We start from the raw sequence: 144,179 nt of genomic DNA, 5'->3' as shown, positions 1-144,179 counted from the left end.
CACATATACACACAATGAAATGTTAATCATAAAAAAGAATGAAATAATGCCATTTGCAGCAACATGGATGGACCTAGAGATTGTCATACTGAATGAAACAAGTCAGACAAAGACAAATCCCATATGCTATCACTTGTATGTGGAATCTAAAAATGATACAAATGAATTTATTTACAAAACACAAACAGAGTCACGTACATAGAAAAATGCATGGTTACCAAAGAGGAAAAAGGGGGAGGGATAAATTAGGAGTTTGGGAATAGCAGATACAAAGTACTATATACAAAACAGATAAACAATAAGGTCCTATTAATACTATATAGCACAGGAACTATATTTGTTACTCTGCAGTAAGCCATGATAGAAAACCATATGTATATATACACACACACATGTGTATATACATATGTATACATGTGTATACACACATGTATACTTAAATATGTATAGATACATGTAAAACTGAATTACTGCTGTACACCAGAAACTAACACAACATTGTAAGTCAACTATATACTTCAATAAAAAATAACATAAAATATCTCAATGGTCTCTACAGTCTCTTCTGGGCTGGAACAACTTTACTGAATAGCTCTGTGACCTTGACAAGTTATCCCTCTGTTCCTTCATTTTCCCAACTGCAAAAGGTGGTAATGTCTGTCTACTGGGTTGTGCTGAAGTTAAAGGAAACACTCTATGCAAATCACTTAGCCCAGTGCTGGCACACAGTCAACCTTCACCAAACATTAGTTATTTTTGTTATTAGGTGTCTAAGGAGCCTTTCCATTTCAATACCTGCAATTCAAAATATATATACAGCAGAAGGGATTAAAAAAAAAAAACACACCTGGTTTTCCTGGGTCATTTAACCACCACACTGAAAATTTAAAAATGTTTCAGTTATTTGACCTGAAAAACAAAGCATATTTTTGTGCCTCTGGGTTTAGAGACTCATGGGAAAAATGGGAAATATGGTGGGTACCGAGGAGACCGAGGAGGCTTGCAGACAGCAGGGGTCTGCTCACACCAGGAGGCAGCGTGCAGGCCCTGGTGTTTATTTAGGAACATATAAAAAGGTCTGAGGCTGTGGCTGTGAGACAGCTTATGAAACACAAACATTAGGGAAGTTTACTAAAGATCAGGCTTGAATTTTATAGCTTTTGGAAGAAGCACCACATTCCAGATGACAGTAAAAATCTGGCCTTCTAAAGGTACCTAGCCCCTTGTGTCACTTTGGAATACATGAACCCACAGGAATGTTCACGGGAGGGGCCATTCTTTCTCGAGAGATACATCTCCCTTCTCTGGTCTTCAGAGTCTCACGGTGACATCTTGGGCTAAAGTGCTGGCCTCCGGTGCTGGTGACCCTAAGTGGACTCATCCTCTCTGTTGCGGTGTCATACCTCTTGGAGGAGTCTACCCGACACTAAAATGTGGAAAAATTTTATGCACCAAGATGTTAATTTCAGCTTTATATACAAAAGTTCCTAAATGGAAAGCATCTCAATTTGGCTGTGTTAGGAGAAGGACTTAGTGAATTGCAACACATCCAGATAATGGAATAAAAGGCAGCCAATGCTTATAAGAAGCTTTGCATAACATGAGGAACTGCTTAGAGCACATTAACTGAGAAAACAAAGATTCAGGATACACATTTCTATAAGCAATCTAAGCTCTACGTTGTTAGGAAATATATCAAAAAGTTTTTTGTGCCTGCTCCCAGGTGTCTGAAATATGGAAAAGTGGTTCCCCCTACTTATTAGAATTTTTCTCTATTTTCTGTCTCTTACAGCCAGAATGGCATAGTGCTTAAATACATTGGATACAAAGGCAGACTGCCTATGACCAGCCTCTTAACCTCTCTGAACCTGTTTTCTGGTCTGTCATGTGGGAATAATAGTCATCCTTAGTTTGTAGGATAGATATTAGCATGAAAGAGAATCCAGGTGAAAGGCTGGACACAGAACTTTGTACATAGTCAGCACTCAAGGGATGCGAGCTGGTGTTGCTATTTTCCTGATAAAAGTACCTCTAACAAAACTCAAAACTATAAAAAGAGGAATATACAGGTTGCTTTCCTACCTTTAATCCAGTCAAAGACTTACCCTAAAGTGTTATTTAACAATCTTACTTTTTATTCATCCTTAATTACCTATGTTATTTTGGAAAGCAATTATATAGTCAGCAGCTGAAAGCCTTTCCTGTGAATGAGAGTACTCAGCTCTTCTATTTAGGGAAAAGTCTAAGACCCTGGCTCTTCCTTTATCTGCCCACAAACCCTGAGACGCTACTCCCGTCTTTCATTTCTTTGGGAGGTCTCCTGAGATGCCCATCTGGGTATCTACCAACTGTGTCAATTTGGCTGTACATAACAGAAAGCTGATCCAAGAGGTATAAAGGAGTGCATTGCTGATTTATTGCTGCATAACAAAATGCCACAAACGTAGGGTTCTAAACAACATGCATTCATTAATTCACAGTTTCTGTGGGTCAAGAGTTTGGCTTGGTTGACTCCTCTGCTCAGAGTCTCACACGGTTGCAATGAAGGTGTCAGCTGGGCTGTATTCTCATCTGGAGGCTTGGTTGGGGAAGAATCTACTTCTAAGCTCACTCAGGTTGTTTGCAGAATATATTTTCTTACAACAATAAGACTGAGGTCCTGATTTCTCACTGTCTGGAGGCCCCTCTCAATTCCTAAAGGGCACTCATAGTTTCTAGAAGCCTCCTACAGTTTGTAGTCTTTCTATGGTTTCTAGAAACCACCCATATTTCCTGGCCATGTGGGCTTTTCCAACTTGACTGTTGACTTTGTCAGCAAGGAGAGTCCTTGTAAGAAGCAAGTCCACAAACAAGAGGAAACCTTGTTATATATAACCCAATGTTGTGGAAAATTCTGAAAGAGGTGGGAATACCATACCACCTGACCTGCCTCTTAAGAAACCTATATGCAGGTCAGGAAGCAACAGTTAGAACTGGACATGGAACAACAGACTGGTTCCGAATAGGAAAAGGAGTACATCAAGGCTGTATATTGTCACCCTGCTTATATAATTTATATGCAGAGTACATCATAAGAAACGTTGGGCTGGAGGAAGCAGAAGCTGGAATCAAGATTGCCGGGAGAAATATCAATAACCTCAGATATGCAGATGACACCACCCTTATGGCAGAAAGTGAAGAGGAACTAAAAAACCTCTTGATGAAAGTGAAAGTGGAGAGTGAAAAAGTTGGCTTAAAGCTCAACATTCAGAAAACTAAGATCATGGCATTTGGTCCCATCACTTCATGACGAAGATAGGGAAACAGTGGAAACAGTGGCTGACTATTTTTCTGGGCTCCAAAATCACTGCAGATGGTGATTGCAGCCATGAAATTAAAAGACACTTGTTCCTTGGAAGAAAAGTTATGACCAACCTAGACAGCATATTAAAAAGCAGAGACATTACTTTACTGACAAAGATCCATCTAGTCAAGGCTATGGTTTTTCCAGTAGTCATGTATGGATGTGAGTTGGACTATAAAGAAAGCTGAGAGCCCAAGAATTGATGCTTTTAACTGTGGTGTTGGAGAAGACTCTTGAGAGTCCCTTGGACTGCAAGGAGATCCAACCAGTCCATCCTAAAGGAGATCAGTCCTGGATGTTCATTGGAGGGACTGATGTTGAGGCTGAAATTCCAATACTTTGGCCACTTGATGAGGAGAGCTGACTCATCCGAAAAGACCCTGATGTTGGGAAAGATTGACGGTAGGAGGAGAAGGGGATGCCAGAGAATGAGATGATTGGATAGCATTACTGACACAATGGACATGGGTTTGTGTGGACTCCGGGAGTTGGTAATGGACAGGGAGGCCTGGCGTGCTGTGTTTCATGGGGTCGCAAAGAGTCAGACATAACTGAGTGACTGAACTGAACTGAACTGAATGTAATCACGGAGGGACAGCCCATCACATTTGCCCTATTCTATGGTTTAGAAGCAAGGGGAGTAGGTGGGAACCCTGGGGCCATTCTCAAGTCTGTTGCCACCATAAAGAAGGGGGCTAATTTCTCATGATAACAAGAATCCTGAGGCAAGGAGATGGAGGTTGAGGGAGCATCTCCATTTTGCCATCTATGCCCCAGGGTCTTTCCTTCTATTTTACCATCCTTTTGATCGTAAAATCAGTGTGCTCCTCTAAACACATCCACATTCAAAGAAGAAAGCATGGAAAAGGGCAAAAGACACATGCCCACGAAATAGCAATACAATAGATTTCCAGAAGCCCCACCCACACGCATGCGCACTGCTTCTCACTGCCGTTATCAGCGTCACCTGGCTGCTTCTACCAAACCAGCCATCAGAAAATAGACATATCTTAATAAACCATATTCACGGGACCCCAACAAAATGAGCAATATCTGCCCCAGACATTTTCAATACATAGGCGCATGGGATAGAGCTTCCGGGGTGGGCTAGCCTATGAATAAGTGATAAAGCTTGGATAAGAAAATTCATGAAAAAATCCTTTGCACAGTGCCTGGCAGAAAACAGCATCTCGATCAATGCTGCCTTTTTGCTCCCTTCTCCCTTTGCTTTCTGTGTTGCCCCCACCTCTGGATTTGAGCGCTCCCAACTCAGCAGCCCCTTTGGAGTTAAGCGCCCTGACACGCAGGCAAGTCTGTGGAGGAAAGCTGACGAGGGAGGAATGTAATAGCCGCAGCTGGAGCCCTGCCAGGGGACCAGCAACTGCAACGCCCTTATTTGCTCTGGGGAGGAGCAGCTTGGAAACTTTTTATGAGATTCCAGAAGCAGCAAGGTCATCAATTTTATGGCCATCCCGCTTCATTTGTAAATACAGCCTTTGAATGAGAATGTTTGGGCTCCTTGACAAGAGCAAGGCTGATGAACAGGGGACAATCAAATAAAAGATACTCTGTTCCTCACCACCGAGGCATCCTGAGTCACCTTAGATCCCTGACAAACAACAATAAAATAACAGACCAGTCGAACCTTCAGAGAACTGGATTTTACAGTCATGCCCGCCCCACCCCCCCCCCCCCCCACCCCAACACCCGCACCGGCGGTGTGGGTCTGAGGGAGGTCATCTGATTTGTCCGGTTACAGGGGTGGCAACACGTGTTTACGATCACGCTTGTTTTCCAACCAGCTGCAAGTGTCTGGGGGACAGCTCGTGGTCAGGCATGTTTGCTGTAATCAAGTCAGGGCCGTGTCATAGGCGGCCTCTGCATGTTCCGGTCAGCGGCTCCAGGGACACCTGGGCCCCTCTCTCTAGTTGCTCCCTGAACTGGGGCTTCTGCTGCAGCTCAGTATTCACCAGGCTGGGCCCCGGAAACTGTCTTTGCTGTCTGGCCAGATGCCAGGGCAGCCTCTGGTGGCCGTTGGCTAGGGGGACAGGGTCACACTCTCTTTGGTCTTCTTTTCTCTGGACCAGGAGGCAGCCAGGCAGAGGCAACTTCTGCATGCCTGTGGGGATTGAGGGAGGGTGTGGCAAGAGGAGGCAGGATGACAATTTTCATAAATGGATGAAATTCTCCTTTACACGCACAATTCCTGGCTCCTGACACACTTTTTTAAAAAATTTAAGATTGTGCTTACTTTATTTTATTTTTTAAATTGATTTTTATTGGCGTATAGTTGATTTACAGTGTTGTGTTAGTTTCAGATGTACAGCAAAGTGAATCAGTTATATATATATGTATACAAACATATACATATATCCACTCTCTTTTAGATTCTTTTCCCATATAGGCCCATTACAGAGTACTGAGTAGAGTGCCCTGTGCTATACAGTAGGCTAATTATCTATTTTATATATGCTGCTAAGTCGCTTCAGGCGTGTCCAACTCTGTTTGACCCCATAGATGGCAGCCCACCAGGTCCCCCAACCCTGGGATTCTCCAGGCAAGAACACTGGAGTGGGTTGCCATTTCCTTCTCCAATGCATAAAAGTGAAAAGTGAAAGTGAAGTCTCTGAGTTGTGTCCAACTCTTCGCGACCCCATGGTCTGCAGCCTACCAGGCTCCTCCATCCATGGGATTTTCTAGGCAAGAGTACTGGAGCGGGGTGCCATCGCCTTCTCCGATTTTATGTATAGTAGTATATATATGAGGGCTTCCCAGGTGGCACACAATCAGACTTGACTGAAGCGACTTAGCACAGCATCAGTTCAGTTCACTTCAGTCGCTCATTCGTGTCCGACTCTTTGCGACCCCGTCAATCACAGCACACCAGGCCTCCCTGTCCATCACCATCTCCTGGAGCTCACTCAGACTCACATCCATCGAGTCAGTGATGCCATCCAGCCATCTCATCCTCTGTTGTCCCCTTCTCCTCCTGCCCCCAATCCCTCCCAGCATCAGAGTCTTTTCCAGTGAGTCAACTCTTCGCATGTGGTGGCCAAAGTATTGGAGTTTCAGCTTTAGCATCATTCCTTCCAAAGAAATCCCAGGGCTGATCTCCTTCAGAATGGACTGGTTGGAACTCCTTGCAGTCCAAGGGACTCTCAAGAGTCTTCTCCAACACCACAGTTCAAAAGCATCAATTCTTTGGTGCTCAGCTTTCTTTATACTCCAACTCTCACATCCATACATGACTACTGGAAAAACCATAGCCTTGACTAGACGGACCTTTGTTGGCAAAGTGATGTCTCTGCTTTTTAATATGCTATCTAGGTTGGTCACAACTTTTCTTCCAAGGAGTAAGTGTCTTTTAATTTCATGGCTGCAGTCACCATCTGCAGTGATTTTGGAGCCCCCCAAGATAAAGTCTGACACTGTTTCCACTGTTCCCCATCTATTTGTCATGAAGTGATGGGACCAGATGCCATGATCTTCGTTTTTTGAATGTTGAGCTTTAAGCCACTCTCCACTTCCACTTTCATCAAGAGGCTTTTTTTTTTTTTTTTTTAGAACAGCATAGCGCAGTGTATATATATGTCATTCCCAGTTTCCCAACTTATTCCTTCTCTCTCCCATTCCCCCTTGGTAACCATAACTTTGTTTTCCACATCCATGACTTTATTTGTACCTTTTTTCTTTTTAAGATTCTACATATGAGCAATATCATATAATATTTGTCTTTCTCTGTCTGACCCACTTCATTTAGTATGACAATCTCTAGGTCCATCCATGTTCCTGCAAATGGCATTATTTCATTCTTTTTTTTATGACTGAACTGTGATACACTTTTAATGGCTATTTGTTGAAGAAATGAGTGATTTTAGTTATTTAATATTTATCAAATACCTATTATTTACCAGAGGCCTAAAATATGATGACACAGTGCAAAACTTCACAGACATATTTGAACTCTCCGGGAACTTCAATACTAGTGAGGTCACAATGGAAATAACATATGAATGAGCAAGGTAATTAGGGAATTAGAGAGAGTGATAAATGCCCTGTGAAGACCAGCAGGTAGGATGACAGGGGAGGGGAGGTTGAAGATGAAGGTTTGCTTTAGACAGGGGGCCTCCTCCCAAAGGAGATGATATTTGAGCTGAAACCTGAATGGTGAGAAGACACAAGTCATGGTGGATGGCAGCCATCTAAATGCTCCATTTTCTCTGAAGCTCTGTTGAAGGCCCAGATGGAAGTAATCACTCCTTTCTCGATGTTCTCATGGTGCCTGCAATTCATTCCTTCAATATCTCTCCCACCTCTGGTGGGCACTAGTATTTGTACCGCACTTTGTAATTCACAAAGTACTTTCCTGTGCATTTTTCTCATTTAATTCTCAGCAAATCTGTGACACTAAGCATAGGGAGAGAGAGGCCCAGAGAGTTGAGATTGCTAGACTGGCTTTGTAAACTATGATTACAAGTCAGACCAAATCATCTGATGCAACTAAATTCAGTAGCCAAAGAATGCAGGATTCTGTTAAGAGTTAAATAGAAAGGACATTTACATTGCTTTAGATTCTATTATGTTAAAGTGTCTATAACATTAGATGGAAGAGGCCTGCAGAGATCTTGCTGCTGCTACTGCTAAGTCTCTTCAGTCGTGTCCGACTCTGTGCGACCCCATAGACAGCAGCCCACCAGGCTCCTCTGTCCCTGGGATTCTCCAGGCAAGAACACTGGAGTGGGTTGCCATGTCCTTCTCCAATGCATGAAAGTGAAGAGTAAAAGTGAAGTCACTCAGTCGTGTCTGAGTTTTAGCGACCCCAGGGACTGCAGCCTATCAGGCTCCTCCACCCATGGGATTTTCCAGGCAAGAGTACTGGAGTGGGTCGCCATTGCCTTCTCCAGCAGAGATCTTAGGAGCCAAAGATAACTTGTAATCTAATCAAGAGATCAGGTTGAATTGGGGTTTCAGACAGTTGTTGAGTAGACATTTGTGAGGCAGGATCAGGGGCTGTGTATAACTTGAGTCCCACAGTGTAACTGTGTCCCTTTTGAAGTTACAGATTCATTGACATAACCGCTAAAAATTGAGTTCAGGACGTCACATCAAGGTTACCAAAATCTCTGATCACAAGCAATCCCAAGAATGCTGAGATTGCAAATCCCATACTTCCTTGGGATGATTTAATAGTTTTAATAGTTTTCTTAGTTTTTACAAAAAGCACCACCCAAGGAGCCCAATCTCTTGTCCAGCCAAATAGCTCTGTGCAAGACAATTTCAGCTAACAGGGGTATGGTTGCCTTTTTTACTGGGCAAGCATCTTTCATTCCTTGGAAGTTTTAGATTACATATATACATGTTTAAAGTAATCAGGACTAGAGTATAAATATTTTTGTATTAAGGAAGAGGCCATTTCTGGTATCCTTATATTCTTGTAATTCTAATTTAAATGTATAATTGACATCATTGAGGTATATCTTTAAGTGGAAATTCATGTCAATCACATTTATAAGCATAATTTATCAGGTTAACTATTTGGGAGTATTTGTTGGTCAGACAGTTGATCTTCTTAAAATGAAAAATTGAATTATAAACGAAGCTTAAACTATCTGAAGGAATCCCATTGCCCAAGTTTTTAAATGTAACCAAGTATAGATGAAAGGCTCTTTAAAAGTGATTAAGAAAAGTGATACTTAAAATTTGCTCCACTTATAAACTAGAAAACAATATTTGTTGCTTTTTTATGTGGAACATAAAATCCAAGGAGAAAATATGTTTAAAAGTGTAACTTTAGCAACTCGACCATTAACTTAAAAATCCAGGGAAGATGTCTCAATGATCTTTTTGGTACACAGAATTCAATCTTAGGGCATCAGGATAACTTAAATTCGCAGAACTGACCTGTCCAGAATCACATGGGTAGTAAGTGACACAGTCACCGCTTAGAGTCAGGGTCTCCGTTCTGTATCTTTTGGTTGAGCTCTGCTATCCTTTTTTGGTTGCCTTTTCAGTACCTCTTTCAGAGTCCTTGCAATATTTTGCCTTGGTTTGGAATTATTTATCCATGTCTTATTTTGATTATTTGCCTCTCCTCAGCTTCACGAGGAGAGGCATGGGATAGAAGTGGGGGGAGAACTCAACAAATGTGTTGGATTCAAACTGTTGTTGATCATAGATGGCCTCTGAGAAAGGATGGCTGGGAAGGGGGATGTGTATAGACTATTACCTATCTGTGATGCTGTTTAGCATTAAGGAGGCTGAGTCTTTAGGCCTGGACTCCAGCTGCCCAAGCTCTGATGAAGTGGCTATAAACTAACTCCATGCTGTCTGCCTTCTTTTAAGATTAATTCCATGGATGTCCTTCAGTGTCTTCTCACTGCTCAGGAAAAAGACAAAAGCCTTTCTAAACTTAATGAGATCAGGATGGTCCAGTCCAAGCCCACTTCTCTAGGCTTTTGCTCCACTTGCTCTAAGGACACAACCTTCCTTTAGTTCCCTGGACAAATCAAGGTCTTCCCTAGATGAAGTCAGGTTTCTAGTTGACCATTTAAAGCTTTCTGAACTCCTTCACAGCACTGCTTAGAGGCTGTAATGCTAATCTTTGTTTGTAGCTATTTATTTAATATCTAGGAGAGACCTTTGGCTCTGGGCACCTTGCCTCTTTTCCCCATCATTATGCTTGGTGCTTATTGGTGTGTGTTTAGTTGCTTCAGTTGTGTTCGATTCTTTGTGATCCGATGAACTGTAGCCCACCAGACTCTTCTACCCATGAGATTCTCCAGGCAAGAATACTGGAGTGGGTTGCCATGTGCTCCTCTAGGGGATCTTCCTAACCCAAGGGTTGAACTCACATCTCCTGCATCTCCAGCATTGCAGGCAGATTCTCTACTGCAGAGCCACCTTGGCAGTGCATACTTAGTGCATTGTAGGGGCTTAACAAGTGTAGGCTTTTATCATTGTTATTCAGTTCAGTTCAGTTCAGTTGCTCAGTCGTGTCCGACTCTTTGCGACCCCATGAATTGCAGCACACCAGGCCTCCCTGTCCATCACCAACTCCTGGAGTTCACTCAAACTCACATCTATCAAGTAGGTGATGCCATCCAGCCATCTCATCCTCTGTCGTCCCCTTCTCCTCCAGCTTGCAATCCCTCCCAGCATCAGAGTCTTTTCCAGTCAGTGAACTCTTCACATGAGGTGGCCAAAGTACTGGAGTTTCAGCTTCAGCATCATTCCTGCCAAAGAACACCCAGGAGTGATCTCCTTTAGAATGGACTGGTTGGATCTCCTTGCAGTCCAAGGGACTCTCAAGAGTCTTCTCCAGCACCACATTATTGTTATTAGCATTTAATCAATGTCTGTTGTCGGATGAATGAATGAAGCAGTAAAAAAGGAAGGATCGACTTTGTGGCAATCATTTAGACTGGCCTGATCTCCATTCAGCTGGGAAGGATTTTAGATGAAATTGTATCAGACAGATAGGGGACACGATGTCTGAGATTTCTTCCAGGCCAGTGAACCTTTTGCTCCAGAAACGCTGTTTGTCACTTTGCTTTAGCCATTGCTTTTATCATCCTCCTGGGGAACTCTGTGTGTGTGTGTGTGTGTCTAACAGAGAGAGACATAAGATAGAGACAGAGAGACAAAGAGACTCACACAGAAGGAGACAGAGAGACAGAGAGGGAAAAATAGATTGCACTGGCATGTAAGGTGATGGGAAATGACCCAGTAAGGCCCCTGGAAACAACAGTGATCTCCTTTCTAGCCTCATTCAAGCAAGTGGGATCTCATTTGGCAGGCAGTAGGATGGCTGAAAAATGCCAGGTCCCTGAACATCAATGAATTTTGCATTTCCAAATAATGGGTTTATGATTAAGCTCCAATAACTCAAATGAACCTTCCGTGAAGAATGCCAGATTCAGCTGGTAATTCTTATTCTTTCAAATCCCTTCCCCCCTTTATTTTTTAGACCTGCGCCTCCAGTACCTCAATCACAACCATGAGTGAGGAGTTAATGAATTTCTCTGATGACATGGAGATGCTTCCTCATGATGGTGAATTCATCTTGACTATTGTAGGAAAAGACACTGAAGGGCAGGCATGAGGCTGGAAAGGCAGAAGGATTCTCTCGAAATAGGATCCCTACTTTCTTCCTCTGGGAGACTGGTGTAACACTGACCTCTAGCTGGATGGAGCGAGTGCATTCAGCTGGTGCCTTCTACTCTGGCTGGACGTTGTCAAACATTGGCTGGTGTGAAATGAAAAGAGAACGTTTGGAAATCTCTTCCTTAAGGATGTTTCCGGTATCCTGCTTGGCTTCTCTTCAAATAACAGTATCACCATTTGTTTAGCATTCATGATGTGCTAGGCCTTATGAGCTCCCGTTTTAGCTCTAGTTATTCCCAACAACCCTGTGAGGTAGATGCAATTGCATCCATTTTCCTGGCAGGAAGACTGAGGCTCAGAGAGTTTTGCACTTTGCCTGGCACAATACTCTTAGGAGCTGGCTGGATCAGTATTCTAAGTCAGGTTTGTCCACTCCAAAGCCTGTCCTCCTGCTCCGGACTCTTGAGTCTGGTTGAAACCCCAGGGAGGGTTTGGGTGTGTGTTCTACTCTTTGGGGCCTGCTCTTTGGGAAAGATCTTTCAATCAGCGTGCTTATTTGTTCTGCTTCTACCTGACTAATTCCTGTTTACATTCAGAAGCTGGGCTGAATCTCCTTCCAGATACGTCAGTTTCTGTAAAAGAAGCCAGCTGTCTCCCAGGCCCCTGACTTTGGTGATAACATCTCCATTTTCACAGACTGTGAGCTCTGTTTTAAGCCATCGGGTGACTGGTTAGTAGTGAATCAATGAAGCTACCCAATCATGACCTAGCATGGAATTTGAAAAATCTACTGGGGGATGAAATGTCCAAGAAAGTGCAATTCAGCTTTCGGTTTACCTTTTCTGTTTGTTTTTAAGATGTATTAGTTGAGATTTTTCTGGTTGATGGATGGATTTCAAACCATTAAAATGGGATTGGAGGTAAAATGTAGGAAAAGAGTTTCATTCTCACCTTGATGAAATGATTCAGTTGAGCATGTGGGTGGTGAGATGGGTGCAATAAGAGTTCTGAAAAAAAAAAAAACCCGCAACTAATAAAAGTTCTCTTTCTTTAAAACACGTATTAGCTGATGTAAGGATGACTGTGGCTTATGTAATGGGGTGTTTCATGGGGTGTTTCCATGGTGGGGAGTCCCCTTGCTCGTCCTTGGGTTAAGCCACAGACATAGATTAGACTTTTCCAAGGCTTGCAACCTACTGGTTTTTGTCTGGGTTGGTTTGTTCCTGGAAAGCCTTGCCTTTGGCCGTCCAATATGTTCCTTTCAGTTCCTTTCAGTGTTTACCTGACTTCACAGTATCTTATTTGAACATTTTAAACAGTTACCCAACTAATGAAAAATAACCACATATTCTTCTAGACATGTCTATAAGTAAAATACATTACTTCTGTTTAAAAAGTGATTATAATATGCAGACTACAATTTTTTAAATTTATTGACATAACTGCCTTTCTTCTGCAAGGCTGCAAATACTTTCATTTCATTTAGCTTCCATTGTCCCACATGGATTGAGTACACATGCTTCCATTCCATTGTATGAATGAGCCATCATTTAGTTTATGAATCTCTCACTGGTGGGAATTTTTATTTTTTAAAATAACATTTTGGTAGTAGAAGCATTGCTATGCTAAACTTGCTTGTGTCTCTACAGTATTATTCATTAGAATCAATTTTCAGAAGTGGAGTTGCTGGGCCAGGGTGACAACTCCACTTCTGAAGATACATGAAAATACAAATACATGAAAATACAAATTCTTATTCTGTGAGGTAAGTCAGACAAATATCATATGATATCGCCAATGTGTGGAAGCTAAAAGAATGATAGAAATGAACTTTTTTTTAAAGGTATGAAGTAAGAGAGATATACACTCTGTAGGAAGAATGTGGGTCATTGTGGAAAGTGAGAAGCCCAGATGAACTTATTTACAAAACAGAAACAGACTCACAGCACACAAACTTATGGTTACCAAAAGAGAAAATGGAGGGTGGGGAGGGATAAATTAGGAGGTTGGGATTAACATATACACACTATTAAATATGAAATAGATAATCAACAAGGACCTACTCTATAGCAAAGAGAGCTCTACTCAATATTCTGTAATAACCTATCTGGGAAAAGAATCTGTAAAGAAATAGGCATGTGTATAACTGAATCACTCTACTGTATGCCTGAAACTAATACAATATTGCAGATCTACTATATGCCAATATAAATTTAAAATATAAAATTTCCTCCTTTGAAAAGTTACATTATATATATTTTATCCATGCACATGACTTCCTAGCCTACTAATAAGCAGTGTAAGAACACTGACAAAGTTGGAGACTTTAAATACTGTTCAATAATCTCAACTTGAGGACTTCCCAGGTGGTGCTAGTGGTAAATACTTGCCAATGCAGGAGATGCAAGAGACACAGGTTTGATCCCTGGGTTGGGAAGATCCCCTGAAGGAGGAAATGGCAACCCACTCCAGTAGTCTTGCCTGGAAAATTTCATGGACAGAGGAGCCTGGCAGGCTACAGTTCATGGGGCCTCAAAGAGTTAAATACACACATAAGCTCAACTGAGAAAACACCTGAAAACAATAAGTAGGAGTGAGCATTTCCCAGCTGGCGAGAAGACAAATGCTATGAAGACCAGTCATGGTTTGTAAAACACCTGTGAAGAGTTGGGGAACTGGACAGGAAAGAACAGAATGTGTCTGAAAAAGCGCCAGCAGACAGCATAGCTGGAGCAAATTGGATGACAGGAGAGAGAGAGGAAGGCTGGGTGTACAGCGCTTGATTGTATGGAGATTGATTTTGGAAAAAAAATTACTAGTTTAGCTTTTAAGAAAAGACAGTTTTCAGTTTGTATCTCAAAAGTCATCAGTTTGAATTTCTCTCTGGGGTTGTGCTGGTCCTTTGGTTGTGAGTCGACATGAAGGCTTTTGAGAAGGAGGATGTTAGTAGATTTGATTTTTTGAAAATCATCCTGGTTTCATCTCATTTTTGTCCATCTTGCCTTTATCATCCTCCTGCTTTCTATGGCAAATAAGAAGAGAGGATTGAGCAAGTTCATGGTTGTTTGTGTCTGCCTAAGTATTTACTCCTTAAAATTCAAATTGTGGGGTAGGGAGGGTTTCCCTTGTTGTGCTGGCCTTTGTGTGGAAACCTAGAAGAGCTTAAGAATAAAGCAGAGGACCAGCCAGAAGTGCTGATGACATTCTAATGCAAAATCAGCTGCTTATTACCTTTTTGGGGGGCCTGGGATTAAAAATATGGAGATTGATTTTTGAAAAAAATCAGTAATTTAGCTTTAAAAGAAGACAGTTTCAATTTGTATTTCAAATCATCAGTCTGAAAAATGTTGAATTAATAATAATAGTCTGACCTTATGTTTCAGGAGAATAAATATTATGCATTGCCTTCTGATTAAAAATAAATGAATACTACAGTTTAGTTCCGCAAAAGATGCTGCGCTTGAAAATGTAAAAAGTTAGAAATATATTAACCAAAAAAAGGCCAATCAAAGAAAGGAGAGATGGGTAAGAAGTGAACAAAGAAAGAAGAGAAATCGAAAGCTTGAGTGTGATTTTTCAAGTCCTTTTTTTCTGAAGCAAATTCTCCTTTGAGCAATTTTTTTCATCTCTCTGTAAATCTGTTAGAGACAAAATGATACCTCATAATTACATTAAATTCTTGTGTCTGCCTCTTTGTATTTCCTTCTTTAGGATCATGTAGAAGGAAATGCAAGAGCCATAATATTCTGGCTTCCAGCATGATATGTGACCAGAGCAGGTGCCCATCCCAAACCGGGAGCCTTCCTCTTCATCTTTCAGTTCACAGGCAGGCCTCCTTCTGGACCCAGGAGAGGAAATGACAGAAGCTAACAGACATGGAAGTGAGCTGGAAGGTTGAAAATTAATTCCTCACAGACACAAACCTTTATAGAAAAATTCCTGTTCTCTTTTAGATTAATTTAACATAACAAATTGAGGCACATGTGAGACTCTGTCATCAGGACAGAGATCTCCTCGTGATGTTAATATATCACATCTCTTTCACATTGTCACCAATACAGAATGAACCCCAAAGTAGTACGTGTTGTACCAATATTGCCGGGCAGTCAACAACTGGTTTCCCTTAAACATTGCTGTTTCCAATTCTTCTAAAATTACAGATCATACTTGTTTTGTTTCACATGTGGGTGTTTTCCCCTTTTAGTAACTGAAACCAGGTTTATCTGTGGCTCTTTTGGTGTAGATAATTTTTGCTAATTGGTCTTTTAATGTCTTACACATTAACTAGGAGTTTATTGACTCCGGTTTATAAATGAATACTAATAAAGACAGGTGACATAATCATCGTATTTAAGGATTTCTGGTATGGTTAGCATTTGGACAATGACCTATAATTTGCTAGCATAAATGTCTCATTTGTAGAAATGGAAGAGTCATTCTCACATTCTGTTTCATAACATTCGTTTATGCAGATTTGCAGCACAAGTTAATTATGGGAACTGAAAGGAATAGTCACGTGGTTGTCTTCTCTACGTAGGCTTTTGCTTTTGACATCTGAACCCCTACCATCACTCCTTAAAAAGATTCAATACATTTTTCTAAAGAGACCTCTCCCCTTCACTTTTATCTCCCATACGGTAAAGACGCTGTTTTCTGTATACAGCTGGAAACTCTCCAACTTCCTTTAAATCTTGCTGGCTTTAGATGGGCCCATGATGTTCTATTTGAGGATAACCTAGTAAAGGGAAGAATGTTAAATTATCTGAGGCCATTGGCTCAGCTTCTAGCAGAGTGATCCCAGGTCTTGCTTAAGATGAAGGGAATTGATGATCCTGTCCTGGCTGGAATTATTGATGGAAGACTCGAGTTGCCCAAGCTGACCCTTTGGCCTTCAAATCTGGTGTAACATGGAAAATCCCTCCCAGAGTCATCTTTCTTCGCAGCAGTGTCAGGAACCTTCTGTTTGAATGTCTGACTTGTTTGGAGGCCTACAAGAGAGACGGGGTGTGTTCTGAGAAAGATGATGTTTACCATGAGCAAGAAGACTGATGGAAAGTCCCAGCTTATCTAAAACCCAGGGGCCAGGCCTTGAGATAACAGCACTCTGTTTTAAAAGTATTTACGTTCAGAAAAAGGAATTTCACAAAGCCCCAAAGCACAGCCATTGTAGCATGAATGGTGTCTCCCTAACCCTGTCCAATCCTAGAATGTCTATTTTGGAGAGGACAAATATGTCATTGGAAAAAGGAAATTATATAGTAGTTACATAGAATTTTTACAGTTGGTAATAGCAAAGTGAAATGATCTTGGCTTTGGAGAAAGTAAGCCAAAATATTAAGGAGATTTATTTATGAATCTTCTCTCTCCAGTTGCTAACAATAACTATTAACTTCAGGGCTTACTGTTCTAAATGCTTCATATAGACTTGGGACAACCTTGATTTTTATCATCCCTTTTTATGTATGAGAAAACTGAGGGTCAGAAAACTTAAATAACTTTCCCATGACACAGAGCTGCATACACAAATACATATACATCCACAGATGAAAGCTGTCTAGACTAAGTGGGATTAATGAGCCATGTGTGTTAACTATTAAGAATCTCTCCCCATATTCCACTATTAAAAGCAAGAGGCCAATTAGCAGACAGCTACAAAAATAGCTTAGTTTCCTCAAAAATACAAGTATAATCATAGCAAAAGTCACCCCAGTGAATTTTGTGAAAACAGTAAAATTCATGCCTATGCCTTTTCACCTTTACCCACTACCCTGAACAGTAACTCATGCACTTATTACTGGTGAAAAATAGTGCCAAAGGCCTGTCATATTTTCAGTTTATGAAGAACATTACTGTTATTTTTTGCTGACTTGACATTCAGAGGGTTCCCACTTTCGGGAAAGACTTTCAACCCCAAAGAGTGGAAACACAAAACTTGCTTTGCTTATTCCTCAGTGACCCGGAGCATTCCAGCTCATTAAGGTTTCTGTGTATTGATTTGATACATGGTGGCTGAGCAGAGTGGGTGCCAGGAGAGTGGTAGATGAGGCTGGAGAGGTGGATGACGAGATCAGAGTATGTTGTGTGGGCCCTGGAAAAGATCTGTGGTTTTATTACAGGGCAGAGAAGCCATTTAAGCGATTGGTGCCAGAGGGTGATATGATCTGGTGTATAATTTTAAAGGATCATCCAGGCTGCTTTGGGTATTTAATGCTTGTGTACGTATGCATTAGAAGAAGACAGAAGAGGTCATGGCATCTTAGACTTGGGGAATGGCAATGATGGGAAAGAGGGGATGGATTTGAGATATATATAGAAGTAGGAATTAGAGGATTTTGTGATTGACTGAATATGGGAAGGTGGTGGTGGGGGAGAAGGAAGAATTAAGGATGACTCGCGTTTGCTTGAGCAAATCGGTAGATAAAGGTGACATCTGCTGAGATGGAGAAGGCTGCCCGAATAAAAGGCTTAACAGAGGTAATCAAGAATTTGATTATAGAAATGTGAAGCAGATATCCCAGCACAAGCATGCAATACGCAGTTGCAAGTTTTGGCTGGGAGGTCAAGGAGTTATCTGGAATAGAAAGATAAATATGGGAGTCATCCGCATATGGATAGCCTTTGATGTCTGGGGAATGGGTAAGAACCCTTGTGGTAAAAATGTCAAGTGAAAAGGAAAAGGACTCAGCACTGTGCTTTGAGGACTTTAATTTTTAGCAGAGGAGGTGGAGCCAATAAAGGAAACTGAGAGAATGGAAACCAAAGGAAGAATATTTCAAAAAGGAGGGGATTTTATTAGTGGGGATCAAATAAAATAAGATTGTACAGCAAAGTTAAATAAACATTTACCAAGGAAAACTAGATGCCATGAGTGTTCTCGAAATTGGAGATTTGGGAAGATCTCAGGACATGTGTTAGGCAAATGATAGAAGTTTACTGTTAGTTTGTAGAGCATAAAAGTTATGTTAAATCACTTTTCAACCTAGCTGGGTAATTAGTATCATGGGGGTAGGGCTTTGGGCAAAGTCAGGATTCCTTATCTATTTAAAATCTTCTGATGGACAACTCACACAGAACACCAAGTTCTTAGCAATGTACATCATAATTAGAGGAGGGAGAGAATTCAGGGAGCATTATTTGCAAAACTGAGAATTATGGAGACAGGGCAGGGTACATTGTCTTTATGAACACAGCAGAGTTATTAGGCATTTATTTTCATCTTAATGTAATAGACTTAAAAAAGAGCCTTAATTTTTATTTTGGAGAATAGTTGATTAATAATGTTGAGTCTCAGGTGTAGAGCAAAGTGAGTCAGTTATACACATGCATGTATCTGCTCTTTTTCACATTCTTTTCCCATTTAGGTTATTACACAGTGTTGAGCAGTGCTATTTGGTAGGTTCCCTGGGCTATATGGTAGGTTCTTATTGGTTGTCCATTTTTATTTTTAAAATTAATTTTATGGAATACAGTTAGTTTAACAGACTCTTTGGAGAGCAGATCCAATGTGTGTGTGTGTGAGGGGCGGGGGGCGGGTCTTAAAAAAGCCAAAGGTTGTATTAAGCTTTAAAAAAAGGCTAGATCTTACTTTTGGGGGGTGGTCTAGATCAGGCCCTGAGGTTCTGTTTAATAGAAAGAGAAAAAAGCTAACCTCTTCTTATGTGATTACTTTCAAGATTTCCCTTCAGGTGAATTTGAAAATAAACTGCCAAACCACCTTTGCCCAATTTAGGCTTGTTTTGAGATTGAAAAAAAGAAAATGTGAAGACTAAAATAGAACAGGAGATTATATCCAAAGGAGATTAAGAGATTTCTGGCAATCACTGCAGAGAATGAGGGACACGGATCACACAGAGAGAAGCTCACGGCACTGGAGTGGGAGGCTACACTATTGTTGGGAAGAGACGAAATGTTGAAACTTTCCTTGTAAAGGGACTGTATCATGGAGGAACTGTTTATCTGATTAGGTCCCAGACCTTTCCAGTATCTTTCAAATCAGAAAAATATGCACAAGGGAAGGAAAAGAATAAGGACATAGGTGATTTTATTTGTACTGCAGAGCCTTTGCGCCTCTTTGGATTTCTGAAGTCAATTCAGGGTGAACTGAACATCCCTTTTAGAGGATGCAAGTAAAAGAACCGAGCAGAACCCTCCCACTGGAAGATGAGAATGACAAGAAATCGACACTTTAGCTTTGGGGACTGTAAGTCATGGGATGAATCTTCAGTTTCTTGTCTCTGGGGAATCATTTCCCTATATCAGGTTGCTTTGTAGCTTTATATCCGGCAAGTTTACTCACTTGACTAGTGTGTTTCTCCTTCTAAGAATTTATTGATTCATGAAATCATCAAGTATTGCTACTGGATGCATCTCTTTCAAAGCTGGCAGTAACTGTTGCCTGGCCCAAACAGAAGCCTACTAACTCTATTGTTAGTAGAGTTATATTGTGTTATTTTATCAACTTTTAATTTGATCTTTGTTTTGCTCCCCGTTATTAAAGATGATTTCACAGATAGCCACTCATTTTCACCCCAGCTGTTAGAGCCCCTGGGGTGTAATCTTGAGGTTAATCTGAACTTTAGCCCAGATCTCATAGTAAGCCTACTCCTTGGTTTGAAATAGCTTCTATTTCTTAAATTAAGGGGTGGATTACAGAGTGAGTATTTATTACATTTTATGCCTTGTTATTTATACATGTGACATGTATTCTTTAATAAGTAGTGATAATTGCATAGGAAAAAAAATGAAAAAGAAAAAAGAAATCACAGGATATTTTCAGAAGATGGAACAAATCAGTCCAAGTGTGCCAGGAAAACTAGGTGAGGTGGAAGAACCAGTCAGGGCTTTCAGAATAGAAAAAACACCCTCCTCTAACTCTAGACTGATTTGCCTAAGGTTATAATGCTTTGAAAACTTATTCTTTGACACTTAATTGAATGACCTCGACTAGATTCCTTTCCTTTTTTAGGCCTTAGTTTCCCCAACTGAAAAAAAAAAGAGAAAAAAGTCGGGCCTAGAATGGAAAATTAGGATTGGTAAATCCATGCATATCATACTCCAGTCTATGCCCATGGCAGACATGAGTAATTGATCACAGCCCTCATTTTCTCTAAGTTGGGAAAAAGATTTACCAATTGTTTTCAACATAGAATTTCAGTTGTTCACATATAAAAAGAGAATTCTAAAGTTCCTTCAAGACTTGTCATTCTGTATCCCATCCCTGCCATTCTCTGTTTAATCCTCCTAATTAGTCTGGGAGCTCTTTAAAGGGTGGGACGCATTCCTTGTACTCAGTGGACACTAGAGTTTCAGTAAAAACCAGCTTCCTGGAAAGCGCCATTGCTTCTGCCTTTCGCACTGTTCGTATCCTGGATCAAGAATGGAGCAAATCTTCTAGAGACCAGTAAGTGGGCTCTGATTGTTTGTGAACTAAATCCATTCCACCTGCTAGGCTACATTCAAGAGGACCAGGGTCTAGTCTCTGCTGGAGACGTGTGAAAAATACAAGGGACCTTGGAAAAGCCACGTGAAGGAGAGAGGAGCCGAAGTGCACTCAGAACTGAGTGAAGAGAGGCCGTGGTGTGAAGGTCTGTATGGGGCGACTATTAAGGGGAAATAAAGGCAGTTGAAATGGCCCCATGCACATTAAGGAGATTTTTCTCTGTGGGCTTTGCCAGCTCACACACTCTCTCAGGCCTACCTCTCATATGTTAACTCTGCCAAATGAGGGAGGTGGTTTCTTTGACGCTCTGATTCCAGCGCAATGGACTGAAAATGAAGTTGTGAGCAAGAGAGCAAAAGCCCAGAGGGACAGTTTACAACCAAGCACCGCACGCCCTCCAGTGGCAGAAAACCAGTAACTCGGGTGAAAATGAACTATCAATTATTACCTAACGAGACTTTGGAAGTAGTATAGTTTTTTTTTTTTCTTTTGCTCTCACCTGGATACTTAGGATAACTATACAGATTTTTTTTTTTTAATGCTTGAATGAAACCCATGAATGTTATGTAATGTTATCAATATATAGAATGTCCAAACTGAAATTAATTATAAAAATAACATCCCATTTTTTATTACTTCTAATAAATGAAAGTTCAGAGGGACAGAACTGATGCTTCACCACCATCTTCTGGCTCCAAATTCAGTGCTTGTTTTATTCTTCCTCTTGGCTTCTCTATAGCAGTATCTTTTCTTCTTTTGTAATTGTTCTTAGCCTTTATTTGTATGTTGTTACATATGTTATAGGAGAAGGCAATGGCACCCCACTCCAGTACTCTTGCCTGGAAAATCCCATGGACAGAGGAGCCTGGTAGGCTGCAGTCCATGGGGTCGCCAAGAGTCGGACACGACTGAGCGACTTCACGTTCACTTTTCACTTTCATACGTTGGAGAAGGAAATGGCAGCCTACTCCAGTGTTCTTGCTTGGAGAATCCCAGGGACGGGGGAGCCTGGTGGGTTGTCACACATATACTATTGTGCCTTTTAAAGCTGAAAATACATTAAATAATAGTCATGAATTTTTTGACATTATATACATAAAGAAGGCTTCCCTGGTGGTGTAGTGGTATAAAGAATCCACTTACCAAAATGCAGGAGATGCAAGAGACGAGGGTTTGATCCCTGGGTAGGGAAGAGCCTCTGTAGAAGGAAATGGCAACCCACTCCAGTATTCTTGCCTGGAAAATTCCCTGGACAGAGGAATCTAGCAGGGTACGGTCCATGGGGTCGCCAAGAATCGGACTTGACTGAACAACTGAGTGCACACACGTAAAACCAGGAAAATGTATAACAGAGACTATCATGACAGAGCAGAGAAGGGCATGACAGAGCAGTAGATGGCATATGGTCTCAGATATTGAGTTTTTAACATATTCTATTCCTCTGTCTCCACAAAAGTAATTCTTAAGATTTTGTCTCAAACCAATGGCATAAATAAGTATATCGAATTTTCATTCTTCCTCTTAGAAAAACCTCACATTAAAAACTTTAGCATCAACTAGCCTCATGGCAACCCACTCCAGTGTTCTTTCCTGGAGAATCCCAGGGATGGCGGAGCCTGGTGAGCTGCATAGTCCAGTCTATGGGGTTGCATAGAGTCGGACACGACTGAAGCAACTTAGCAGCAACAGCAGCAGCTTCTTGTAATACAGGGGGAAACGCATAACAAAATAGGCCCCTGGTCTCGTAAAATTAACTGTACTTTATGGTTTGGAAAATCAGCAAAGAAATTTCCAACTGATGAAGTTGATGAAAGGTTAAATGAAAAAAGTTTAACTGCTGAAAAGATAATTTACTAAGCATACGAATGACTCTTCATTGGAAGGACTGATGCTGAAACTGAAGCTCCAATACTTAGACCACCTGATGTGAAGAGCAGACTCATTGGAAAAGACCCTGATGCTGGGAAAGATTGAGGGCAGGAGGAGAAGGGGGTGATAGAGGATGAGATGGTTGGAGGGCAACATTGGCTCAATGGACATGAGTTTGAGCAAACTCAGGGAGACAGTGAAGGAAAGGGAAGCCTGGCGTGCTGCACTCCATGGGGTTGCAAAGAGTTGGACTGAACAACAACAACAACGAGAATGACCAAGTTCTGGATCTTAGCAGGTTCCTGCTGAGCTCTTTCAATAATTCTAATTTACACAATGATCAACAGGAAGAAGAAATAGTATTTTTCTTTAACATTTGCCATGGACATGGCACTATGCTAGGCATGCTTGAGGAATTATGATAACGGTTACCCATTACTGAGTCTCACTCTGGGCAGAGTGCTGTTCTAAGCAAGCCACACTAATTTCTTGTTAATTCTTGCAACAACCTTAGGGATAGCAGTATTATTCTTATTTTGTAGGTGAAGAAACTGAGGTGCAATGTGATATTAAGGGAGTTAATAGGTTTTCTTACATCTGCTAAAAGAAAAGATACATCTGTAATTAACTATGGCTAATTTGTCTAGGACACAGAGTTTTGGAACCAGAACTTTAAGGCTGGAGAGAGAAAGTGGGTATTCCAAGTGGATTCTTTGCAATGTTGATGGATGAGACTTACATCAGTACTGCAGGACAAGGTGACCAGTAGGTTTCAACTCACACAATCTTCCCTATTGAGCATCATCTGCCCTCAACTGCATTCTGCATGGTGACCCTATCTAGGCTCAGGAGGAAAGTGCGTTTGACTGACTAGTGATCTCTATTATGAGTAAGGGATGTGGGCAGTTAGCATGAGAGCACATATTTGCCACAATTGCTTCACATGAACTAAATTACACAAAACCTACACTTTCTGAAGTGTTATATGCAGGTGCAGAGGCATTGATATCACGTGGGAACTTTATAGAAATGCAAAAAATCAGATATCATTCCAGACCCATTTTATGAGCATCTTCATTGTAAGTAAAGCCTGAAATGACTTCTGTGCCCACTGATGTTGAAAAGTTCTGGGGTCAAGCTTGTTTACAAACACAGCCATGACATTTCAGAAACCAACGACTGTGTTCTCCTGCATATGATTCAGTAATGTGATTATTTTTTCTCTTTCTTTCTTTCATTAATTTATTATTAAACAGTCATACAATAAAATTGACTCATTTTTGGTCTGTAGTTCTATGAGTTTTAATACAGATACAGACTTGTAGGGCTTCCCAGCCAGTGCTGATGGTAAAGAGCCTGCCTGTCAACGCAGGAGACATAAGAGATGCGGCTTTGATCCCTGAGTTGGGAAGATCCCCTGGAGGAGGGCATGCAACCCATTCCAGTAGTCTTGCCTGGAGAATCCCATGGACAGAGGAGCCTGGCGGGCAACTATCTATAGGGTTGCAGAGTCAGATAAGACTGAAGTGACTTAGCTATGTGCAAGCCACCATCTGAGTCCTGATACCGTATAGTTCATTCATCCCCCAAAACTCTCTTGCTATCCCTCTCTAGGCTCACCTGCCACTATCCTGAACCCCCAGTGACCACTCTTCAAGTCTCTGCTACTATAGCTGTGTCTTTTTGAGAATGTCACATGAATGGAACCATAGCATGTGTAACTTTTTGAATTTTTCTTCTTTCACTCAGCATAATGCCTTTCATAACAGGATTTTGATAACACCTTTCTTTGTCTTGCAGCTGTAAAGAAAATAGTGTAGAGTAAAATTCTGTGACTCCATAGAAAAATTGTGATTTCTCACATCAATGTTGACAGTCTAAATTGTTCTAGGAATATATCAATGCATTTGGCTCCATGTTCTTTCAAGTGTGAAACCATACACCAAGTTTACTTCCCAGACACATCCATCTGATGTCTTGAGTTAAATTGTCACTCACTGTTTGCTCTATTTTATAAATGCTGCTTCATACTTGCTTTATTAGGCTAACATTTCATTTTTCCCCTTTTTCAAATAATATTTTTAAAAGGCAGTATTCCTTAACCGTCTTTGTAAATTATCTTTTGGATGGAACCCATAAGTACATCCCTGCTCCATGCCACCAAACATTCCCAAATGGAACAGACTTTAAAAAATGTTTTGAAACACAGAGTTCTAAAGGTTCCTTGGAAGGAAGACTACAGCAACAGAAAAACAAAAAAGAAATCTGCTCTAGAATATAATTGTCATCATCCTATTCTTCCTTCATGTTTGCAAATCAGTTTCCCATCCATTCTCAGTTAGAGATCGACAGTCCTGGGAAATGCAGGAACCAAGCCAGGTGTTGTTACTGTCGTTTTGCAGACGAGGAAAGTGAAGACTAGATGGGGAGGCGAGAAGTCAAAGGTCACACAGCTGGCTGTGATACAGCCAGAAGTAGGAAAATTCTGAGTTCTCTTAGGCACCTGGTATTAATATAATAGGATTTTTTTCTATTAGATAATCACAAAAACTATTAGATCTATTGCATTCTAAAAGACAGGGATACTTTCTCTACATATGAAAACCCAAGTTTTTCTAATCATGGTAATTGTCTAAAACTTCATGAATATTTTAATAGCAAGTCTGTTCTGGCTATTTTTGTTTGACTCTAGTCACACACAGAGCAACCTTATTTGAGGATATAATCACTTGTCATTACAATACCACAAATAGACAATTTTCTTTCTAGAAAGTAAAATTCTGAAGACTGAGGCCATTTTCTAGTTCAATTTCCCCTGCTTCCGTGTTAAAGCTTTCCAAAGTTGGAGTCTATGATGAGGTAGGTCTTTTTAGGACATGAGACAGACCCCTTTCCTTCTTTGGAATTACCGTAGGATCTGGTAGCTGCTTCTTTACACCCTCTGCTAAGATTTATTGATACCTCTTATGATTCAGGGAATAATTGATCATTTCAGTGGAAGTAGTCATAATTTTCAGTTCACATCTTTGGGGACACTTTTTAAGGCATGTAATCTGAAATGTGCAGTGCATTTGTAAAGCAGGAGTCAGAGTCTTCAAAGTTGTGGCAACTAAATCTGACAGCATCAGTGAATTGTATTAGGATGGTTAACCTTCATGCATAAGGCTTGCGTTCTATTGTCTCAGCCGCTTTTTACCCACCCTCATGCATGCCCTGCAATGCCCCTGATTAACACCAGTGCCCAGGTGTTGTGTGGCTCTCCTGTAAGGATGACTTGCCACCATCCCATGCTGCAAACGTCTATTCAGGGTGAGCACCAGGCCCAGAATTCATAAATTAACAAGGGTGATGGGAAGTCGTAAACACAGCTGTCAGCTGCAGGCTCCGCTGACCTGCCTGCATTCAACAAGTGAAAAAAAGCCGGGTGGAAACATAGTCTCATTGTCTGGGGCCTCCTCAACCAAACTTGAAAGCGGGTCTCTGGCAGAGGAAACAACAGCATGCCCTAGTCTCTCCAGAGCTACCCAGAGGCTGGGCTCCTTTCTGTCTGGAGTTTCTATTCTTAGAGCCAACCCATCATCAGATGTCAGAGTCTTAAGGAAAGTGAAAGCGGGGAGAAAGTAGCAACCTTGTTACAAAAGGGCACATTTTCCAGACATTCGGCACTTGTGTTTTTGGTGAGTTCTTGGAGGAGACTTGGGCTTCTCAGGTGGCGCTAGTGGTAAAGGATCTGCCTGCTAATGTAGGAGACACAGGAGACATGGGTTTGATCCCTGGGATGGGAATATCCCCTGGAGAAGGGAAGGGCAGAATTTCATGGACAGAGGAGTCTGGCGGATTATAGTCCATAGGGTCACAAAGAATAGGACACGACTAAGCATGCATGCAAGCAAGCAATAATTATAAATATAAAATATAAGCATCTTTTAGTATTTACCTATTTATAACTGGGCTTCCCTGGTGGCTCAGCTGGTGGCTCAGTCCTCCTGCAATGCAGGAAACCCCAGTTAGGTTCCTGGGTTGGGAAGATCTGCTGGAGAAGGGCTAGGCTACCCACTCCAGTATTCTTGGGCTTTCCTTGTGACTCAGCTGGTAAAGAATCTGCCTGCAACGTGGGAGACCTGGGTTATATCCCTGGGTTGGGAAGATCCCCTGGAGAAGGGAAAGGCTACCCATTGCAGTATTCTGGCCTGGAGAATTGGACATGGAGTCACAGTCCATGGAGTCACGAAGAGCCGGACATGACTGAGCAACTTTCACTTTATTTATAATTATTCTTTGCAAGCTACGAATGTATTCTATATATTATTATGTTAATTATATATTCAGTTCAGTTAAGTTGCTCAGTTGTGTCCAACTCTTTGCGACCCCATGAATTGCAGCACACCAGGCCTCCCTGTCCATCACCAACTCCTGGAGTTCACTCAAACTCATGTCCATCGATTCGGTGATGCCATCCAGCCATCTCATCCTCTGTCATCCCCTTCTCCTCCTGCCCCCAATTCCTCCCAGCATCAGAGTCTTTTCCAATGAGTCAACTCTTCACATGAGGTGGCCAAAGTATTGGAGTTTCAGCTTTAGCATCATTCCCTCCAAAGAAATCCCAGGGCTGATCTCCTTTAGAATGGATTGGTTGGATCTCCTTGCAGTCCATGGGACTCTCAAGAGTCTTCTCCAGCACCACAGTTCAAAAGCATCAATTCTTCAGCACTCAGCTTTCTTCACAGTCTACCTCTCACATCCATACATGACTACTGGAGAAAAAATAGCCTTGACTAGACGGACCTTTATTGGTAAAGTAATGTCTCTGCTTTTGAATATGCTATCTAGGTTGGTCATAACTTTCCTTCCAGGGAGTAAGCGTCTTTTAATTTCATGGCTGCAATCACCATCTGCAGTTATTTTGGAGCCCCCCCAAAATAAAGTTAGCCACTGTTTCCACTGTTTCCCCATCTATTTGTCATGAAGTGATGGGACTGGATGCCATGATCTTCGTTTTCTGAATGTTGAGCTTTAAGCCAACTTTTTCACTCTCCTCTTTCACCTTCATCAAGAGGCTCTTTAGTTCTTCACTTTCTGCCATAAGGGTGGTGTCATCTGCATATCTGAGATTATTGATATTTCTCCCGGCAGTTTTGATTCCAGCTTGTGCTTCTTCCAGCCCAGCATTTCTCATGATGTACTCTGCATAGAAGTTAAAGAAGCAGGGTGACAATATACAGCCTTGACATACTCCTTTTCCTATTTGGAACCAGTCTGTTGTTCCATGTCCAGTTCTAACTGTTGCTTCCTGACCTGCATATAGGTTTCTCAAGAGGCAGGTCAGGTGGTCTGGTATTCCCATCTCTTTCAGAATTTTCCACAGTTTATTGTGATCCACATAGTCAAAGGCTTTGGCATAGTCAATAAAGCAGAAATAGTTGCTTTTCTGGAACTCTCTTGCTTTTTTGATGATCCAGCAGATGTTGGCAATTTGATCTCCAGTTCCTCTGCCTTTTCTAAAACCAGCTTGAATATCTTGAAGTTCTTGTATATATAATTCTTCTGATCAGGTTTATTGGGACATTATTTGGCTCCAAGTCACAATGTACTCTTGTGCATCTGCAGTTTGCAAAGCCCAAGAGTAGAAGTTGAGGGGGTATCAGAAATGACTAACCAGGCTCCCTGCTTTTGTGTTGCTTCCAATCTCGAGGGAAAGACTGACCTGTTATAAGTAACTTTTAGAACAAGAGGCTGAATGAGACAAGTGCTATAACTTAATGAAAAGCTAAGTGCTATGTAAGCAGAGGAGGGATACCTCGTTCTGATTGAGCTAATGGAAGACTTCAGGTAGAGGATGGATTTGTGGTGGGAAAGACACATTGGGCTCAGGGCCTGAGGAGCACAAACTGGGGTGTGTGCCATGTTCTGTTTCACCAGGGGAATGACTGTAGAGTGAGGGACCTGTGAACAGTTGGGAGCAGAGAAAGGGGGCCAGGCTTAAAGAAGAAAGGTCACACAAGTGCTCAGATTTGAGGTGAGATTATTAAAGGTTTTTTGTCCAGGGCATGGGAAGGCTTAGATCTTCCCACCAGTCACTTTTTCTCCCAGTTGATTTCCCAGTAGGAAATACAGTCAGGAGTAGCAGTTAACTGGGACTCCAACTGACCTGCATGTGTACATATCCAATGACCCTCACTGTTACATTCTAGGCTGAATCCTGACTTTAGCTTAAAGACTAAGTTGGGCTTCAGGTCTCAAAAACTTGAATCTGGATCTTTCTAACCTGCTGAACTATATAGAGGGAAAGGCTAGCATGCCTAGGCATGCATGTGGAAACACAGTGGGCCTGCCTGGATGTCTACTTGTAGTCACCTGGAGAAGGTAAAGGGATAGATGGGTCTTTACCTCTGCACACAGGAATCTGACCCCAAAGAAAATATGATGTGAAAAATGATCTAGAATTTTGATCAATCAGATAAATAACTCTTCCTCTCTTGAAAAGTGAGGGAGCAAGCTAGGAAGAGATGGCAAAAGCTTGCATGATGGAAGGAGAGGGGTGGAAGTGTCCCCTCTCCTACAAGCAGTGACGGGTGCAAAGTGGATGAGAGTCCATGAACCAGGAGAGCAGATTTTAGTTGACAGAACAAAACAGGAAGGCTCAAGTCCTTGCTAACACTTAGGAAGTGGTCAAGTTGACGGAGCCCATGAATCAGAAAAAGGTGGATGATCAAAGGACCACGAGATTGACAGCAAATGAGGAGCAAAGCAAGATAAGTAGGAGAAGAGACAAATGGCCCTGACAAGGCAAATGGAAGCACTGCTGTCTACCTGTCTGCTTAACTCATTGAGACCAAGTGCCTGGTGACTCTCAGGCAGTGGTGAGTGCAGGTAGCTGACCTGGTAGTGAATGCAGCGTCACGTGTGGAGAGATATCTGTCTGTGTGGTGGGAAGTAGGGGTGGGCAGGAGGCACTTCAGCTTCCCTCCTCCAAATCTAACAACCTCTGCTGTGTTATAGACACATGAGCAATATACGATACTGTTTTCTTAAAGAGGTAATGTTTGAAATGTTTGAAAACTATCGCTATGGCAGAAAAGACTGGACTGGAATTTAGCAAGCAAGAGTTTTAGCCCTAATTCTGCAAGTTTGGCTCCTTGAACAATAATAAAAACTATAATAAAGACCATGATGATACTGATAGTGTGCTAAGCTATGTTACACAGTGTGTGTAACCATATCCTCTAAGTATTATTTTATCTGATCCTCACAATAACTCTACAAAATAGGCATATTATTCCCATTTCACAGATGAGGTGCAGAAAGGGAACTTGCTCAAGGGGATACAGAACTGGTATCAGATCCAATTCTCAAATTGAGGTTTATCTGATATTAAAGACTATGATCTAGCACTCACTTGACTGCTATAACTTCCCTCTTACCTCTAATCGATGAGTAAATGTCTTTACCTGTGAAAAATGCTATTGGTGTTTTGATGGGGATTACATTGAATGGTAGATTGCCTTGGGTAGTGTTTAACAATATTAATTCTTCTAATCCAAAAATATGCTGTATCTTTCCACAGCAGAGAGAGAGATAAATATTGTATAATTTCACTTATATGTGGAACCTAAAACATACAATAAATACTGAATATAACAAAAAATAGCCACAGATATAGAGAATAAACAAATGGTTACCAGTGGGGAGAGGAAAGGAGGAGGGGCCATATCTAGAGGTAGGGGATTAAAAGGGACAAACCATTATGTATAAAATAAGCTACAAAGATATATCATACTACACAGAGAAGATAGCCAATATTTTATAATAACTATAGATGGAATATAAACTTTAACAATTGTGAATCACATAACCATTAACGATTGTGAGTCACTATATTGTATACCTGTAATTTATGTAATACTGTCTGTACATCAACTATACTCAATTAAAAAAAGTATGATGGAATTTCAAATGAATAAATGCTTGTGAGAAATCATTGTAAGCTAAAAAGTTCTTTAAAAAGGAAGCAGTTATTATCCTACTCCAAGTCTGGTGCTTTTAGATGTTTGTTGAATGAATACAAATTGGAAATGCAATTTATCTATCTCTCTATACATTTATCTCAACTTTTTTTTTTTTCAGTTCTACTTATGTGAAGAAAAATTATTGTAAACTACCAAAAAAGATCTTCTAGAAAATCTCTAAGTAGAAGGGCTGCTTTCCCAAGTTTGGTTGGTTTTAGAGGATTAAAAAAAAAAAAAATGATTGATGACTTCCCTGGTGGTCCAATAGTTAGGAATCCACCTGCCTGTGCAGGGGACATGAATTCGATCTCTGGTCTGGGAAGGTTCCACATGCTGCGGGGCAACTAAGCCCACATGGTGCAAATACTGAAGCCTGTGCGCCTGGAGCCTGTGCTCCACAACAAGGAAAGCCGCTGCAGTGAGAAGCCTGTGCCCCGCAACGAAGTGTAGCCCCACTGGCTGCAACTAGAGAAAGTCTGTCCATACACAAAGACCCAGTGCAGACAATAAATGAAAAAAAAAATTTTTTTTCCTTGGGATTTTTTTTTCTTTTGATCTTGATCTTTTTTTTTTTTCTCTTGATCTTGGGATACCCTTTATGAAGGGTTTCCAAGCTGGCTCAGTGATAAGGAATCTACCTACCAATTCAGGAGACGCAGGAGACACAGGTTCAGTGCTTGAGTTGGGAAGATCCCCTGGAGGAGGAAATGGCAACCCACTCCAGTATTTTTGACGGGATAATCCCATGGCAGAGGGGCCTGGTGGGTGGCAAAGAGTCAGACATGACTGAGTGAGTGAGCACATGCATATCCTTTGTGAAAGGAATCATAAAAGAGCTCCCTCTATTAAGTACACTATATGTTAGGGACACTTTCTAATCTCATTTAATCTGCAGATTGTGGGCATTATTATTTTCATTTGCTAGGTAAGGAAACTAAACCTTTGAGAAGTTGAGAAATTCACCCGTATTTATCTTGCTCAAAGTACAATCATGAAGCCTGAGAATACTGGATTCCTTGACATAAGAATCTAGCTTTGAAGGCAAAGCTTGCGAATAACTTATTATGACCTTTAACTTCTTACCAAGTCAAGAAAAGAAAAAGGATTCCAGGGCCTATTGGAAAAGCATTCCCCAAAGGTTTGGATAAATAAATAGTTTCGGCAGTCCTGTGACACTGAAGAGTGTGGGCCTGTTTCTCCCTGGAGCCCTGGGAAGTATCTCCAGCTCTTCCCAGTAGCCTTGGCTCCCACACTCATCTGGCTAGAATCTTGTTTTCCTCTGCAGCAGAGCTGGGCTGCAGTTTTTGATAGTGCTTGACTTCAACAAGTTTCCACATGAACCTCTGATCTAGTGCTGGAACAAAGCGACAGCAGAGGGAGGCCCAGCTCGGAATGAGTCAGGTGGAGACTGATGCCTTGTTTCTTGTTAAACACTGTTCCCCCTCCAGGTATGTACTTTTCCCCAACAGTTGAACTCTGTCAACACAAGTCTGGGCTTCCCTCTCCCCACTAATGCAAACATTGTTAATAGTAGGAAGGGAATAGAAATCCATGGCTGAAATGTGAAAACCTATGCTTTCAGGTAGGGGATCAAGAGCCCTTCACCTTGCCAAACATTATTTGAATTTTGTAGAACAAACACTGGAGTTTAAGTTACATCCTCGAATTCAATATTTGGCATAGGATGATAACCACTGCTGATCTCTCCCACTTGGTGTACCTGTTAATTGTTTTGAGATAAAGTGACGAACCCCATCAGAGGATTGTGGGTTCAGTTGCTTTACCCCACCTTTTTTTAACTAGAGAAGAAACTGAGTTTCCGAGAAGTTAAGTGATTCACCCAGGATTATATAGCCACTTGAAGAGCTGGCTGTGTATAAAGAATTGAGGGGTCCTAACTTGTATTAAAGTGACTTTTTAACCCTACTAGAATTAATTCTGTTTTTGTTAGTATCTATATCCACTGAGATAAAGCAATTTGTCCTGGATCAGCTTGAAACCAGGTTCTTAAGAAGTCATCTGCTAGTACCTAATAGCATTTACTATTGCTAAATATTGTGATGCAGTTTACCTGGTTTCTAATGTTGTGATTGAGAGTAGAACTTCTGGGAGTCTGCCTTGGTTTGTATCTCAACTGCACCAATGATTAGCTCTCTTGTATGTGTTAGTTACCAAGTCATGTCTGACTCATTTGTTAATCTATGGACTGTAGCCTGCTAGGCTCCTCTGTCCATAGGATTCTCCAGGCAAGAATACTGGGGTGGGTTGCCATTCCCTTCTCCAGGGGATCTTCCCAACCCAGGGATCGAACCCAGGTGTCCTGCATTGTAAGCAGAGTCTTTACCATCTGAGCTACCAGGGAAGCCACCATTATCTTAGGAAATTTTTACCTCTTTGCACTCTCATTTCCCTTTTCATAAAGTGTGAATACTAACAACATCTACCTAACCCCGAGTGACTATGAGAATTAAGTGAAAGTATACATACACAGAGGTCAGAACACAGTAAATACCCAAGAAATGTCAGAGATCCCTATTATTGTGTGGAACCTTATAACATTTTAGCTTTGCCGGTCTCATTAACTAGCCTCATAGTTGCTGTGCTTCATCTGTGAGATAGAATTCTTATTGCTTCAGCATTCAAAATAGATATGCTTGCAATGGAGACACTTATTCATTTGATAATTTATTCTTTGTTGAATGAATCTTTATTGAGTGCCAGCTGTGCAGGGTACCCTGTGAGCAAGACAGAGGAGTCCCCTGCTTTCAAGGAGTTTATAGCCTGTGAAAGAAAGAAAGAAAAGAAAGTGAAGTTGCTCAGTCATATCCGACTCTTTGTGACCCCATGGACTGTAATCTACCAGGCTCCTCAGTCCATGGAATTTTCCAGGCAAGAGTACTGGAGTGGGTCGCCATTTCTTTCTCTAGGGGATCTTCCCGACCCAGGGATCGAACCCAGGTCTCCCATATTGCAGGCAGATACTTTACGATCTGAGCCACCAGGGAAGCCCCCTGTGAAGGAGATAGAAAAGCATACAAACCGTTAGAGTAAAGGATGAGAAAGTTATGAGAGTGGAGGACGTGGTGCTGTGGAGACACACAGCAGGGGTACTCACATAGTCTGAGGGTAAGGGTAGGCGGGTTAAGGAAGACTTCTTGGAAGTGATAATTAAGCCAAAACTCAGAGGATGGGTAAGAGTAATTAGGCAAAGAAAGAAAAAAAAAGTGTTCTAGGAAGAAAGTAAGAGAATCAAGAAAAAGCAAGAGAATCAAGTGGTTCTACCGTATTTTGTCTACTTTGAGACACCATTCGTTTTTAAGATGTGCCCTTATTTTATATCTTAAAAATAAATGGTGTCTCAAACTAGATGAAATACAGTAGACCTTAAGAAGGGAAAAACACTGCCAGTCGAACTTCGACATAAAGTTTTAGCACTATGGTTTTAATGCTGTTTGAAAGAACATATAAAAAGGTTACTATACAGTGCTCTACCAAATATAACCAAATAAAAATATATGTGAAATAGTGTGTTTTCAGTATTCTTGAAACTTACTGTTAGAGTTAGATTTTCCTGAAAGTCGTTTTGATTCAGAGGCATGGATGTCAAGCTTTTCCAGTATGATCAAGAGCCACGGGCTTCCCTTGCGGCTCAGCTGGTAAAGAATCCGCCTGCAATGCGGGAGACCTGGCTTTGATCTCTGGGTTGGGAAGATCCCCTGGAGAAGGGAAAGGCTACCCACTCCAAGATTTTGGCCTGGAGAATTCCATGGACTGTATAGTCCCTGGGGTCACAAAGAGTCAGACATGACTGAGTGATTTTCACTTCACTTTCACTTTCAAGAGCCTTGGTGATACAGTGTTTCATAAAAGAATTCATGGCTGATCTGAAAGCCATCTGAACTGGGCTCTTTAGTTGGATTTGTGAGTCCGTGGGATTAGCCGTCTTTTGCTTCCTACTTGGGAAATGTTGCTGAGCGCCTCTGATTCATCCCCTCCCACAGCATTTGGTGCCTAGAGGTTAAAAGGGTGGCCTACAGTTGTTTCTGGGATTTTCTTCCAAACTAACACCCATTCTGACAGTTTTGAAACTGTGGCTTTTCATGTTTGTGCATGCAAGGCCAAAGCAATTAGTTAACAACTGTTGTCTGTTCTAGAATGATTTTCAGATGCAATCCAATCTCAGAGGGCGGGTGTTATGATGTGAAAAAAAAAAAATGCATCTGTGAGCTGAGGAGGATCTCCTTGGAGAAATCCTGTGACAAGCAGAAATGGCCTGGCTCTAGTTCACTGCCATACTCAGTCACTGGCTAAAAGCTGCCTGGGGAGGGTGTGGCCCTGGCATGAATTGCTATCACAAATGCCCAAAGTGAGGCTGCTGGAATCTATTGGCTAACTGTACTTCTCCGTGAAGTTTTTCTTTTTCAAGGGTGATCTTAGCACTCCTCCATGGCTGCCACAGCCTGTAAAGTATACGGAGCAGTTACTACTAGCCCTATTTTAAACAGGTTTCATATAATTAAAGATGTTCAATGTGACAGTGGAAAATTCCCAGCTTTCATGTGTCTTGCTAAGTGGATTTTTAAAATGTGTTTCAAAATCCTGTTGTGATAGATGATCTTCAAAGACAGCCACCATCTATTTCTTTCATGGCTGTAGGTCAGTCGGCATCTCGTGTCCAGCGCCTCCCCTTGCATCTGGGTGGGACTTATGCCTTGCTTTGACCAATAGAATGCAGTGATGTAATGCTTGGCAGGATTTAAGAGGACAGGATTTAAGTAACTTCTCTTTTTCCTCTTAGAAGCCAGGTATCAGGTGAGTAGTTTGACCCTAATCTCTATCCAGTTATGAGAAAACTGGCCTACAAAATAGCTGACTAGTACTTGTCAGAAGTGTGCCAAGACCATGAAAGACAGAGGTGATAAACTGTTACACACGGGAAGAGACTAAGGGAAAATTACAGCTAAATATAATGTGGGATCTTGGCTAGGATCTTTGGGTAGAAAAAAAATTATTAGTAGATCAACTGGTGAAGTTTAATAGTGTCTGTAGTTTAGTCAATAAGCATGATACCAAATTAGTTAACTGTGGTCATGTATTAAGGTTGTATAGGAAGTTAACATTAGAGAACCTTGGGTGATGGGTGTGTAGGAACTCTCTCTACTATTTTTGTAACACTAAGTGTCAGGATGAACTGTAATGTATCAGTAGATAACCTGGAACACCAGAAGAGAGGCAGCAACTCAGATCACACAGCAGGGTTCCTCTTGAGTTGGGGCTCTTGGGAAAAAAGTACTGATCTCAAGATTGGGAAGTTGGTGGCTTTTCTGTAATGCTGTCTTCAGTTCAGTTCAGTTCGGTCGCTCAGTCGTGTCCGACTCTGCGACCCCATGAATTGCAGCCCGCCAGGCCTCCCTGGCCATCACCAACTCCCAGAGTTCACTCAGACTCATGTCCATCGAGTCAGTGATGCCATCCAGCCATCTCATCCTCTGTCATCCCCTTCCCCTCCTGCCCCCAATCCCTCCCAGCATCAGAGTCTTTTCCAATGAGTCAACTCTTCGCATGAGGTGGCCAAAGTATTGGAGTTTCAGCTTTAGCATCATTCCCTCTGAAGAAATCCAGGGCTGATCTCCTTCAGAATGGACTGGTTGGATCTCCTTGCAGTCCAAGGGACTCTCAAGAGTCTTCTCCAACACCGCAGTTCAAAAGCATCAATTCTTTGGCACTCAGCTTTCTTCACAGTCCAACTCTCACATCCATACATGACCAATGCTATCTTAGGGGGCCGAATGATCTTTGGTTTCCAAACCTCTTCACTCATCTATTCTGAAGTTGAAATTCCTATTCTTCTGGTGATCCACTAATTTAAGGCAAGTATCATGAAAGTCATCTCGTGTGACAGAGATTCTTGGAGATTCATCACGAAAGAAAAATGTTTCACCAAATGTTTGGAAAATAAATGCATAGCTTACGACTTCTTGAAGATTATCTATGAATATTGGTATATGAAAGGCTCTGAGAAATTCTGCAATAAGCTATGTAACTATTTAGCTTAGCGTTTATTCTCCAAATGTATCTAACCACATAACCCTAAATGCGTATATACAAATGCTTTCCTACAGAAGACATTTTAGGGCATGCCAAATGAGAGCATTGTGGACTGCAAAGGATTTCAAGCAGCCAAAGTGAATCCTCCTTTCCTAGAAGGGATAAAAAGAAGGCTGAATGTCAAGATTACTCTAAAAAGTTCTCTCACAGTAGGAAATAGTTCAAATTCATTAACCTCTAAATATCCTTTCCCACTTCAAAAGTTCAAAAGTCTATCAGTCAGTGGAGTGTTGTATAGTAATGAAGATTCTTAGTGATAAATAAATAAATAACAGAATTGACTTCAAGAATGGGTTTTGTTATAGGACATTAACAGGTTTATTACACGTAAATGAAGGCCAGGAAATTTGTTTTGATGTTTACACAACTGGAAGAACACAGCAAGGAGAAACTTCTAGCTGCAATATGAAGTCATCTAGAAGAAATTCCTTTGCTAATGATGTCTGGCTCTTAATCACCTGAGGTGCCAGAACTTTAGTTGTAGCCACCTGGAAGGACCAAGTGCTTCAGATCTGATCTCATGAAGTATGACCACTACATCATACTCCTCTATCTTGTGTCACTTTTGCTTTCTAAAGATTGAGTGGATGTTTTGGGTTGACAAAAAAGTTAGTTCTACTTTTCCCATAAGATCTTAGGGAAAAACCTGAATGAAGTTTTCGGCCAACCCAATATTTCTTCATTGACTATATAAGTCATATGAGTACCCGAGCTGCAAAGAGTTCTGGGAAATGTAGTTTTTCCCACTTTTGCAATTATTGTTTAGGGAGGCACTTGGGAAACGCTTTTGAACAGGTGTTTTTGGGTAAACCAAATTGCAGCATTGATGCTGGTGCTAGATTTACTCATTCTTCATTTGATACAAGCAAACATGAGATGGAATTCATACCATTATTGTCATTATTTTCCATTTCTATGCAGGCCATAAAACTGTTATTAAATTCAGAGATATGGAGAACACTCTTGGGCTGTCAAGGAAGAGGCAGGTAGGAGAGGGAAGGAGTAGGAGTTTGGGGTTAGCAGATGCAAACTATTATATACAGGACAGGCAAACAACAAGGTCCTACTGTACTGCACAGGGAACTGTACAGGATATTATTCAATATCCTGTGATAAACCATAATGGAAAACAATATGAAGAAGAATATAAAAATATTTATGTATAACTGAATCACTTTGCTGTATAGCAGAAATTAACACACTATTTTAAATCAACTATACTTCAATAAAATTAAAAAAAAACTATTGCTAAAACACTAAACATTGAGACAATAATAAAATCTAGAGCTGTAAAGATGATAATTATTGCCATAAAACTAAAATAACAGTACTAAAATAATACATATAATACAGTATTAATAACAAGCCAACTATTATAGTTGTACTAAAATTCAAACTATAGTAATAAAACTCAATACTAATAAAATTTATTACTAGAATAAAATAAAATTCAGTATTATAATGGCAATAACACAATATTTTTAATAGACTAAATGATATGGGTTAAATCTCAGTATTTGAACTTTGCTTTTTCTTCCTAGTGATTAAGAACTTGGATTCTGGAAACAGAGTATCTGGCTCGACACTGACTCTCTGACATTAGGTTAGTTAGGTAAGCAATTCAGGCCTCAGTGTTTTCTTATGAATTGGACATAATGAGAATGAAATGAGAAAAAGCAGGAAAGTATCCTGCCCATAGTAAGCATGGTTATAGTCAGGGGACATGCAAATGAAACTCATTTTCTTCTTCTCCAGGTGGTGTCTCCCAGTTAGCTATTTTGTGCTCATACCCACCACCACCTAGGCATGTAATAGGGAAGAACCTTTTGTATTCTTTTAGAAGTTAATCACTAAAAGGATATTTCCTATAAACTTAATTTATGGATAATGGCCCATCTCTGGGAACCGTGCTTCCCAGGTAATGAGCATCAAGCTAAAGTGCATTTGTTTAGCTCACAGCAAACATCCTGACCAGTCCCACCTGTGAATGACTACAGGGGGGAAGAAATTAACACATCCCCTCTAGGGAGCTGATGGGAACCAGGAGATGTTTGACTACTTCCTTCTCTTTTGGTATAAAAGAAACCTAAATTCTAACTCAGGCAAGCTGGTTCTTTGTGGGGATGAGCCCATCATCTTGGCTTGCTGACTTTTCCAAATACAGTCGTTATTCCTTGCCCCAAACTTGTCTCTTGATTACTGGCCTCTCCTGTGGTGACCCAGTAACAGGAGGATGTACCATCCGCTGCCTAGTTGTGGATTGACTCCTTCTTACAAACATGGAGTTTGGGGTCTGCATTTTGTCATAGAATAGAAGCACAAGGTCCTTCCTGGGGCTCTATCTTTAGAACTAGCTTTCCCTCAAGCTCAGGGGTCTGCTGTATATCTTTCACTACCCTTTCTTGGTTGTGGTTTTACAAAGAGAAAGTCTTTGGAGCTAGTCTTGGTTGAATTCAGATAGTATCCACAACTCTTATTAGCTGTGTGATCTTAGGCAAGTTATTTTACCCCTCTGAATCTTGAGTTTATATGTGAAATGGGGTTAATAAAACTTTTTCTAAAAAAGCTGTTAGGAGAAACAATAAAGTATTCTGGTTGATACCTCGCCCGTACTTTGTAGCCAGTATTCCACCCCTTTCCACTGCCTGCTCTCTGCTCTGCCCCAGGGAGTCAGTATTCTTTGTTCTAATACATAACAGGCATGTGGTGGTAGGGGCTGGAGGCTGGACCTTGACTTTGCTCTGACCCAGAAGACCTCCGGATGCTGTGATTGTTGTTTTAGTTCAAGAGAAACGAAAATTCAGCTTATTCTGTTGTGTTTCCCCTCTTAAAAGCAGAACTCAGCTAAAATTCTGGGAACACAGTGTTCAGGTTAACAAAGTTCTGCTTGAGAAGTTTTCCTAAGTCTCTCCATTGAGTGAGTTTTCTGGTTCTCTTGCTTCGGCAGATATTTTACTGTCTTTTTACTTAACAGGTTAATAACAACATTTTCCTCAGAGACTTAAGAGACTTCATACAACTTCTGAGACACTACATTGCATTTTAGTAAAACTGTATCATTTTCATAAAATATCAGTATAATTATTATCACACTGTTGGTGTTTACTATTTTGGTTGTATGGCAGAGATCTTGAGGAATTGCATTTTGGTGTTAGGTTTAAGTCTTAGGCTGACATTGAGAAAATTATATCAGAGCCTTTTGGTGAGACTTGAAAGGGTACACTAATACCCCTGGCTCTTCAGTGGCTGGACAGGCCTGAGGTGCCAGTGCCCCACCGATGTCTTATGGCTGCCAGTACCTACAATGTGCTATACTCATTGTATCCTTTTCAATTTGTGCATTGATGTGACAGACCTTGGGTTCCTCATCTGTTAAATGGTAACAATAATATCTACCCCAATAGGGTGCTCTAGGGATTAAGGTGATCCATATTTGCACAGTGTTTAAGACCAGGACCTGCCACATAGTAATATATGCAAGCAATTACTGTCATTAAAATTTTTGATGTAACTGTAATCTGTATGATTGCATACAGATATACATAACAATGTATACACATAGGTACGCTGAGCAGTGGCTTCCCAAGGGGCACAGTTAGTAAAGAATCTGCCTCTCAAATCAGAAGACACAGGAGACACCAGTTTGTTCCCTGGGTCAGGAAGATCCCCTGGAGGAGGAAATGGCAACCCACTCTAGTTTTCTTGCCAAGAAAATCCCAAGTACAGAGGAGCCTAGCGGGCTACAGTCCATGGGGTCACAGAGTCAGACACGACTGAGCATGCATGCATTTGAGACACGAATTTACGTGAGGGGGATTCATGAACATGTTTTATACTTTGGGTCATAATCTAATACTATGTTATTCTGCTGAAATTGTTCTAGCTTTGGCCATTAGAAGCTCTTTCAGTTTGACTCCTTTTTTTAAAAATATTTTAAATGGAAGTATTTTAATTTACAATGTTGTGTTAGTTTCAAGTGTACAGTAGAGTGATTCAGTTACACACACACACACACACACACACACACATATATATATATATATTCTTTTTCAGATTCTTTTCCCTTATCAGTTCAGTTCAGTTCAGTTCAGTCACTCAGGTGTGTCCGACTCTTTGCGACCCCATGAATTGCAGCACACCAGGCCTCCCTGTCCATCACCAACTCCAGGGATTCACTCAGACTCATGTCCATCGAGTTAGTGATGCCATCCAGCCATCTCATCCTCTGTTGTCCCCTTCTCCTCCTGCCTCCAATCCCTCTCAGCATCAGAGTCTTTTCCAATGAGTCAACTCTTCTCATGAGGTGGCCAAAGTACTGGAGCTTCAGCTTCAGCATCAGTCCTTCCAAAGAAATCCCAGGGCTGATCTCCTTCAGAATGGACTGGTTGGATCTCCTTGCAGTCCAAGGGATTCTCAAGAGTCTTCTCCAATACCACAGTTCAAAAGCATCAATTCTTCGGTGCTCAGCCTTCTTCACAGTCCAACTCTCACATCCATACATGACCACAGGAAAAACCATAGCCTTGGCTAGATGGACATTAGTCGGCAAAGTAATGTCTCTGCTTTTGAATATGCTGTCTAGGTTGGTCATAACTTTTCTTCCAAGGAGTAAGCGTCTTTTAATTTCATGGCTGCAGTCACCATCTGCTGTGATTTTGGAGCCCCCCCAAATAAAGTCTGACACTGTTTCCACTGTTTCCCCATCTATTTGCCATGAAGTGATGGGACCAGATGCCATGATCTTCGTTTTCTGAATGTTGAGCTTTAAGCCAACTTTTTCACTCTCCTCTTTCACCTTCATCAAGAGACTTTTTAGCTCCTCTTCACTTTCTGCCATAAGGTTGGTGTCATCTGCATATCTGAGGTTATTGATATTTTTCCTGGCAATCTTGATTCCAGCTTGTGTTTCTTCCAGTCCAGCATTTCTCATGATGTACTCTGCATATAAGTTAAATAAGCAAGGTGACAATATACAGCCTTGACGCACTCCTTTTCCTATTTGGAACCAGTCTGTTGTTCCATGTCCAGTTTTAACTATTGCTTCCTAACTTGCATACAGATTTCTCAAGAGGCAGGTCAGGTGGTCTGGTATTCCCATCTCTCTCAGAATTTTCCACAGTTCATTGTGATCCACACAATCAAAGGCTTTGGCATAGTCAATAAAGCAGAAATAGATGTTTTTCTGGAACTCTCTTGCCTTTTCTGGAACTCTCTTGCCCTTATAGGTTATTATAATATATAGAGTATAGTTCTCTGTGCTATACAGGAGATCTTTGCTGAATATATCTGATAGTAGTGTGTATGGTAGTGTGTATCTGATAATCCCAAACTTGTAAATTTTGACATGCCTCTTCTCCCCCGCCACCCTTTTGTTGTTGTTGTTGTTTGTTTGCTTTGTTTTTATTTTGAGCTCTTGTTTATTATCTGGCACTGCATGTTCCTCCAGACTCACTTTATATTTCCCCTGCCCCAGCTCTGGAATTGGCTATTCCACCAAGAAGCCCTGCTTCTTTAATTGAATAATGGTATTAGAAACCAAGGGGGGCTAGTGAGCCACTAGATGTTGATCCAAATACTTCTGCTGTCTGCGTTAATGACTGTTAAATGAAACACTAACTTAGTTGGTCAGGGACACCCTGTAGGGAAGGGTATAAGATAATAATATCAGGCCAGTGTCCAAGAAAGAGTTTTTACTGGAGCTTAAGCATCTCTAAAAGGGAACATGCTGAGGGGAATCTGTGGAAGACATTGAGCATGTTTTTGTAGACAGGAGACAGGGTGGTTGTATAGTAGAGACTACATTCTAATGCTTCCTGACTTGTTCAGTACTAAGTCTTTCCTTCTGTTCCAACTCCTGCTGCTGTGTAGTAAATTACTCCAGAGCTTAGTGGCTTAAAATGATGCTCACTACCTCTCTTGGTTTCTGTAGGCTAATGACTTGGCAGAAAGGCTACACTGGATATTTCTGGATGGTTCTGAAGTCTTTTCTTTGGTTTCAGTCATTTGGCAACTGCAGCTGAAACATTAGGGGTCTGAAAGCTGGGGTCTGAACCTCTCAGGCAGCTCTCTCCCTTGTATCTTTCCTTCTCTGTAAGTTCTGGGGCTTTTCCAGGTGGTCTCTTCACAAGAACTAGTTTGACTTCCTCATGAAATGGTGGCCTCAGAATAGTTGGGCTGCTTACACAATGATGAAGGCCCCTGTTGCAGGCATTTCAGTGGATGAGGCAGAAGGATGCTCTCCTTTTCTGAACTAGCTTTGGTGTTACCACCATGGCATCCAATTGGCTCTGAGTCACACACCACTCAAATTCAAGGGCAGGGGACATAGACCCACCTTTCTTTGGGTGGAGTGCCAAAATCACATTTTAAGAGTCTGTGGAGTGACATTGTTTTGGTCACACTTTTGAAAAAAAATTATTTCACATATTCACCTCAGCTAAGCTGCCAACATTTCTAACATTTAAAAATGTGCAATAACCTCACAAAAGCTGAAAGCCACTGCCCTAAAGCTGGTGGGTGTTTAAACTCTGGTATCTTCGCATCTCTTTCCCTGTTTTCACACCTTCATGACTTCTTCCCATCCACTATCATTCGTCTACTTTCTCATGTCGTGTTTCCTGATTCTCCCTTGATGGGCAAGTAGATTTCCTTTAAAAACACTGCTCTTAGTGTGGCTGAAAGGAGGAATGTCAGACAAAAGAAGCACATAAATAGAAAGAAAAAACACAGATGAATAATGGAAAACACAGGTAGATTCAGTGATGGAGAAAACAGACTCAGTGGTGTTGAATGTTATGTGAGAATGCATGAAGAAGATGCTGAAAAACCTTGAAGGATGAACGAAAGTAAGGAAATACTGAAGAACAGGAAAAACTACACCAGTGCTCAGCACTGTCACAGACCTATTATTTACAGCATAGTGAACCTAGAGATCTGGGATGTATTTTTGGGGGGGCATCCTTAAACCATCAAATTGTGTACAAATTATATACACATGGGAGAAGAAGATTCATAGCACTTAGAACTGCAAGAGGTAAGTGGCCAAAACATCTCCAAAATGTACTGATAGAGACTGTCGGAAGCTCAGCCGAGGACATGATCACAGGCACACAGGTAGGAGCAGGTTTGTAAGGACCGTTGACAGTGTGTATAGTGTCTTAGTTGTTCAGTCGTGTCCAACTGTTTGCAACCTCATGGATTGTAGCTCGCCAGGCTCCTCTCCATGGAATTCTACTGGAGTGGGTTGCCATTCCCTTCTCCAGGGGATCTTCCCAACCCAGGGATCAAACCCGGGTCTCCCACATTGCAGGTAGATTCTTTATCGTCTGAGCCACAAGGGGGAAATCTCCAAAAGATAACAATGGTGGTGGTTTATTGGCTATGTTGTATGGTTTAGTTGTATGTCTGACTCTTTCGACTCCATGGACTGTAGCCTGGCAGGCCCCTCTGTTCATAGGATTCTCCAGGCAAGAATACTGGCAGGAGCAGGGAGATCCGGCAACTCGAGGTCACTTGCTCAGGACTATGAGCCACTGATGTCCCAGCTGATTTTGGTCTCATTTCGGCCACACTCCGTTTCCCCATCTGGTGTGGCTCCATGCTGTCCCACCTCTGCACACTTGTGCATCTGCTCGTATGTCATTATCCATTCATTCGTTCTTTAGTTGTTCTTACTGATCTGTATCCTACATTTCTACCTTTATCAATTACCATGGGCCACTCTTCCACAACCAAGCTCTTCCTCAGAACACCCCAACCCAGTGCATATACACACTCTATAGACTACACACACAATACACACTCACACAGCTTTGTTCCTCTTGATCATAAGAAATCACTTTCCTTGTGTGTGCCCAGAGGTAAACTGGATGAAATTGCCACAAACGGATAGTGTATGACAAAATCCAGAGGTTAAGAAAAGTTCAGTCCTTAGAGACTGAGGGACAGGGTTTGGTGGGTTCATGGGGAACCCTTCCAGGCAACAAGAGGAAAATCTATTTTTCTATTTTCAAAGTCTGTACAAGAGAATTTGTGTGTGTGTGTGATTAAGGCTGGGGAATAATTTTCAGGTCAAACCACTAGATGGAGGTCCTGCCTAAAGAACACACTGTAAGGCCCAGGCACTGCAGTCTGCAAGCTTCCTCTTCTAGATGAAAACTTGAGTTGAGGGCATCCTGTGAAGCCCCTGTCTACCCAAAGGGCCCTGTGATCTTGTTTTGTTGTGGAACACACTTCCTCTCAATCTGTTTTAGTACATCTCTCTTTTCTTACTCAGAAATTGCTCCCAATATGGGTTGCTTGGTGCCACAAGGTTCATCACTCTTAGACAACCATAGAAATGTTTACTTTTTTCTGTGTTTCTTTCCTTTGAATGTCAAAATGGCCAGTTTTGTCTTTTATTCTCCATTTTATTAGCTGTAAGTGCTGCCTTTGAAGTGCTTTTGTTCTTTGAAAGGAAACCTTGCAAACACAGGTAATTCTCTCAATATGGGATTTTTGAGTGCAAGCAAGGCAGTGAATAAACTCAGGTAAATCTGAAGGTAGGTAGTTGAGTTTTTTCTGACTGATACCAATTACACCATAGCTAAGGAACTCAGGACAGACTTAATTTTTATTGCAAGGTTACTAGAAGCAAGTGTGCATTCATTCGGCAAATAAAACTCCATGAATTTAAACATACTACAGATCGATTTAATGAACTATAAATTCACAAATATTTGACTTTTTTTGCCAACGAAAAGCTTCACACTTGAGATTTATGAGTGAACTGACAGTTCACAGGGTCTGTCTATTTCCCTTTTGTGTGTTAGAAAGTGACAACTTTGCGCTTGACAAAGAATGATTTGTGTTCTCGCTTAGCCTGATGGAGAATTCGGTTACACTAATATTATTCTTGGGAAATATTATACTGAGTGGCTTCTGAATTCCTCCTTGCTGGGCTGACCACTGTCACAATGGCTGAAAGACTACTGAGGGCTGAAGCCATTTCTTTACAATGCCCTCAATACTCAGGTAAGGTCCATGCTACTGTTTAGTCTCCCCCATTTTTTTTAAAAAATTATTTATTTACCTATTTGGCTGTACTGGGTCTTAGTTCCAGCATGTGCGATCTAGTTCCCTGACCAGGGATCCAGCCCAAGCCTGCTACATTGGGAGTATGGGCCCTTAGCCACTGGACCACCAGGGAGGACCCAAGTTTCCCTTTATTTCATCACTTCCTGCAAGTCAGCAGCAAGGGACAAGGTTGTCAGTTGTATGCTTGCCTCACCAGCTGTCCAAGACTGGGAAGGGGGTAATAGTGCCCTACATCCTAGCCAACTAGAAGAGAGATAATTCCAGCAGGATCTACCAGAATAACTTAAGCCACTCTGAGTATTTAAAACATAGGAAACTCAACACAGGTAATTGGTTATATGGACTTTCCTTGTAGCTCAGAGGTATAAGAATCTTCTTGCAATGCAGGAGATGCAGCTTCAATCTCTGGGTCTAGAAGATCCCCTGGAGATGGAAATGGCAACCCACTCCAGTATTCTTGCCTGGGAAATCCCATGGAGAGAGGATCCTGGCAGGTTACAGCCCATGGGATCACAAAAGAGCCAGATAGGACTCATTGGTTACACAAGTGATGAAAGAGCTACGTAGCCTAAGAGGACAGTAAGGCACCCCAGAGATGAGCAATAACAAGAAGTCATTACTGTCCCCAGGCTGGGAGGGACAAAGAGAGAAGATGATACCTGAGCCCAGGGGCTAGAATCACCAGTCAGCTTCTGGAGCCAGAGAAGGCTGACAAGAGGACCTGGAGCCATGGGGAAGATGCATACCCTACCTGAGCTGCCACTCAAAGCTTTGGTAAAGATCTGATAGTAAACATTTTTGGCTCTGTGGGTCCTATATCTCTGTACAGAGGTCTATCTCTGTAAACTCTTAAGGTTGATTTGTTTTTTTTTTTTCCTCTTTAGATACCTTCCCTCCTCCTCTACCCCCACCGTGTGATAAGGAAACAAATGATTGCTCTGCTATGTAGGAGTTGCGAACTCCTGGAGGACAAAGAACCTGTGACAGGGTTCGTTTTCTGGCTTTTCCATCTGTCTGCTGAGTGTGCCTCTGAATTTAGTCTCGCTGAGGACTTGATATTCTAGAAATGCTTGTGGCTCCCTGCATGCCCCAACATGTTGGAGTTTCCATGAGTTCTGTACCAGATCACCATCTTTTTCTCTTCCTCAACCCCTGACCCATGTTTGGTATTCGGTAATACTTATAGGATAAAGAGGGCACAATCAGACCTTCTTGTTTTTAGAATGTGAAATTCTTGTTGCCTTCCTAAAGATGAGCAGTTATGAGGTCATGGAGAGAGTGTTAGACCTCACTCCCATTATACTGCTTTCTAGCTGTGTGATCTAGGCAAGTGGTTTTATCATTTTAGATTTCATGTTTCTTTTTTTTTTAATTTTAATATCTTTAATTCTTACATGCGTTCCCAAACATGAACCCCCCTCCCACCTCCCGCCCCATAACATCTCTCTGGGTCATCCCCATGCACCAGCCCCAAGCATGCTGCATCCTGCGTCAGACATAGACTGGCGATTCAATTCTTACATGATAGTATACATGTTAGAATGTCATTCTCCCAAATCATCCCACCCTCTCCCTCTCCCTCTGAGTCCAAAAGTCCGTTATACACATCTGTGTCTCTTTCCCTGTCTTGCATACAGGGTCATCATTGCCATCTTCCCATATTCCATATATATGTGTTAGTATACTGTATTGGTGTTTTTCTTTCTGGCTTACTTCACTCTGTAGCTCCAGTTTCATCCATCATGTTTCTAATTGTGTAGCAGAATGATAATCTGAGTTGTTGTGAGAACTAGTTGAGGGACGGCTCCTAGCAAAGTGCCGGTTGACATTGAAAAGATTCTTCTCTTTTTCAAGAATCTTGCTTTTCTGTTTAAAAAAGTCTCACTGTTTCTTGGACATGCTTTGTGTTATCCTGGGGCTCTAGACATCTTCGTGCTCCGACCCATATACCTAAGCAGGAGTAGAACCTGTTTTCCTCTAGGCATAAGGCTGAGTGCTTTCCTGTCTCCACATCTGTGTTTCAGCACTTCCCTCATCTTCAATCTCTGTTGATCAAAAATGCATGCTTTGGGAACTTCCCTGGTGGGCCAGTGGTTAAGATTCCAATCCTGGGAGTGCAGGTTTGATCCCTGGTCAGGGAACTGAGGTGCTTATATGGCATGGTCATAAATAAATACATGAAATTGTCTTAAAAAAGCTAGAAAACATCAAAATAAAAATTCCAATTTGAAAAAAAAATACACTATAAAAAATGCATGTGTTCATCCTAGGTCTCGGTATGTTTCTCCGAGACTATGCTGGGTTCACTTACAACAAACCAAACTTCCTACAGAAAAATATTAGAAAGCATGGAAAATGTTTTAAAACTCTGTTGCAAGGGATCAGATTGTTACTAAGGCAGTTAGGACTCAAGGTAATAGAGAGCAGCGAATCCCATGGTTAAGGATTCCCCTAATTTAGCATTCTAAATTGTCTTGGCCCTGGAGGTCTTCCCTGATTTCTAAGTGGCCAGGTAGAGAGGTAGGGAAGGTGAGAGAGATGTGCACCTAAGGGGGGGGTGTGAGGTGAGAGGGTCTTCCCAGGTGGTGCTAATGGTAAAGTACCCGCTTGCCAACACAGGAGACATTAAGAGACTTGGGTTCAATCCCTGGGTGGGGAAGATCCCTTGGAGGAGGGCATGGCAACCCACTCCAATATTCTTGCCTGGAGAATCCCATGGATAGAGCAGCCTGACAGGCTACAGTCCATAGCATTGCAAAGAGTCGGACACGACTGAAGCGACTTAGCATGCACATACATGAGGGAAGAAGCACAGATGCTGGCAATCTTACAGCCCTGGTGCTGGGAAGACAGAAATGAGAAATCAGAGTCTGTCAAGGACTAACTGTCCAAATAAAAGCCAAACCCACAGGAGAAACTGAATGGTGCTTGGGAATATCTGGACTTTGGGAGGAATCTTTGATGGAGCTTCTAAATTTAATTGGGTATATTTATATTCTGTTCCAGAATGGACTTAAAACAAGAAGACCTATAATTCTGTAGGATCTAAATTTGGTGATACATTCAAACCAGGCTCTACCAGGCTCCTCCCTCTATGGGATTCTCCAGGCAAGAGTACTGGAGTGGGTTGCCATTTCCTTCTCTAGATACAGTCAAAAGAATCAGACAAGTTTTTTTGATAACTGTTGCCTTATAATATGGAGAAGGCAATGGCACCCCACTCCACTCTTGCCTGGAAAATCCCATGGACGGAGGAGCCTGGAAGGCTGCAGTCCATGGGGTCGCTGAGGGTCAGGCATGACTGAGCAACTTCACTTTCACTTTTCACTTTCATGCACTGGAGAAGGAAATGGCAACCCACTCCAGTGTTCTTGCCTGGAGAATCCCAGGGACAGAGAAGCCTAGTGGGCTGCCATCTATGGGGTTGCACAGAGTCGGACACTACTGAAGCAACTTAGCAGCAGCAGCAGCCTTATAATAAAATATTTATCAAATACAGAAGCAAAAATGAAGTATCCTGGGGCACATCTAAGATGAATTTTTATAAATTTAATAAAAAATAAAGTGTAATGTCCTCTATTTGGCAGATTTTGCTCTGAGTTTTCAAGGAACCTCAGAACTTGTAGAAAAGTATTTTTAAATTAAATATATAATGACCTACTGGAAGAGTCAGTTAAAGCCATTATCAATTTATTAACCTTAAAATACTACTTTGAAGTTTTCAGACATTTTTCTGAAAAAATTCAAAGTAAAACATGTAAAACAAAATGTTCAGTAGCATATTTCATGTCACCAGGATTAGGCCCGCATGCATATTCTAAGAATATCCTGTTCAGTTTTTTAAGGTTCATGTTATCAGTTTAAAGAAGCAAACAATTGTTTAATGTACACAGGTGAATGCTGTTTTTGAAATGAACTTAAATATAGTTTAAAAGTTAATCTATTTTATAGATCCAATAATGTGATGAGACCAATTTGTTGAATAATCAATAAGTATTAAAAAGTAATCAGACTCACTTTCCCCAAGAAGGCGTCTGTGGTCATTAGGCTCAGAAGTGTCCTTGGCTGACTCTGAGCTCCCTAACATTATCCACAGGGGAAGGCCAAAGCTTCTCATCTCATAGTCCCCTTAATTCTAACCACTTGTGGACATTGAATCTCCATAGGAAGGGGATTTAAGTTCCTAGTTCTTAGAGAGACTCTGTATTTTACTTTATTTTAATCTTTCACCTTGAGAGCAGGAAGCTAGTAATATCTCAGAAATCACCCACCAGCAGATTTCTCCCGGAGGAGAAAAGATATTCCACTTTTCTTGCCTGGACTCTGGGCTATTACTGCAGATGTTAGTCTTATGTTTTTCAAGTATACCACTTTTGTGTGTGCCCTTAGTTGCTAAGTCGTGTTCAGCTCTTTGAGACCCCATAGGCTATAGCCAGCCAGGCTCCTCTGTCTGTAGCATTTTCCACGCTTGAATACTGGAGTGGGTTCTTCACCACCTGAGCCACCAGGGAAGCCCCAGTTATATCACTTAGATAACCAGAAAGGGTAAAACACAAAATAAATTGACTAGGAAATAAAAAAGAATGCAATTTACAATGAAAACAGATAGGATAAAACAAAACTGAATAATGATAAGGTCCTAAAAAGAACCAAGATAAAGCAGTAATAAGCAATAATTTAAAAAAAATAGATCAAGGACAGTGAAAGTACAGTAAAGAGTTAAAATGAAAGGAATAAAAGATTCAAAGAATAAATCAAGCTGAGCAGAGATGAAAGTAAGGATAGATTTAGGTTGATAAAAATGAAATCGATTTAAGATTGGATGTGGGCTTGGCAGGACAGAGTTCTTTGTCTAACCCTGCCATGTGAAAATAATCTTGGCCTTACTGGCTAAGTCAGACCAGTAAATTCCAGGGGCCTCGAGAACTCCGTGGAAAGAACTCTTGGGCAGAGGGCCCCCAGGGCTGCAAGCTGAATGCCGGAATGCAGCTTAAATCTATAAAGCAAACCCTTTCCTTAGGGTTCCTAATTAACCATATAGGTCACAGATTAGGATGTGGTTGATAGATGTTTCCTACAGTTCATGGGGTTGCAGAGTCGGACTCGACTGAGTGACTGAGCACGTACGTGTGGCTCCTAAGAAAAACCATCTAGTCCAATCACCTTTCTACAAATGTGTGAACTAAGGCCTACGGCAAAGAAAGAGGTGTAATTCCAATGATGAGGGTGGAGAGGTGGAGGCATAGGGAACCTTTCCCAGCCACACCATTAGGTTACTAGGCTTATCCAATTAAAGATCCTACTCTCAGCACCTTCCTAAATTACCCTCTTCCTTGTACCTGAAATTTAGAAATTGACACAAGCGGATTTGCTGAGCTGCACAGTTGAGATGGCTCCCAGAACAGGGGTTTCGCATTAAGGACACAGAAAGCCCTGCTGGCTTGGGATGAGTCAAGGCTGATACAGAGGCGAGGTCAGTCCTGCAGAGCTAGGGCTGGGCTGGGTTTGCTGGAGCAGATGGAGACACTTCCAGTGGGGGAAGAAAGATGTAGAGCCAAGCGAGATCATGGGCAGGGCCCAGCTCCACTCAGCCTCTCTTGCTGGTGCTTGGATGCCTGCATGGCTACCTCTGTAGTGGAGGCCACAAGCACAGAGCTGGCGGGGTGGGTCTGGGCATCAGTGGTAAGACCCAAAGGGCCTGCAGGCTTCTTCAGAGTTGTACCAGCTCTGGAGTGAGGGACTGAATTCCTCCCTATTACTGCTGTCACACATTACCATAGGCTTGGTGGTTTAAAACAAAACAAATTTGTTACTTTACGGGGCTTCCCTGGTAGCTCAGCTGGTAAAGAATCTGCCTAAAATGAAGGAGATCCCAGTTCGATTCCTGGGTAGGGAGGATCCCCTGGAGAAGGGAATGGCTACCCACTCCAATATTCTGGCCTGGAGAATTCCGTGGACTTTTACAGGTCTAGAGGTCAGAAGTCTGAAATGAGCCATGGGCTAAAGTCAAGGTGTTGGGCGGGCGGCGGTGAGTTTCTTCTGGAAGTACTGAGAGAGAATAACTTCCTTGCTTTTTCTAGCTTCTAGGGACTTCCTGTATTTCTTGGTGCCTGGCTCCATTCTCCATCTTCAAACCTCCCTCCAGACCTTTCATCCCCTTCCCTTTTCTCTCTCCTACCTCTGCTCTCTACTTTAACCCTCTGGCCTTTCTTACAAAGACCTTTAATGATTAGATAGGGCCCACTTGGATCATCCAGGATAATCTCCCCATCTCAAAATCTTTCATTTAATCACATCTGCAAAGTCCTCTTTGCTAAGCAAGGTAACACATTCACAGACTCAGGGGATTAACACATGGCACCTTTGAGGGGCTTTTATTTACCTTACCATCAGAGTGTTCATCCCATGTCATTTCAGCAGGTGGCGCAGTGTCCTGGAGAACCACCGATACTGAAGATGTGTGTTTTCCAACTCCTGGTCCTCACCATTAGTTTGGTGGGAGCTGAAGGCAGACACTGCCTGGTATCTTCATTAAATGATGAGTGATGGAGCTAGCTGCCTTAGAGCCAGCTTGTGGCTCCATTTTCTGTGAATTCTCAGAAGCTTAGGCCTCTGGCTGCTTAGTAAGAAGGGCACTGAGGGGTAGGTGTGAACTTCTTAGTACCAAACAAATTTATTGAAAATAAAAGCATTTTCAGTCCTTAGGGATACTGGATGCTCGACTGGGCAGCTGAACTTCATTGGTCAAACCTCCTGTCTTCAATCTTTCCCAGCATCAGGGTCTTTTCCAATGAGCCAGTTCTTCGCGTCAGGTGGCCAAAGTATTGGGAGTTTCAGCTTCAACATCAGTCCTTCCAATCAATACTCAGGACTGATTTCCTTTAGGAGCGACTGGTTGGATCTTCTTGCACTCCATGGGTACATAACTATTGACTAAGTCTCTTTTTGCTAGCCTGCCAGCACTTCTCACTTTTTTTTGGTAGATTTTATTAAATTTGGAGCCCTCTACTCTAATCTCTTTCTACTTTGTATTAAGTCCAGATAGTTCTTAGGTAGCATTTAAGATAAAATAAAAAAGAAAAAAAAAACCTTTCCATTCTGATTCTGTTAAGAGTTATGTTTTCTTAATTTTTTTCCTTCAAAATAAGTTTTACAAGCCCTATTAAATATAACACATGCTGGTTTCATTTGCTGTGATTCTACAGAGATCTCCTGACAAGACAACACAGAAAAGGTATTGGCAAAATTGAAATTTGGCCTATGTTTTTTCTAAACCCAAATATCATGAAAAAGTCCTCTTCCATAAAGATAGGATGTGACAATGGTAAAATGATTATTTTTAGGCTATCAAATTATAACTAGTTATAGAAGCAGAAGGTAAACTTGCAAAAAGAATACTTAAAACTACATTTTCCTCCTTTTTCTCCTGCCCTTCCTTCCCCATTCTGTCGTCCTCTTCATCCTCATCTTCATTCTTCCCTGATGAGCACTGATGACCATGCAGTAGCCTACACACACTTCTCTGCTTAGAATTTCCAAAATAAAAAATCAGGGAGTACTTAAGGGAGGCATTTATAAAGAATCTGATGACGGAAACTGTTCAGAACTTTTCCAAATAAAATTTAGCTTCTGATTCAGTCCAGATTCTTTTTCATTTAAGTGGTTGGATCAAAGTTAGGGCCTCTTTAAATGAAATATTAAAAAGCAAAATCCTGAGAATTTAACAATGCTAGAACCTGCTGTTTTTTGTCTTTCCATTAGTCCCACAGCTAAAAGAAGACAGATGTATAGAACATTTAAATGCTTTGCGAGAGAGTTTATGCCTATTTATTGTTTTCTAAATTAGTAGACATTTTATAGAGTTCTAAGTTCACAGCACAATACAGTGGAAAGGACAGCTCATTTCTGTACACTCCAGTGCTTACACACGAACAGCCAAAGCGTGCATCTGTGATCACTGATGAAGCAACATAGGCTCATTATTGTCACCCAAAGTCTGTAGTTTACATTACAGTTCACTCTATCATGGCATCTGGTCCCATCACTTCATGGCAAATAGATGGGGAAACAATATAAAGAGTGTCAGACTTTATTTTCTTGGGCTCAAAAATCACTGCAGATGGTGACTGCAGCCATGAAATTAAAAGTTGCTTTCTCCTTGGAAGAAAAGCTATGACTAACCTAGACAGCATAATAAAAAGCAGAAACATTATTTGCCGATAAAGGTCCGTCTACTCAAAGCTATGGTTTTCCAGTAGTCATGTATGGATATGAGAATTGGGCCATAGAGAAAGCTGAGTGCTGAAGAATTGATGCTTTTGACTGTGGTTTTGGAGAAGACTCATGAGAGTCTCTTGGACTGCAAGGAGATCAAACCAGTCAATCCTAAAGGAAATCAGTCCTGAGCATTCATTGGAAGGACTGATGCTGAAGCTGAATACTTTGGCCACCTGATGTGAAGAACTGACTCATTGGAAAAGCCCCTGATTGAAGGCAGGAGGAGATGGCAGAGGATGAAATGGTTGGATGGCATCACTGACTTGATGGACATGAGTGTGAGCAAGTTCTGGGAGTTAGTGATAGACAGGGGAGCCTGGTGTGCTGCAGTCCATGGGGTTCTAAAGTGTTGGACATAACTGAACCACTGAACTGAACTTGGTGTTGTACATTCTGTGTGTTTTGACAAACATAATATGTATCACCCACTATAGTATCATTCAGAAAACTTCCACTACTCTAAAAGTCTTCTTCCAGAAATACCTTCATAGACTCACCCAGAAATACTCTTACCAGTTACCTAGTATCTTATAGCTCCATTAAGTTGACATGTGAAATTAAGTATCATGACAATATTTGCTTTAAATATTTATTTGTATTTTAAAAACTTTAAGAAAGAAAACTTGGATTTTAGTTTACCCATTTTCTTTTTGCTATCGGATGTTTTTTTGCTCATTCTAAAAGAATCGTGTATTCCTGTGCAATCAAATCTGTTTAGTCTGAAGAAGTTATTGTTTTAATAGTACTTCTTTTAGTGTAGATTTTCCAGCAATCAATTCTCTTAGTTAATTTTATAAAAAAAAGTGGTTGTTTTTGCTTTCATCCTTGAATATATTCATTGGACATAAAATTCTAGATTGTCAGTTTTATTTCAGAAATTTAAAAATATTGTTCTACTGTTTTTTGGTCCCCATAATTTTTGATAAGACATTCATGGTTATTTTCATTTTCATTTCTCTTTGTGTATTATATTTTTCTCTTAAATGATTACTGCAATAAATTTAGTGAACACTCATCATCTTATGTAGGTGTTAAAAAAATAGAAAAAAAATTTTTCTTGTGATGAGAACTCCTAGGATTTACTTTCTTAACAACTTTCATATATAATGTATGGCAGTGTTAATTGTATATATTTTGTTGTACATTAGGTCCCGAGTATTTATTTATCTTATAATTGGAAGTTTGTAAATTTTTGGTTGCTTCATCTGATTGCCCTTCACTCCAACCTGGGTTGACTTTGGTGTTTATCTTTTGCTTTCAGAATGGCTCATAATTTCCTGATTCCTCATATTTTGAGTAACTTTGGGTTGTATCTGCACATTATGGATTCACATGTCAGGACTCAACACACCAGTTTAGACCTCCAAAGAGTGTTGATAATTTTTGTTCTAGTATGCAACTAATTTAGTTAAACTCAGACTGAAAAGTCTGTGTAACTGGTGGAAGTTAAAATCTCAACTTAGTTCTGTTAGTTTCAGATGAGTTATCTGAGTGTATCCAGCAGCAGCAGCAGCATATATGATTTGGAGTTCTTACCCATAATTCATGAGTAAAGAATCAGCCTGCAATGCAGGAGACACAGGAGGCACATGAGATGTGGGTTTGATCCCTGGGTCAGGAAGATCCCCTGGAGGAGGAAAATGGCAACCTACTCAATACTCTTGTCTGAAAAATTCCATGGACAGAGGAGCCTGGCAGGCTACAGTCCAAAGGATCACAAAGAGTTGGGCAGGACGAAACTCACACACTCTTTAGATTTCTCCCATCTGAAGTTGCTCCTCACTTTCTGATGACTGTGACTTGTCTAGGAAGATCCCCTGGAGGAGGAAAATGGTATTCTACTCGAATATGCTTGCCTGAAAAGTCCCATGGACAGAGGAGCCTGGCAGGCTACAGTCCAAAGGGTCACAAAGAGTTGGGCAGGACGAAACTCACACACTCTTTAGATTTCTCCCATCTGAAGTTGCTCCTCATTTTCTCAGGTCCTCAAATGAGCAGGCGGGAGGGCTTCCTATCAGGGGGTTAGTCATTCTGCATTATGTCATGACTATAGCTTGTGACAGCCCAAAGGAGTAAAAATGGAAAAACTCATCCTACTCTGTTCCCTTATCCCAAATTTTTATATCCCTTCCCAATTTTTCTGTTTTGTTTATGCTGCAGACACCTCAGGTAGCTTTCCTGTTTTTCTCCTATCTTTTTCCCAGTGCTTATGGTCATCTGTTGGAGAATTATTTTGTTAGGGACTTTTTCCATCACAAAAAATGGCTCTTCCCTCCATTTTGACTACATTAACAATTTTTTTTCCCCTCAGTTCAGTTCAGTTCAGTTCAGTCACTCAGTCATGTCCGACTCTTTGTGACCCCATGAATTGCAGCACGCCAGGCCTCCCTGTCCATCACCAACTCCCAGAGTTCACTCAGACTTGCCTCCATCGAGTCAGTGATGCCATCCAGCCATCTCATCCTCTGTCATCCCCTTCTCCTCCTGCCCCCAATCCCTCCCAGCATCAGAGTCTTTTCCAATGAGTCAACTCTTCGCATGAGGTGGCCAAAGTACTGGAGTTTCAGCTTCAGCATCATTCCCTCCAAAGAAATCCCAGGGCTGATCTCCTTCAGAATGGACTGGTTGGATCTCCTTGCAGGAGACTCTCAAGAGTCTTCTCCAACACCAAAGTTCAAAAGCATCAATTCTTTGGCGCTCAGCTTTCTTCACAGTCCAACTCTCACATCCATACATGACCACTGGAAAAGCCATAGCCTTGACTAGACAGACCATTATATATTAAATCACATAGAAGGTTCTGGGAACACCAAGAGGCACAAAGTTTAGGCACTGAAATATGGACTTTAGAGTAGAAAGATTGAGTTTCTATAGTGGTTCTCCACCTTAGTCATGCAGTTGGGCAAGATATTTAGCATTTATTTCTTTGCCTGTCAAGGAATAATCAAAAAAATATAATGTGGAATGCTAGGCAGTGCTTTTCACATTAGAGGTACTCAGGTTTTGTTAGTTTCTCTCACTTTGTGTAGCCCCACCAAGTAAGGAAGATTACATATATGAGGTAAATATAATGCAAAGAAATAGATTTTAACACAAGGTTATACAAAAGAGCAATGGAGAAGGACCATCTCCCACAAAGGAAAAGAATTGGGAGAAATTACTGGAGAAGATATGTCCAAGCTGAGCCTTAGAGGATAAGTAGAAAGGACAGACTCAAGCACATATTTGGGAGATGAAATTGTTACAGGGAGAGTACAGGATTTATAAGTGGTAGGCTAAGAAGTTGAAAATGTGGCTTTGTTGTTCATTCAAGATTTGGGACTTCATTTAGATGTAATAAAAAACCCATCAGATTATTTAAAAATAGGGAGTTGGGACTTAACTGTTATTTTGGGAAGGTGATTTTGTCACAATGGAACTAGTGGGTGATAAGGTTAGAGAAAAGGATATTAGTTAGGAATTTCATATAGTATCAATAGCTACCATATACTAAGCATTAAGTATAGTATATTAATATAAGTATTATATATTTGTACTATTATAAGTATTCAGTTTTTTAAATAGTTGCATCAGTCATAAAGATTGAAATGCTGGGCTAGTTTTCAAACATAATTTCACTTGTTTTTTGCATAATGTCTAATCTTCACAATAACCTCTAGAGTTAAATGTTACAATCTTAACCTTGTTTCATAAGTGAGGAAATTTAGGTTCAGAACACCTGAGTAACTTGCCCAAGATCACAGAGCTAATAAGAAACCAGTGTAGAGAACTGAGTCAAGTTCTGACTGAAACCAGTAGTTCAGGTGAGAAATGACAAGGGCATGAATTAGGACTGACTGAATCACAATAAACTGTGGAAAATTCTGAAAGGGATGGGAATACCAGACCACCTGACCTGCCTCTTGAGAAATCTGTATGCAAGTCAGGAAGCAACAATTAGAACTGGACATGGAACAACAGACTGGTTCCAAATAGGAAAAGGAGTGCGTCAAGGCTGTTTATTGTCACCCTGCTTATTTAACTTACATGCAGAGCACATCATGAGAAACGCTGGACTGGACGAAACACAAGCTGGAATCAAGATTGCCGGGAGAAATATCAATAACCTCAGATATGCAGATGACACCACCCTTATGGCAGAAAGTGAAGAGGAGCTAAAAAGCCTCTTGATGAAAGTGAAAGAGGAGAGTGAAAAAGTTGGCTTAAAGCTCAACATTCAGAAAACAAAGATCATGGCATCTGATCCCATCACTTCATGGGAAATAGATCAGGAAACAGTGGAAACAATGTCAGACTTTATTTTTTTGGGGGCTCCAGAATCACTGCAGATGGTGACTGCAGCCATGAAATTAAAAGACGCTTACTCCTTGGAAGAAAAATTATGACCAACCTAGATAGCATATTCAAAAGCAGAGACATTACTTTGCTGACATAGGTCCGTCTAGTCAAGGCTATGGTTTTTCCTGTGGTCATGTATGGATATGAGAGTTGAACTGTGAAGAAAGCTGAGTGCTGAAGAATTGATGCTTTTGAACTGTGGTGTTGGAGAAGACGCTCAAGAGTCCCTTGGACTGCAAGGAGATCCAACCAGTCCATTCTGAAGGAGATCAGCCCTGGGATTTCTTTGGAAGGAATGATGCTAAAGCTGAAGCTCCAGTACTTTGGCCACTTCATGCGAAGAGCTGACTCATTGGAAAAGACTCTGATGCTGAGAGGGATTGGGGACAGGAGGAGAAGGGGATGACAGAGGATGAGATGGCTGGATGGCATCACGGACTCGATGGACATGAGTCTGAGTGAACTCTGGGAGTTGGTGTTGGACAGGGAGGCCTGGCGTGCTGCGATTCATGGGATCGCAAAGAGTCGGAGATGCCTGAGTGACTGAACTGAACTGAACTGAAGGACAAAATCTTTCTTTGTTTTCTGAATAAGGTTTGGTTGTGTTAGTCTCAGAATCATTCTTCCATCCTTCCTCAATTCATAATGCCACAGAATTAAGCTACTGCTATTTAGGAATAATTGCTTAAGAACCACCATTGAAAAAGATGCCAATTATGAGAATTCTCACTTTTCCACTTCCTTCTCCAGAGGAAACCTCTGGCAACAATTTAGATGTATCTTTTTAGTCTGTGTATATATTCACACACATATACACATGTAATACATATATTCTTTATATATATGCATACAATCGTTGCTAAGCAGAGCTCATAGATCTGATTATAGAGCAATGTTATTTTATTCCCAGTGGCCCTTCTGAGCCTTATCTGAGGAGATAGTTCTTCCCCTGCACTGGAGGAGAACACATTTAGGTCTTGTCCCTTCTCTAGCCACTTCAAATCACAAAATATAATAGTGCACTAATTACCATGCTAAATTGCAAGTAATAATACAAATCTGGCTTTGATTTAGAGTTGAGGCTTCCTCCCTATTTCATTTTGGCCTTGCTTCAGGAAAGGAAGCGTGGTAGTTTTTATCCATCTTTCCTCATCTAGAACTTCGCTTGTCCTCTCCCATCTCAACAGCCTTGTTTTTCTGACTCCTCTGGGTAAGAATATCCATTTCCTCACTTCTGACTCATCATTTGATGTCACTATTCACAGAAGAATTCTGCCAGTCTGACAGACACAATATCTCATTGTTGTTCTAATTTCCAGTTTCCCAACTACTAGTGAGATAGAGAATCTTTGTATGCATATGCTAATCACATTTTTTCTTCTCTGAGCTATTTGTTTGTGTCTTTTTTTTTTTACAATTTATTTATTGTTTTTAAAAAATGATTTGAACTTTGTTACACTTTCCCTATATCATTTGTTAAATACTTTGTAAATATTTTCTATCAGTCTGCCATGTCTTTGTGTATGACAGTGTTTCTTATATAGAATTTTAAAATTTTTCTGAGGTCCAATAACTATATAAAAAAGATCTTCATGACCCAGAGAATCATGATGGTGTGATCACTCACTTAGAGGCAGACCTCCTGGGCTGTGAAGTCAAGTGGGCGTTAGGAAGCATCACTATGAACAAAGCTAGTGGAGGTGATAGAATTCCACTTGAGCTATTTCAAATTCTAAAAGATGATGCTGTGAAAGTGCTGCACTCAATATGCCAGCAAATCTGGAAAACTCAGCAGTGGCCACAGGACTGGAAAAGGTCAGTTTTCATTTCAATCCCAAAGAAAGGCAATGCCAAAGAATGTTTAAACTACTGCACAGTTGCACTCATCTCACACACTAGTAAAGTAATGCTCAAAATTCTCCAAGCCAGGCTTCAACAGTACATGAACCATGAAGTTCAGATGTTTAAGCTGGACTTAGAAAAGGCAGAAGATTCAGAGATCAAATCGCCAACATCTGCTGGATCATGGAAAAAGCAAGAGAGTTCCAGAAAGACAGCTGTTTTATTTACTATGCCAAAGCCTTTGACTGTGGATCACAACCAACTGTGGAAAATTCTTCAAGAGGTGGGAATACCAGACCACCTGACCTGCCTCTTGAGAAATCTGTATGTATGTCAAGAAAGAACAGTTAAAACAGGACATGGAACAACAGACTGGTTCCAAATTGGGAAAGGAGTATGTCAAGGCTGAATATGGTCACCCTGGTTATTTAACTAATACACAAAGTACATTATGAGAGATGCCAGGCTAAATGAAGCACAAACTGGAATCAAGATTGCCTGCAGAAATATCAATAACCTCAGATATGCAGATGATACCATCCTTATGGCAGAAAGTGAAGAGGAACTAAAGAGCCTCTTAATGAAAGTGAAAGAGAAAGGTGAAAAAGTTGGCTTAAAGCTCAATATTCAGAAAACTAAGATCATGCCATTTTGTCCCATCACTTCATGGCAGATAGATGGGGAAAGAATGGAAACAAGGAGAGACTATTTTGGGGGTTCCAAAATCACTGCTGATGGTGACTGCAGCAATGGAATTAAAAGACACTTGCTCCTTGGAAGAAAACCTATGACCAACCTAGACAGCATATTAAAAAGCAGAGACATTACTTTGCCAACAAAAGTTCGTCTAGTCAAAGCTATTGTTTTTCCACTAGTCATGTATGGATGTGAGAGTTGAACTATAAAGAAAGCTGAGCACCAAAGATTTATTTGATGCTTATGAACTGTAATGTTGAAGATTCTTGAGAGTCCCTTGGACTGCAAGGATATCCAACCAGTCCATGCTAAAGGAAATCAGTCCTGTATATTCATTGGAAGGACTGATGCTGAAGCTGAAACTCTTGATACTTTGGCCACCTGATATGAAGAACCGACTCATTGGAAAAGACTCTGAAGCTGGGAAAGATTGAAGGTGGGAGGAGAAGGGGATGAGAGAGGATGAGATTGTTTGATGGCATCATTGACTCGAAGGACATGAGTCTGAGTAAGCTCCGGGAGTTGGTGATGGACAGGGAAGCCGGGCATGCTGCAGTCCATGGGTTCACAAAGAGTTGGACACGAATGAGTGACTGAACTGAACTGAATCTTTCCTTTATCTTCCAGGTTTTTGTGTCTTGTCCAGGAAGGTCTTTACCCCTCCATGGTTATGAAATATTCTCCTGTAGTTCTTATTATATGTTCATATTTTGTATATTTATCTTAACTCTATAGTCTACCTGGAATTGATTTTGTATATAAAATGAGATGGAGAGGGTGAAGATATTTAAATTTAATTCTTTCAGAATGGATGGCCAGTAGTTTTTAAATGCTGTTTACCAAAAGACCATCTTTTCCCCATTGATATGAAATGCCACTTTTATCAAAAGTGAAATTATGGGTATGTTTCTGATCTTTTACACCGTGAAAGCGTCTTCTATTCTTGTGCCGGTACTGTGGTTTTCGTTACTGCGACGCAGTTTACTTTGACATCTGATAGGAAAGAAGCCCCCTTTCCTTCCCTTAGTCTGTTTTCAGTGTTCTTGGCTATTCTTTAACATTGTATCTGTACATGAATTTTAGAATTGACTTGTCACAGTTTATAAATGATCCAGTTGGAATTATGGCTCTAATTTCATTTGATTATGAATTGATTGATTGGAACAAAACTGACATTTTTATAATATTAAACTCTTGCATCTAGCACCATGGCGTGTCTACAGTGTTCAGGTCTTTTAAAGCTATCTAAATCTTTCATGTTTATTTCTGGATTTATTTATACCCATATAGTCTAGTTTCCTTTTAAATGGTCTTCTCTAGTTGGTACTGCCAGTCTTGTTTTGGCAATATTTTACTCATCTGAGAGGAACTAATTTGTTTGTGTTACACAAGATTCTGTCATTCTGAGCAATGTGGTAACACTGATTCTAAGTATTGGGTTGGCCAGTGAATTCATTCAGGTTCTTCCTTCAGATGTTATGGAAAAACACAAACAAAGGCTTTGGCCCACATGGTAGAAGAAAACATGCTAAAGTCACGAAACACAGGATTGCTCCCACCATTTATTATATATAATCATTTAAGGGTTTTTTGGTTCCCGTTGTTAAATCCTATCTGTAAAATGGGAGCATTAATTTTAGCTTCACATCTTTTCATTAAAACACTTGGGGGAAAGGTGAGTACACACTTTTATGGTCTTAAACTCTGGAACTCAAATATGCTTGCATGTTACAATCTCCTTGTAAGTTAAAGAAAAGTAAAAATATGTCAGAAACTTATTCAAAAGTTCATTAGAGCTGCTGCATAGGTACATTATGAGAGCTTCAGGCTGTATAACAGCAATGAGAATCTTCTAGATTCTAGTCAAACCACTAAGCACTTTACGTGAAAGTGAAAATCACTCAGTCGAGTCTGACTCTTTGCGAGCCCGTGGGATTCTCCAGGCCAGAATAGTGGAGTGGGTAGCCTTTCTCTTCTCCAGGGATCTTCCTGACCCAGGGATTGAACCCAGGTCTCCCGCATTGCTGGTGGATTCTTTATCAACTGAGCTCTCAGAAAAGCCCAGCATTTTATATATGTTGTTTAAATCTACAAGGCAAGTATTATCTACATTTCAAAGATTCCTTCCTTCTTTCCTTTAGCTACACATAGAGCCATTATGAGTATCCAGTGAGATATTATCTGGGAATATGAATTATACGAATGTAAAAGATTATCAGTAGATAATCTTCATTTCAAAAGATTCCTTCCTTCTTTCCTTTCTTTCAAACTTACTGAACAGTTACAAGAATAGTAAAAAGAATACCTATGTCATCTTAACTCAGATACTCCAAAAGTTAACATTTCGCTATATTTACCTTTTCATTTTCCTATATGTATTTAATTGTTAATATTGTATTATCATTTCTCAAACATTGGAGGATAATTTGAAGATAAAATGCCTTCTTACTCTTAAATGCTTCAAGAACCCTCTCCCGTAGAACTATGAGGCATCTATTAGAATCAAATAACATTGATCTAATATTACTACTGAAACCCAGACCCCATTTAAAGTTTGCCTGTGGCTCTGTTATTGCTGCAGATTTGGGTGTTGGAGGGACAGGCCATGATTTTCTCAAAGTAACGAGCCTGAGAACAAGAAGAGAACTTGAAAGATTTTCTCCAGTTTTTCTTCTCACTGCTTTTCAGACCATCTTTGGCCCCAGGCTGCTCTGATCTGCATCTTCTACAACCCAGCCAAGACAGTCATCATGCTCTGCAGGGTTTCTCACATTTTCTTGATGAATCTGGGAATCCATATTTCCTTTTTATGTCTATGGTTTCATCAGGTTTAACATTTGGCAGGGAGGCAGCACCAACCCTTGCTGGTTTTCTATTCAGACAAAAAACTTGCAAAAACTTTTCAATGTAGTCAAGTGGCTATCATTTTTGCTTTATACCATCTGGGTTTTCAATGCAGATTGTATGTGCCATTTCTTAGGTTTATTTTCAATGTTTTATTCTTTTTAAAAAATGAAGGTCGTGTATCCATCTGTCCACCTGTAATTTATGTTTGTGGATGGTGTAAGATTAGGATAGGGAGGTCTCTATTTTTATTTTTCCAGAAAAATAGTCAGTTGTTTTAATCATCACTTAAGATATTCATCCTTTTATTTCAGAATCGAGCTGTCATTTTATTATACAATAAATTCTTTCACATAGTAGGTTTTATTTTTGGATTCTCTATTCCATTTCACTGGTCTGTTTTGCTACTTCAGTACCAATGATGTGATAAATAAAGTAGCTTTGTTGTTAAGCTCTTTTCTTATTTGTGACTTAGCTGAATTTATTCTCCAGACAGTCTTATCATCAAAGATGAGTCTCATATCCAGAGTCACTAATGTTGACTGTGGCTCCCTATTTTAATTTAGAAATACTTGCTGAATCATGTTTTTATATGCCAAAATATTAAAAATAAAATTCATGTTGATTTATGGCAAAACCAATATAATATTGTAAAGTAATTAACCTCCAATTAAAATAAATAAATTTATATTAAACAAACAAACAAAAAAATAAAATTCGCCAATAATAATTAGCTTTTGATGAGCCCGGGTCATCCAGTTTGGTTGACTCATTGATAGGCAAATTGTACCTTTTTCTGTCTTTCTTTTTAAATACTACATTGTTTTTCAAAGTTAATTTAAAAGGCTACATTATTAATGGTTGCTGCTAAGGAAAAGAAGGTGGTATCTTAGATTATCTTATTTAAGAGGTTTGCCAGTTGGATTCTGGTTCAGTTTCTTCAGTAGATAATCCCAGTGGGGATCACCTTGGTGATGATGTCACAGGCAGGCTTCTTCAAACTTGAGATCAGTTATTCCCTTACTTCTGTTAAAGAGGATACGTCACCAATGCTTTAGTTGTAGCCAAGAAAGAGTGCAGAACTTTCCAAGAAACATTAAATGCCAACTTTCACAAGGTTTCATTTTAATGCTGATTGAACCCCACATTTCAAAGACACTCCCTAAAATTTGAAAGCAAATTGTATGGGAGATAAACAGAAACCACTAAATAAGTTTCTTTGCATGTGCATATTTATATTCATTGCCTCCTGTTTCCCATCTGGCCTTGACCCATCACTGGTCCAAGAATTAAGTCTCTATGTATGTCTTAACTCTGTAAACAACTAGGGCTGCAAATTTGCCCAAGCATATTAAAAAGGAAATGCTTGATTTATGTCTTAAAATAAAACCACATATCTATACGAATTTCATCTTCTGTAACCTACTTCCTCACATCTAATTCCTTTTCAAGAAATAAGTTTCTCTATATTGACTTAACCTAGAAAAACTCGGGTGGTAAGATCTGTAATTTTGCATAAATGTATTCAAAGAGAAATCTTGTGATTTATATTTTTAAAATATACAGTGAACACTAGGCAGCTGGGTCAGCACATTAGTATTTCTTGGAGAAAAACCATAGCAATATTTGAGCTCATCAAGCATCATTGACAGTGATATTTTCTGTATGCTTTCCAGGAAATGCAAAGCTTAGCTCAGTGCCACTACTTACATCATATATAAATAAGCCAAAAACACCCCTTTTGCACTCGTTGTAAATGTTTTCTCATTATATTGATTTCAGCAATTTGACTTTTATAGCCAGTATCCTTCAGGCACATCACAGGATGACTTTTGGAAATGCCACTTTCTCCAAAAAATAAAAGGAAAGGAAAGTTTTCCTCTCTTCTATCTACTGAGTGTGAAATTTGGATTATTTTTAAAAGAAAAAAGTTTGTATCCCAAAGTGATACTTTGCTTGTGTCACCTGGGTCCCCTGTATACTGTGTTTTATGAGTGTAACAATTTCCAGGGAAAAAAACTGAATAATTAGTTATGGAGAAAACCCTTGTATTACAGCTGTGGTAAATGTTTCCAAGGAAATGTTCAGTGTATAAGGACAATGTATGGTAGACAAGAGGCTGAGGCTTCTTGGGACTGACAGAAAGTAGTAGTTGCTGACCTCTGCTAATATAGATAGGGCGAGGAGACTCTCTCTGTGATACTTTTTTGCTTCTGGTGTACCAGAGGAAAATAAAGGAAATCATTGAGTGAGGAGAGTGAAACAAGTGCAGATGCTGTCTGACTATCAAAAGTCCCAGATGCCTCTTTAGTAAGATTGCAACACTTCTGGACGTGATCCAAACACTGTTGCTTAAACTAGGATCCATGGACCGCCTACCACCAGTTCCCTGGGATGTTTGTCAAATATCAACACTCCAAGACCTGGGCCCACTGAATCCAAATGGGCGTGTATTGGGAGTCAGCATTCTAAACAAGCTTCCCAGTGATCTTTACATGCTCCATGATTTGAGAACTTTAGCACTCATGTCTATGAGACCCTCAAATGACCTTTGTATTCTTTCACTTTTGTCTCTGAATAAATTCTGGGATAACTTCACAGAAAAAGGAGAGTAAAGCCATTGGTAGGATAACCAGAAGCAGCAAGGAGCCAACCTAATTCTATATGAAATTAAAATCTTAAGAGACCTGAATGGGAAACCAAAATTCATGTTTGAACTCTGGGTCTGTCACTCACTTCGTATGATCATGGAAAGTGATTTCTCCTCTTGCATTCTATTTGCTTGTTAATAAGACGATCAGAATTTTCCCGACTTCAGCCAGTGAAGTATCACCTTGAAAAGAGTGTCACATATGCCATTAGAAATAGCTTTCTTCTAATGGTTATTAAGTTTAATTAGGAAAAGGAAACTTTACATCACTATCATAAACAGAAGCCCAGTTATCACTATAATTAGAAAGTCATAAGTATAAAATATATAACAAAAATTAAAAAGTCTATCCCAGAAGCTCTAAAATAATCAAATCTACTTTAATATTATTGTTACCATACTTGGGGAAGCAGTTAATTAAATGCTATTTAAGAGCATTTTTTGCTTTATAAATCTAAGTACTTATTGGAGTATCAGCAAATGGTTATTTCATTATTTCTGGGAGGAAAAAAATGTTTACACTTGAGAAGACAGTTCTGAAAAATCATTCTTGAGTGATTATAAGACAAAATATGGCATTTAATGCTACTCAAATATTTAATTAAATGTTTATATTAAGTATACAGCATTTAAGCAAGAAATATTTTCCTTAATAGCATTTGCTAGCTCCGTTTCTTTTTTCAACTCATTAAAACTAGATTGGAATTATAAAAAAATAGTAGCTTTAGCAGGTATAAACTTCCAAATCTATTCACAGAATGCTTTGTGTTATCATTTTTTCAACTTTATTAAGATGTAAGTGACATGTAACATTGTGTAAGTTTAAGGTGTACAAACTAACAGAAGCAGAAGATATTAAGAAGAGGTGGCAAGAATACATAGAAGAACTGTACAAAAAAGATCTTCATGACCCAGATAATCACGATGGTGTGATCACTCACCTAGAGCCAGACATCCTGGAATGTGAAGTTAAGTGGGCCTTAGAAAGCATCACTACGAACAAAGCTAGTAGAGGTGATGGAATTCCAGTTGAGCTCTTTCAAATCCTGAAAGATGATGCTGTGAAAGTGCTACACTCAATATGCCAGCAAATCTGGAAAACTCAGCAGTGGCCGCAGGACTGGAAAAGTTCATTTTTCATTCTAATCCCAAAGAAAGGCAATGCCAAACAATGTTCAAACTACCACACAATTGCACTCATCTCACACGCTAGCAAAATAATGCTCAAAATTCTCCAAGTTGGGCTTCAACACTGAGTGAACCATGAACTTCCAGATGTTCAAGTTGGATATAGAAAAGGCAGAGGATCCAGAGATCAAATTGCCAACATCTGTTGGATCATCGAAAAAGCAAGAGAGTTTCAGAAAAACATCTCTTTTATTGACTATGCCAAAGCCTTTGACTGTGTGGATCACAACCAACTGTGGAAAATTCTTTACGAGGTGGGAATACCAGACCACCTGAACTGAAAAATCTTGAAAAATCTGTATGTAGGTCAAGAAGGAACAGTTAGAACAGGACATGGAACAGCAGACTGGTTCCAAATCGGGAAAGGAGTACATCAAGGCTGAATATTTTCACCCTGGTTATTTAACTAATATGCAGACTACGTCATGCGAGATGCCAGCCTGGATGAAGCACGAATTGGAATCAAGATTGCCAGGAGAAATATCAATAACCTCAGATATGCAGATGACACCACCCTTATGGCAGAAAGTGAAGAGGAACTACAGTCGCTTGATGAAAGTGAAAGAGAGTGAAAAAGTTGGCTTAAAGCTCAACATTCAGAAAACTAAGATCATGGCATTTGGTCCCATCATTTCATGGCAGATAGATGGGGAAACAATGGAAACAATGTCAGACTTTATTTTTTGGGGGCTCCAAAATCACTGCAGATGGTGATTGCAGCCATGAAATTAAAAGACGCTTACTCCTTGGAAGAAAACTTATGACCAACCTAGATAGCATATTCAAAAGCAGAAACATTACTTTGCTGACTAAGGTCCGTCTAGTCAAGGCTATGGTTTTTCCTGTGGTCATGTATGGATGTGAGAGTTAGACTATAAAGAAAGCTGAGCACCAAAGAATTGATGCTTTTGAACTGGTATTGGAGAAGACTCTTGAGAGTCCTTTGGACTGCAAGGAGATCCAACCAGTCCATCCTAAAGGAAGTCAGTCCTGAATATTCATTGGAAAGACTGATGCTGAAGCTGAAACTCCAATACTTTGGCCACCTGATGTGAAGAACTGACTCATTGGAAAAGACCCTGATGCTGGGAAAGATTGAAGGCAGGAGGAGAAGGGGACGATAGAAGATGAGATGCTTGGATAGCATCACTGACTTGATGGACATCAGTTTGAGTAAGCTCTAGGAGTTGGTGATGAATATGGAAGCCTGGCTTGCTGTAGTCCATGGGTTTGCAAAGAGTTGGAGCCCCTCCAAATAAAGTCTCTCATTGTTTCCCCATTATTTCCCATGAAGTGATGTGACCAGATGTCATGATCTTTGTTTTCTGAATGTATAAAGACCAATGTACTTGTCGATTATAAAATAGGTTTTCCTTCCCTGGCACTGGCCCTGTGGAAGTTTCTGCTCTGATAAGTTGTGATTCACTGTACTTGCTTGTTTGTCTCTAGAGTTTTGGGGCAGTAGTTTGCCCTGTGACCTCATTTGTTTGACAGATCTAGGGAGTGTTATTGGTTTTTCAGTTTGTTCAGCTTTTACTTGTTAGGATGGAGCAAGGACTTTGAAGTTCCTTACATGCTGGTCTGGAAACTAGAAGTTCTCTGCTGGTTAATGGACTGATCCTGGAAGGAAATGAAAAAGCTTTTGATGCTAAAATTGGATAAACACATAGATAACATGTGTTATACAAGTGCAAGACAGAAAATACATGAGGTCTTGCCCAGCATAAAAACTGAGGTTTTTCTAGATGACTGAGATTCTGGGGAAGTGATGTAGTTTCATCAAAGTTGTAAAGTGGAAAGTACTCATATGCCCTAGCTTCACTCATTTATTTCACAGATACTGAAATACTGGGGATACACAGATGAAAATATCTCTGTCTATAGAGTTTGTAATTTATTGGACACTGTTGGTTGGCTACTCAGCTTCTAGACTCATGGCCTTCATCTCTTTCTTCAAAGGTGCTGCCTTACTTTCCATGTCAGAGCCGTTACTCTTTTTGCTGTGCCTGGTATGCTCTCCTTGACTGCTTTTCCCCTTCACCTAGATAAGTCTCTCTCTAGAGAGACCAGAGAAGATGCTGATGGTTGCCAACATGTCAACTAATTTCATCTTCGTCATGATGTTTTAGTTATTTGCTCTTCTCCACACAATGTGTGCACCAGTGATGGAGACTACTTCCCAGCCAGAGGGCAGATCCTGACTCATTGAAGTTAAACATGGAAATTCCATTTTCTTTTGTCAAAAGTTAGTTTAAGAGAGTTTATGTGACAGAGTTGTGATTGAGAAGACATGAGAGAAAGCTTGGAGGATGGGTTCTAGGAATGGTTTCTTTGCTTCCAAGAAACAGATGCAGGAAATGTCAGAATTTTTGTTCCCTTCCACATAGTCATGTCTGAATGTGATGCCTGGAACTCTTGTAGCCATTTGAGCAGCTTGAGGCTGATGCACACACATGCAGTAAGGCAGAAGCAAGAGAGCTACAGAGGAGTGGGACAGAGGAGACGTGATGTGGGGAGCCTGCCTCATTCTGGGACTTAAACTTTTGTGAGATAAAAAATGTCTTTATTGATAGGCTAGGAGTTTCTGTTGATTGAAGTCAAAACTATTATTGTATATCATTCTTCATCAAACAGCTCAAAAGTCAATTCCTCAGGGAAGGCTGAACACCACTCCCCTCATATTAGTTCTGCTCTCTTACTTCATGCTTTTGTAGCTTCTTAGACCTTTCATATAGAACATTTATCACAATTTGTAGTCATTTACTTCTGTGATTACTTGATCAATGCCTGGTATTACCATTAGACAATTAGCTCTATGAAGACCCTTGTGTCTGTCTTGTTCACCACTGTATTACCAGTGCCCTGAATAGTGTCTTGTATGTACTAGGTACTCGTGAATATTACTAGAATAAATAGATGAATATACAAACATCTATACTGTTCATGGGGTTCTCAAGGCAAGAATACTGAAGTGGTTTGCCATTCCCTTCTCCAGTGGACATGTTTTGTCTTTTTGCCTTTTGGAGAGTGAAAAAACTGGCTTATAGCTCAACATTCAAAAAACTTAAGTTCATGGCATCCAATCACATCATTTCATGGCAAATAGATGGGGAAACAATAGAAACAGTGTCAAATTGAAATTTCTTGGGCTCAAAAATCACTGTGGACAAGGACTACAGTTCAGTTCAGTCGCTCAGTTGTGTCCAACTCTTTGCAATCCCATGAATTGCAGCACGCCAGGCCTCCCTGTCCATCACCAACTCCTGGAGTTCACTCAGACTCACGTCCATCGAGTTGGTGATGCCATCCAGCCATCTCATCCTCTGTCATCCCCTTCTCCTCCTTTCCCCAGTCCCTCCCAGCATCATGGTCTTTTCCAATGAGTCAACTCTTCTCAAGAGGTGGCCAAAGTATTGGAGTTTCAGCTTTAGCATTAGTCCTTCCAAAGAACACCCAGGAATGATCTCCTTCAGAATGGACTGGTTGGATCTCCTTGCAGTACAAGGGATTCTCAAGAGTCTTCCCCAACACCACAGTTCAAAAGCATCCATTCTTCAGTTCTCAGCCTTCTTCACAGTTCAACTCTCACATCCATACATGACCACTGGAAAAACCATAGACTTGGCTAGACAGAACTTTGTTGGCAAAGTAATGTCTCTGCTTTTGAATATGCTATCTTGGTTGGTCATAACTTTCCTTCCAAGGAGCAAGCATCTTTTAATTTCATGGCTGCAGTCACCATCTGCTGTGATTTTGGAGCCCCCCAAAATTAAAGTCTGTCACTCTTTCCACTGTTTCCTCATCTATTTGCCATGAAGTGATGGGACCAGATGCCATGATCTTAGTTTTCTGAATGTTGAGATTTCAGCCAACTTTTTCACTCTCCTCTTTCACTTTCATCAAGAGGCTACATGGAGTAACAGGCAAATTTGGCCTTGGAGTATGGGATGAAGCAGGTCAAAGGCTAATAGAGTTTTGCCAAGAGAACACACTGGTCATAGCAAACACTTTCTTCCAACAACACAAGAGAAGACTACACATAGACATCACCAGATGGTCAACACTGAAATCAGATTGGTTATATTCTTTGCAGCCAAAGATGGAGAACCTCTATATAGTCAGCAAAAGCAAGACTTGGAGCTGACTGTGGCTCAGATCATGAACTCTTTATTGCCAAATTCAGATTTAAATTGAAGAAAGTAGGGAAAAACACTAGACCATTCAGGTATGACCTAAATCAAATCCCTTATGATTATACAGTGGAAGTGAGAAATAGATCTAAGGGACTAGATCTGATAGAGTGCCTAATCAACTAAAGACAGAGGTTTGTGACATTGTACAGGAGACAGGGATCAAGACCATCCCCATGGAAAAGAAATGCAAAAAAGCAAAATGGCTGTCTGAGGAGACCTTACAAATAGCTGTAAAAAGAAGAGAAGCAAAAAGCAAAGGAGAAAAGGCAAAATATAAGCATCTGAATGCAGAGTTCCAGAGAATAGCAAGGAGAGATAAGAAAGCCTTCCTCAGCAATCAATGCAAAGAAATAGAGGCAAACAACAGAATGGGAAAGACTAGAGATCTCTTCAAGAAAATTAGAGATACCAAGGGAATATTTCATGCAAAGATGAGCTCAATAAAGGACAAAAATGGTATGGACCTAACAGAAGCAGAGGATATTAAGAAGAGGTGGCAAAAATACACAGAAGCACTGTACAAAAAAGATCTTCATGACCTGGATAATCACGATGGTATGATCACTCACCTAGAGCCAGACATCCTGGAATGTGAAGTCAAGTGGGCCTTAGAAAGCATCACTACAAACAAAACTAGTGGAGGTGATGGAATTCCAGTTGAGTTATTTCAAATCCTGAAAGATGATGCTGTGAAAGTGCTGCACTCAATATGCCAGCAAATTTGGGAAACTCAGCAGTGGCCACAGGACTGGAAAAGGTCAGTTTTCATTTCACTTTGCTGACAAGTTCTGTATAGTCAGAGCTGTGGGTTTTTCAGTAGTCATGTACGGATGTGGAGTTGAACCATAAAGAAGGCTTAGTGCCAAAGAACTGATGCTTTTGAACTGTGGTGTTGAAGAAGACTCTTGAGAATCTCTTGGACTGCAAGGAGATCAAATCAGTCCATTCTAAAGGAAATAAACCCTGAATATTCATTGTAAGGACTGATGCTGAAGCTCCAATACTTTGGCCATCCGATGGGAAGAGCCGACTCATTGGAAACATTGAAGGCAGGAGAAGGGGATGACAGAAGATGAGATGGTTGGATGGCATCACCAACTCAATGGACATGAGTTTGAGCAAACTCTGGAAGACAGTGAAGGACAGGGAAGCCTGGCAAAGAGCTGCAAAGAGTTGGATATGACTTAGTGACTGAGGAACAACAAAACAAACATTTATGTAAAGCTCAATGGGAGCCAGGGGAAACAGTTTTTAAGCCTGACTGGGAGAGTCAGGGAAGGAGTCACAAGAGAGATAAAACTTATACTAAATTTTGAAGGAAGAAGATAAATTTTGCAAGCATAGAAGTTGGTAGGGAAGAGTGTTCCAGACAGTGAGGAAATACATGCAGAGACACAGAGGTATGTTATAAACCATTACATCCAAATGAATCAAACTTTCATTGCAAGAACTTTTGGTTCAAATCTATTCTCAAAATTATATTTAACAACACAAAAGGGTATTTTTATTCATAAAGTCTCTCCTCTCCCTTAATTTAAATTCCTGAACAGAGAAATTACCCTCAGTGTCCATCAGCTTTTCCATGGATTTCCCGTTTTTGCATAAATTCCCACTAACAAAACTCATTTATTCACCTTTTAATGGTCCGTTAGGGGGAGAAATAAAGACAACAAAGATATCTTGTGACATGTCATTCTGGTGACCTGTGGAGTTATTCCGATTAACCAGCCAAGACACTAATATTCTACAAGTCAAATCAGAGAAATAGAATAGACTGTAAGAGTCCGCACTGCCAAATGGGGGTAAATCCTAATCCAAGTTACATCAGATCTATTATGAGTTTGGAGGAAAGTCAAATCTTTAGACTATTATATCCAGGAAATCTAGTCATCTTCCGTCGGCACCAGCTGCTATAGCCCATAATATGTCATGTCCTATATAACACTTCAGAAATTGTTGCAACAGCATCCAATCCTCTGTCCCTTCTTTCCAGGGCAGAAATAATTTTTCAACAGAGAAGGAAACAGCCAGTCTATAGGATGCTGGTTTGGAATGCCATCTTCTAGTGATAAAATACAATATGTACATGGTTTAGCTGATTTTGAATATAAGCCACTACTGATTCTTTATGTTCAAGGTGTAACTAATTCCACAAACTAGGCCAATATCATTTGTTTATCATCATACCATGAAGCTTGTAATTTTGGTCACAATCACTACAGGTCTCCAGGAAAGCAAGTAATAATTTCATCCACTTTCAGATACTTTCCAAATGCAGATCTCCAGTCCAGGTCTCTGTCCTGAGCTGTATGTATCCATAGAGCCAGTGGCCAAGTAGATCAGCTCAAGGGCAATCCAAGTTCAGTCTGTTCAAAACTGTGTTCATTGTCTTGCCCACAAACTTGCTTCTGCTTTTGTGGCTTCTCTCCTTAAGCATGGAATTACAGTTAACTCATTTTTCTTAACTAGAAACCCGGAAGGGAGAATGAACTTCTCCTTCATTCTTTGCTTGCAGAGAAGCATCAAGTTCTCTAGATTTAGCCTAAGTATCTCTCCATTTCCTCTCCCAGCATTCTAATTCAGTCCTTCTTAATCTCTCATCCAGCTTCCTACAGTAAGCAGATTTATAACCTCATAAGTAGATTTATAACTTCTAGCCTTGCTCATTTACAGTTTCCTCTACAGTGTAGCCAGATGGATCTTTAAAAATGAATATCTGACCAAGGAACTCTATTGTTAAAAAAAAAACAAACCAAAAAAAACTTAAAGTGGCTCCTCATTGCTTTCAAGATAAAACGTCAACTCTTTGTTGCAACATTCATTTTGATGTTTCATGACCTGGTCCTTATCTCTGTCTCTGGCATCACATATGTTGTCTCATCCTTATCTAGTCTCTCCCTCTATAACCTCTGTTATTATAACTAACAACAGTTACCGTTTACTGAGTACTTACCCTCACTTAGGAACCATGCTGAATGCTTTACATTTATATTTTCTAAACTTCTCTGATGATGCCTATCACCTGGGATCTTTGCTAATGATACAGTTCTTGGTTCTTAGCCCAGATCCATCAAACTGTAGCCTTCACAGAATGAGACTGGGAAGTAGTATTACAGGTACACACACAAACATGACTCTAATCATCTGAGAATTTTGAGAAAATTCTGCTCTTCGTGAACGTTTACTTAATCCACATATAAATTTAACGAGATAACTATTCTTAGTCTCATTTATATAGAGAAATCTGAGGCTTAAGGGAAGAAGTTGTTTGTTCAAAGACCCCTAGTTAACTGATTATTATTACTCTTTGAACCTAGGCATCCAAACCCAGGATTTACACCATTCCTATGCTCTGCTCTTTTTTCCTTGTAAATCAGCACACGCACTGTGATCACTCACAATTCTCTGTGCCTCTTCTACCTTTTGAGCTGGAAAATAATTTTTCTGTCTTTGCCAGGAAAACTACTGCTAATCCTCATTAAACTCAGACTGAAGCTTTCATTAACCTCTCCAATCTTGGGATGCCTTCCTGTGAACCATTCTGTTAATATAACACATCATCATCTACATCCTTATCTGTTCCCCTACCAGACCATAATTAGGTACATCGCAAGTCCTTCTATGTCTTTAGTCTAGCAGTGTGCCTGACATATACCTGGTATGTGATTAAGTATCTATCAAATGAATAAAAGCTTGACAAGTCACCTTAGTGTTGCCTCTGCCTGGCGTTTAGGTTTTGTAAGTGGGTGGACCTAGGGTTACTCAAAAAATGTATTTGTTTTTAGGTATTGATTAAGCATTTGTTTTTAGGTATTAGCTGCCCCTTCAATTTGAGCCATGCCCCTATTGAACTTACCTATTTTCATTTTAGGAGCTTCTTAGAAGAGATGGCATCGAGAACCCGGCCCACTCCATTTGGAGTTTGGAAAAATCAAACATATGTGGTACAATAGTAGCCCCATTAAGACCAGATGATTGGGAAAGGGCAATGAACACCCCAGAAGGGGCCAGCGTTACAAAGGAAAGAGGAGACTGGGCTGGTGACATGAACTTAATACCAGAGTCCAGAAAACAGAGGGGTGTGGTGACATGGGCCTCAGGCACTCTTCATCCAGATTCTCAGTGCCATCGGCACAGTGTGAGTGTGAAACTCATGGATGGAAGTAATATTTTCATTCAGTTATAAACCAACAGGTAGAGCTCTGCAGCAGTGGCAATGATTAAGACTTTCAGAGTAAGAGGCTTGATTAGGGCCCCAAGCGTATAGACTAGAAATCTATATGCTACCAGGATTTTAGCAAATGGAAATGCCAAGACTCCGTTTTTCAGGATATATGGATAAGGACTGGGCACAGTAGGCACACTCAACAGGCACAACTTTCATGGCTGGTGGTGACACCTGTGTCCCAACACTGGGGACAAGGCAGCGGCCATAGAGGAAGCCAAGACCAGCAGGTAAAGCTGTCCACAACACTCATAAATGAGCAGATGTCACGCTCATTTATGAGTGTTGCATCTTGGTTTTACTTTTACTAGTTCTTAGCTGAAGGCAAGAAGTGAAGGGAACAGATAACAGACAGGGGTATGCTATCCTGGCAGTCCCTAGGAGTATTTATTTGGGGCAAGAGAAACTTTGTAAGGGCAGGGGACTATATTTTCTTTTAATTTGACATATTCTTGGGTTTGATGTCATAATTTAGGTATTATAAGAAAAGCTTAGCTCACCAGGTTGGTGACGGCTGGAAATTTGGGTCACAGAATTCGGTAATAAAAGTAAATAAAGAGATCTTTGAAAACATGATCCCAATATGCTATGCTTGGGAAACTAGCATTCCCAAGCATGCTAAAGACAGTTATATGCAGTCATGAAAAACAAAACCCTATAGGCAACAGAGTAGAAACATGTTTTGAGACAAGTTTTATTTGAAACACAAACTTTATTTGAAACAAAGCTTTATTCGAAAGAAGCCTTATTTGAAGAGAGAATTTGGTTTAGCACAAAATGATTTGAAGGCATTCTGGAGACTCTCACAGATGGGTAAAAGAAATTAGATTATATATGCATCTGAACAGAAGAGATGCTTTATTTGAAAAAGAGGGAACATGGCTACAACATCTAAAAAGTTGGCATTGTATATGATTAGAAAGAAAAGAGAACTCTTGTGAGAAAGATGACATGTTCAGTGTTAAAGAGATTAATACATAATTGATATGGCTCATGGTCTGTGAAGACAAATAACCTTGTCATATCTTATAAAATACACTCATTGGAATCTTACTGAAGTTAGCAACAGGAGAGTCAGTCTCTACTCTGGACACTCTGCCTCAAGATACGTAGCCTTGACATGACCACATCCCAATCAGCATAAGCGCCTTCTAGATGGCGGGTTATCTCAGTTCCGGCTTCGTAGCTTCGTCGGCCATGAAGTAAGCGCCAGTTATCAAAGGTAATCACATCACCTAGACAAAAGATTTTTTACAGTCTGAATATAATCTTATGTGTAAATGATTTGCTGAACTAGAAAATGTGAAATGCAAAAATAGCCCTGCCATGTGGTTCACATCAAGAAACAATATGTTTACTTCTTTACATAAAATTACATATTCACTTTTTCATACAAATCAGATCACTAGATGCTGATTGCTTTAAGCCTTTTGATATCTCAAATACATAGACTGTCAGGCCCCTGTAGACACTTTTATAATTCTTACTCAAACTATTATCTCCATGTAAAACTTCTGAATTGTTCTTCCTGATTGTTACTTACCTCCTGCTCAGAAGTATTGTCTTTAAATTGAAATATAGTTGATTTACAATGTTATGTTAATTTCTGCTATACAGAAAAGCGATTCAGTTATACCTATACATATACATACATTCGTCTTTATATTTTTTTGCATTATGGTTTCTCACAGGATATAGAAAAATTCCCTGTGCTATAGAGTAGGACCTTTTTGTTTATATATTCTGTATATAATAGTTTGCGTCTGCTAACCTCCAAATCCCACCCCATCTCCACCGACCTTGTCAACCACCAGTTGTTCTCCCTGTCAGAGAGTCTCTTTCTGTTTCATACACAGATTCATTTGTGCCATATTTTGGATTCTGCATGCAAGTGATATCATATGACATTTGTCTTTCTCTTTCTGACTTAAGAAATGCTTATTTCTAGTTTAACAGCCTCAGATAATTATAAGGATAGTAACATTCTTGGTTTGTCTTTTATGTTCCTAGTATTTATGTATGTTATTTCTAAGCCTCATAAAAATCTTGAAGGAAGAGTATTATCTCATCTTTTCATACATAGAAAACTGAAGCTCTGAGAAGTTGAAGCACTTGTCAGAAGGTTTCTGCCATTAAACGGTGAAGTTTGCATTCTAACTCCTGTTTTGTGGGTATTTTTCTCCCATTGCATTTCCATTTTACATGTTACTGCTCTTAAAATCCACGTGGTGTTGACTGCATAACAGTGAATTTATGAAGATTCTAGTAGTACTTTACTAGATCCAAAGATCAATTAAAAAAAAAAAAAAGCACAAGAGAAAAGTATCTTCTACTTGGCCCAGTCAACAGGAGGGAGAAATTAGGCCTTTTATTTTAGATATCAAAATCCTTGAGTTTCATGTCACTTTATTAAGTAGAGATGATCCAGAGAACCCACAATGCTTTCTGCTTCTTTATCCAAGTGGCTGCAATATTTCAGTACGACTTTGTTTCAGGTAGCAATATGCCTGCCAGATCAGATAAGTGCAGTGAGTAAATATGACTCATGAACTTTAGGGTGAGAGTCATGGGGATAATTTTATCTGTTTACCAAGTTAGAAGAATTAAGTATAAGCTTCAGTTTGTATTGATTGGCTACCAGAATAGAAAATATGTCATCAGTCTTCATATCAGATATGAGATTTTATTTGGCCTGTAGCTTGTCTTTCAATATTTATTCGTTAGGTTAGAGGTTATTAAATTTTGATGTGTTAAAGGATTATCTAGGAGCTTATTTAAGAATGAGTATTTTAAAGTCAATTTAGAGCCAGAAGTCTGCTATTTAAGCAAGCTGGCTATACACCAAGACTCTGTTGTAAATTGTTCCACATGCCCCATCTGAGAAAAACTGCTCTAGATACTGTGCTCAATGCTTAAGATGGAAGAAAACCCATTCTTTCAGTTGTTTGAGGAGGTGTGTTCACTGACCTGGATTCATCTTGAAAGTGAACTTGAAATCTTTACAGTTCATGAGGTCAACAAACTCCTTCAGAGCAGCATAGAAAGGCTGAACTCTCTCGACAGGTACATCAAATATCGTGTCTCTAGTTGCATTATTGAAGTTGATACGAACCACTTGATCTTTATCGTCTAATCTGTTTTTCAAAGAGAAGAAGTTAAAATATAGAGGTCATGAAGTATCTATTTACATTTGTAAGGGTCATTTCATCTTGGATGATGTTTCTGAAATACAGTATTAAAGAATCCAAACATATGTACAGTAAATATTAAGGTTATCTGTGATACAAAGTATTCATTGGTTTTTCATTTATTCATTTGGCAAGTGTTTTTGGAAATCTTACCATCAAAGTGCCAGAATGATTCAAATTACTTCAAAATAAATGTTTCTGAGAAATTTAAGTTAAAATTTCTGTTAGGAAAATTCATTCATTCTTTGAAAAAGAGTAGCTTTTACATATTGAAATATTTCTATGTTATAATTCATAGATCAGTCAACTTACATGTTTTATCTACTGGGGTTTTAAGTATGATTTTATTGGAGCATTATTGGGAAGACAGATTTGTTTTTCTTAAAAGCTTGAAATAATCTGTTTTAATTCAATCCCTAATTTATAGATGGGGAAACCAAGGCACAGAGAAAGTAGAGTCTAGCTGGAAGTACATTCTTTGGACCTTTCCATCTACGTTAACTGTCTTAAGTGTATAGGCTTCGAGAAGACTGATACTGTATTTCACTTAATGTTACATTCCCAGCACTTACATAGAGCCTGGGCATAATAGGCAGTTAATAAATATTTGTTGCATATGTAACTTTGTATAGTTTTTAGTACCTTTGGAGAGTACCAAGGTCTTTTGAGTACCTTGAGAGATTCTAATATTGTGATCTCTATAGTATTTCTTAGAATGTAAATCATGATCATGACAATATAACATAATACTGTTTTTAATGTAAGAAATAACATTTCTAAATTTAAGTGTGTTGGTTATAATTAGCAAGGTATGAGCATTGTTTAGACACAGAGACAAGGAAGAAAAAACTTTTTTAGCTTATTAGGAAGATGGACTTTTAGCCAGTTCTAAAATAACAACCAACTTTATCTTTTCTTTAGGTAGAAAGAGAACAGATAGAGAAAAAGTGAAAGTGGTCAAGGATGGTGATGAAGTGTCAAGAATTACTCCTTGGTCAGCTTAGGAGGTGGTAATGTGAACCAATAGCTGACTGATGGGTCAAATGGAACAGACTCTGGTACATGTTCCAGGGCTTAGTGACACTGATTTGGGGTCTAAATTATACTTGGCTGGCTCCTCACACAGAGAGAACCAGTGGTATACAAAGTATGGCTACCTGGTCCCCACACTTTGTATCTCAGATTAATAGTCAATCCTGTGAGCCAATGGCAAGTATAATATGTATACTTATGTAGTTGCCATGTAGTCTTTTTCCAGTAGTCATGTATGAATGTGACAGTTGGACCATAAAGAAAGCTGAGTACCAAAGAATTGATGCTTTTGAACTGTGGTGCTGTGGTGCTGGAGAAGACTCTTGAGAGTCCCTTGGATAGCAAGGAGATCAAACTAGTCAATCCTAAAGGAAATCAGTCCTGAATATTCATTGGGAGAACTGATGTTGAAGCTGAAGCTCCAGTACTTTGGTCACCTGATGTGAAGAAATGACTCATTTGATAAGACGCTGATGCTGGGAAAGATTGAAGGCAGGAGAAGAAGGGGACGACAGAGGATGAGATGGTTGGATGGCACCACCGATTCAATGGACATGAGTATGAGCAAGCTCCAGGAATTGGTGAGGGACAGGGAGGCCTGGTGTGCTGCAGTCCATCGGGTCACAAAGAATTGGACATGACTGAGAAACTGAACTGAACTGAGTGATAAACTCTTAGAAATAGTCATTAACAGCAACTCTTTTCTAATTGAGTAGTGACTGAAAACTACCTGTTGAACCCATATAAGGAAAGAAAGTGAAAGAAAGAAACAGGTTTTCAAAAAAGGCTCTTAGAACTTGAATTTATATATATTCATAAAAATACTGGACTGGAAGAAACACAAGCTGGAATCAAGATTGCCGGCAGAAATATCAATAACCTCAGATATGCAGATGACACCACCCTTAAGGCAGAAAGTGAAGAGGAGCTAAAAAGCCTCTTGATGAAAGTGAAGGAGGAGAGTGAAAAAGTTGGCTTAAAGCTCAACATTCAGAAAACGAAGATCATGGCATCCAGTCCCATCACTTCATGGGAAATAGATGGGGAAACAGTAGAGACAGTGTCAGACTTAATTTTTTTGGGCTCCAAAATCACTGCAGATGGTGACTGCAGCTATGAAATTAAAAGACTCTTACTCCTTGGAAGAAAAGTTATGACCAACCTAGATAGCATATTCAAAAGCAGAGACATAAAGTAATGTCTCTGCCGACTCAGGTCCATCTAGTCAAGGCTATGGTTTTTCCTGTGGTCATGTATGGATGTGAGAGTTGGACTGTGAAGAAGGCTGAGCGCCGAAGAATTGATGCTTTTGAACTGTGGTGTTGGAGAAGACTCTTGAGAGTCCCTTGGACTGCAAGGAGATCCAACCAGTCCATTCTGAAGGAGATCAGCCCTGGGATTTCTTTGGAAGGAATGATGCTAAAGCTGAAGCTCCAGTACTCTGGCCACCTCATGCGAAGAGTTGATTCATTGGAAAAGACTGATGCTGGGAGGGATTGGAGGCAGGAGGAGAAGGGGACGACAGAGAATGAGATGGCTGGATGGCATCACGGATTCAATGGACGTGAGTCTTAGTGAACTCCGGGAGATGGTGATGGACAGGGAGGCCTGGGGTGCTGTGGTTCATGGGGTCGCAAAGAGTCGGACACGACTGAGTGACTGAACTAAGCTGAACTGAACTGATAAAAATACAAATATGACGGAATAGGCAGTGAAGTGCTCTTCCCTGCTGCCCCAACTTTACCACATAGATAAAGGATGCTCTGTAGCCTGCAGTTTGTAGCTTCACGAACAAAGAATGAAGGAAGAGGTCAGTCAGCAGAAGAGACTGTGGATCTTCAGGTTTGAGTGATACAAAGCGTAGAGCTTGAGACATTTTGATTGATGTGTTCATACTGCTGGTTTCAGACTCCTTTCACAGTTTCTGAGGACATTTTCCCTTTTCACTTTATCTTTAAGATTCTAGCCTAACTCCTTCTGACACACATCCCTTCCTCTCTCCTTGCATTATTTTCTGTGCATATAACAATGACAGACTTCCTTGGTGGCTCAGATGGCAAAGAATCTGCCTGCAATATGGGAGACCTGGGTTTGATCCCTGGGTTGGGAAGATCCCCTGGAGGAGGGCATGGCAACCCACTCCAGTGTTCTTGCCTGGAGAATCCTCATGGACAGAGGAGCCTGGCAGGCTACAGTCCCTGAGGTCTCAAAGAATCGGACATGACTGAGCAGCTAAGCACACAACACTGACAGCCTTTGTGTCATCCTTCATGTCACTGACTAGGATGTTACATCTTTGAAACTTCCCTTGGGACTCTTCCATCCCAGCCACTCTGCTGATTGTTTATTTTTCCACTAACACAATGTACCATGGGATCCTCAATGAAATCAGCATTGTGTATTTCATGGTACATTGTATTAAGCTTTCATTTCTAAGAGTTCATCTTTTGCTCACACGCTCAGTTGTGTCTGACTCTTTGGGAGTCATGGATTATAGCTTGCCAGGCTCCTCTGTCCCTGGGATTCTTCCTCCAAAAGTGCTGGAATGGGTCACCATTTCCTCCTTCAGGGGATCTTGGTGACACAAGGATCGAACTCACATCTCCTGTGTTGCCTGCATTGGCAGGTGGATTCTTTTCTAGTAGCGCCACCTGAGTAAGCCCCTAACAGTTCATACATAAAATGGGCAAAAATAATTCCTCTCTCTCTCCCTGTGTAGTACAGTCTCTATTTCTTTTAACCTGGTGTTTACTTTCTATATGAGAAAATAAGTCACAAATTTGTTTTTAACATTCTAAGAAATGACCTGAGGGGAAATAGAAAGTAAATTTGGTTGTGAGATGCAGAGAAGATGTTATTCTGAGGATGGAAGAATGTTAGAGGAGATGTGCGCTTGGCATCGTGAGGATCAACATAGAATGCAAAACTGGACCTTAGCAAGCAGGATACGCTGTGCATAAAAAGACGATGAAAAGAAAGTCTTGATGCAGGATTATATGCTGTTCAGTTCAGTTCAGTCACTCATTCATGTCCAGCTCTTTGTGACCCCATGGACTGCAGCACGCCAGGCCTCCCTGTCCATCACCAACTCCCAGAGCCTACCCAAACTCATGTCCATTGCATCGGTGATGCCATCCAACCATCTCATCCTCTGTCATCCCCTTCTCCTCCTACCTTCAATCTTTCCCAGCATCAGGGCTTTTCCAATGAGTCGGTTCTTTGCATCAAATGGCAAAATATTGGAATTTCAGCTTCAACATCAGTCCTTCCAGTGAATATTCAGGACTGATTTCCTTTAGGATGGACTGGTTGGATCTCCTTGCAGTCCAAGGGACTCTCAAGAGCCTTCTGCAACACCACAGTTCAAAACCATCAATTCTTTGGTCCTTAGCTTTCTTTGTAGTCCAATTCTCACATCCATATGTGACTACTGGAAAAAAAAGAGCCAGTAACTAGACGGACCTTTGCTGGTAAAGTAATGTCTCTGCTTTTTAACATACTGTCTAGGTTGGTCATAGCTTTTCTTCCAAGGAGCAGGCGTCTTTTAACTTAATGGCTGCAGTCACCATCTACAGTGATTTTGGAGCCCCAGAAATAAAGTCTCTCACTGTTTCCATTGTTTCCCCGCCTATTTGCCATAAAGTGATGAGACTGAATGCCATGATCTTAGTTTTCTGAATGTTGAGCTTTAAGCCAACTTTTTCACTCTGCACTTCCACTTTCACCAAGAGGCTTTTTAGTTCCTCTTCACTTTCTGCCATAAGGGTGGTGTCATCTGCATATCTGAGGTTATTTATATTTCTCCCGGCAATCTTGATTCCATCCCAGCTTGTGCTTCCTTCAGCCCAACGTTTCTCATGATGTACTCTGCATATAAGTTAAATAAGCAGGGTGAAAATATACAGCCTTGACGTACTCCTTTCCTGATTGGAACCAGTCTGCTGTTCAATGCCCAGTTCCAATTGTTGTTTTTTGACCTGCATACAGGTTTCTCAAAAGGCAGGTCAGGTGGTCTGGTATGCCCATCTCTTTCAGAATTTTCCACAGTTGGTTGTGATCCACAAAGTCAAAGGTTTTGGCATAGTCAATAAAGGAAAAGTAGATGTGTTTCTGGAACTCTTGCTTTTTTGATGATCCAGTGGATGTTGACAATTTGATCTCTAGATCTCTGCCTTTTCTAAATCTAGCTTGAACATCTGGAAATTTATGGTTCACATACTGTTGAAGACTGGCTTGGAGAATTTTGAGCATTACTTTGCTAACGTGTGAGATGAGTGCAATTGTATGGTAGTTTGAACATTCTTTGGCATTACCTTTCTTTGGGACTGGGATGAAAATGGACCTTTTCCAGTCCTGTGGCCACTGCTGAGTTTTCCAAATTTGCTGGCATATTGAGTGCAGCACTTTCATAGCATCATCTTTTAGGATTTGATATAGCTCAACTGAAATTCCATCATCTCCACTAGCTTTGTTCATAATGATGCTTCCTAAGTTGCACTTGCCTTTTGTTCCAGGATGTCTGGCTCTAGGTGAGTGATCACACCTTTGTGGTTATCTGGATCATGAAGATCTTTTTTGTATAGTTCTGTGTATTCTTGCCACTTCTTTTTAATATCTTCTGCTTCTGTTAGGTCCATACCATTTCTGCCCTTTATTGTGCCCTTCTTTGCATGAAATGTTCCCTTGGTATCTCTAATTTTCTTGAAGAGATCTCTAGTCTTTTCCATTCTGTTGTTTGCCTCTATTTCTTTGCGTTGATCACTGAGGAAGGCTTCTTATCTCTGTTTGCTTTTCTTTGGAACTCTGCATTCAAATGGGTATATCTTTCCTTTTCTCCTTTGCCTTTAGCTTCTCTTCTTATCTCAGCTATTTGTAAGGCCTCCTCAGACAACTATTTTGCCTTTGTGCATTTCTTTTTCTTGGGAATCGTCTTGATCCTTGCCCCCTGTACAATGTCCTGAATCTCCATCCATTCCATAGTTCTTCAGGCACTCTATCAGATCTAATCCCTTGAATCTATTTGTCACTTCCACTGTATAGTTGCAAGGGATTTGATTTAGGTCGTACCTGAATGGTCTAGTGGTTTTCCCTACTTTCTTCAATTTAAGTCTGAATTTGGCAATAAGGAGTTCATGATCTGAGCCACAGTCAGCTCCCGGTCTTGTTTTTGCTGACTATATAGAGCTTCTCCATCTTTGGCTGCAAAGAATATGATCAATCTGATTTTGGTATTGACCATCTGGTGATGTCCATGTGTAGAGTCTTCTCTTGTGTTGTTGGAAGGTGTTTGCTATAACCAGTGCGTTCTCTTGGCAAAACTCTCTTAGCCTTTGACCTACATTGTTTGTACTCCAAGGTCAAATTTGCCTGTTAGTCCAGGTAGCTCTTGACTTCCTACTTTTGCATTTCAGTCCCCTTTAATGAAGAGGACATCTTTTTATATGCTGAGAAAGGGTGAAAACCCCAAATATGGGGACTAACCATCTATATACTAGCTATGCATGCAGGACAAGCATTTAAACATAAATCAGCAACGTCTTGACTGCAAACTAGCAAATGCAAAACCTCATCAGTGATGCCCATAAAAGAGCCCAGTGAAGACTGGGGAATCATCTCCTATAATTCAAGTGTGGTGCTATAGATTCTCTTCATTAGTTAAAATATTATTTCTCATTGAGAGAGATATGATGTGAATGTGTTGTGAGACTATTACTATGGTCTTGCCTACCACATCACGTTTTATGTAAGAAAATTTTATACCTTAAGAGCATCTTGCAAATTCATTATTTCCTTGTCTTGCTTTGGTCATTAGAAACTCAGAGCTGAAATTAAAATCTATCACCAGTAAATAGATTGGATTATGAAAATGATAGCTAGCTAAAATTTATTCTGCTCTTTCTGAGTCAGGCATTGTGACAGCACTGTCTGTATATTTTCCCCTATAATTCCCACTGCAATTGTTATGTGGTAGGTATTACCTCTGGCTTCCCAAGTAGCTTAGCTGGAAAAGAATCCACCTGCAGTGCAGGAAACCCTGGTTTGATTCCTGGGTCAGGAAGTTTCCCTGAAGAAGGATAGACTACCTACTCCAGTATTCTTGGGCTTCCCTGGTGGCTCAGGTGGTAAAAAATCCACCTGCAATATGGGAGACCTGGGTTCAATCCCTGGGTTGGGAAGATCCCCTGGAGCAGGGCATGGCAACCCACTCCAGTATCTTGCCTGGAGAATCCCTATGAACAGAGGAGCCTAGCAGGCTACAGTTCATTGGGTCTCAAAGAGTCAGACACCACTGAGTGACTAAGCACAGCCCAGCACAGGTATTCATATTACTCCTTCTTTTTCTTTTTACTGACAATTATTCCTTTTTGTGGCTTAGCAAGCATAAGTCATTTGACCAACAGCACACAGATAACAAGAGAAGGAGCTGCGTTCATGTGACTGAATTTGTAACCACTAGGTTGCACTGCCATAGCTTAATCGACCAATATTATTATTTGTTTGATCACCATTATTATTTTTGTCCTAGTTTCTTTCTTTATTTTTTATTGTACCACATGATACTTAACTTTCTCAGCAGCCTCCAAGATCTTTTTGTATTAAATAGGAAATAAGCAACTCAAAAGAGTGAAAAGATTTAACCACTAGGAAAATTAACCCAAACAATCAGGGTACTGAAACCCTTGATTAACTGAAAACTCTGTTTCATCTCCTGTTGTTAAAAACACATTTTAAGTGAATTAACGTTAAAACTTGATATTCTCTAGGGATATTTCTGAGACCTTGATAATGACCAAATTCTGGAATTTCACTACAAAAAAAATAACAAAGCCAAATTATGATTCAGATGATGGCTATTTGGTTAACCTCACTCAATAGCCAAGTTTTTTTTTTTTTTTTTTTTTTTGCCTCTATTCACTAACCTTGCAGACTCTGTAATCATATTGTGTCACAACAAAATAATAATTTGTAATGGTCTTTTAAATATTTAAAACTATCATGTTAAACCTAGGAATCTTGAGAGTTATTCCTTCCTTTTCCATTCTTGATGACTGACCTCTTGGATAATGTTACTTTGGACTGGGATTTATTTTTTTAAGTCTGTCTTCCTCTCAGATCTTTCATCCAATATTTCAGGGAAATATGCTGATTAAATATGCAAAAATATATCCCAAAGAGGACTCTTCTTCACACTGCTTCTGTCACTACCAGGACCACTTTTGTTCGAGGTACCCTCGGTTCTGACCTGCAGTCCCATAGGAGCTCCTTAGCCGGACTTCTTATTCCTGCCCTTGTTCTCCTACACTATATTGAGCACAGCAGCCAGGGTGATCCACTAAAAATGTAAATAACTTTATATCAATATAGATGTCTCTCTTTTGGTCAACATCTTTCACCAAGAGTGAAAGCCAGTGTCCTTATGATGGTTAACACAGCTTTATATGAACTGAAAACTGTCTGGCCTCCTCTCTTAACATTCTGCCCACAGAGTGGCTTCTTGTGGTTGCTTGACCACACCAAGCATCTTCTTAGGGTCATCCTAGAATCTTTGCTCTAGCTGTTTCTGTAAACTGCTTATCTTCTGGACAAACTCCCTTACTCTTAAGTTTTGCTCAGATATCACCTACTCAGTAAAGCTTGTCCTTGAAACACTATTTCAGTTCAGTTCAGTTGCTCAGTCATGTCCAACTCTTTGTGACCCCATGGGCCACAGCACACCAGGCTTCCCTGTCCATCAACTCCCTGAGTTTACCCAAACTCATGTCCATTGAGTCGGTGATGCCATCCAACCATCTCATCCTCTGTCATCCCCTTCTCCTCCTGCCCTCAATCTTTCCCAGCATCAGGGTCTTTTCAAATGAGTCAGCTTTTCACAGCAGGTGGCCAAAGTATTGGAGTTCAACTGAAACTCTGTTTAATGATGCAAATTTCATCCTCCCTAAGCCTTTGGCTCTTAGCCTCCCCTAACCTGCCTGACTTTTCCTTGTTTCTTAAGCACTTAAAATACCTTAACATTCATTTCAATTTCCCCATTTATTTTAAAAATTTCTAATTCTCCGCTCCCCCATTAGTAAGTAAGCTTCATGAGGACAGGAAAGTGTTTTGTTTACCAATGTATCCCATGCACCAACAAGAGTGAATGGCCTCAATAAATATTTGTTGAATGAATAAATGATGATCATGTGTGTATTTAAGAAAGCTGAGTTAGTATATTGGGGATTTGATTATTTATTAAATGAGTTTATTTCATATTATTTGGTTATTTCTCCTAAAAGAAGAATACAAACTTAACTGTAAAATTGAAACACCTCAAAATTCATTAAGGTCAGATTAAATCAAATATGTCCTAGAAAAACAATGTAGGATAATTCTCAAATAAAAGGATACATGCGTGGCCTTTGTAAATACTCTCTTATGAAATAATGCTAAACAAAAAAAGAACATAAAATGTTCTGTGTAGGGAACATATGATTTTTTGGCATCAATCTGGGGAGATGTTATTGTTTCTTTCTCCACTTTTGTGGTTCAGTTGAGGCTGACCTTTCTTTGGAGATGAACGTGCAATCCAGGGGCAGCCAATCAGAATTCTCTGACTTCCTAGCCATGGTGATTCTTCCAGGATATATTTACTGGGCAGTGAGTCTACATCTTTGCTGTAGCTATTGGAAAATAAGTATTTTCTGTGTGCTGTCATTACCAGCTCTAAGGACAATGAAAATTTGGAGTTTCTACTAATTGTTTTTAAAAATGAAGCCAACGCTTCATTTTTGGATGTGTTGGGTAAGAGGTGAAGGAAAAAATAAAAGGTCAATATCAGATGATACTTTTCAACTGCTAGACTATCAAAGTTTGAATTATAGTCTTTCACTTCTGAAAGGGTCCTGATTAGTACAATCACAATCACACTGATTATAACTATGCAGAATTTATAGTTTAAAAATGAAGAATACATGAAGTCTTAGTTACTTATATTGATTAAGAACAGAGATTTCATGGAGTTTCATATTTGTATTTTTTTTTAATGGTGACAGGGTCCTTTTTTTCCTCTTTCATTTGAGAACTGGGCTAAACAGTTAATATAAAGTAAAGCTCAGAAGTGTATTGGATTTTTCTGTTTAATCTTTAGGTTAATGAAGCTTTTGCTGTCAACTGTTTTATTGAGATGAGAAACTTAGAAACAGTACTTACTCTATAATTTTGTGTTTGGATTGTACAGAGAAATCACAGTAATCCACTCCAATGTCTGTGAAGTCCACGAAGGTGGAGGACAGAATCTGGAATGCTCGAGGATTTTTTTCCTTGAGCTTTTGGCACACATTGAATCCATCTACAATTTCTGACTCACCCCCAGTGACGGTTTGCTTTATGCAGTGCAGAAGCTGAACCTAGAAACAGAAACAGAGAACCATGTTTTAAAGTGATATGCACCTACATTTTTGACATCTTTAAAGGAAGATTCATAAAGGTAATATACTTTCATATCTATCACTTGTGTCAACAGAGAAAGAGGTTGGGGAAAAAGTTGCTTGAAATCAAGAGTTTACTGTTCAAATAGTGTTACAGTTTAAGACAAGGATGCAATCAAATACTGTTTGTAAACAAAAGGCACAGATCATAAGAGCAGTAGGGAGTGAGCACTTACTGTTGGCTTTACAGAAGAAGTGGAATTTAATTTGGGTAAAGTTGAAGGGATGAGATTTTGGATACATAGACTAGAACAGCGAGAGCAAATCACTTGGCAGTGTTGATGGGTGTGCAAAACCACACACTTCACTGGGTCTCAAAATGTCTGGCTTCAGCAGAGGGTTACAACTGGAAATAGTAATCCACTTGGAAAGGTAATTTGGGATCTAATCAGGGGAAGTCTTGAATGTCAGATGAAAGATTCGACTTTCTTGTGCACAGAGAGGAATTGTTAAAGGCTTTTGAATATGGAAATAGTGTAGTCAAGACTGAGCTGAAAATTATTAGTCCAGTGGTATTAATAAGGGATACAATTTTTTAAGGGAGAAACTTGTGAGAGAGTAACTACTTGAGAATCTAATGCAGTGAAAGTGAAAGTCACTCAGTCGTGTCCAACTCTTTGCGACTCCATGGACTATACAGTCCATGGAATTCTCCCAGGCCAGAATACTAGACTGGGTAGCCTTTCCCTTCTCCAGGGGATCTTCCCAACCCAGGGATCAAACCCAGGTCTCCTGCATTGCAGGCGGATTCTTTACCAGTTGAGCCACAAGGGAAGCCCAAGTCACAAGGGAGGTAGTTCAAGTATAATGATAAAGGAATGAGGTAGGATGAGGCTATGAGGATGAATAAGCCCCAAAAATAGTGGGAATGAGAAACCAAAAGGATGTAAGTGTTAGTTACTTTTACTAAGATTTAGAGAAAAATGCATGATTTCATTTTGGAAAGCTAAATGTTTAAATATTTTAAACAATATTCTTTTGAATGGAGTTATTTTCCCTGGTTATGTGATTCCTTTTAGTAAGTCAGCATGGGTGGGTGATTTTGAATACCTAAATTTAGGCTGTGATTTTATGCATAAAGAAACTAACACTCTTCAGCTATGAAAACTTCCTTCTTCATGAAATAAAAATAAAAACCAATGTCTGACAATTTTTATACAAAGGAAGAGGCAAATATGATCAAATACACAGACTAGGGGGATACCAGTATAAGTGGGAAAATATCATTTAGCTTGGCTAACTCTGAAGATTGCGAGGGCAAGTGCTGCCCATTAGAACTTTCTGTGATGATGGAAATGTTCTTCCACGAGCCCAATGTAGTCATCCCTAGTCCTGTATGTGTGTTATGCACATGAAATGTGGTTAGTTTGTCTGAGAAACTTAACTTTAAACTTTATTTAATTTTAATTTGTTTAAATTACAACTTAATCCTGGATGACTAGTGTCTACTGTATTGGATAGTGCAGACCTAAAATAAAAATCCTTTTCTAAAATTTTAACTTTTTAAATTAAATTTCTATTTTACATTGGAGTATAGTTGATTTTACAATGTTGTGTTAATTTCAGGTGTACAGCTAACAAACTCAGTTACACATATACATATATAAGTTCTTTTTCAGATTCTTTCCCCATGTAGATTATTATAGAACATGATGAATGTTTACAGGTTTTTTTTTCCCCCAAAAAGAATATTCTATCTTTTTTACTCTCCCTCTGCCAGCAAGCCACTCCCTCTGCCTGGAATGCCTGCCCCTAATCTGTGCCTGACTGATCTCAGAACTTCAGAAACTAGTTCACGTCTTCCCTGAACAGCCCCCATTCTGCACGATCGGGCAGCATTTGGTATCTGTGTGTGTTTAGGAAGCTCTTGCCCTGGTGCTGATTCTGCTGTTTTGGAACAGAATCTCCTCTGGTTCATCTCTTTGTGAATTGTGAGCTCCTGGAGGGCAGAAACAATATTCCCCACTCTCCTTTGACTCCTACAGAGTGCCTCATCCGTAACAGATATACAATGACTGTGTGTTCAGACAAGCCAAATGTGTCAGTGAGAAATGTGTCAGCCACTGTGTGGCTGTGAGAAATCCTGCCTCCTTCCAAAACCATACAAAAGTTCTATTTAAAATATAATACACATGTGGTCTTAAATTATGGTGTTGGGCTGGGGGAAAAGGAGGAGACAGAGGATGAGATGGTTGGATGGCAACATTGGCTCAATGGACATGAGTCTGAGCAAACTCTGGGAGACAGTGATAGCCAGGGAAGCCTGGCGTGTTGCAGTCCCTGGGGTCCCAAAGAGTCACACAGTGGAGTGACTGAACAACAAAGCGCATATTTATTTGTTCCCTACAATAGTCCTTCAGTTCAGTTCAGTCGCTCAGTCGTGTCCGACTCTGCGATCCCATGAATCGCAGCACGCCAGGCCTCCCTGTTCATCACCATCTCCCGGAGTTCACTCAGACTCGCGTCCATCGAGTCCGTGATGCCATCCAGCCATCTCATCCTCTGTCGTCCCCTTCTCCTCCTGCCCTCAATCCCTCCCAGCATCAGAGTCTTTTCCAATGAGTCAACTCTTCGCATGAGGTGGCCAAAGGACTGGAGTTTCAGCTTTAGCATCATTTCTTCCAAAGAAATCCCAGGGCTGATCTCCTTCAGAATGGACTGGTTGGATCTCCTTGCAGTGCAAGGGACTCTCAAGAGTCTTCTCCAACACCACAGTTCAAAAGCATCAATTCTTCGGCGCTCAGCCTTCTTCACAGTCCAACTCTCACGTTCATACATGACCACAGGAAAAACCATAGCCTTGACTAGACAGACCTTAGTCGGCAAAGTAATGTTTCTGCTTTTGAATATGCTCTCTAGGTTGGTCATAACTTTTCTTCCAAGGAGTAAGCGTCTTTTAAACAACAGTCCTTAGAATTTGATAATTTCATCTCCATTCTGTAGAGGAAGAAACTAGGACTCAGGTGTAAAAACTGGCCAGCTGGTAAGAACTCTGCTAATACATGGCAAAACTAGTGTTCAAATCTTGGCCTTTGTGCTTTAAATCCTCAGACAGCAAGTTCCTTTCCTGTGAAGGGAGAAGTCCCTTTTTTAGCACTGTTGCTAATTCAGTATTGTGTGGTATGTGCATTGTGTTTTGTAAACTTAAACTTCCATTTTTAGATTGATGACACCTCATTTTCTGCTATTATGAGAGAACTGACCTAAATGAATAATTGCTCATCCTTAAATTGATGTCTTCTTTTTGAGCTTGAAAATATGTGCATAAACTGGCCAAGTTCTTGTAGAAAATCGACTTATTGCCAAGGCAATGAGGGGTGAAGCAGCATGATTAAAAAGAAGATGAAATGGAAATATCAACCTCAAGCCTCTCAAACTCCAAGAAGATGAAACAATAACATAACTTGGTCTGTGGTAGAATCTGTGTTCTTCAAATCCTTTTTAGACTCTGCCATAATGAAGTCACAGAATATTTCAAATATAAACCTTTAAAACAAAGGTCAGCTGATGTCTTTTACATATGGCTAGGCCAACTGATAATCTTCTTTTGTATATGTACATTTTAATGCAATCCTATGAAAGAAAAAAGATGATGGACCCAGAAAATACTTTCCTTGCACATTCAAAAGGTAAAGATATGCCTGGCATGTATAAAACCCAATTTGATGTCATGTAAGTCATTCAGAACAAAAATATTTTCTTTTTAAATGTTGCTTTATGGCAGCACATGACTTTTGGCCCAGAGACAGTGAATGAAACAACATCTGTGTTTCATTAAAGATATGTCTCCTTATCCTGCCCCATGTGATTGAAATTGATCAAACTGAACTCTCAACAGGTAACTCATTATCCAGATCATTTCATCTGTACTGAAAAGAATATTGGTTTATTTTATTTGCTATAAAAGAACCCAAACTTAGGTTCAAAAACCTTTGAATAATTCCAAAGTGGAAACTTAATAGCACAAGCAGGTACCTGAATTTCAATTATTATTTTACTAGAATCTAGACATTTCAGGACCCAACTGAATGACTTCACTTTCACTTTTCACTTTCATGCATTGGAGAAGGAAATGGCAACCCACTCCAGTGTTCTTGCCTGGAGAATCCCAGGGACGGGGGAGCCTGGTTGGCTGCTGTCTATGGGGTCACACAGAGTCGGACACGACTGAAGTGACTTAGCAGCAGCAGCGGCAGCAGACATTTCAGGAATCATTTTTTTATTTAAAAATCTATCAGTTTATTTAGATTTGGACCTTTCACTTGCTGGTAGAGATTGATACAACTTTGTAGCATTTTAAACTTCTTTTTAGCATATTTAATAAGTCTCTATTACATCTAAGGTACTGGGCTAAGTTTTGAAATAACATGGAAGTAAAAGGTTCAATTCCTGTATTTCATGTGTTTGTAATGTATGACAATGTCTATAAATAGTCAGCATGTTACAGAAATTATGGTAATTAGAAAGTCCAACTCATGATCCCAATGATGTGTTAAAAAATTTTGATGGAGGCCCTGTTTCAAGTTCAAGTTCCCTATTAACTTGAAAAGTATTTAACCATGCTGGGCACCTTCATTTAACATAAAAAGACATGATTGCTTCTATTTACCTTGAAGGAATGCTAAGAGGCATCAAATAAAGCAATATAAGTAAAGATGCTTTGAAAGAATATAAAATACAGAAAGTGTAATATAAAATACTATGAAAATGTCAAACTTTATACTTCAGGAATGTTTATGAAGTCATTTGATCACTTTTCTGTAGGCTTTCAATTTTAACCCTGAAACAAAACATAAATTCATAAAAAATCAGGTAATTTAAAATTTCAAATAGAATCTAGTTTTCTAGTCTAGTTATTTTAAGAACTTTATTCCCTTTGACTTCTCCAACTTGTCTTTGGCAAATGAACTGAGATGATTAGTTTGGCTTTTAACCCCCAGGGTTTTAGAAAATTTCTGGGCCACATTTAAAACAAATCACATTGTGTGTCTTCCTCTCAACCCCTTCCTGAAAAGGTGACTATTGAGGGTCATTTCACTGTTGCATTTAGTTCAAAGAAATCATGTGGTATTTTACAATCAACAAAGTAATTTGAAACAGGTGAAGTAAAATACTAGACTAGCTTAGTTAATACTGATGATGACAATGGGTAACAAAGGCATGGAGAAGTGTGTCCAGTTAATACGATGAAAAACACAGATGGATTTTGATTTTCCCCCATTTCACCTTCGTTAGCTAGAGAATTACCCCAAATTTCCACTTTCATTTATGTTTGAAGATACAAATTTCTGTGGGGTTATTTCATTTAGTTGCAATAGCTCTAAAATTTCTTGGTTTAGCAAAATGATGCTTTTGTGAAAATGCAGCTGTTTAGTAAAATGGTAATGTTGTAAAAAGGTAGTAGATGGGGAGGCTTCCAGAAAATCTGGAGGATTTGTGCTCCATGGTGAACATCTCCCTTCTTGATGAAGAATTGGATAGATGGGAGAGTAGACGGTTTCCCAAAACAACCAAAGTTATTCTGCTTCTTGCATTCACACCTCTTTGTGGTAAGTATTTGCAGCTTCTCCCACAAAAGGTGGCCTCTACTTCCTCACCCCTTGAGTCTGGGCTAAAACCTTTGACCAAAAAAGTATGAAAACATGGCAGAGATGACACTGTGTTGATTGCTAGCCTGGGTCTCAAGAGGCCTTGTATGTTTCAGCATGTTCTCTGGAGACCCTGCTACCTGCTATGTAGCAGGCATAAGCCTGGGCCAGGTGGGGCGCGGGTAGGGGTGTTGGAGTGTGGGGAGATGATAGATCAGATGGGGCAGGGACAAGTCATCTCAGCCACCACCTAGGTCAACCAGTCCCTTGCAGACTCAGCAGCAGCAGAACTACATAGCTGAATATAGCCGAAATTGTAAAACCATAAGTCAGTGGCTGTGCTTTTAAGCTGGGAAGTTATGGAGTGGTTTTGTTTGTTCATTTGTTGTTGTTATTGTTGTTTACCGCAATAGTTAACTGATAGGAATGGTGGCCATGTGACTTTGTGGGAAAAACTCTACATTGTGTTCCCTGGTTTTATTTTCTCTTTCAACTCTCCAAGGAATGTTAAGTGTTCAAAAAGACCTCAAGATATACTGCTTTGGTAAAATGTCTTGGCAAAGCAGTAAGTGCCAGTAGTTATTTCCAGGGAGAAATGAAGTGTTAAAAAAAAAAATACATGGAAATCTATCCCTTGTGAATGTGAGGCTGTTCAAGATTGAGGTACAGAGATTTTTGTGAGTTTGGATTGTGTTTGGAGAAATCTACATTAAGACAAATTAGCTAGTGAAACATACAATTTTTTTAGGCTCAAAATACAGGAGAATACTGGTCCTTGGCCTGCCTTGTGGAAAACATGTTGAGGCTCACCTTACCCCAGGTGGATGATGGAGGGCTGGATAATCAGTGTGAAAGCTTAGCTTCCCAGTTGTGTAAGCCACATTGTTTGCATCGATTTTGTCTTGCACTTGCCAAGTATGTCTGTAAAATACAAGAAACATATGTTTAAACAGTCTGTCACTAAGCCAGAGGAAATGTGTTAGAATGAACTTGAGACCAGGGAGAAATGGAAACTTCATCTTATGAAATAATTACCATAATGACTATGAGCCAGGAAAAGAGTCTGACCTTTCTTTGTCCAAAGTAGCCTTCTCAGAATCAGCTTCTCACTTCACTTCTCTCCAAAAAAAGAGTACAGAGTTTATAAAGAGGTGTCTATGAGATTGTGGGCTTCCCACGTGGCTCAGTGGTAAAGAATCCTCCTGCCAAATGCACGAGACACAGGAGACACAGGTTTGATCCTTGGGTCGGGAAGAGCCCCTGAAGGAGGAAATGACAACCCTCTCCAGTATTCTTGTCTGGAAAATTCCAAGGACAGAGGAGCCTGGCGGGCTACAGTCCATGGGGTCACAAAGAGCTGGACATGACTGAGTGACTGGGCATGCACACACGCATATGGGATTGTAGGTTACATTTTTTAATAGCTTAATGCATTTAAAAAATGAATTATTGAGGCAAAACTTACAGAATATGAAATGGCCATTTTAAAATGAAAACTTCATTGACATTCAGTGGCATTAGAACATTGACAATGCTGATAACAGTGCCTCTGTTTATATAGTTTCAAAACATTTCCATCACTCCAAACTAAAACCTACCACCCATTATGCAGTTTCTTTCCACTTTGTCCTCTTAGTCTCTGGCAAATACCCACCTGCTTTCTATCTCTATGGATTTAAGTACTTTTGTATATTTAATAGAAATAGAATCATACATGTGACTCATGAGCCTGGCTTCTTTCACTTAACATAATATTTTTGAGATTCATCTATGTTGTAGCAGGTAACAGCACTTCATTCATTTTTATGCTTGAATAATGTTCTGTTGTATGGTTATATCACAATGTGTTCATTCATTATTTGATTGACATTTGTGGTGTTTCTACTCTTTGGTTACTGTGAATAGTCCTGGTATGAATATGTGGATTTTCATGTACATGTGTTTATTTGAATAACTATTCTCAATTTGTGGAGGGGTGATATGAAGGAGTAGAATTATGGGGTTATATCATACTTCTATCTTTAAGTTTCTGTTTAGTTCAGTTCAGTCGCTCAGTCGTGTTCAACTCTTTGCCACCCTATGAACCACAGCATGCCAGGCCTCCCTGTCCATCACCAGCTCCTGGAATTTACCCAAACTCATGTCCATCCAGTTGGTGATGCCATCCAGCCCTCTCATCCTCTGTCGTCCCCGTCTCCTGTCCCCAATCCTTCTCAGAATCAGGGTCTTTTCAATTAAGTCAACTCTTCGCATCAGGTGGCCAAAGTATTGGAGTTTCAGCTTCAACATCAATCCTTCTAATGAATACCCAGGACTGATCTCCTTTAGGATGGACTGATTGGATCTCCTTGCAGTCCAAGGGACTCTCAAGAGTCTTCTCCAACACCACAGTTCAAAAGCATCAATGTTTCGACGCTCAGCTTTCTTTACAGTCCAACTCTCACGTTCCTACATGACCACTGGAAAAACCATAGCCTTGACTAGATGGACCTTTGTTGGCAAAGTAATGTCTCTGCTTTTGAATATGCTATCTAGGTTGGTCATAACTTTCCTTCCAAGGAGTAAACGTCTTTCAATTTCATGGCTGCAATCACCATCTACAGTGATTTTGGAGTCCAAAAATAAAGTCTAACACTATTTCCAATGTTTCCCCACCTATTTGCCATGAAGTGATGGGACCAGATGCCATGATCTTAGTTTTCTGAATATTGAGCTTTAAGCCAACTTTTTCACTCTCTTCTTTCACTTTCATCAAGAGGCTCTTTAGTTCCTCTTCACTTTCTGCCATAAGGATAGAGTCATCTGCATATCTGAGGTTATTGATATATTTCCTGGCAATCTTGATTCCAGCTTGTGCTTCCTGCACCTGGCGTTTCTCATGATGTACTCTGCATATAAATTAAATAAGCAGGGTGACAATATACAGCCTTGACATACTCCTTTTCCTATTTGGAACCAGTTTGTTGTTCCATGTCCAGTTTTAAATGTTGCTTCCTGACCTGCATACAGGTTTCTCAAGAGGTGGGTCAGGTGGTCTGGTATGCTCATCTCTTTCAGAATTTTCCACAGTTTATTGTAATCTACACAGTCAAAGGCTTTGGCATAGTCAATAAAGCATAAATAGATATTTTCCTGGAACTCTCTTGCTTTTTCCATGATCCAGCAGATGTTGGCAATTTAATCTGTGGTTCCTCTGCCTTTCCTAAAACAAGCTTGAACATCTGCAAGTTAATGGTTTATTTACTTCTGAAGCCTGGCTTGGAGAATTTTAAGCATTACTTTACTGGCATGTAATATGAGTGCAATTGTGCGGTAGTTTGAGCATTCTTTGGCATTGCCTTTCTTTTGGATTGAAATGAAAACTGACGTTTTCCAGTTCTGTGGCCACTGCTGAGTTTTCCAAATTTGCCGGCATACTGAGTGCAGCACTTTCACAGCATCATGTTTCAGGATTTGAAATAGCTCAACTGGAATTCCATCATCTCCACTAGCTTTGTTTGTAGTGATGCTTTCTAAGGCCCACTTGACTTCACATTCCAGGATGTCTGGCTCTAGGTGAGTGATCACACTATTGTGATTATCTGGGTCATGAAGATCTTTTTTGTACAGTTCTATCACCAAATTGTTTTCCACAGTGGCTGAACCATTTTACATTGTCACCAGCAATATGTGATGGTTCCAGTGTCTCCACATCCTCACTGTACTTGTTTTCTGTTTTTTTTGGGGGGGGGTTAAATTATTATAACTATCTTAGGGTGTGAAGTGGTAGCTCATGGTTTTGCTTTGTAATATCCTTATGGCTAATGATATTGAGCAACTTTTCCTTGGAAGATAGAAACAATGGGTAATTTGAAGGAAGCTGTGTCTCAAAATAAACCAATGTTGGTCACTATATACACATGCCATTTTATTGTTGTTACAATGTCCACCTATTATATTATGTTCATGAGTGAGTGAGTGAAGTTGATTAATCTTGTCCGACTCTTTGCCACCCCATGGACTATACTGTCCATGGAATTCTCCAGGCCAGAATACTGGAGTGAGTAACTGTTCCCTTTTCCAGGGGCTATTCCCAACCCAGGGACTGAACCCAGGTCTCCTGCATTGCAGGTGAGTTCTTTACCAGCTGAGCTACCAGGGAAGCCATTATGTTTATAGTCATCAAATCATTTTCAATAACTATTTATTGAGCAAATCTATTCGATTCCAGGTATTGTTTTAGCATTAGAAATATAGTTGGGAACAAAAAGGACAAACAAGTAATTACCAAATCTAATATCAGGTAGAGATAAGTGCTATCAAGAAAATAAAGCAAGTTAAGGAGACAAAGAATGGGGCCAGAAGAATGTCATGGTAGAAATGATGCTTTGGGAAGTACTCTAGAAAGAGCTGAAATTTTTCACAGAGGGCTGAATTAAATAAAGGAAGGAGAATGTGAATTTCTGAGAGAGGTATTTGAGGCAAGGAAATGTGAAATGAAAAGGTTGGGCTTCTTCCCCATTCTCTGAGATTGAGGATGAAATTAGCTATTTTGGTCTTTTTTTTTTTCTCATTTAAATTTAGGGTGGAAAGCCTGGCATATCTTTCATTAAAGATTAAAGAGTCATCTACATGTGGCCATGAACTGGAAAGAGACCTAGTGAAAGGAGAAAAGGGTATATATACCCTGCTGCTGCTCATTTCAAGTATGAGTCAGGCAATCCATTATATCGTCATGACTATAGCCAAGAAATACATGTTCTCTATGAAGTTTATGTCATTCCATGGCCCATATATAATACAGATTCAGGCTATTGTCAACATGAGCCCTCCAAGAATAACCAACATGTAGTAAGGGATTTAAGGATACAAAAAAAAGTAATTGTGTCAAGTTTTAGAAGACATAAGGTCGTCTAAGAAGATGATGCTGTTGACACTGTCAGGAGGAAATGACTTTATTTAGATTTTCTCCCCTGGAGTGATGATGGTTTTGCATTGATCCATCTACATTCTCTTTCTTGATTGCTCCTATGATCAAGGGTAGAGGAACCGAGTTTTTCTGTGGCCAGAGCTGGCTGAGATTCAAGGTGTGAACTTCAGCCAGGGAACAGATCTTTTCTTTGACACTAACTGGCTTCCACAGAGATGAGGCTTGTGACTTGGCCTCTTCAGAGCACTTCTCCAGCCCTCTGAGCTAACTGGCAGGGGATAATAAACATTTTTTAGCCCTTAAGTGTCTTAGGCACGGTATGGGATGCATAGCCTAAAAGTCTACACTCACACATAATGATAAATCCCAGGAAAGGAGTTTGCCAGTTCCAAGCATAAAACATTCTCTTAATAGTTATAGCATAAGTTTGGAAAAATCTTAGAAATGTCATTTGATCTACCTTTCAACCTCCTTATAGAAATGAATCATGCCAGGAAGGCTGCTGCTGATTGTCTATGACTCTAAGCTTTCACTTATCCTTTTCAAATCCAAATCTCCAATAAAACACAGCAGAAATAAATGCAAACATGATCCATTGGCCTATGTAAAAAGAATTTTTTAAAAGCCCACTCGCGGGCCTTAGTGAGATTAGGGTGTACTTACAAATGCACCTCTCATTAGTGACATATTCTTTGGATCTAAGCAAGGCAACAACTAAAGGAGATTATCAGGAGTTATGATGTAACAGAAGTGGAGGACCAGATTGTTCTAAAGCTGGGGAAGCAGGCTCAGTGTAGCATCTAGATCCAGTGGTACAGACTTGCTTGGCATTGCCCTGGGGCAGGTAATTGTCACTGAACAAATAATACTGTTTTTGCCAAAGTGAAAGTGAAGTCACTCAGTCTTGTCTGACTCTTTGCGACCCCATGGACTGTAGCCTACCAAGCTCCTCTGTCCATGGGATTTTCCAGGCAATAGTACTAGAGTGGATTGCCATTTCCTTCTCCAGGGGATCTTCCCGAACCAGGGATGGAACCCAGGTCTCCCGCATTGTAGACAGACACTTTACCATCTGAGCCACTGGGTGAGTTTTTGCCAAAGGCTACATTAAATAAACCTATGTATTTTCACTGAGCTGTTCATGTCATCTAAACACTTATTAATAATTAGAACTTTCCCTTATATTTTTGCATCTATTCAAGAGTTTGTTAAAAGCTTTTGTACACTAAAATCATGATTTTAAGACAGTATTTCATGGAATTGGTTTGAGTGTTAATTTACTAGAGTTACCCTAATTTAAATGACCATTCATAGATACTATGGTATTTAATAATATTAATAGTGTTTTGTGATGAATTTGAATCCTTCAATATGTATGGAATGCTGACATTTTGCTTTTGATAGACTTTTTTTCTTTATACCCTTGGTGATGAATTTATACTCTTTTGGTTAGTGGCTCATACTTGGAAAATCTAGCTGAATTCATTTGTAATCTTTTTCTTTTTTGAAGTAGTACTTATATGAAAGGATGTTCTAAACCTGCCACCTAGATTTATTGTCCCTAGCAGCCACAACCTCTGATACTGCAAGTTCTTCTGGTCAGATTAAGAAAGAATGCCCTTTTTGAAACATCATTATATATCCAATTGGGTCAAAAATATAATGGTCATGTATTGTTTTTGTTTTTAAATTTTAACATGGAAAATGCTCTTCTAACTAAAATAAACTAAAATGTTGTATAGTTAACCATCCAAAGGAATATCCTACTGCCTATTATTTCTAACTATATTTGTGAAATTTCCACATGTGACTTCCTGGATGCAGTCACTCTTTAGACCTCTAGTTACTTATGTTTCCAGTACTATTTATTAGGCACATACTAGTGGCCAGGAACTGAGGATGTAGAATTGAATAGACATGGTACTTGCACCTCATGAAACTGATAGTCTATGGGGAAGACAAGTTAGTGTGATTTATCTTCCAAAGTTAACTTACAAGATGTTATGAAAGTAAAGAAATGACCATCAAGTAGAGACATGAAGATTGGGTAGGATTTACCTAGAAGCATAAGGGTCATCTATGAACAAAGCTAGTGGAGGTGATGGAATTCCAGTTGAGCTATTTCAAATCCTGAAAGATGATGCTGTGAAAGTGCTGCACTCAATATGCCAGCAAATCTGGAAAACTCATCAGTGGCCACAGGACTGGAAAAGGTCAGTTTTCATTCCAATCCCTAAGAAAGGCAACGCAAAAGAATGCTCAAACTACCGCACAATTGCACTCATCTCATACGCTAGTAAAGTAATGCTCAAATTTCTCCAAGCCAGGCTTCAGCAATATGTGAACCGTGAACTCCCTGATGTTCAAGCTGGTTTTAGAAAAGGCAGAGGAACCAGAGATCAAATTGCCAACATCCGCTGGATCATTGAAAAAGCAAGAGAGTTCCAGGAAAACATCTATTTCTGCTTTATTGGCTATGCCAAAGCCTTTGACTGTGTGGATCACAATAAACTGTGGAAAATTCTGAAAGAGATGAACATACCAGACCAGCTGACCCGCCTCTTGAGAAACCTGTATGCAGGTCAGGAAGCAACATTTCGAACTGGACATGGAACAACAGACTGGTTCCAAATAGGAAAAGCAGTATGTCAAGGCTGTATATTGTCACCCTGCTTATTTAACTTATATGCAGAGTACATCATGAGAAATGCTGAGCTGGAAGAAGCACAAGCTGGAATCAAGACTGCCAGGAGAAATATCAATAACCTCAGATATGCAGATGACACCACCCTTATGGCAGAAAGTGAAGAGGAACTAAAGAGCCTCTTGATGAAAGTGAAAGAGGAGAGTGAAAAAGTTGGCTTAAAGCTCAACATTCAAAAAACAAAGATCATGGCATCCAGCCCCATTACTTCATGGCAAATAGATGGATAAACAGTGGAAACAGTGTTAGACTTTATTTTTTGGAGCTCCAAAATCACTGCAGATGGTGATTGCAGCCATGAAATTGAAAGATGTATACTCTTTGGAAGGAAAGTTATGACCAACCTAGACAGCATAGTAAAAAGCAGAGACATTACTTTGCCAACAAAAGCCGATCTCATCAAGGCTATGGTTTTTCCAGTAGTCATGTATGGATGTGAGAGTTGGACTCTAAAGAAATCTGAGCACCAAAGAATTGATGCTTTTGACCTGTGGTGTTGGAGAAGACTCTTGAGAGTCCCTTGGACTGCAAGGAGATCCAATCAGTCCATCCTAAAGTAAATCAGTCCTGAATGTTCATGGGAAGGACTGATGTTGAAGCTGAAACTCCAATACTTTGGCCACCTGATGTGAAGAGCTGACTCATTTGAAAAGACCCTGATGCTGGGAAAGACTGAAGGCGAGAGGAGAAGGGGATGACAGAGGATGAGATGGTTGGATGGCATCACTGACTTAATGGAGATGAGTTTGAGTAAACTCTGAGAGTTGGTGGTGGACAGGGAGGCTTGGCGTGCTGCAGTCTATGGGGTTGCAGAGTCGGACATGACTGAGCAAGTGAACTGAACTGAACTGATAAGGGTCATCACAGCCAGAAAAAAATAGCTTATGAGAAGGCCCAGTGGAGGGAGAGAATACGGTCTATCAGAGGATGAGAGAGAGGATGTCAAATGGGCTGGACCAAGAGGATTTGCTCCATGGCTGTTCTTGGCTTCCCTTCACATTTCTGATTCTCTTATAGCCTTGCAAAGTCTTACAAAAAAATCTCATTCTACTAGGGTATAGAGATGGACCCTCCAAAGCCATAATACATGGTATCAGCAATTGTGTAGGAGGAAGCAGAAAGAAGGTTCTAGATATCTGATGGATCTGGAAAATTCCCAAATCACAAACATATTCACTGGCAAGTGCAGTGGGGCAATTTGAGAATGACAATTAAATCTGGCAGAGGTTTTTCACATTTCAGAATACAAGAGGTCTATGGGTGAGGAGTTGGAATAGTGTGGGCCCCATAAACTCTAAAAACTTACCAAACTCTCTTCCATGATAAAGCTTCCTTCCTAGAAAAAGACCCTAAACTGAATATTACAGGGACAAAGGAAAAAGATCTGGATGAAAGCAAAGGAGAAGGACTGGGAGAAGGAGAAAAAGAATATTATCAGACATCACTGTGATATCTGACATAAAACCATAAATTATAAAATGTTTCTGAATCATATACCCTTTTAACAGTTAAGAAAACAAATTTTTTATAAAAATGAGCAACATACAAATGATTAAGTTTTAGTTTCATATTTATTTTTTAAAGGGCAAGAATAAATCAAAATAGCACACCCACAGACAATATGTACCAGAAGGATATGACCCCAAACAATGAGCATAAAATATTATAATTATCCCTATTTCTAATTTGTTTTCTACATATAGTTACTTCTAATGAATCCAGAAAACTCTGATACACTACATGAAAGAATAACTTACATAATAATTAGAAACTAAAAATGGGATTTACACAGAAAAGAAAAAAAATTAAAAATAATTTTAAAAAAGGAAGGTTAAATTAGAAGAAATGCAAGATCAAATAAGCACAACAAATAATGCCTTTAGATAGCTAGAGGAGAAGCATTTAAATGTCAAAACGAGGGAAGAGATAAGAAGTACTGGAGAGAAAGTAACAAATTAAGAGGATAGACAAAGAAGATTTAATATATTCATAATAGATGTCCTCAAAAAAAGAAACCCAAAACAGCAAGTTCTAAAAACTACAATTTAAAATATTCTTAAAATTAAAAAAGTTATATTTGACACTTCGCATTGAAAGATCGTCAAATACTCTGAAAAAGTTGCCTCAGAGCAACCCACACCAAGACATAGTCTGTAAAATCAGTAATCTTGAAAAAAAAAAAAATCTTCTGAGGGGATCTAGGTAGAAATAACAAATTACTTATAAGGAAAAGAAATTACTAATAAAATCATATGGACATATTAGAGATGCTATAAGCCAAGAATTTTATATTTAGCCAAGCTGATTTTCAAGTATAAAGTTCTTAAGCTGCTTTCAACATGCAAGAATTCAGAGAATATTGTTCCCATGAGTTCTTCCAGAGAAATTTACAAGAGAATGGGTTTCAGGCAACTAAAGTGAATAGAAATACATTGATGTAGCACTGGTGCTGATGAACAAACTTATATTTACAAAAGGAATCAATTGTTAGGTAAGGAAAAAAGTATCAGAAAACTAAAAAGTTGGGAAACCAAACTTTAGTGATAAGAGAGTCACACTGGGGTGATCATACTTTAAACCAGAAAAATATGTAAGTGAATATGGTAGTGAATACCTTAAAATTCAAGGGAGCTATTACATGGGGGAAGAAAAGGAAGGTTTGTGATTGGTTAGGACTTGTGGGTGGGTTGTAGAGTGGCTGTCTCGACCTGGATGTTATTTAAGTGGAGAAGGCAAGGGTAACCCACTCCAGTACTCTTGCATGGAAAATCCCATGGACAGAGGAGCCTGGTAGGCTGCAGTCCATGGGGTCGCTAAGAGTCGGACATGACTGAGCGACTTCACTTTCACTTTTTACTTTCATGCATTGGAGAAGGAAATGGCAACCCACTCCAGTATTCTTGCCTGGAGAATCCCAGGGATGGGGGAGCCTGGCGGGCTGCCGTCTATGGGGTTGCACAGAGTCGGACACGACTGAAGCTACTTAGCAGCAGCAGCAGCAGCAGCAGCAGCAGCAGCAGCCTTAGTAATTCATTAAACTATACATTTGTTTTATGTAATTTTTCTCTATCCATATTATATTCTACCATGAGAAGTATTTTTTTATAATCTATTTTTAAAGATTAATAATACTCTCAACAATCAAGTTGAAGATGGGCTTCCCAGGTGGCTTAGTGGTAAAGAATCTGCCTGCCAGTGAATGAGATGACGGTTTGATTCCTGGGTCGGGAAGATCCCCTGGAGGAGGAAATGGCAACCCACTCCCATATTCTTGCCTGAAAAAAAGCCCATGGACAGAGGAGCCTGGCAGGCTGCACTCGGACATGACTGAGGACTGAGCACACATAAATGATAGGAAGACGACAACTACCTTTAAAAACATAAACATTTACAGCAACTTGCTTCAAAGTTCAAAAGGCCTTCATTATGAAAAACCTAGAATGCAATCTATTGCAAAAAAAAACTATGAGAATTCCACATTAAGCATATTTAATGGTTTTTTGGGGTGTTGGGGGCATGGAAAACTGCTTAATTTATTTCACCAGAGCAAGAACTGGATGATAGTTTAATTAATAATATGAAAAATTAAAATATAAACTTCATCTTTTCTTGTAACAAGTTATCTGATTCTTTGTCAATTGTCATTTTCCCTTTGCATAAACAGTTGGCTATAATTTGAGCTTAATACAGAAGAAGGGAAGGAATGAATATTCTGATGCTGTCATTATGGTTTAGTTTGAGGACTTTCCACATAGTCCTGTCAAATTACTTTCCTGCCTCTGCAATATGAGTAGAAGCCACATTTGATAGTCAATGATTATTATGGCACTAGGAACTATGAGAAAATGTTAATAACAACAAACCACCCATAGCAACACGGTGTACAGGCAAGATTGCAGACTGCTGAGTCAAGTAAACCTGAGTTAGCAACTGATTGTTCTGCTTCAGTTTCCTTACCTTTACAATGGGGATAATGATACTTATCAGAATTGTCAAGATTCAAGATTATGATATAAAGCATGGAGTTCAATATTTAGCACATAAAAAGTGCTTAATGGAAAATTATTTTCTCACATCCCAGTAACAGCAGTTGTTGTTCTTGACATCATAGAGTATTACCAAGGAGGTAATGGGGATCGGAGGGCTTGTGGAGAAGCAACTGCTTTATTAGGGTAGCTTATAAATTTCCTCAAGTGATTTCTAAAGGAGCATGAGACAGAGAAATTATTTTTCCTTTCATTCATGAGATGATCTCATACTCAAGTGGTTTTGTTGGCATACTGCAAAACCTAATATTATAGAAGGAACTCCAGGGACTGGCTCTTGGCTGATAACATAAACTGGGATTCACAATGGCTGAAACAACAGCATGCTATCCTGCTTAGGAAACCCTAATACTCAGAAGAGTACACATTTTAAATACCCTCCTTCCCATCCTCAAATACTGTGCTAAATTTAAAACAACTCACTAAGAAATCTCAGTGCAAATTTTTCACAAGGTAAGATGAAGTTACAACTCAATTCAGAACTCAGACAAGTTTTCTTTGTTTTCTTCTCAAGTCTGAATTGCTTCTAGGTTGGTCTTTTCTAACTCAGAAGCCGTTTTTATTCAAGAAGGGCTGTGTGGTTTTCTGAAGCAATTGCTTGGCTAGAAACTTCAGCAAAATGGGTAAACTTGTTTTTCCTTTCCCTGCTCAGTCCCCACACTTAAGAAATGTTTTCTAGTAACATGTACATCAAGCAAGTAGCTGTTTCAAAGTCAGATTTGGAGGGAGTACTAATGGTAGGAGTAATTTCTAAGGGGCCAAATGCCAAAGAATAATCATATTTTCACTCATACATCCTCAATCTCTAAAACAAGTTAATGTGTGAAATGCTGCTGGGCTGGCTTACAGAAATGGTAGCAGAAATCCAGTGGATGCTGGATGGGAGAGATACTTGTTTTCCCCAGAGGCCATTTCAGTATTGCTAATTCTTAACTGGCCTGGCTGGTGTATTTGACAAACAGCCCAACAGAAACATTTGCTGTTTGATATTTTTTGATTCATCTGATGAAGCCTGCATGCAAGGCACGCATGCAGATGCAGATATCAGCAGTAATAGTAGCATTTTATATTTTTTCCAGCAACTTTTCATCCAAAGGCCTCGAAGAGCCTGATAGGTATTAAAACACTCCCTTAGAAAGGAGAAACAAGTCCTCACTAGAAGAGAATGATAGAACTCTGGGAAATTACATGAGAAGTTTAGACCAACTTCTCACCTACAAATAGGCAGTGGTGAAGCCATGATTCAGCTCTGTTTCCTTATTGGTCCTGTGGGCAGCTCTCGGGGCAATAAGGCAATACAGATGGTCTGGGGTGTTTAGTCCTTAATTCTTTCCTGAACTTTTTGAAATGAAGTGTTTCAAAATATTTATATTTTTCCACTACAGTTTGTGACCTTATAAGTTTTATTCAATGTTTATATCACTTTCATGCTTGTCTCCACAAGATAAAATTTGGCTACCACCATAATCCATCAGTTTCTTTTTTTTTTAATTTCTTTCTTACCATCTTTATTTTACTCCTGATGTTACTGTTCCAGAAAAATGTATTTTTATTCTTATTAGTCTAATCCTTGTTGCATGTGTTATTGCATCTTGTTTGTGCTAGAAAATAAAACATTCTTGGAAAGAAGAAAGAACTGAACTTCTGGGCTCTGATCTGGAAAGGAATCTTGCTAGCTAAGGTTGAAATTTGTGTTCTCTTCTGCTTGACTTTCTAGTGAGTTGTTCATGAGGCTAATTTTCTAACTGAGGACTGATAAATGTCGATAAGGCTAAAAAGAGTTTTTGGTGTCTCAATCAAATGGAATTCCTTAACATCATAGCTTATATTCCCTTTCATTAACATTTCCTGAGAGATAAATGTGTGTGAGGCACCAAGCTAGTTCTAAAGAAAGGTGGTGGCCTGATCAGGCCACCATTCCTACTTGCAAGAAGTACAATATGACAGTAGCAATGGCAATGAGATAAACTTATTGTCCAAGGTTGTCCTGGTTAGTAGTAACAGCAAGATAACTAGTTAATACATGAGGCTAATGGTAAACACTTTAAAAAATACGATGTTGAATCCTCCTCCCCTATTCCATCTCTGTCACACACACACACATTAGTTGTCCAACTAATTAGAGAAGGAACTCTCAGGTTATGTTTTAGCCTTTTAGGGAAGACCATCTGAACTTCTCAGTGTTGTCATACATTTTACAGTTTCAAAAGACAATGACCAGCAAATATTACCACAGTCCAACAAACAGTAGTGATATCTTACAATAGAATAGTTCACTTTTTTCCACACTATATGTATTATCCATAAAAATGGAATCTCTTACAGGAAACAGAAAAATGCCTAACTAGATGCTATGAATATATGGGAGAGAGGAGACTTTTCAACTTTCTTTTCTGGATAAGCCATTCAGAATGCAAAACTGGCTCCTAGAAAGTGGAGTAAAGTACTTGTTAGTATTTTGTTTTCTTCTAATGCCCTGGATCGAGAGTGAGGGGCTGGTAGAGCTGAGGCTGGGAAAAGGGTTCTCTCCCCTAGAGTCGCAGAGGCTGCTAGAGGAAGGGGAGATGTAGTGTGAGTGGTGATTATAACAGAGGAAGAGAAAGATGAGCAGGCCAAGCAAGAAGGGCACGGAAGACGGAAAAGGAGCCCCAAATAGAGGAGGACTTGGAACAGGCTGTTTGTAGACAGGATTAAGGCAGGGAGATGGAAAAGTGAGGGAGGTGCATGCCAGAAAAAGGTGAAGCATGAAGGGGAGAAAGCAATCCGAGCAAAGTGAGAAAAGAACTATGGTTGTAGTTGTTCCCTTGCCAGCTTCTTTGGTGGATATAATGGTTTGCATATATGTTGAGTTAGCTTGTGGTGGGGGGAAGGAGCTGTACGGAATTATACAGTTGTAATTAAGTACGTATGTATTAATATCACACCTATTTATACACTGGTAGCCTGTGCAACTTTGAGGAGCCCTGGCTTCCTTCTCTCCAGCTGGCGTATTAATAGCTGAATATCACCCCATCATTACCATGCTTTCAGAAGACCAGGAGAGCACCATCCTTTAGCTCTGTGCTACCTTTTAACTACTGTTGGCATATATTGCCTGTCTTGTTCCCTCATTTGTAATGCCAAAAGTCGAGGACTCCTTGATAGTTCCTTGGTTTTATGGGATACGTATTGTTCTATGAGCTTCCCTCGTGGCACAGCTGGTAAAGAATTTGCCTGCAATGTGGGAGACCTGGGTTCAATCCCTGGGTTGGGAAGATCCCCTGGAGAAGGGAAAGGCTACCACTCCGGTACTCTGGCCTGGAGAATTCTATGGACTCTATAGGCCATGGGGGTCACAAAGAGTCAGACACGACTGAGCGACTTTCACTTATTGTTCTGCATTATCTAGATGAAGTCAACTCAACTATTTACATTCATCCACATACAAGAACTGGAGAAGGAAATGTCAACCCACTCCAGTATTCTTGCCTGGGGATCCCATGGACAGAGGAGGCTGGCAAGGCTATAGTCAGTCCGTGAGATCGCAAGAGTTGGGCGCAACTGAGACACTAAACCACCAGCACCACATACAAGAATCACTAAAGATAATTTTGCATAAGTAGAAACCCAAATCTGGCTCAGAACAAAATGCTGGTGTGGTGTTTTGCACATGGCAAAATATTTGATTGCCTCATGGATGTGTAGGACAATACCGCCAACCAAGACATTCTCTTTCATTGATTATACTTATTTTCAGATTTACTCTATGGGATGCTTCCTTGAATGCTTTATTCTAACTTGACAGTGGCAGTGGAATGTAATTTAAAATGACTATTTCCCATTGGGTTAAAATATATCATAAAATTCATATAATTTCTTCAATAAAGAAAAGATCCAGAAAGCTATTTTTATTCCTTTGGGGTGGGGGTCAGGGACATGGGATGAGGTTTCTGACCTTGACTTTGTAAATACTATGTTGCCCCAAGTCAAAGGTTTAAATCCTCCTGAAAATGTTATCTTTTTACATACAGCTCCACATGTATATATATTTGACAAAACTGACAATGGGAGTTTCTTTACCAGATCTTATTCTTTTCTCCCAGGAAAGATTTCATCATTAAGGAAGTAAGGTTACTGAGCATTTCGCACGGTTGCATGAAAAAATATTGTCTAGGTGATGCACGGTTAAAAAAATGACAAGTATCTGAGAAAATACACACGTGGAACATGATGTAAGCTTTACCCTCAAAGCTGGTGCCATTTTGATTCAGGTGAATATAATTTTATAATTATGAAATCCTCTAATAATTATTGCATTCATCTACTGCTTTACAGTCCTTTTAAACCTAGTGAGAATTTATTCATTAAATATTTATTCCTGGCCTGCTATATACTAAGACTATACAAAGTTCTGGAATCTACTGTTTTTATTTATCCAGCCAATCATATGAGAATAGAGATGACAGTCAGAACCCCAAATCAGATACTATAATTCTCAGTTTAGACCCATGCAATTCAAATTTTCTGAACTAGTAACCCTATTTGAAAGGAAAAGTACTAGGTGGGTATTAGTTTCCCAAGGCAAGCAAGTGTGAAGTAGCAAGCTATTATTGTTTTTGGCATGTGAGTAAGAGTAGAAATGAGGCTCCTTGAAAAATCTACCCGGAAAGCAAAGTTTCCTTTTAATATTCCCCGTTTTCCTTTCTCTGTCCCTCTCATACTTTTGGCAGTGCCTCGTCTCCATTATTTATTGCCTTCATTCATTCTTTCCATTCGCTCACCAACCAGTTATTTTTCAAACAAGAGTAAGGCCAGTAGAGAAATAAAGATATGAAAGGGAGAGACCCTGTATAAGGCAGCTACTGATTATGTTATAAAGTTAAGTCATGTCCAGGCATTAGCACAGTACCAAGAGGAACATGACAAGTTCTGTTTAGTTACATAATTGTGAGAATTCAGAGGTTGTAAAGAACCCAAGCTCTATATCGGCTGAGACCTGCCTTCTCTTGAACTACCCTTCCTCTCAACCAGAGGCTTAAGACCTTTGATGCAAATGAGTATCACCTGCTGAGTTTTAAAATTCCTGCTACCCAGGCCAAATCAAGTCTTGTTTAAAAAAGAAAAAATCTCTGGAGATGGGACTCAGATGTTTTTTGTTTTTTTTTTTTTAAATTGGCTATTCCACTGTGCAGCCTAGGTTGAGAAACATTGTCCTAAATATCTCTTCTTTTTAAAAATCTCATGTTACCCTAACTTCAATATAGAAAAGGCAAATAACTTTGGGGAAAACATTAGTTTTCTCATTCTGTTGACAACCCCCCTCCCAAAGCAAATAACAAAATCTAAGGTACAACAACAATAGCAGCAACAGCAAAACTGTTTTCTGTAAGTTCTTGAAGTTGGGGATTAGAAATTACCAAAAATAAAAAAACAACAACAAAAAAGAGATTTTGGTTATCATTAGTGGAAGAAGAAGTAAAGTAGAAAGAAAGGCATGTCCTGAAGCGTGGTATGGTTGGAGAGACTTAGGGAAGAAATCTGCTGAAGGTGACATTTAGTCGGCAACCTATTTGGTCAGGGCGTCCCAGGTGGCGCTACTGGTAAAAAACCTGCCTGCCAATGCAGGGGATATAATAGATGCAGGTTCGATCCCTAGGTTGGGAATATCCCCTGGAGGAGGGCACAGCAACCCACTCCAATATTCTTGCCTGGAGAATTCCATGGACAGAGAAGCCTGGCAGTCTACAGTCCACAGGGGACTTGCGTGGAGTCGGACACGACCTTGCACACACACAATTTGGTTCAGATGCAAAGATCTTGGACAAAGGAAGTGGAATAGTAGTAGGAAGTCTGATTTGTTTGGACAACAAACCTTCAGTATTTATTCCAGTAAATTGCTCAATATGAGATCAGTGGCTGAGTTATTAAGACTTTGACAAACAAAACAAAACCCAAGCTGTAAATCAGGACCAAGAATCTGACCCTTAGTGTGATGGATGGGGGAGGGAGTTAGGCAAGCGTAACAGAGCCCCCAAATTTGGCCACTATAATGAAATTATGAAATGTGTTGGCATCAATGCAAAAGTCTGGTGTCAGCCAGTAAAAATGAAGTAAAACAACATAGAAAAGATTGGTTTTGAAGTGGTCTGTTTACCTCCAGTGCCTGAAAGCATCTATTCCATGTTCTTCCTTCGTATTGTTATTGCTAGCGAGGTAGATTAGGAAGCCCAGGGCTTGAACAGACCCAGATTCTAGCTTTGGCTCCTTACTTACTATCTGTAGGACCTTGGGGGTATAGTTTAATTCTCTGGGTCCCAGCTTCCAAAAGGAACTCAGAGATAACATCTATTTCAAAAAATTGTGAAAAATAAAGAACAAATAATACAGTCGAAGCTGTTAATAATTTCAAGATTCTTTCTCCTTTGTCTGTTTTAACTGCTGTTATCTCTAAAGTGAAGTCACTCTGTTGTGTCTGACTCTTTGCGACCCAATGGACTGTAGCCTGCCAGGCTCTGCCATCCATGGGATTTTCCAGGTAAGAATACTAGAGTGCAATTCTAGGTAAGAATACTGGAGTGCAATTCCAGGCAAGAATATTTCCTTCTCTAGGGGATCTTCCCAACCCAGGGATAGAACTTAGGTCTTTCACACTGCAGGCAGACTCTTTACCATCTGAGTGCACCCGATCTCATCTGATCTCAGAAGCGAAGCAGGGTCAGGCCTGGTTCAGTTCAGTTCAGTCACTCAGTCATGTCCGACTGTTTGCGACCCCATGAATCGCAGCACACCAGGCCTCCCTGTCCATCACCAGCTCCCAGAGTTCACCCAAACTCATGTCCATCGAGTCTGTGATGCCATCCAGCCATCTCATCCTCTGTCGTCCCCTTCTCCTCCTGCCCCCAATCCTCCCAGCATCAGAGTCTTTCCCAATGCCTAGTTAGTTATCTCTAAAGGCAGCTTCAATTCTTGCAGATGTAGAGCAGATAAAAATTTTGTACAACAAATTTGCTGATAGTAAAAGTAACTTCCTGGGGTGGGAATGGAGGCTAGGTAATTAAAGCTTAAACGTGATAGTCCTCTGCCATGAATAAACATGTTCAAATCACTGGGGACTGAATATTTTTTAAACTTTTAAATTTGTTTTATTTTTGGCTGCTCTGGGTTTTCACTGCTGTTCACGTGTTTTTCTGTAGTTACAGTGACTGGGGGCTACTCTTTGTTGTGATGCGTGAGTTTCTCACAGCAGTTTCTTCTCCTGTTGTGGAGCACGGGCCCTAGGGCACACAGGCTTCAGCAGATAAGGCACATGGCTCCATAGTTTCAGTTCCCGGGTTCTAGAGTGCAGGCTCAGTAGTTGTGGCACATGGGCTAAGTTACTCCATGGCGTGTGGGATCTTCCTGGGCCAGGGGTTAAAAAACGTGTCCCCTGCGTTGGCAGGCAGATTCTCATCCCGTACCACCAGAGAAGTCTGATTGGAGATTTTTGAACTTCTGATTACCTGCAGATGAGGTCTTGCTCTCAATTAGCTGACCTAGGGCAAAGTCAAAGACTGGCAGGGCCTTGCAGGTCTGAGGCAGGAGTGGGGACAGCATGTGTAAAACTGGAGTATGAGAATGTGCTCGTTTCAGGATTCAGCCTTGTGTATATATATATATAAAGGTTGTTGGCAAGCAAGGGGTTAAGCTCAGTTGTTGCTATATTTGATTTTTCAAGAAAAGTCAGACCCATATTTAACGTAAACTCTCCCAGTTTTTGATGGGAGACGACTAACTTCATTTTCTTTCAACGTCATGTAGGCCAAACAAAACACATCTGAATACTGCCTGTGTGCTACCAGCCTGTGACCTTTGCCTTTTGAAGGTCCTTTTCGCTTTTAGTGCCCTCTACTCTGAGCCCAGGAATAAGTGTATTCATCTGAAATGACAGGCTTACCCTAATGAATGCCCCCATTTCCAGATAAGTGTTTCCCGTTGTTAGTGTTTTATCATCCATAATTAATGTTACCTTCCAGGCAATTCTTATGCAAACGGCCTTTTGTTCCAAAGTTAAAATCAATTATAATATTTCCTGTTACTTGCTAAAGTGTATAGACTTAATTATCTGCTCCTTAGTTTTATCTAACACATCTGCTGGCTGGTTTCACTTCCTCAGGGCCCAGCTTAATTTTGCACCAACTTTTGTGAGGTAAAACTTAATCAACTTTCACTTTTGTAAAGCTGAATATTTTTAAAACATGTAGAAATAGTCTTCTAGCTCACGTGTTATGGACTGAATAGTGTCCTCCTCAAATTTATATGATGAAGTGCTAACCTTCAATGTGACTATGTTTGGAGTAAGAGCCTTTAAGGAGGTGATTAAGGTGAAAAGAAATATATATATATATATTTTTTGACCAGGGATTGAGTCAGGCCCTCTAAAGTGAGAGCATGGAGTCCTAATCACTGGACTGACAGGGAACTCCAGGTTAAATGAAATCTCAAAGGTGGAACCCTAGTCCAATAGGACTAATGTCCTTATAAAGGAAGAGATACCAAGAGAACAGATACCCAGAGGAAAGGCCATATGAAGATACAGTGAGAAAGCGGCCAACCGCAAGTCAGGAGGAGAGCGTTCACCGAGAACCACACCTGCCAGTGTATGTGCGTGCTCAGCCACTCAGTTGTGTCTCACTCTTTGTGACCCTGTGGAGTGTAGCCCACCAGGCTCCTCTGTCCATGGGATTTCCCAGGCAAGAATACTGGAGTGGGTTGCCATTTCCTTCTCCAGGGGATCTTCCCAACCCAGGGATCAAATCCAAATCTCCTGCATCTCCTACACTGGAGGTAGACTTTTTACCATTGCATCACCTGGGAAGCCCATAGCTGCCAAGACCTTGATCTTGGACTTCAGCCTTCAGAACTGGGAGGAAATAAACTTCAGCTGTGTAAGCCACCCAATCTGTGATATTCTGTTGTGGTGGCCATAGCAAAAGAATCCTCCCCCTTTAACTACCCTATCTTTGGTGTCTGATGTCATTCCAGTCATGCTCAGAGAAATCCCACTTTTTAGATTCTCATTTTACTTCCTGTTCAAAACAGTGTAGACATTTTTATATCATCAATCAAAAGAGTCCCCTGCCTGAGAAATATATCCAACTCTCTCTGTCATGGCAAAATACCAACTATTTGGTAACTCACCCATAAAATGTGAGATAAAGGAAACCAATCCTTTTCCCGAGTTTTAAAACTTCTCCTCGTTTGTCAGCTGCTCCTGTGAGTCGCACGATGCCGACCTTCTTGAGGCTGGAGAGCCACCTGTATGCGTGCTCATCATCTTTTAAAACATCTTCAAAATCCAGAGTAGGCAGCTGGAACTCTGAGCCCCAGTATTGACACTCTGTGAATTATGAAAAGGGAGAAACCAGTGTTAAAAACACTGTTTTTAACATACAATGAGAACTTCAGAGAAGGAACTAGTTCATTGAAGCTGACCTTTGATCTATCATGGAACAGACTAAAGTTCAGTCATATTAGAAATACCCAAATTACCAGCTCTTCTTCCTTGGAGCCGGGCCAGTGTACTCAGGCTTTCTGCCTGCCACTGTGCAAGACCCATGACTGGTATTCATCATAGCACTTTGTCAAGAGAATGTTTAGCCTGTGGATGTTCTTGATATATATGTCCTTAGGGCTTCTTTGTTTGGACATTGCTTAGAAATAGCCTTGAAATACTGTGCATTTTTAACAGCCAAGTTAAATTACTCAATTCCAAATAGATAGAAAATGAGAATGATGTGTTAGAACAGCCCATGCCTATCCCTGGGGGTTGGGGAAAGGGGGGCGGTGTTTGCCATGGTAGGAACTGCCCCTTCCTTTCTCTTATTTCAGCTGATAAGAAGCTTTCTCTGGGGTCAACTTGTTTACGGGAGTCAGCAAAAGCTGTCCATGGGGAGGAAAAGATGGGCCGTGGTGTTTTTCCAGAGCAGGCTGGCTAAAGTGGTAATAATGAGATTAGAATGACTCGGAATATAATCATAATTTTTTTTTGGGGGGGTGGAGGGTGTAAAACACATTGTTGGTCCTTCTTGATTCGATTAGCTACCCAATAATTTTTTGTTGGTTTGTTTTTTCAGTAAGCCTGATGGTGGTGTTTGGTGGTAGTGGTTTAGTTGCTAAGTTGTGTTTGACTCTGCTACCCCATGGACTGTAGCCCACCAAGCTCTTCTGTCCATGGGATTTCTTATGGCAAGAATACTAGAGTAGGTTGCCATTTCCTTCTCAAAGGGATCTTCCTGACCCAGGGATTGAACCTGGGTCTCCTGCATTGCGGGCGGATTCTTTACCAACTTAGCCACCAGGGAAGCACTCAATAAGCCTAATATTGTACTATATTGAGAGACATTGTGATAGGCAGGAAGTCTTTAGGAACTCATGGCTTATGGAAGACTTGGACGTGGACACCGACCATTAAAACACAATATGTTGTAAAGCAAATATAATAAAAACTGATAAAAAATAAATAAAAGCAGTAAAATAGTGAAGATAAGCCACCTGCAACAGTATGGATTAGACAGACTCATAGGTGACAAACCAAACAAAATAACACAATTTGTTGGATGCTATAGTTGAAGACTCTGATGCTGGGAGGGATTGGGGGCAGGAGGAGAAGGGGACGACAGAGGATGAGATGGCTGGATGGCATCACTGACTCAATAGACGTGAGTCTGAGTGAACTCCGGGAGTTGGTGATGGACAGGGAGGCCTGGCGTGCTGCAATTCATAGGGTCTCAAAGAGTCGGACACGACTGAGCGACTGAACTTATAGTTGAAGTACATTCAAAATACTGTGGAGATAACAGATCTTCTGATCCCTTATTAATGTTCCTTCTATGATGCCAGTGATTCTTTTAAACACGTGAAGTTCCCCATGTCTGTCCCTTATGCCTCAGGTATTTCTGCTAAAATCAAACAGAGCTGGTTTTTATGGGCCCAGCATGCTTGAGCTGTACCACTCTGCTCTCTAACAAGAGTTGGATTTATATGAAAGAGCTTCTATTCAAAGAGGAGATCTGCTTGACTTTTGAATATTGGATTTTATGGGTTTTTGCTTTGCCACTCCTATTTGCCCTTTGCATTTACAGTCTCCAGATTGTAATATTTGATACCCATCATAAAGGTCTGTGAAAAGAAGGTGATACATGTCACAAGTATTGCTTATTGGCTACCTAGATAGAAAAGTCATTTGGCTTCCCATAAAGGGAAAAATTTCCTGGGCAAAATATCACTGTTAAAGACAAAAATGATAAATCACTATCTCCTCTTTCCAAACCTTACACCTAAGTGGACTACATCTAGAATCTTAAAAAATATTGGAAACAACTTTAAGCTTATTGAGCTCCAAATGAAAACTGTAAGTCCATAGAGTATTAGAGGTAGATGAGATTTTCATATTGGCTTTAGGGTATCCCATCACTGTGGGTTCTTATTATTGGATAGAAAGATCATCTAAACTATGGCTGTGGAGTTCTCAGATCTTGGGCACTGTAATAATCTGGCTAAGAGCAAATTTTTCATTCCTGTATAGACTGCTAGATGGATTAGCTGTGGTCTACATGGTCATCTACAGCAATGTGTGATGTCTTTATTACAAAGGGTTAAGTAATTTATTGATGAGCCTTGTTATAATATTTAAAAGAAAAATCTCACGTCCTGTTGAGAGAAAACCAGCCTGGAGAGATAGTAAGGTCCAGACTGCCGCATTGTCAAGCAGAACTTTCTGAGATGCTGGAACTATTTTCTGTCTGTGCCATCCAGTACTGTAGCTGCTAACAATATGTGGATATTGAGACCTGGCATATGGATAGTGGAACTGAGGGACTGAGATTTTATCTTTATTTAATTTAAACTGACAAACTTTGATTTGGGCTTCCTAGGTGGCACAGTGGTAAAGTATCTGCCTGCCAATGCAGGAGGCACAAAGGACACGGGTCTGGTGCCTGGGTTGGGAAGATCTCCTAGAGTAGGAAATCTCAACCCACTCCAGTATTCTTGCCTGGAAAATTCTATGGACAGAGGAGACTGGTGGGCTACAGTCTGTGGACTAGCAAAGAGTCAGACACAACTGAGCACACACACACGAACTTTAATTTAAATAGCCACATGTAACTGATACTATATGAAATAGCACATGAATAGAATAAAGGACATGGAGCGAAAGAGACTTGAGCTTGAGTCATCATATTGCCTCTTACCAGCTTGTTTCTTTCTTTTCTCTGACCTTCCATCTCTTAATTTATAAAATAACCATACTAATATTTGCCTTGTAGGTCATATGTTAACTATGCAATGAGTTTATGCAAGGAGTCTGGGATAGTCAATAGTGCATTGCAAACTAAGAAAATGCATAATATAACAATTGATATTTGCTGAATACTTTCTAGAGCTAGCTGCAGTCCAATGTGCTCTCCATGCATTATTTTTTGAAAATCCATAATAAATATACATCATAAGGTTTATAGGAATGCTATGATGGTTTTAGTATTTCCATCCTACAGAGAAAGGAACAGAGAGCTGAGTCTCGCAGCTAATGATTTGCAGACTGTTAAGCAAATTCAGGTGACTAATTCCAAAGTCTGTAATTTTAGCAACTACACAGAAAATAAACATTTGATGCCTTGAAATACTGTTGTCACATGTATTTTTAAGTCCTATGTCTGAATGTTCACAGCTTACTCTATCCTTTACACGGAAAATCTACTTTTTGGATAAAAAGTAAAGCAGGGCAAGTTACAATTAGAAACACTTAGTCTGGACATGTTCAAGCATGAGTGTTTAAAGATAAACCTTGGCTCCCAGTCAGGACTTTCAATGCAGAAAAAACTTTACAACTAGGTTTCATGGCACAACTCTACAACAGCATTGCTATTCACTACTTTTGTGAAATGAACCAAGGCTTAAAAATCAGCTAGCTTTTTTTAAAAAATTTATGCCAATATAAGTCAGTGATCCATGCCAGTGGTTTTACTTAAGGCCATTATCACTTTCCAGAGAGTTTTGGTGACTGTGTAGCAAGGAAATGTAATAAATAGAGATGGAAAAAACACTTTCACAAGATGTAAATGTTTAAAAAAGTTTTGTATTTTGAAAACTTTGTGGATTCAAGAAGAACTGCTTAGGGTACACACTATATACATTGAAATGTATTTATAGCATATTATAATGAATTTTTGTTTCTACATGAGTCATTTTCCTGTTATAGAGTAACACACACATGCTGTCAAACACACATGGACATACACACATAATATCCAATATTCTTATCTAACTCATAGAAAATGAATTATATTCTTTCAATAAATATGTTACTCATTATGTGTGGAAAGTTAACCATGTTCACATAAAGACCAAAGATAAAGCAAGGCTGTTAATATAAGCATCAATCTCTACTATAAATAATTTCACATTCATAGGATTTTACTATCAGTGGTTGGTCACAGTACCTTTCAAGTTCTACAAAGTTTATAGTTTCCAACTATAGCTTCTATTTTGGTGGGCCTAGGCAGCCGCTTTGCAAAAATCAGTGACCAAGGGCCACAGCCCATCATAGAATCTGTGTCCTGATATGAGCCAATGATAGACTCGGTAATGGCAAGTGTAATTTCCAGGGACAGCATTGTGACTAACCAGTTTCCAAATTCATCATAACATCCTCAATATAAAATACTCTAGTTTTCCAGGAGAAATAAACTTCATCTTAATAAATCCAACCAATAAGATCATTCTATGATCTATGTGTAGGTCCGATGATATCTGAACAGAAACTCTGACGCTGAAAAGGTAATTTAGAAGCATTTTCCCAATCTCCCCCAACCACAAAACCTCACCACCGGGGACCATATGAAAACACATTGGCCTAGAAGAAATCATTTGTCAGGTGAATACATGGAAAGCAAACTTAAATTTCACACTTGGGTCTGGATACATAAACAGTGTGGAAAATGACGGAATATTTAAGGCATGAACCACCCTTTCTAATTTAAATTATGGCCTTACTAATAAATACTTCCTTGAACATGTGCTTCACACATCATAAAATTTATGCACAGGCTACATGCTGGCTTTCAAGGAACCATTTGTATAAGGCTTGCTTTTCAGTGTTAAACCTCACATTCCTGAATCCTGACTTGTTTTTCAAAAAAGAAAAAGACACAAAGAAGCTCTTCAGTTGAAGATTCATGAATGCAGTGTGCAGGGTTACAGTGTGTTATTTTATGAATTTAGGACCTTCTGTTCACCTGTACAGAACTGTGTCTGAAACAACTGTCTGAAACAGCTCATCTCATGTGCTAAGGATCAGCTGATGGCTTACTATCTTTTCCTGTAGATATCTTGCAGGGCTTCAACCATAAACCAAATCTGACCCCCAGGAGGGGAAAGGCCCCTGAGTGGAAATAGGGCTTTAATTCTCTTTTCTGCACCAAGGACTTGCTGCCCTTTTTGGAAAGGGCATCCTTGTCTCTTGTCTAGTGACTCAACCTGCCTTTCAAGATCTTGGTCATTTGTCCCCTTTTAGATTGAAATCTTCCAGAAGCTGACCCTAAGATGAGGATTTGAATGCAAGCAACTTACTAAGGTGAGAGTTGGACCATGAAGTGCCAAAGAACTGATGCTTTTGAACTGTGGTGTTGGAGAAGATTCTTGAGAGTCTCTTGGACAGCAAGGAGATCAAACCAGTCAATCCTAAAGGAAATCAGTCTTGAATATTCATTGGAAGGACTGATGCTGAAGCTCCTATACTTTGGCCACTTGATGCAAAGAGCTGATTCATTAGAAAAGACCCTGATGCTGGGAAAAATTGAGGGCTAGAGGAAAAGGGGCAACAGAGGATGAGAAGGTTGGATGGCATCATGAACTCAATGGACATGAGTTTGAGAAACCTCTGGGAGATGGTGAAGGATAGAGAAGCCTGGCGTTCTTCAATCCCTGGGGTTGCAAACAGTCAGACATGACTGAGCAAATAAACAACAATTTACTAAGGAGGCACCAATAGGAGGTGGGGAAGTAAGAAAGGGAAGCAGACCTCTGGATGGGTTTTTTAAAAAAACTTTTTATTTTATATTGGAGTATAGCCAAATAACAGTGTTGTGATAGTTTCAGGTGAATAAGTTAAGGTTTTGCAGCCGGGACTCAGCACTGCTGGACCCCATGGCAATGCTGTAGACTATACTTCAGATTCAGAGTTACCCTACCCAGAGCCAAGGAAGCTGAGATGCACAGGCTACCAACACCCACCACTTACTGGTTGAGAGCTGTTTCTGGGGATTCATTCCTGGGTCTCCTGGCCTTCCCTGTGTGTTGGCCAAGCAGGCTCCCTTAGGTGAGAGGACCCTCCAGGAGCATGGCAGGCTTGGGATAGGAAGCTGTTGGCATGTATGAGAAGAGCGCTGAGGAGCACTGATGCGGCTGTGACAGCCTCTGCGATGCCCTCCTTTGGGATCAGCAAGACTGGGCTAGGATGGCTGTCTTCTGTGGTGCCTAGCACCATACACACCTCAGTCCCAGTGCTCACCGCACTGTGCTGAAAGGATCTTTCATTTACTCTGTATGTGTTTGTTGAAAGCCTTGGCTATGTGAAAGAGAACATGTTAGTGAATAAAAATAGATGTGATCACTGCCCTTGGGAGGGAAAAGGTGAATAAATAAGGAAGCAAAGAAATAAATACGTAAAACTAAACATTGTAGCAAGTGCTCTGAGCATAACAAATAGGGTATATTGACAAAAAATCATTGGAAGTGGGATGGAGACCCTATTTAGACATGGCAGATAAGAAAGGTCTAACTGAAAAGATGCTATTTAAGCTGCATCCTGAGGGGTGAGAGAGGTCAGTCATGCAAAGGGCAGAGAAAGTGTCCAAATAGGAAAGACAATAGGAAGAGGGGTGATCTCTTAGCTTATTGGAGGAACTCAAAGTCACTGAGGCTAGGACACACTAGACAGATGTGGGTGTCGCAGATGAAGTATAAAAGTAAGCAAGGGTGGGTTAGGTGGGTCCTCATCTCTATGTCTCTCACTAGAGTGCAAGGTCCTTGCAAACTATAGGGATCCTGTCATTTATCTTTATTTCCTCCTAGCTGTTGCCCCAAACTCTTTCTCCTCCTGGTATACAGCGCAGGGCTGGCATTCAATAGATTTTCAGAAAACTACTATGTTCTTTATCCTAAATAAAATATTTGCTTATTTCCTAATGATGAATGGAAATTGGAAGCAACCCAAAAGAAGACAGTATCTGAGCACCCTTTAGCATTTTAAAAGATAGAGAAATCCATAAAACCTTTCCTGTAGGTGATAATCTCACCAAACTTGAAGTCTCCTTAAGAATGTATAAACAAGTTTATAAGTTGCTTGAAAGAAGGGAAATTCATTTTTGTTTTGGACTATTAGGTACCTGGTATATTATATATGTTTAGCCCTATGACCGGAGAAGGCAATGGCACCCCACTACAGTACTCTTGCCTGGAAAATCCCATGGACAGAGGGGCCTTATAGGCTGCAGTCCATGGGGTTGCTAGGAGTTGGACACGACTGAGCGACTTCATTTTCACTTTTCACTTTCATGCATTGGAGAAAGGAAATGGCAACCCACTCCAGTGTTCTTGCCTAGAGAATCCCAGGGAAGGGGGAGCCTGGTGGGCTGCCGTCTATGGGGTTGCACAGTGTCAGACACGACTGAAGCGACTTAGCAGCAGCAGCAACCCTATGACAAGAGTGATCATACACTTGGAGAAAACAAAAACACAGGAAATTATGAAAAAGTACTAAAGGACAGTGTAAAAAACATTTACAAAAACAGAGGATACTAGGAACTTTCTAAGCACTTTACATGGAGTGACGCATGTAATCCTTAAACAACCCCATAATAGAGGTTCTAATACGGTTCCCATTTTATAGATGAGACAGGCATCAGTATCTTAGGTAAGTGAAGCAACATCACACAGCTGATGTTAAGTCAGAGCTGGGATACTACATGAAGAACTGAACTCCGGATATTCAGAAAAAACTCGTTGAAGGATAACAAGCACTGAAGGATGTCAAGAAGGAAGATTATTATCTCAGACTTCCTTTGAGTTGGCAGTACAAACTGAAAATTCAATTTTACCCTCTGTCATTATTTTAAGTATCTCCTTTGACGTCCTTGAAAAGGTTGTAGAACGCCCTCTTGACGGCTTTTCATTGCACAGCACACATCTCCCTATGGAGCAACCTACTCTGGTTCTAGTCAGCTCCAAATGACACAATCTTCTTCCTTACACAGAGTCACGTCTACCTCTGTCACTTTCTTTGAGGCGCTAACTCAGTGCTCCAGAATCACACAGAATATGGCAGTCTTGGAGAAGCTATAAAGACAGTTACTGAACGGAGTTTTTCTTTCCAAGGCTAAATAAATAGCCCCTTTCTCACCCATATTTTTCATGTTTTATAGCTCCCAAGCCCCATATGGCTCCCTACCATCCTCTCTGCTCTCCTCTTGTTGATGGTTTCAAGTTAGCTGATACTCTATAACAGCCTGGGTGTCTCAGATCAGATACACTACTACAGGTGTCCTCTGGCTATACCTACACAGTGGGATCGCTACTACATTTTTATTCATACAGCCTAAATCTAATTAACCTTGTTTTGGCAGTCTCAAGTCTGTTGACTCAGCTTAAAACTTTTCAGTCAGCCAAAACATGTAAGAATTGCCCTCAGCCAAGTCCTCATTTCCGAAGCTAGTTCACTGAGAATGTACTAAGCTACTTAAGTAGAAATGAGATGCAGGTCCAGTTTGATAGGGACTTTGTGTCAAAGGTTTGAGGGTGACAGATCTGGATTCGAGTCGGAATTCTGACACTTTCTGTCTGCGTGACTTTCAGAAAGTGATATATTCTCTCAGTTCAATTTCTTTACTGAAGATTCAGGGTGGAAATAATCTGCTGAATTGTGGGGAAATTTAAATGAGATACTGTCTTGAAAGAACTTGACATCATGTACCTAACTGCGCTTGAACCAGAGCAGCTGATTGTGGCTGGACAAAAACATGCCATGATGACGGATTTTATTGCATACTTCTTAATCTATGGTTAACTCTATCCCATACTCCCCTAGCTGACTGTTTATCCTGTTCTCTATCCTCAGTCTTCCCACACTTCCTCCTTCTACTCATGCTTAGCTGACAGCTTTGCTTCCTGCTTCAGTAAAAATTAGAAGGACTCAGAAGAGACTTCCATTCACCCCCATCACCACATCGAACACCCTGCCTGTATCTGTGTCCTTATCGTCTCTTGATGTAGTATAAATAAGTTTGTAAATTTTGTGATCTCATTCTCTACCAAAATGCAAATTCCTTAAGGACAGAATCTTTTTCTGTTTTGTTCATCACTGTATCCCCAGCACGGAGAACAGTTCCTGGTACAATTTTATAATGCATGGAAGATATTTGAAAAATGGTACCTGTTATTAATATTAGTTTTTTCTCTTGATTCCAATTTTCTAGTGGGGCAGACAGTCAAATACACAGACATTGACCCTTGGGTGCAATAATGGCAATGGCGCAGAAAGAGCATGTGTGAGTGCTTAGTTGCTTTAGTCGTGTCTGACTCTTTGCGACCTTATGGACTGTAGCCCATCAGGCTCCTCTGTCCGTGGGATTCTCCAGTCAAGAATACTGGAGTGGGTTGCCATGCTCTCCTCCAGGGGATCTTTCTCACCCAGGGATTGAAATCGCATCTCTGCATTGTAGGTGGATTCTTTACCATTGAGCCACCAGGGAAGCCCAGCATAGAAAGAGAGGCTGGCACAAATTTCTAGAAGTACATAGAAGAGGAGGAGGATGACAAAGGAATTTAATAAAGCAGATGCTCTTCAGTAAAATCTTGGCTTCATCACTTCTTCAGCTCTTTTGTTTTGGACTACTTAGTTTTATCAACCTCATTTTCCTCATGTGTAAAAAGGTTATAATAATGTTGCCTTTGTAAAGTTGTTGCTAGGATTAAACACAGCAATACATATTAAGCACTGAGCTTAGTGCCTAGCAATGCTTAAAAATATGAAGAAGGAAGGTTGGCAAAGGAGTAGGGGGAAAGAAGGGAGAAAGAGCGTATATATATTGGTAATTCAGACAGAGCACTGGTGTAGGAGATAGTGAGTTGTTGATGGATTCTGGTTTGTTTTGGCAATAGAGCTAGGAGATTTTCTTGGCACCTTGGGTGCGTGGTATAAGAGATAATGAAAAGTCTAGATTTTTATTAATTTGTTTTACTTGGAAGCTAATTACTTTACAATATTGTGGTGATTTTTGCCATACATCAACATGAATCAGCCATGGGTGTACACAGATCCCCCCATTCTGAACGCCCCTCCCGCCCCCCTCCCTACCCCATCCTTCTGGGCTGCCCCAGAGCAGAGCACTGACTTTGAGTGCACTGCTTTGTTCATTGAACTTGCACTGGTCATCTGTTTTACATATGGTAATATACATATTTCAATGCTATTCTCTCAAATCATCCCACCCTCACCTTCTCCCACATAGTCCAAAAGTCTGTTCTTTACATCTGTGTCTCTTTTGCTCTGTTGCATATAGGGTTGTCATTACCATCTTTCTAAATTCCACATATTTGCGTTGATATACTGTATTGGTGTTTCTCTTTCAAGGAGTTACTTCACTCTGTATAATAGGCTCCAGTTTTATCCATCTCATTAGAACTGACTCAAATGCATTCTGTTTTATAGCTGGTAATACTGCATTGTGTATATGTACCACAACGTTCTTATACATTCATCAGCCAATGGACATCCAGGTTGCTTCCATGCCCTGGCTATTGTAAACAGTGCTGCAATGAACACTGGGGTACGTGTGACTCTTTTAATTCTGGTTTCCTCAGTGTGTATGCCCAGTAGTGGGATTGCTACATCATACGGCAGTTCTATTTACAGTTTTTAAGGAGTCTCCACACTGTTCTCCATAGAACAGTGTACTAGTTTACATTTCCACCAATAGCGTAAGAGGGTTCCTTTTCTCCACACCCTCTCCAGCATTTATTGTTTGTAGACTTTTTAATGGCTGCCATCCTGACTGGTGTAAGATGGTACCTCATTGTGGTTTTGATTTGCATTTCTCTGATAATGAGTGATGTTGAGCATCCTTTTCATGTGTTTGTTAGCCATTTGTATCTCTCCTTTGGAGAAATGTCTGTTTAGTTCTTTGACTCACTTTTTGATTGGGTCATTTATTTTTCTGGTATTAAGCTACATGAGCTGCCTGTATATTTTGGAGATTGATTCATTGTCAGTTGTTTCATTTGCCATTATTTTCTCCCATTTTGAAGGCTGCCTTTTCACCTGGCTTATAGGTTTCTTCCTTGTGCAAAAGCTTTTAAGTTTAATTGGGTCCCATTTGTTTATTTTTGTTTTTATTTCCATTAATAAGAGGATCTTGCAGTGATTTACATCAGAGAGTGTTCTGCCTCTGTTTTCCTCTAAGGGTTTTATAGTTTCTGGTCTTACATTTAGATCTTTAATCCATTTTGAGTTTATTTTTGTGTATGGTGTTATAAAGTGTTCCTGTTTCATTCTTTTACAGGTGGTTGACCAGTTTTCCCAGCACCACTTATTAAAGAAATTGTGTTTTCTCCATTGTATATTTTTGCCTCAATTGTCAAAGATAAGATGTCCATAGGTGTGTGGATTTATCTCTGGGCTTTCTATTTTGTTCCATTGATCTATATTTCTGTCCTTGCGCTGGTACCATACTGTCTTGATGATTGTAGCTTTGTAGTATATTCTGAAGTCAGGCAGACTGATTCCTCCAGTTCCATTCTTCTCTCTGAAGATTTCTTTGGCTATTTGAGGTTTCTTTTTGTGTGTGTTTCCATACAAATTATGAAATTATTTGTTCTAGTTCTGTGAAAAATACAATTGGTAGCTTGATAGGAATTGCACTGAATTATGGAGAAGGCAATGGCAACCCACTCCAGTACTCTTGCCTGGAGAATCCCATGGACGCAGGAGCCTGGTAGGCTGCAGTCCATGGGGTCTCTAAGGGTTGGACATGACTGAGCAACTTCACTTTCACTATAGATTACTTTGGGTAGTATACTCATTTTCACTATATTGATTCTTCCAATCCACAAACATGGTATATTTCTCCATCTGTTTGTGTCATCTTTCTTTCATCGATGTTTTATAGTTTTATATATATATATATATATAGGTCTTTTGTTTCTTTAGGTAAATTTATTCCTGAGTATTTTATTCTTTTCATTGCAATGGTGAATGAGATTTTTCCTAATTTATCTTTCTGTTTTCTCACTGTTAGCATATAGGAATGCAAGAGGTTTCTGTGCATTAATTTTATATCCTACAACTTTACTATGTTCATTGATTAGCTCTAGTAAATTTCTGGTGGTGTCTTTAGGGTTTTCTAGGTAGAGGATCCTGTCATCTGCCAACAGTGAGAATTTTTCTTCTTCTTTTCCAATCTGGATTCCTTTTATTTCTTTTTCTTCTCTGACACTGTGCCTAGGACTTACAAAACTATATCAAATAGTAGTGGTTGACCCCCCTGCCTGACAGATGGAGTTGCCATCTGTCAGGAAAGACTGTTTGTGAAGCAGGATTATCTAAGACCATCTACTCCCATCAGAGAATTCACCTTTCCTCTGATTTTCCTCCATTTTTCTTATTTCTCCAAGTAAATCACTTTATAAATCCCCGTTTTGGTGGTCCATCATGATTATGATTGATCAATTTATTTTGGGCTAGATACTTCTGTTCCTGTGTGCATGTGTGCTCAGTCATGTCCAACTCTTTGCAACCCCGTGGACTGTAATCCACCAGGCTTCTCTGTCCATGGAATTTTCCAGGCATGAATTCTGGAGTGGGTTCCCATTTTCTGTTCCAGGGCATCTTCCTGACCCAGGGATTGAACCCACATCTTTTATGTCTTCTGCATTGGCAGGCAGGTTCTTTACCACTGGTGCCACTGGGGAAGCCCAGACACTTCCAACATGCCCTTTTGAAGTTAGAGCTTAGACACTCTGCTTCCTCCTTTATGAATACGTGGTTCTCTTCAGATACCTTCCTCCTATCTTCTTTATTATCTGTTTTCATATGGTCATGAGACTGTATCCAATTTAGGTCTGGAATTTTTTTTTCATCCAAGTATTAAGGTTTGTACATGAAATATATCTGCTGAGTGTTGGTGTCTTCATCTCTGATGATACTTAACTAACCAGTAGTTAACACATCACTTTTCCCCAAGTTTGCTGATCATCCTAGCTTCAGCAAACATTTTTACAGACCTGATTGGAATTAGGGTCAAAGTTGACCAGTCTTTCACTGCCTTCCTTAGTTTTATTTAAAGAAAACTATCTGTCAGGTAGAAAAAATTTAGCCCAGACCTAAAATCAATGTCTGAATGAGTAAAATCTTTTCATGGCAATAATTCACTTCTGAGTCACTCTCAAGGGTTTAATCAGGATTATAATGTGATTATTCTTCAAGTAAGGGGAAATCAATGGCACCCCACTCCAGTACTCTTGCCTGGAAAATCCCATGGATGGAGGAGCCTGGTAGGCTGCAGTCCATGGGATCTCTAAGAGTCGGACATGACGGAGCAAATTCACTTTCACTTTTCACTTTCATGCATTGGAGAAGGAAATGGCAACTCACTCCAGTGTTCTTGCCTGGAGAATCCCAGGGATGGGGGAGCCTGGTGGGCTGCTGTCTATGGGGTCGCACAGAGTCAGACACAACTGAAGCAACTTAGCAGCAGCAGCAGCAGCAGCAGCAAGGGGAACTCATGCATAAGGCATGATCATGATGCTGTCTCTCTCTCCTTTTATCCTTGCTCGGATGTTCTTTATTACACCTCTGCTATGTCTATGGCTCTTTATGTAGAAGGATAAGGGGAGGGAAAGGACCTAATAGGATTTGAGTAGCCACAGTGTGCCAGGCACTGAGCTAAGCACAGCACTTACTTTTTCCCACTTATTCTTCACATCCCACAGCTGAGAGGCATTGCCTCTTTACATTTAGAAAAAGTGAGAGTCAGATAATTTATGACACATCAGGTTCACAGAGCAGAAAGTCAAAGCCCCTTTGCTGATTCCAAAGCTATTCTCCTTTTGTAACACTGTGCTGTTTTACAGGGGAAGCATGTTCCTGGCACACCACCCTCTTCTACTTCCTCTCCTAACAAATTCTAACAAAATTCTTTTGGAAAAATGTATAGCTTCCATTGTTATACCACAGCCTTGCATTTTAGTGTTACCAGTGAATTTATGTCCATTTTCTGGACTTGCTTGCTTTCTGGTCCATATTTTGTAGTTTGACTTTGTTGTTGTTGTTTAGTGGCTAAGTCTTATCTGACTCTTCTGTGACCCCTAGGATGGTAGCCCACCAGGCTCCTCTGTCTTTGGGATTCTCCAGGCAAGAATAGTGGAATAGGTTGGCATTTCTTTCTTCAGGGGATCTTCCCAACCCGCGGAATGAACCCACATCTTCTGCATTGGCAGGTGGGTTCGTTATCACTGAGCCAGTTTGTCCCAGGGATAATTATAAATCTAGGGTGGAACTGTTGGTAAAAGGGTCCACTGGATGTGAGCTGGATCTTGCAGGATGGAGAGGTGAAGTTCAGCCAGGCAGAAGAATAGAGTAAGTGATTGGGGAAACAAGCAGAATTTGGACAGAAGTAAGAATCCACATGCTTGTGGATGGGGCTCTAGATTGCGGGATGAATTAGAAAGTCCCAGGGAAGACTTTGGACTGTATTGTGCTGCAGAGAATCACCAGGGCTGGGGGAGGGAAGATAATTATGGGCATCCAGAGGATAACCCTGCAGGGTTGTGCAAGCTGGGGGTGAAGACAGAGGCCACGTTATTCCAGTAACTCAAGTATGAGATAACAAAAGGCTTTGACGGACAACTTATACAATCTTTTTCACCTATAGCCTTTTGAATGTCAGTCTTCTCTGGGCAAACAGGCAATGAGCATGGAAGCTTGATAGCTGATGAAAAAAAAAATAGGATTGTATTTTTTTTTTCTTTTCCTGTAAACTGATATACTGTTTAAGACGGTCAAGAAGCCTCTCAAGGCTGTTCTCTATAGTTATCAATATTTACAACTGCTTTCAAGGGAACCTTCTGAAGATGAAGTGAGGTCGTACATAAAGTGAGACATCGTTTTTCACTCAGTGTGGTGCTATTCAAGGCTGTAAGCAGGTCCCATCTCCATTGTGCAGATAAAGATTTGGGAACAAGAAAGGTTACGAAAATTGCTCAAGGCCACAGATCTAGCAAGACTTAGGTTCTAGAGTACTTTTAAATCAGTGTTATACTGTTCTTTTGATTCAAAGCAAAGTTATAGATTGGGAAAAATACAGAATTCTGAGCAAAAGGTTAAAGTTAGAGAAATCATTGAATGGAATAGAGACTAAAAACTATCTAATTTGCTCAGCTAGAAAGTAGGCAAATCAACAGAATGGGTGAACAGCAACATCAAAAGTCTTTTCAAAAATCTTTTTTTTTCCTTATGGTGATGGAAAAATTTAAGAAGAAATTAAAACTAATTTTTTTCCATGCACATATTGAAAGTTCGGAACTGGAATCTAAGAAATTTAAGTATGAGGACGATATCTACTACTCCAAACTATGTTTGTTGCCCTATGTTCTGCCATCTTGAAGAACAAAGTAGAACCAGAAGTGAGAAGTGATAGTTTTTTAATCAGAATCAGTTGTCCATTATTTTTCTTTTCAGTTGGTGAATCTCCTAATGTGTACTCACTAACAGAAATGACATTAAATTTATAACTTATGTGCCTATAGGTAGGTTTGGTAAAAGTGAAGCCAGCATACAAAGCAATCCAACTTTACTTCTTGAAATTGCCACACTTTGGAATTTTCTTAATTTATAAATTCTAAATTTACCATCCAATTGCCAATGTTACAAAACTTATCCCCATGCTGTAAGAAAAAGTCTTATTTGTGAGAAATGGAAACTTTTCACTCATTGGAGAAAGCCCACTTTACTTTTTCCCTATTTGAAAGAGAAGGGAAATAAAAGAAATAAATTTACTTTAGTGTAACTCTAGATAATTACTTTTCCAAGAATAAAGAAATTAGTATATTTTCCTTAACTTTTGATGTGGTAGGTATACTGAAAAATTATGAAAAGGGAATAGACTATAATAATTCTTCCTCAAAATAGATTTACTTTAGATTCTCAAAAATATCCTCAAACTTTTTCAAGGCTTTTAAAGATATCAACTTTTTGAAGACACGAGCTTTTCAAAGTCCTATTTTACACTAACATTGGATGATGATATGATAGTTTAATTTATAAAGTTGTTAAATAATAAAAATGATTAAAAAATATATAATTAATGTTTCTTACCTAACAATTTAAAAAAAGTAATAGATGTAGTGCACAGGACTTCCCCCACCCTGTATTTCTGTAATGTGTCCAGCTTCAAAACAGACTTTATCTTTAATACTTTAATACATATCTCCGAGTATATGATTATGTGTTTTCTAGCTGGAAGTATGAATGGAGATGAAAAAAACATAAAAGAAAAAAGATCTGACCTAGAGTTTACAAGTAGGACCCCAAACTAGGCAGACGCCTGTGGAAACAACCTCCAGCCTGGGGGCTTCTGTTGGCTACGCAACACTGCAGGGTGCTTCTCAGACTGTGAATCTCCCGTCTTGGACTCACTGACTTACAGTCCACAAGGATGTTAGACCCTTCAGATATTATGCCCTCGTTTATCAAGTGCAATGCAGAAACTGAGTGTGATAACAAATGATATGTGATTCAGAAAAGAACAGGACATATTGAAAGAAATCACTATGGCACAGAGAAAAAGGGCAGCAAAATATGCATTTGTAAACTTACAAGCATTTAAGATACCTGTATTCATTTCATCAAAGCCCCAAACACATTTCTCTGAAACTCGATAGGTTCATTTCACATATGGCAGGCAAAATAGAGACTTTCTTTTTAAACATATGAAGACTTTGGGCCATTCTCCCATCTGTGCATCAGAGTGTGGGCCTGAGTGACTTTTCCTAGGTCTTTCTTGGGAAGGCAATATATTTGGCAATGTGACATAGTGGCTTGATTGCTCTGATGCATCTGTTTTAACAGAGCTCTTCTGAAGCCATTCTGACTGGTAGTTCATACAGTTGGAACATTCTAAGATAGCTTGGGAAAAAAAAACCTCCCAGTCCTTTTTATGATCACCAAGTAATAAGTGAAACAGATACCTTCACTCCATCCCTGACTTGCCCTGCTAATTCCCACCTCTGGGGGTTTAAGAATGGATGAAGGATGGGGCAATGTTTAGGGATATGGGTGAACTATTATGTGGGAATTGGGCATATTTGTTGTGTACATTACTTGCTCATTTTTTAAAAAGATAATAACTTTTGCTTTTTGGGCAAATTTCTATAAAAATAGGCTGTGTATCAAACCAACTCTATTCTTTGCACTGCACTGTAATGAAAATCTTCATCTTCAAGGATGCATATGGCCCTCTATTAGAAAGGGGAGCTCTGTGGTTTTTTTTTTTTTAACCATATGCAAAATCACCACAGAGATCTTAGAGAGCCCTTATAGCTACTTGAGAGTTTTCAGTTCCTTTTGTGGCATATTCCTTTTGAAACAAAGAAGGGAGTCACAGCTGTTGACTGAAGGGTTGTAATCTGATGAAGTACATAGGTGAAGGCTTGCTCTGATAGAAGAGGGACCCTATGGAAATGAAGGGAAATATTCTTTTCTGACTGTACTGTGTACTTAGTTTCTGAATTGCTGACAAAACTGAGCAGATTGCTTCTACAGAATAAAGATTTTCTTCAAATTAGCACCTTTTAAATCTCAATTTGCGATAACAAATATTACTGATGTCAGATAGTAATACACAAACATTTCAGTACCAATTCAAGGAGATAGCTAGGAAAACAAGCATTCATTCTGCCACCACGTGTTAAAAAGAACAGATATTTAGATTCATATACAAAAGATCACATTGTGCATTGATTCTTTTCTATTTTAATCCTATCAGTTTTATTTTGGGAATTTTGCATCTTAAAGTTAGTCACCAAAAATGACTGTATAATTATGCCAATTTCTCATGAAAGCTAAAAAGCAATTTCAGAAAAATTCTTCATATTTCCAATGTTTTATTAAAATCTTCAGTTACGTCCATCTATTTGGAAACATTCACACATGCTAGGCTTGGTTTTAAATGGGTAAAGATTAGAGGGCCAGAACCTCCTGTCCTCCAGGTTAATATCTATTTTTCTTGAGTACAAATACTATTTCTGTGCTCTCTGCTACTTCCCTAGTTTAAGGTCTTAATATTTCTTACAGGATGATTTCTAGATCATGCTATGGTTACCCTGCTCCTGAGCATTCCCCACACCAATCCATCCAGCCCAGATGACCATGACCAAGATTTTTCTACATCACAGATCTGATCTCTTCACCCTCTTTAATAAGATAAATACAAACCAAAAACCAAAGGGGTACACTGGAAGAGGGAAGGGTAAAATGCATTAAGAACAAAAGGAAGCTAAGGAGACATTCACAATCTCACAGGCACTTGAGAAATTCTATGTGTTTGGTAAAAATCATTCTAAATGTAAATGCATCCTAAAAAATGAAAATATAAAATGCATCCTAAAAAAATAGATAAAGCCATCTTCTTAAATTTATAAACAATCATTTCTCTGGCCTTATAAGAAGAGAATCGGCCTGAAAAACTAACAGAAGGAAAAATACTTGACCTTGGTGCTAAGCAAATTTCCTTGCCTTAGGGTTTAGGATTGAGCCTCTTACTAGGGCACTTAAGCCACTTCCTTCTTAGTTGCCTAACAATTGTAACTTTATCCATATTAAACTAATTGCGGTTTCTTAAACCTACCCTGCTCTATTATACTTCTTTGCTCTTTTCTCTGTTGATAATTTACTTACTTTCTATCTTTGTCTAACAAATGGATTATTCAAAACCCAGTTCAAGTATTAGGTCTTCTTTGAGTCACATTTTCTCATCTCTTCAGAGTCCTTCTGCATTCTAATAAATCTTCTATGCACGTCTTCATGTACTAAAAATAATGTACTATACTTATTTGTTTCCATGGCTGATGTCCCCTCCTAGGTGGGATAAATCCTCTAGGGCAGAATCCATGTTTTTCTAAAAAAATTTTTAATTGGAATATAATTGCTTTATAATATTGAACTAGTTTCTCCTGTACAACAATGTGAATCAGCTATAGGTATAATATATATATACCCTCTCCCTCTTGGGCCTTCCTCCCAACCCTCTAGGTCATCACAGAGCATCTAGTTGAGCTCCCTGGGCTATACAGCAGCTTCCCACTAGCTATCTATTTTAAGACTTCACTTTCACTTTTCACTTTCATGCATTGGAGAAGGAAGTGGCAACCCACTCCAGTGTTCTTGCCTGGAGAATCCCAGGGACGGGGGAGCCTGGTGGGCTGCCATCTATGGGGTTGCGTAGAGTCGGTCACGACTGAAGCGACTTAGCAGCAGCAGCAGCAGTGTATATATGTCAATGCTATTCTTGCAGTTCATCCCACTGTCTACTTCCCCACTGAGTCCACAAGTCCATTCTCTACGTCTGCGTCTCTACTGTTGTGCAGTTTCTCAGTTGTGTTCGACTCTTTTGTGACCCCATGGACTGCAGCACCCCAGGCTTCCCAGTCCTTCACCATCTCCCAGAGATTACTCAAACTCATGTCCACTGAGTTGGTGATGCCATCCAACCATCTCATCCTCTGTCATTACCTTGTCTTCCTGCCTTCAGTGTTTCCCAGCATCAGGGTCTTTTCTAATGAGTCAGCTCTTTGCATTGGGTGGCCAAAGAAAGACTTTATTGCTGTCCTGCAATATGTCTTTTTAAAACGTGGTATTTCCTTACAGTTTTCAGCACAAGATAGGTGCAATTGAATAGAAATGTATGAGAGAATGATTGTTATCCATGTTTCCCAGCTGTGACTGTCCCATGACAAGAGCTTTTTCTGGTGGATGGTCTTTCCATTTCTGAGTGCAACATCTAATGCCAAGGGAAAATCAAGGAAAAGTAATCTGCATCTTGACACCAGATTTTAAAAATCTTTCTTCACTCTAAGGAAAGAGCAACAGACGAAACACTGCCACTGAGGACTGAAAGCAAAGCTCTTTTGCAAATGTAACTGAGTCTGTTTACTTGTTCTGAGTATGAATGTTTGAAAATACGCAATGGCAGGGAAATAAGGTGCCAAATTCTACAGGCAAAAAGACACAGAAGCAATATTTCCAAAATGATCCATTAATTTCTTCTTTTACCTACCAACCACACAGCTTGAGAATATATTTTAAAAATCTGATCTTGTTTTAAACCATTAAAATAGTTTCCATTGTCTAAATAACAGTCAGTTCTCCTTATATTATTTCTGATTGCAGCCTGTCCGTGTGACCTGTTTTTTCCACTGTTGAACTGAAAGTACTATCATTTCCGTCCTGCTACTGCCTGACAGTACTGAGAAATGCAAGCTATAAAACTGCGCTTGTCAAGAAATATTAATGGAGGGGGTGGCCGTATACTTTTACAATGCTTAAAAGCTTAAGCTGTAATAATAGAAAGTTGGCTTTTATTCCCTGAGATCATCAAAAGAACTTGAAGGAAATGAAAGTAAAATCCAATGGGATTACAAAATTAAGGCAGAGTTAAGGAAAAATATTTTGAGTACCAGAAGAAATCTAAAATAAATAATAAAAAAATAATACACTTGTGATATTACTATTTGACCCAGACAGTTTCCATTCAGTTATGTAATTGGAGACTCTTTGAAGAATCTAGCCGTGAACTCACTGGGGGAAGGCAGGAAAAGCATCTTTCCTTGGATATCCATCTGGATTCCACCAGTTAGCTTGACTAGATAAAGAGGAAAATGGGTTTCTGATGGTTTAGACAGAAAGCACTAGAGCAAAACTTTGTCAGTTGTCAGAAGGGTAAGATTAAGGGATGGAGACCTATCCTTGAACAGGAAGGGGACCACATCACACCCTATTGATAACCATGGGTCAAGGTGAAGCTGTAGGGTTCTAGTGGGCAAATTAGTAATATCTCCATACCTAAGACATTGTTGTAAGTCTAGTACTGAAAACCATGCAGAGTCACCATACAAGTTTGAGAATTTCAGATTTGAAAGCAGTAAGGTAAAAATCTGTGTCATGGTATATGACACAGAATCTCAAGAAGAGATGTGTTGCAAAATCCAATAAGGCCGATCAGTTGCTCAAAGGGACAGTGGTCCAATATATCTGGTTAACAGTGGAAAAGAATGTTCAAGGAAGCTTACCTTGTTCGTGTATTTGTGCAAGTCAAGATTCTAGTAAATACATAAGAATCAGCATGTTCTCAGAATTGCCTTTGACCACATCATCTTATGACACAAATCTTCAAAATACACAGAGAATAAAGTTGTAATGGCTTCCCAGGTGACTCAGTGGTAAAGAATCCACCTGCCAATGCAGGAGCCTCAGGAGACACGGGTTCAATCCCTGGCTCAAGAAGATCCCCTGGAGCAAGAAATGGCAACCCACTCCAGTATTCTTGCTGGGATAATCACAGGGACAGAGGAGCCTGGTGGGCTACAGCCCATGGGATTGCAAAGAGATGGGCATGCCTGAGCATGCACAAAATATTACTACTTCCCACTTCTCCCCAGCACTTCTGATTGAGTTGTATTATTGTATATCTCTGAAAAGTCATATTTAAAAAATAACTTTCTGTCTTATTAAGTACTTATTTTGTATTTCAGGTCAAGATTAAAACCTTCTTCATAGAGAACAGATTCATAGTTGCTAAAAGGGAGAGGGGACTGGAGGAAAGATGGAGTAGGAGTTTGTGGTTAACAAATTCAAACTATTATATGTAGAATGGATAAGCAAAAGGGCCTACTGTACAGCACAGGGAACTATATCAACATCCTGTGATAAACAATAATGGAAAAGAATATAATAAAAGTGTATTTGTATGTATAACTGAATCACTTTGCTGTATAGCAGAAATTAACACATACTGTAAATCAACTATATTTCAATAAAAAAGAAAAAAGACTGAAAGGAAGGCTTTTTTTTTTTTTTAAAGAATGAAGTCTTCCTTTTGACTGAATCTGTCTAGTGGAGATTTTCTGAATATTTCTGTGGTCACAGATTCCCTTGAGATGCATATAAACTCTCCCCAAGCAATTTGCTGAGCACAAGCCTGACACACACACTCACATGCACATTCAATGCTGGGTATACTATTTCATGAGGTTCACGGATCACATAATTTTATGTGTGGATGCCAGTTTAGAAATATCTGCCTTGTTGATCTTGTGTTTTTCTGGCCTCAGCTAAAACTGTTAAGGAACAAGTGTGCCTTTGATTCATCCTGCTTCTTTGCAGGGCCACTTACGGAGTGTCTGTGGAGTGAAGGTTTTCATGTTAGATGACAAGAATACAAATTTGCTAAATTTCTTCTCTTTTAAGGTGGAAAATTCCAAGTTCTAGAATGTCTAGAGCTGCTCTATGTTTCTTTCCATCTCTACTTGCATGATCTGTGTGGTAAATCATTAAACATTCCACATAAATTACAATAATATTTTAACCAGGGTACAAGGGCTTTAATTTGCTTCTGAGCAAATTTTTTACCATATGAGGTTTAAAGGTTAAAATCTGAAAACCGAAGCAAGGTTACCTGGCAAAAACAATTCTTTCTGGAGTCTTTCTCTGGCCTGCTGTGAAAAGCATCTTTTCTTCAGCCAGTCAGCTCCATATTCACTGTGATGGTCATTTGGCCACATGATATGAACCTTATAACACAGAAAGCAAATATCACATAAACATATATTGTGCTTCTATGTACTTTGGTTCTCTGTTATTGCTGTTTCTGAAAGTTATTTACCTCTATCAGAAATCAAATTAGCTCTTGCTTTTTCTCCTTCTGTTTTTTAACTTATATACTCAAAAGCATAGAATAAACTTTTGGCAAAGGAAGAAACTGAACGCCAAGGAGATACAGCTGAGGTCTGAAGCCCCTTAAATACACAAGAAACAAAACCCGGCTAGATCTGAAGTTCTTGTTTCATAGTCTTAAAACCCGTGGTCCCTGAACTTTATGTGATGACTTGAGGTCAGAGATCAATTAAGATTCCTGCCAATAATATCAGAAATAGTAATGATGATAATGAGGTAGATAGTAATAGGAGGAATAGCACCAGTTTGAGTGCATACTCTACAAGGAGCACTATAAACATAACTCACTTAGTCCTCATACAACTTGTGGGAGAAGCTATAACTAATATTCACATTTTCAGGTGAGGCAAGTAAGAGGAAATAACATGGTTAAAATCCCACAGCTAGCAAGCAGTGAACTCTGGCAGAAAAGTCCTTGATTCAAGATGAAGACAGGTAGGGGTGGATGACCTTGCTGGTCACACTTCCTTTTCTGATAACCATCCTAGCAAATTTGGAAGAGAAACAGGCTAGGGCTATGTCTGCTTTGTGGTTCTGAGAGCTGAGCTGTCAGGAATCCCATACAAAGTCTTTTACGTCTACTCACGAATTTGACTAAAAATATTAATCAATGCAGGTTTTTGAGTGCTCACTGTATGCCAGCCACATGCTAACATTTTACCCATGTTATCTCATTCAATCTTCAAATCATCTCTAGGAACAAATCTTGTTAGTATCCTTCATTTCTAGATGAGTAAACTGAGGTAAGGAGCACTCCTTATATTAGAGAAATAGTTTGATTGTACCTTCAAGGCTGCCACTCACTGAAGGAATAATGAGCAACTTTGTATATTTTATTAAAGATAATAGCAGTAGTAATAAAAATGGTAATAATAATAGCAGAAGCTTTCACTTAGTGAGCATGCTGACTTGGCACCAAGCACTATGCAATCTTGTTTTTTTATACATGGCTCAGTGTTAAAGAATCTGACTGCCAATGCAGGAGACACAAGAGATGCAGATTTGATCCCTGGGTTGGGAAGATACCCTGGAGGAGTAGTAGTAGTAGTAGTGAAGTCGCTCAGTCATGTCTGACCCTTTGCAACCTCATGGACTGTAGCCTACCAAGCTCCTCTGTCCATGGGATTTTCCAGGCAATAGTATTGGGGTGGATTGCCATTGCCTGGAAAATTCCATGGACAGAGAAGCCTGGTGGGCTATAGTCCATGGGGTTGCCAAGACATGACTAATTGAGCACATTCGTGACTCTGATATTTAATATATACATACATTAAATACAATATAATTCATTATTTGAATTATTTGAGTCTAGACCTTTTATTTAAGTTGAGAGAGCAGGGAGAGATAATTTGGAGATAGTTACCTTTTTCCTGTCAAACATCAAATCTTTGATCCCAACGTACACATCAAGAGCTTCGATAAGAAGTTTCCGTGCTTTTGCCGAATCAAGGTAGCAGTCGGGACACTGACAGTTGTCCCGGAGCCACACAGCTGGGTAGATAGAGTCTGTACCATCCTGCCAGATGATTCGCATCAAGTGAGCTCCATCCAGCACTTCTGCCTTTTCGATGACGCAGCCCATGTTTCTGGTCCTTGGGGGTAAACCTTGTCAGCTGCCTGCTATGACAAATCAGTGTTAAAAGGACTCTCAGGAGGGTCAGGCCTGAACTTGACTTCTAACAATTCAAACGGACTCTGGCTTCTGCTATTTGCTTGGGTTTGTGGTTTCACTTATCAGTGCTGGGACCTTTGTTCTGATGAGAGTATTTCATGAGCTGTAAACAGAAACACAGTAACTAAAAGTAAACAAGATAAATGCTCTGTCATGATCCAGACAGAAAGAATTCCTTGTTTTCTCATAGCACTTAAAAAAAATAAGTTCAGAACCAACAACGCAGTCACTTTTAAGCTTGCATAAAAGCTCTGGAGGGTTTTTTTTTTTTTTTTCCCCTCCCACCTCCCTCCCCATGGAGTTTTTTTTTTAAGGGAGAAAAATACCCCACAAATTGAAAGTGCAACTGTCACACCTGTGTTATTTTAACTGATGCCCAAATTCGCTGGATCCAGCCAAATCAGGAACTTTCAAATCTCAGTTCCTAGACTCATTCTGCCCCCATTGCTAGGGATGACTGTCAGGAAGCATTTAACAGTAGGCTTCCTGTGTGCTGTTTTGGATCTGTCAGGAATGCTCTGTTCCTTATTAATTCCTGAATATTCAGGAATTAAGAGGAGAGGCAAGCCTCTCCCTGGGCTGAGGAATCCAGGCTTTTCCTTCTTTAGTTTTTCAATACAGTGATAAGTACCCTCTTCCTTCTTATGAACCATATGGTAAAAGTGATTGTTTACAACTCTCTCTCTCTTTAACATGGATCACCTATGTTTTGTACGTTTGGAATTTTAATCTTTATCCTTGCTGAGAATAACTACCTCAATGGCAACCCACTCCAGTACTCTTGCCTGGAGAACCCCATGGACGGAGGAACCTGGTAGGCTGCAGTCCATGGGGTCGCTAAGAGTTGGACACGACTGAGCGACTTCACTTTCACTTTTCACTTTCATGCCTTGGAGAAGGAAATGGCAACCCACTCCAGTGTTCTTGCCTGGAGAATCCCAGGGACAGAGGAGCCTGGTGGGCTGCTGTCTATGGGGTCGTACAGAGTAGGACACGACTGATGCAACTTAGCAGCAGCAGCAGCAAGACAGTATAAATGCCCACACCATGTTGATTAAAACACCTTTGCTCCATTAGAGCTTTGGTCCCCGAGTCTTGCTTTCTCTCTCTCTCTCTCAGGCTAATTCTTTGGAGTACAGAGACCCGTCATGTTCGTTCTCCTGCCCAGGCTTCTAAGACCCTCCTGAGAAGGCACACTGTGCCTTCACCCCCCTCGAAAGGGTGCCAGGTGCCTTCGTGAGCGATGTAAGGCCTATGTCAAAGGGCTTTATTGGTTTTCTGTGTAAACCAAGGAATATCAGCTTCTTTCTCTCTTTCTTTTACTGTTTTATCTTTGACTCTGGACCACCAAGTTCCGGTCCATTAAAGGACCTCAACAGATGACTTTTCACAAACTTTTCTTTTCATGAGCCAGGCTATCTGTATCCTGGTGATCTGGCAAATAGAAGCTTAAATAAGTAAAGAGTTTGTTTTTCTTGTATAAAAAGAAGTCCCAACGTGACTGTCCATTACTGGTAATGTGATTTCACAGAATCATGGGGAACCCAGGCTGCTCAGAGATTTTATTCTTCTGCTTGTTGCATCACGTTTCAAAATGACTGCTCCATCACCAATACCACGTCTACATCCCAGGGAGAAAAAAGGAAAAACATCACGTGGCACTTAAGTCTACCTTATTTTCAACTCTTCCCCATCTAGCAACTTCCAGATATATTTCATTGGCCAGAATTATATCACAATCTAACTTCAGCTACAAGGGAAGATGGGAAATATAACTGTTTACTAGTTACATGCTTGCTCTGCAGAAATCAATGTGTAATCAGTGAAGATGGAAAATAAGATGGAATCAACATGCATTCAGCAGCGTTGCTCACAACCTTTAAGACTTGCTCATATAGATATCTTCTTTAAACAGGCCATCCTGAGGCCTCTCAGACAACTATCAATGTCACTTATGCCCAGCCTTCCTTATTATTATTTTTTTTTACTTTCACAATTATCTTCTTTATTTTCAAGTCTGGAACTTCCAAGTGATCTTTGTATCCTCTAGTGCAGCAGGCACATAGAAGGCATTTAATATTGGAATGAAAACTTCAGCTTGACATGTGAGGAGGAAAAAGAAGACTCTTTTCTGTATTTAAGTAAGATTGTACTTACTGTAGTAAAATCATAACTTACATAAATTGATCAAGGACAGGCAGCTGCCTGGGTAAGATGTTTTTATACAGTCCATGAGGAAAGAATACTTTTTATATTCTCTAAAGGTATGAAAAAAGTAAAACACAAACATGAAACAGGGAAAGTATATAAAGCTGAAAATATACTATCTTCCCTTAAAAAAAATATATATATATACATTTGCCAACCTCTGAGCTAGAGAAAAATTGACTACATTTATTCTTTTTCTCCTTAAGTTTCCAGTATGATTTAAGGATCTGGTTATATTATCCCAGATTAACTGGAATCATCACTGTCCAGTGAAATATCTACAGCAATTACCCAGGTAAGCAGCAAGAGAAAGAGGCTGGGAAATACCAGAATACAGGTGATGTCATCTTAAGATCTCCTAAGAAGTAAGACAGTTAAGGGGAAAAATCCTTCTTAGTAATTTTTAATCATCAAACTTTCATGTGTAGCGGTATATATTTGAAACTTAACTCATTGTCAAGAAAGTGCTGATTAATAAGCTTGAAGGGCTTCCCTGTAGTTCATTTGGTAAAGAATCTGCCTGCAATGCAGGAGACCTGGGTTTGATTCCTGAGTTGGGAAGATCCCCTGGGGGAGGAAATAGCAGCCCACTCCAGTATCTTTGCCTGGAGAATCTCATGGACAGAGGAGCCTGGCAGGCTGTAATCCATGGGATTGCAAAGAGTTGGACACGACTGAGCAACTAAACCACCACCAATGAGCTTGAAAATGTTTTGTTTGAAAGGATATTCATCAAACTTGAAATTTCACACATTAATTCTTAATAGACACATTGTTTGAAGGGTGCATCTTCTCCCATAATAAACACTGTTCTGTACTCACCCATGGCTCTGTGCCAAGTCCTGCTAACTATTGAAGTGATCACACCTACAGATATGGCTGTACCAACAAACACTTGTTCCATTCTAACCTGACATTTTTGCTTTCTCTCCCTCTTTTTTTCTTTATCTTTTTTTTTTCTCCTTTTTCTACCTAGCAAGTTTGAACTGGAGAGGGAAAGTGCATTTTCAAGTATTAGGGGCACAGGGTTTGACAGTCGGCACTAGTGGTAGAGAATCTGCCTGCCAACGCAGGAGACACAAGAGACTCAGGTTCGACCCCTGGGTTGGAAAGATCTCCTGGAGGAGGAAATGACAACCCACTCCAGTATTCTTG

At 40.0% G+C, this 144,179-nt stretch overlaps 1 protein-coding gene across 1 annotated transcript; it reads right to left on the bottom strand.

The window, feature by feature from the left end:
• Positions 1-76,888: 76,888 nt before the first annotated feature.
• BBOX1 (gamma-butyrobetaine hydroxylase 1) lies at positions 76,889-141,259 on the bottom strand. Its single transcript, XM_069553837.1, has 7 exons — positions 140,508-141,259; positions 138,867-138,981; positions 116,284-116,482; positions 96,284-96,389; positions 89,603-89,799; positions 79,164-79,330; positions 76,889-77,431 (listed from the first exon to the last, which is right to left on the bottom strand). Exons 1-7 carry the CDS (start codon positions 140,724-140,726, stop codon positions 77,271-77,273), a joined length of 1,164 nt encoding a protein of 387 aa, XP_069409938.1. The 5' UTR covers positions 140,727-141,259; the 3' UTR covers positions 76,889-77,270.
• Between the last annotated feature and the right edge of the window lie 2,920 nt (positions 141,260-144,179).

This window comes from Ovis canadensis, chromosome 15 (assembly GCF_042477335.2).
Source record: "Ovis canadensis isolate MfBH-ARS-UI-01 breed Bighorn chromosome 15, ARS-UI_OviCan_v2, whole genome shotgun sequence".
NCBI classification, from domain to species: Eukaryota; Metazoa; Chordata; class Mammalia; order Artiodactyla; family Bovidae; genus Ovis; species Ovis canadensis.
Note: the sequence above shows the minus strand (reverse complement) of the source record. Positions and strands in the feature narration are given on the sequence as shown.

Excerpts from the sequence above, each read along its gene's own strand:
- BBOX1 (XM_069553837.1), bottom strand. The coding sequence starts at position 140,726 with ATGGGCTGCGTCATCGAAAAGGCAGAAGTGCTGGATGGAGCTCACTTG. Across the intron at positions 138,982-140,507 it reads TGATGTTTGACAGGAAAAAG|GTTCATATCATGTGGCCAAA; the intron begins GTAACTATCTCC and ends CTGTGTTATAAG. Across the intron at positions 89,800-96,283 it reads CCCTCCATCATCCACCTGGG|GTTCAGCTTCTGCACTGCAT; the intron begins GTAAGGTGAGCC and ends TTCTGTTTCTAG.